This window comes from Colletotrichum navitas (assembly GCF_030913465.1).
Source record: "Colletotrichum navitas strain CBS 125086 chromosome Unknown LY79scaffold_45, whole genome shotgun sequence".
In the NCBI taxonomy this organism is placed as follows: Eukaryota; Fungi; Ascomycota; class Sordariomycetes; order Glomerellales; family Glomerellaceae; genus Colletotrichum; species Colletotrichum navitas.
In genome coordinates, this window is record NW_026850591.1 from 10,430 (window position 1) to 137,610 (window position 127,181).

General features: G+C 57.2%; 45 protein-coding genes across 45 annotated transcripts; 21 read left to right on the forward strand and 24 right to left on the reverse strand.

Moving 5' to 3' along the window:
• Positions 1-4,300: 4,300 nt before the first annotated feature.
• LY79DRAFT_518935 (uncharacterized protein) lies at positions 4,301-4,962 on the reverse strand (the record flags this gene model as incomplete). Its single annotated transcript, XM_060555081.1, has 2 exons — positions 4,301-4,827; positions 4,902-4,962. The coding sequence occupies 2 exons, from the start codon at positions 4,960-4,962 to the stop codon at positions 4,301-4,303; spliced, it is 588 nt and encodes a 195-aa protein (XP_060412323.1).
• Positions 4,963-5,672: 710 nt separating this feature from the next.
• LY79DRAFT_519003 (uncharacterized protein) lies at positions 5,673-6,068 on the reverse strand (the record flags this gene model as incomplete). The annotated part of the gene is made up of 1 exon (XM_060555090.1): positions 5,673-6,068. The coding sequence occupies one exon, from the start codon at positions 6,066-6,068 to the stop codon at positions 5,673-5,675; it is 396 nt and encodes a 131-aa protein (XP_060412324.1).
• Positions 6,069-6,224: 156 nt separating this feature from the next.
• Positions 6,225-7,173, forward strand: LY79DRAFT_269343 (uncharacterized protein). Its single transcript, XM_060552005.1, has one exon. The coding sequence runs from the start codon at positions 6,376-6,378 to the stop codon at positions 6,928-6,930; it is 555 nt and encodes a 184-aa protein (XP_060412325.1). The 5' UTR covers positions 6,225-6,375; the 3' UTR covers positions 6,931-7,173.
• Positions 7,174-8,160: 987 nt separating this feature from the next.
• Positions 8,161-9,724, forward strand: LY79DRAFT_269465 (uncharacterized protein). The gene has a single exon (XM_060552006.1). It carries the CDS (start codon positions 8,530-8,532, stop codon positions 9,319-9,321), a length of 792 nt encoding a protein of 263 aa, XP_060412326.1. The 5' UTR covers positions 8,161-8,529; the 3' UTR covers positions 9,322-9,724.
• Positions 9,725-9,964: 240 nt separating this feature from the next.
• Positions 9,965-11,257, reverse strand: LY79DRAFT_518944 (uncharacterized protein; the record flags this gene model as incomplete). Its single annotated transcript, XM_060555082.1, has 2 exons — positions 9,965-11,114; positions 11,178-11,257. 2 exons carry the CDS (start codon positions 11,255-11,257, stop codon positions 9,965-9,967), a joined length of 1,230 nt encoding a protein of 409 aa, XP_060412327.1.
• Positions 11,258-16,002: 4,745 nt separating this feature from the next.
• LY79DRAFT_558729 (uncharacterized protein) lies at positions 16,003-16,573 on the reverse strand. The gene has a single exon (XM_060558203.1). The coding sequence runs from the start codon at positions 16,544-16,546 to the stop codon at positions 16,346-16,348; it is 201 nt and encodes a 66-aa protein (XP_060412328.1). The 5' UTR covers positions 16,547-16,573; the 3' UTR covers positions 16,003-16,345.
• Positions 16,574-16,590: 17 nt separating this feature from the next.
• LY79DRAFT_269753 (uncharacterized protein) lies at positions 16,591-17,516 on the forward strand. Its single transcript, XM_060552007.1, has one exon. The coding sequence runs from the start codon at positions 16,888-16,890 to the stop codon at positions 17,404-17,406; it is 519 nt and encodes a 172-aa protein (XP_060412329.1). The 5' UTR covers positions 16,591-16,887; the 3' UTR covers positions 17,407-17,516.
• On the forward strand, positions 17,517-18,667 carry LY79DRAFT_269799 (uncharacterized protein). The gene is made up of 2 exons (XM_060552008.1): positions 17,517-17,856; positions 17,942-18,667. Exons 1-2 carry the CDS (start codon positions 17,626-17,628, stop codon positions 18,557-18,559), a joined length of 849 nt encoding a protein of 282 aa, XP_060412330.1. The 5' UTR covers positions 17,517-17,625; the 3' UTR covers positions 18,560-18,667.
• A 4,235-nt stretch (positions 18,668-22,902) lies between these two features.
• On the reverse strand, positions 22,903-26,111 carry LY79DRAFT_558738 (uncharacterized protein). The gene is made up of 2 exons (XM_060558204.1): positions 23,044-26,111; positions 22,903-22,989 (listed from the first exon to the last, which is right to left on the reverse strand). Exons 1-2 carry the CDS (start codon positions 25,918-25,920, stop codon positions 22,954-22,956), a joined length of 2,913 nt encoding a protein of 970 aa, XP_060412331.1. The 5' UTR covers positions 25,921-26,111; the 3' UTR covers positions 22,903-22,953.
• LY79DRAFT_558740 (Isy1-like splicing family protein) lies at positions 25,994-27,523 on the forward strand. The gene is made up of 2 exons (XM_060558205.1): positions 25,994-26,314; positions 26,368-27,523. Exons 1-2 carry the CDS (start codon positions 26,135-26,137, stop codon positions 27,097-27,099), a joined length of 912 nt encoding a protein of 303 aa, XP_060412332.1. The 5' UTR covers positions 25,994-26,134; the 3' UTR covers positions 27,100-27,523.
• A 40-nt stretch (positions 27,524-27,563) lies between these two features.
• Positions 27,564-28,051, forward strand: LY79DRAFT_518971 (ribosomal protein S14p/S29e; the record flags this gene model as incomplete). Its single annotated transcript, XM_060555084.1, has 3 exons — positions 27,564-27,670; positions 27,756-27,927; positions 27,989-28,051. 3 exons carry the CDS (start codon positions 27,564-27,566, stop codon positions 28,049-28,051), a joined length of 342 nt encoding a protein of 113 aa, XP_060412333.1.
• Positions 28,052-28,530: 479 nt separating this feature from the next.
• Positions 28,531-29,927, forward strand: LY79DRAFT_671092 (Arb2 domain-containing protein; the record flags this gene model as incomplete). Its single annotated transcript, XM_060563869.1, has 2 exons — positions 28,531-28,765; positions 28,822-29,927. 2 exons carry the CDS (start codon positions 28,531-28,533, stop codon positions 29,925-29,927), a joined length of 1,341 nt encoding a protein of 446 aa, XP_060412334.1.
• Positions 29,928-30,669: 742 nt separating this feature from the next.
• LY79DRAFT_581109 (uncharacterized protein) lies at positions 30,670-32,406 on the reverse strand (the record flags this gene model as incomplete). The annotated part of the gene is made up of 1 exon (XM_060560173.1): positions 30,670-32,406. One exon carries the CDS (start codon positions 32,404-32,406, stop codon positions 30,670-30,672), a length of 1,737 nt encoding a protein of 578 aa, XP_060412335.1.
• Positions 32,407-33,005: 599 nt separating this feature from the next.
• On the forward strand, positions 33,006-34,702 carry LY79DRAFT_591536 (ThiF family protein; the record flags this gene model as incomplete). Its single annotated transcript, XM_060561288.1, has 3 exons — positions 33,006-33,182; positions 33,253-34,129; positions 34,233-34,702. 3 exons carry the CDS (start codon positions 33,006-33,008, stop codon positions 34,700-34,702), a joined length of 1,524 nt encoding a protein of 507 aa, XP_060412336.1.
• A 959-nt stretch (positions 34,703-35,661) lies between these two features.
• On the forward strand, positions 35,662-38,444 carry LY79DRAFT_591537 (sugar 1,4-lactone oxidase; the record flags this gene model as incomplete). Its single annotated transcript, XM_060561289.1, has 3 exons — positions 35,662-35,682; positions 36,819-37,904; positions 38,163-38,444. The coding sequence occupies 3 exons, from the start codon at positions 35,662-35,664 to the stop codon at positions 38,442-38,444; spliced, it is 1,389 nt and encodes a 462-aa protein (XP_060412337.1).
• A 391-nt stretch (positions 38,445-38,835) lies between these two features.
• LY79DRAFT_269884 (uncharacterized protein) lies at positions 38,836-40,127 on the reverse strand. Its single transcript, XM_060552010.1, has one exon. The coding sequence runs from the start codon at positions 39,886-39,888 to the stop codon at positions 39,226-39,228; it is 663 nt and encodes a 220-aa protein (XP_060412338.1). The 5' UTR covers positions 39,889-40,127; the 3' UTR covers positions 38,836-39,225.
• A 375-nt stretch (positions 40,128-40,502) lies between these two features.
• On the reverse strand, positions 40,503-41,029 carry LY79DRAFT_558761 (uncharacterized protein). Its single transcript, XM_060558206.1, has one exon. The coding sequence runs from the start codon at positions 40,939-40,941 to the stop codon at positions 40,576-40,578; it is 366 nt and encodes a 121-aa protein (XP_060412339.1). The 5' UTR covers positions 40,942-41,029; the 3' UTR covers positions 40,503-40,575.
• A 1,252-nt stretch (positions 41,030-42,281) lies between these two features.
• Positions 42,282-43,333, reverse strand: LY79DRAFT_269888 (uncharacterized protein). Its single transcript, XM_060552011.1, has one exon. It carries the CDS (start codon positions 43,067-43,069, stop codon positions 42,377-42,379), a length of 693 nt encoding a protein of 230 aa, XP_060412340.1. The 5' UTR covers positions 43,070-43,333; the 3' UTR covers positions 42,282-42,376.
• On the reverse strand, positions 43,092-43,846 carry LY79DRAFT_270206 (uncharacterized protein). Its single transcript, XM_060552012.1, has one exon. It carries the CDS (start codon positions 43,682-43,684, stop codon positions 43,235-43,237), a length of 450 nt encoding a protein of 149 aa, XP_060412341.1. The 5' UTR covers positions 43,685-43,846; the 3' UTR covers positions 43,092-43,234.
• A 1,794-nt stretch (positions 43,847-45,640) lies between these two features.
• LY79DRAFT_671097 (GDSL-like Lipase/Acylhydrolase) lies at positions 45,641-47,260 on the forward strand (the record flags this gene model as incomplete). Its single annotated transcript, XM_060563870.1, has 3 exons — positions 45,641-45,843; positions 45,908-46,832; positions 46,928-47,260. The coding sequence occupies 3 exons, from the start codon at positions 45,641-45,643 to the stop codon at positions 47,258-47,260; spliced, it is 1,461 nt and encodes a 486-aa protein (XP_060412342.1).
• Positions 47,261-51,232: 3,972 nt separating this feature from the next.
• On the forward strand, positions 51,233-52,159 carry LY79DRAFT_269876 (uncharacterized protein). Its single transcript, XM_060552009.1, has one exon. The coding sequence runs from the start codon at positions 51,474-51,476 to the stop codon at positions 52,104-52,106; it is 633 nt and encodes a 210-aa protein (XP_060412343.1). The 5' UTR covers positions 51,233-51,473; the 3' UTR covers positions 52,107-52,159.
• LY79DRAFT_270331 (uncharacterized protein) lies at positions 52,159-52,809 on the reverse strand. Its single transcript, XM_060552013.1, has one exon. The coding sequence runs from the start codon at positions 52,659-52,661 to the stop codon at positions 52,212-52,214; it is 450 nt and encodes a 149-aa protein (XP_060412344.1). The 5' UTR covers positions 52,662-52,809; the 3' UTR covers positions 52,159-52,211.
• Positions 52,810-57,309: 4,500 nt separating this feature from the next.
• On the forward strand, positions 57,310-58,014 carry LY79DRAFT_270368 (uncharacterized protein). Its single transcript, XM_060552014.1, has one exon. It carries the CDS (start codon positions 57,360-57,362, stop codon positions 57,927-57,929), a length of 570 nt encoding a protein of 189 aa, XP_060412345.1. The 5' UTR covers positions 57,310-57,359; the 3' UTR covers positions 57,930-58,014.
• Positions 58,015-59,109: 1,095 nt separating this feature from the next.
• On the reverse strand, positions 59,110-60,075 carry LY79DRAFT_518992 (uncharacterized protein; the record flags this gene model as incomplete). The annotated part of the gene is made up of 1 exon (XM_060555088.1): positions 59,110-60,075. The coding sequence occupies one exon, from the start codon at positions 60,073-60,075 to the stop codon at positions 59,110-59,112; it is 966 nt and encodes a 321-aa protein (XP_060412346.1).
• An 8,670-nt stretch (positions 60,076-68,745) lies between these two features.
• On the forward strand, positions 68,746-70,063 carry LY79DRAFT_558791 (uncharacterized protein). The gene has a single exon (XM_060558207.1). It carries the CDS (start codon positions 69,145-69,147, stop codon positions 69,592-69,594), a length of 450 nt encoding a protein of 149 aa, XP_060412347.1. The 5' UTR covers positions 68,746-69,144; the 3' UTR covers positions 69,595-70,063.
• Positions 70,064-70,109: 46 nt separating this feature from the next.
• LY79DRAFT_270416 (uncharacterized protein) lies at positions 70,110-71,731 on the forward strand. The gene has a single exon (XM_060552015.1). It carries the CDS (start codon positions 70,536-70,538, stop codon positions 71,373-71,375), a length of 840 nt encoding a protein of 279 aa, XP_060412348.1. The 5' UTR covers positions 70,110-70,535; the 3' UTR covers positions 71,376-71,731.
• Positions 71,732-72,235: 504 nt separating this feature from the next.
• Positions 72,236-72,645, forward strand: LY79DRAFT_558794 (uncharacterized protein). The gene has a single exon (XM_060558208.1). The coding sequence runs from the start codon at positions 72,288-72,290 to the stop codon at positions 72,453-72,455; it is 168 nt and encodes a 55-aa protein (XP_060412349.1). The 5' UTR covers positions 72,236-72,287; the 3' UTR covers positions 72,456-72,645.
• A 2,553-nt stretch (positions 72,646-75,198) lies between these two features.
• Positions 75,199-76,227, forward strand: LY79DRAFT_270638 (uncharacterized protein). Its single transcript, XM_060552017.1, has one exon. It carries the CDS (start codon positions 75,566-75,568, stop codon positions 76,085-76,087), a length of 522 nt encoding a protein of 173 aa, XP_060412350.1. The 5' UTR covers positions 75,199-75,565; the 3' UTR covers positions 76,088-76,227.
• Positions 76,228-77,564: 1,337 nt separating this feature from the next.
• On the reverse strand, positions 77,565-78,605 carry LY79DRAFT_270658 (uncharacterized protein). Its single transcript, XM_060552018.1, has 2 exons — positions 77,683-78,605; positions 77,565-77,618 (listed from the first exon to the last, which is right to left on the reverse strand). The coding sequence occupies exon 1, from the start codon at positions 78,514-78,516 to the stop codon at positions 78,016-78,018; it is 501 nt and encodes a 166-aa protein (XP_060412351.1). The 5' UTR covers positions 78,517-78,605; the 3' UTR covers positions 77,565-77,618; positions 77,683-78,015.
• A 913-nt stretch (positions 78,606-79,518) lies between these two features.
• Positions 79,519-80,784, reverse strand: LY79DRAFT_558807 (uncharacterized protein; the record flags this gene model as incomplete). Its single annotated transcript, XM_060558209.1, has 3 exons — positions 79,519-79,746; positions 79,817-80,074; positions 80,440-80,784. Coding segments are annotated over 2 exons (456 nt in total), but the record flags the coding sequence as incomplete, so codon positions are not given.
• Positions 80,785-81,457: 673 nt separating this feature from the next.
• LY79DRAFT_591542 (kinase-like domain-containing protein) lies at positions 81,458-83,742 on the reverse strand (the record flags this gene model as incomplete). Its single annotated transcript, XM_060561290.1, has 4 exons — positions 81,458-83,100; positions 83,154-83,245; positions 83,281-83,614; positions 83,700-83,742. 4 exons carry the CDS (start codon positions 83,740-83,742, stop codon positions 81,458-81,460), a joined length of 2,112 nt encoding a protein of 703 aa, XP_060412353.1.
• Positions 83,743-84,166: 424 nt separating this feature from the next.
• LY79DRAFT_558810 (BTB/POZ domain-containing protein) lies at positions 84,167-86,873 on the forward strand. Its single transcript, XM_060558210.1, has 3 exons — positions 84,167-84,631; positions 84,694-84,742; positions 84,807-86,873. The coding sequence occupies exons 1-3, from the start codon at positions 84,410-84,412 to the stop codon at positions 86,474-86,476; spliced, it is 1,941 nt and encodes a 646-aa protein (XP_060412354.1). The 5' UTR covers positions 84,167-84,409; the 3' UTR covers positions 86,477-86,873.
• On the reverse strand, positions 86,874-88,619 carry LY79DRAFT_558814 (saicar synthetase). The gene is made up of 3 exons (XM_060558211.1): positions 87,980-88,619; positions 87,660-87,819; positions 86,874-87,602 (listed from the first exon to the last, which is right to left on the reverse strand). The coding sequence occupies exons 1-3, from the start codon at positions 88,166-88,168 to the stop codon at positions 87,025-87,027; spliced, it is 927 nt and encodes a 308-aa protein (XP_060412355.1). The 5' UTR covers positions 88,169-88,619; the 3' UTR covers positions 86,874-87,024.
• A 386-nt stretch (positions 88,620-89,005) lies between these two features.
• On the reverse strand, positions 89,006-90,602 carry LY79DRAFT_518953 (eukaryotic aspartyl protease; the record flags this gene model as incomplete). Its single annotated transcript, XM_060555083.1, has 2 exons — positions 89,006-89,902; positions 89,991-90,602. The coding sequence occupies 2 exons, from the start codon at positions 90,600-90,602 to the stop codon at positions 89,006-89,008; spliced, it is 1,509 nt and encodes a 502-aa protein (XP_060412356.1).
• Positions 90,603-91,011: 409 nt separating this feature from the next.
• Positions 91,012-91,658, reverse strand: LY79DRAFT_270780 (uncharacterized protein). The gene has a single exon (XM_060552019.1). It carries the CDS (start codon positions 91,541-91,543, stop codon positions 91,061-91,063), a length of 483 nt encoding a protein of 160 aa, XP_060412357.1. The 5' UTR covers positions 91,544-91,658; the 3' UTR covers positions 91,012-91,060.
• A 320-nt stretch (positions 91,659-91,978) lies between these two features.
• LY79DRAFT_270815 (Molybdopterin biosynthesis MoaE) lies at positions 91,979-92,886 on the reverse strand. The gene is made up of 2 exons (XM_060552021.1): positions 92,835-92,886; positions 91,979-92,735 (listed from the first exon to the last, which is right to left on the reverse strand). Exon 2 carries the CDS (start codon positions 92,540-92,542, stop codon positions 92,021-92,023), a length of 522 nt encoding a protein of 173 aa, XP_060412358.1. The 5' UTR covers positions 92,543-92,735; positions 92,835-92,886; the 3' UTR covers positions 91,979-92,020.
• Positions 92,887-93,668: 782 nt separating this feature from the next.
• On the forward strand, positions 93,669-96,394 carry LY79DRAFT_591547 (G-patch domain-containing protein; the record flags this gene model as incomplete). The annotated part of the gene is made up of 4 exons (XM_060561291.1): positions 93,669-94,220; positions 94,296-94,346; positions 94,427-94,676; positions 94,743-96,394. The coding sequence occupies 4 exons, from the start codon at positions 93,669-93,671 to the stop codon at positions 96,392-96,394; spliced, it is 2,505 nt and encodes an 834-aa protein (XP_060412359.1).
• Positions 96,395-96,660: 266 nt separating this feature from the next.
• LY79DRAFT_558826 (kinase-like domain-containing protein) lies at positions 96,661-99,786 on the reverse strand. The gene is made up of 4 exons (XM_060558212.1): positions 99,502-99,786; positions 98,274-99,205; positions 97,726-98,241; positions 96,661-97,643 (listed from the first exon to the last, which is right to left on the reverse strand). Exons 1-4 carry the CDS (start codon positions 99,602-99,604, stop codon positions 96,840-96,842), a joined length of 2,355 nt encoding a protein of 784 aa, XP_060412360.1. The 5' UTR covers positions 99,605-99,786; the 3' UTR covers positions 96,661-96,839.
• Positions 99,787-101,250: 1,464 nt separating this feature from the next.
• Positions 101,251-103,099, reverse strand: LY79DRAFT_558828 (HAD-superfamily subfamily IIA hydrolase). Its single transcript, XM_060558213.1, has 3 exons — positions 102,699-103,099; positions 102,236-102,529; positions 101,251-102,153 (listed from the first exon to the last, which is right to left on the reverse strand). The coding sequence occupies exons 1-3, from the start codon at positions 102,944-102,946 to the stop codon at positions 101,349-101,351; spliced, it is 1,347 nt and encodes a 448-aa protein (XP_060412361.1). The 5' UTR covers positions 102,947-103,099; the 3' UTR covers positions 101,251-101,348.
• Positions 103,100-103,678: 579 nt separating this feature from the next.
• Positions 103,679-104,707, reverse strand: LY79DRAFT_671109 (SCO1/SenC; the record flags this gene model as incomplete). Its single annotated transcript, XM_060563871.1, has 3 exons — positions 103,679-104,110; positions 104,206-104,415; positions 104,498-104,707. The coding sequence occupies 3 exons, from the start codon at positions 104,705-104,707 to the stop codon at positions 103,679-103,681; spliced, it is 852 nt and encodes a 283-aa protein (XP_060412362.1).
• A 240-nt stretch (positions 104,708-104,947) lies between these two features.
• On the forward strand, positions 104,948-106,794 carry LY79DRAFT_270886 (PHD-finger domain-containing protein). Its single transcript, XM_060552022.1, has 2 exons — positions 104,948-106,084; positions 106,153-106,794. The coding sequence occupies exons 1-2, from the start codon at positions 105,148-105,150 to the stop codon at positions 106,719-106,721; spliced, it is 1,506 nt and encodes a 501-aa protein (XP_060412363.1). The 5' UTR covers positions 104,948-105,147; the 3' UTR covers positions 106,722-106,794.
• Positions 106,795-110,522: 3,728 nt separating this feature from the next.
• On the reverse strand, positions 110,523-112,169 carry LY79DRAFT_519034 (uncharacterized protein; the record flags this gene model as incomplete). The annotated part of the gene is made up of 1 exon (XM_060555094.1): positions 110,523-112,169. One exon carries the CDS (start codon positions 112,167-112,169, stop codon positions 110,523-110,525), a length of 1,647 nt encoding a protein of 548 aa, XP_060412364.1.
• Positions 112,170-114,090: 1,921 nt separating this feature from the next.
• Positions 114,091-115,220, forward strand: LY79DRAFT_271022 (uncharacterized protein). Its single transcript, XM_060552023.1, has 2 exons — positions 114,091-114,236; positions 114,359-115,220. Exon 2 carries the CDS (start codon positions 114,552-114,554, stop codon positions 115,101-115,103), a length of 552 nt encoding a protein of 183 aa, XP_060412365.1. The 5' UTR covers positions 114,091-114,236; positions 114,359-114,551; the 3' UTR covers positions 115,104-115,220.
• A 4,831-nt stretch (positions 115,221-120,051) lies between these two features.
• LY79DRAFT_591553 (uncharacterized protein) lies at positions 120,052-121,383 on the forward strand (the record flags this gene model as incomplete). The annotated part of the gene is made up of 1 exon (XM_060561292.1): positions 120,052-121,383. One exon carries the CDS (start codon positions 120,052-120,054, stop codon positions 121,381-121,383), a length of 1,332 nt encoding a protein of 443 aa, XP_060412366.1.
• Positions 121,384-122,848: 1,465 nt separating this feature from the next.
• Positions 122,849-125,707, reverse strand: LY79DRAFT_558849 (phosphoribosylaminoimidazole-succinocarboxamide synthase; the record flags this gene model as incomplete). The annotated part of the gene is made up of 1 exon (XM_060558214.1): positions 122,849-125,707. A coding segment is annotated over exon 1 (2,332 nt), but the record flags the coding sequence as incomplete, so codon positions are not given.
• Positions 125,708-127,181: the final 1,474 nt, after the last annotated feature.

A 127,181-nucleotide genomic window follows, 5' to 3' on the forward strand; every position in this document is an offset into this window, starting at 1 on the left:
GGCGTCTCTGACTAGAACTAGCCACACAAAGCTGTCCCAGCTTCACGACACTGTCTTACTTAATTCTCGGGGCTCTAGCTATGGCGGGCGCGACCTCAGCTGGTTGAATTTCTGTGACCAACCTTGGGTTCCTTAATAAGGCAACTGTTGGTATCACAGGTGGATATCCTTTTAGATAGGCGATTAATCATTATATGTTAGATAAAGCAGTGACAGTAATAAGAGGTGAAAAGAAGGGAGCAACTATTGCTATTGCTAGCGCTGTAGGTATATAGGTTTACGGCTTGAGGAAGGTCACGTAGTGACCTTTGGGTCGGCCCATTTCTCCTGTGGATGACTGGCATCCTGACAGCAACGCTTATCCAAAACACACCGCCTACAAAAGATTGTTGGCTCAAGTTTCAAAGTATAGAATGAAGTGAGCCTTAGTTGAGTCTAAACCATTGTGTACCTTTTTGAACAGTTTCATTTAATCAAAGTAACATAAACGACATAGCTAGCAACGCCATGAGAGCTCCACTGAGGTGTAAGTGCTTCAAGACAATATTCGTCCTCGAAAGGAGTGATGTTTGGTAATGTTTTGTTCCATGACATCAAACCTAGTTTTCAAGGAATATGAGCGCATGAGCAGTTTGCCTTGCCTCGAAAGAACCCTGGAAAGTTTTGTGGGGAGAATTTATTGAGCTGGAGAGTCTAATTTGGTTACCTGCTAAGGATGCTGGTCTCCGAATTCAGACGGAGTTACGATCCTTCATTATGCAGTTGTTGTAACTTACAGACTGAGTACAACTTGAGGCACGTGGGCCATAATGAAAACATAAAAGTGCTCGCAACTCCAGGCTTGGTAATTTCACATTACACTCAAAGGGTCAATACGAATCGAAAGTATAGGTTCATACTTCGCTTGTATTTCGTAGGTTTCGAGAATATTGCATGGCTTTCTATATGACTTTATATCTGTACTCTGACTACTAGTCATTTAGTTATCATTTATCTGTCTGTTGGCTTCAGCTCCTGCTTCAGCCTGTGTTCACTGCTATCATTCAATTGCCTTATGATGTATGTAACGAAATTAGACGTGATAGTTCAAAACATCTCCGGTTTGTCATAGATTACGGTTCCATATTTTGTCTGGAGGTTCTTCCTTCCCTTTAGTCTATGTTGTTATTCTCTACGTTTTTCCTTGCTAACTATTAGCGAATCATTCGGCTTCTTTAATCAGTTCAATATGAAAGGCATGGGCAGATATTACTTCCATTAATTGCGATTAGTACTTAAAGATGAAAAGAACTCCCTATGGAAGCACTCGATCCATTATCAGCAAATCACCCAGACTCACCTTCGGGGTTGAACCACGTGACACTGTGGGTATACAACGGCTATACTAGACTATTTGTTCAATTCATAGACATATGATCGCATATCGTAATGAGCCGATTTGTTTTGCCATAATCCATGACCTATTGGGTGCCGCGGCGGTATCTCGTCATGTTTAGAACAGTTCGTCCCAATTCTTGTCATGTATCGTCCTGGTCGCATATCTGGATCTTCCTCTTCGACCCATGGGTTGATAATAACGTCACCTGCAGAAGAATATGCAGGCTCTGTTCAACGTCGTGCGAAACCCCTCTTTCCAGCTTTGGTCCAACCAATAGCGAAACTTCTTACGATATCCGGAGTTCCGCCTTGATGAGCTCGGGGGCCTTGCGAAGATTGCGTGTGGCAGGATACAGGTGTAAAGCGGGTTTGAATGTAAGGATACGTCAACCAGCCTGACCAGATGATTCTATCTATTCTAATGATAAGCTCTTATGTGCGCTACATGTCCTATCAAACCCCATTCCTTTACATCAAGATTCCCAAGTTAACCCAGTTCTCGGATAAAAGGGAGATTGAGCACGCCTTCCACATTTCTGCAATAAATTTACATGTCATTCCATATGTGGTATACTCGTAGAAACAAGGCTGTTGACTTGCATTACCTGGAGGGGAAGCCTTGAAAACGTGGCCACGCTACTAGGCACACTGGTGCCTAGAGCTACATGCATGCCTACCACCTGCGCTGCAGCACACCACTGAAAGTGGCATCATTCGGTTTGTATTCTTACCGCACAGCTGCCTCCGCGTCCTTTTTTGACTGCTCTGCATTTGCTGGTGTACTTGACATATCATTTGGGGTCTCTTCGAGAGCCAGGTGCGTCTTTCTGTAAGAAGCCTGCCGTGCTGACGGCTAGGATATGCTATCAGGGTGTGACAGCTTTCTCAGGGTGTGGTTTTTTCACAAGGGATCCCGCTGCTTCCAGTCTTGTTGGTGTTGTAGGAGGTGGCTTCTGCACCCCGTATTCGCATAGTTGTTGACATCTGACAATGGAGTAAGATAGTCGGAGTCATTGGTGAAACCCGTATGGTTGGAAGCATGTGTAAGAGGAAAACTTGATTTCCAGGTACCCACACACTCACTTGACTGTAAGTAGCGACATGGCACCTCAGTACATGTATTCTCTATGGGCCCAATGCGAAGACCTCTGGAGGCGCTACAGTTGCCGTGACCCTGTCTACGATAACAGATATCTGAGTGGCTCTGGTTTGAAAAGCTCAAAACCCGTTGGTAGCTTTGTTCAGAGCAGTGCGTGTGGCAGCGTACCATTTGAACGAGCATGGGTCACACGTGAAGCCTTTCGGTGAGAAATCTGCACGTCTCATTGGTGATTGAGGCAGAATGGTAAGGCCAGGCCAAAAAGTGTGACAAGGTAATTACACCCCCTTCTTGAAACCGGTGCTTGTGATCGGAGTACGGAATGTTCGCCGAAGATTAACGTTCTTTCGGGTGCGTTGCATCTTCCTTGAATAAGTAGGTGTCAGCATCCTTGTGATAGTGGGGTACATTTGCACACATGTGGGTCATAGTAGACACTTGTTTGTTACCACGCGTCAGTCGCCTTGAACGACGCCGTCAAAACTATGGCTCGTGAACAGGCAGTAATCAATATTGTGACAGCTAAGTGGAGGCCGTTCCTCAGGAGGAGCTTTGGACAAGGCGTCCAAGCTAATGAAGTGAATGGCGAGGGGACGACGCTTAAATGCCTCAAGTTGCCTGGTAAACTAGATTCTATTACCCCGCCATTTAGCTAATCCTAGTTTTTGGCTTCATTGGCGTCCTTATCAGCCGGAGACGTTGGATCACATATTTCATCCAATGTGATTCGTGCGTGAAATACGACGGAAAGTCGAGACACAGCCACCGTATTGCCAAGTAACTGTAGATCCTCATAACTAAAATGTCAAAGAAAACCCTAACGGGTCGTGGATATCCCCGCCTATGAAAATGGACAAGAGACCGGGCGCATCTTGAACCAACAGGCCCGAGTGTAAAAGGATTGATGGACCCCGGGTGCCGGGATTCGTGGTCTAGTCAACGAAGGCATCCGGAGGAGATTTTGTCGTGTTTATCGTCCATGTCAAAGTACCGGGACCACTGCCATGTCAACAACACGGTGCTCCGGGTTCCGTCCTTCCAGGCTATCGGTTTATCTTTTGATCGGATATCCAGCATTGATTCTATGTTATTTGATACATTGAGCGTTTAACACTTCATACACTTTACGTTAAACTGCTTCTGGAGTGCCTTTGCCGCGGCGGATATCATCAGTGATCAACGTCGAGTTGATACAAGGCGATCTACCAGTTCACGACCCGAGAAGAATGCAAAATTTAGGTCCGCAATGTATGTGCATGAGCCTCTTGGCCGGTATAACCGCAAGGATGTTAGAATTCCCAGCCTATCTTTCTGCATTCTCAAGGTCCCTGGAGTCATGTTAGGTTGTCAGGTGCAGGCCACGTTGCCATTCTATTATACTAATTCTAACTTGGCCCACATGGATTTCCCTTCTTATTTCGGTCGGTTTGTCTAGTTTTTCTTGCTTCAACTGGCGACTCCCTTTCCGGCTTACGGCAAAGCTTGATGACGACGATAAGTACTTTGAGGTGGCGTCGATGGCCGAGAAGCGTCAGAAGATGTTCCTTTGGCTTGTTTGCCGTCTCGCGTTATTAGGCAACTGGCTGATATGTAGTATGTAACCCGATGAGACAATTTGGCATGTTTCCACAATATGGTTTAGAAAATTGGTATTAGCGATAAGTCCGAGGCACAGTCGGCAGTCGCAGACAGGCAACGAGTTCTGATGATACGAAAACTTTACAGCAGAGTCTCTTCTTCACAGACAAAGCTGGGCCTAGTCAAATTTGCAGCCATCTTTGAATCATGTGATTTGCTGTAACGCCTGTGCCAGTGTAAGCCGTACTACTCCAGGACCTCAGAAGGCCCGATTAACTTACCGAACATGGTGCCAATCACAAATGCAATGCTGTATCTTGCTAGTGTTGAACGCCACTGTAGGGCCTTTTCAATCCGACCGTTGGGTGCCAAGAGTACTTCCTGGCTTTGATTATGTTCCGGATCAACTGATGAGCTGGAATCCGGAGCATTTGGTCTCGCTTGACTCATCTGGTCTTCCAGCATCTCAAGGATAAGCTCGTCCAAGCCGTCAACAAAGAAGCAGAATCCGAGTTTATTGTCGGTCTTGCAGCTTCCAACGACGTAATCGAAGGCTTTATGAACGTCTCTGTCGGAAACGCAGATCTTTTTTCCAACTTGCCAAGGCGTTTCCCGGGCTTTCGCCCAAAGGGTTGGCAGAGCTGAGCGCGTCAAGTCAGGGCAGGACTCCAAGATATCGTGAAGCAATGTACGATACATGCCCGGCAGGGACTTCTGGTGACTGGTCCCGATATTGGAAAAGAAATGCTTCGCGAATACAAGCTTACGATTGCCTTTTATCGGTTAGCAATGTGATCAAAATGCGCTAATATGATACCCAGGGTTAGGGGTCGGAATATCTACTCACGGGATTTCGCCCATGCTTTTAGCAAAGATTGCACATGCTCGTGGGAGCACATTAGCTTCATCAAGGTTGACTTTCCTGCACCAAGCTTGCCGGAAAAGTGGAAAACCCCTTCCCCCGAGAAGAGCCATTCCAAAAATAGTCTTCGGGCGGAGTGCCTCGCCCTGAAGTCGTTGCTCACGTCTGTTTCACCGACAGGTTTGTGGCGTAGTGACTCCAGCAGTATACCATGATGTTTTTTCCAGTCTCCAAACTCTGCCAAGATGTCGTCTTCATTGGCAATCAACTCGTCACCATCGAGCTCAAGCGAAGGATCTGAGTTTTGGTGAGAAAACTGAGTGTGAAAAGCCATTGCCTGAAAGTGGCCGGAGTCCGGGCGAAATACTTTCGCCGGCTTGGTATTTTCCTCTGTTTCAGACACCAGCCATTCGAAGGTTCGAAGGTTCGTGAATGGGCTTCACATATCGTATCATGCCGCTCGGTCAATATTTTCGTGCCGTGGGACTTGATACCATTGAGTTTACGCTCTTGGGCTACAGCATCAACCATGTCTTCCGGGATGCGGTACAGTTGTTGCATTTGACCTCCGGCAACATCGTCGAAACCGGCCGTATCGATGACATTGCGGAGCTGGGTGACTGAGTTTCGAATCTCCTCAAGCCGACGAGCATTGTTCTCGGATATTTTCAGTATATTTTGAAGTCTTGTTCTGTTCTCCTGACTGCTTGGAACTCAGTGGTTGCCGATCATGTACGGCGCAGCCTGAGGGACATCTCACCTTGAAAGATGGTTGAGCTGTATTCCTAACTGGCTACGGCAAGAACCCAGCCTTGCCTCGAGGCTCTTCTTTTCCTCGTCGTATTTCAGGTTCTTGATCACAGACCATATGGCCTGTCTCTTTTCGAGTAACTCCGAGAGATCGCCAGCCACGTCCCTGCACTTGGCAGCCAGTTCGGCCAGGCCCAAGTCAGCGCCGGTCAGATTGGTCTGGCCCGGCGCCAGCAGCTTCACTGTGAACGTCTGCATCTGACGAGCGACGCTGTCGAGAGTGTCGTTATCCTGCAGAGCCCCTGCATCCTGGACCCTCTTCGCCCCACGAATCACTGTGGTGCCGAAATCTATAAAGGATATCACGTTGGATGCCAAACTGATGGCTGTGATTGGATCCATCTCGTCGGCAGGCAAAGACGCAGCTAATACAGAATCGACTACGAGGATCGGGGGAAATAGGAGAGAGGTCACACACACTCACGTTGTTAGTATTTAGCGAAGTAGACTGGACCCCTCCTTAGAACGGCCCCTGATCGGTCGTGCCAAGTCAGAAATATTATGCAATATGCACGTTGGCTAAGGCGGTTAAGCAAGCTGCTGCAGCCCGCTTCACTACATCTAATTCTACGATAAATGGACCCTCACGGGTTGTTGGCTACTCCCAGTGCTACTCTTGCTGCATCCGCATGCATTATCGCGAAGAAACATGAGTGGCCAGCCTTCTGCCACTAATCTTCCCCTCATCATATGTTGGGACTTATCAGTGCGGCAGAAACCGAAAACACATGGTTGCCTCACGGATCAACGGTTCCTCGACTCTCTATTTGATCCAGTAGAACAGGCTTCCTCGTCCGATCTCCCGACCAAACCTTCATACAGTAGCAATATTAGTTCGTTGCAAGCCGTCAACTCCAGGCAACTCCAGGCGGCATCCACAACTCTCAACCCCACTCGTACGCCCGCTCGCTTGCTCGCCCCTGCTTTTTTTTTTTTCCTTTTCTTTTTTTCTTCTTTTTTTCCCTTCAGAAATTGTTTCGGTAGATCACGAAGTGCAACAACGAGGGAGTTAATTGCAGCTGATATACCGTTCCGTCCTCATGACCATCTTTGTCTCAACAGAAATCTGTCTAGCTGGTCAAGACCTTTCAATTTACCGCAGCAGCGACAAGATGATGCTCAACAACTGTCATGGTGCGGGACGATAGGTCTGTGGCAGAGAAGTCGCTCACCGAAACTCATGCATGGCGTTAAGGTGCAATAATGCGTGTGTATTACCGATGGCCGCATCATGGGGACGTGGGCGACATATCATTGCAGTTTCGGGCACAGCAAGCTCCTCTCGGAGGCACTCTGCCGCCGAGTTCCGATTGGCACATGGATACCTATAGCATATGCCTCTCGATGCAGCCTGATTGGAAAGCTCAGAATGAAAAGTAAGGGAGGGGGAAATGTTGCAATTGCCGAGGGGGGGGATTTCTTTTCTTTTTTTCTTTCTTTTCGACGTTGTTCCGCTTCCCCCCAAAACCACTTGTGGGTTAGGAAAGGGAGGTCAGGAGACACAGCGTCCACGAGGGCAACACATGGAATGCTCCAGGAGTTAGTATAAATGCATGTCGATGAGACATTGCTACGAAAGGGATACACGGCATCTGAGGGGGAGGCTGCACCATCGTCGCCTGACACAGCTATGCTGAAAACAGACAGAAGGCAACCGATAGCCTAATAATAAACGTTATCTGATCTCTGATCACATCAGCGAAGAACTCTGGCCAGTAAGAGGACGCCCCATCAATGTGGGTGTGAGCTGGGAGGAGCAGCAGCAGGTCATCTCGCGAAAAGCATGCAACCCTTGGAAACTGTCGCCTTGCGCTACAAGCCAGGAGGGTCCCCCCAAAGGTCCCTTCCGCCTCGCCCTAGAATTCTTCCAGGGCGATTCGCCCGACATCTTGCCAACCCTGGGTTCGGGATCTATGATCATGTCCGCTTCCACGCAGGATGAACCAGGCTCCAGGCTGCCAGTCGCGAGAGCAAGCTCCCCCCCTTCAACTACCTCGGCCGTCATCCTCCTTCCTGGCCCGATGGTCCCGTGGTATAGCGACCTCAGACTTGACCGCTGAGCCATTGACGCTACAAATACCGCCTCAGCCACTCAATTCCTTTGGTCGAAGGCTTTTGCGTGTCCGACAGCTTCTCTTTCCTTCCCACGGAAGAGCTGGGCCATCCAGTCGTCCTTTCGGAGTCCGATGAAGGATTGGCCACGGTCCCCTTCCAACTGAGGCGAGGCAACCAGGCACGGAACCAGGCGAGGAGGCAGCAGCGCCTCTGAGCGCGACGCTGGGCCTGTTTCGGCTTTTTGCGGAGAAGAAGAAAAGACAAGGCTACGGCTCTCCTTCTTTTCCGAACCCCTGAGCGCCCCCCTAGTGACTTGGCCTGATGTCATCTGCAAATCTTCGCGGGGGGGAGGGGGGTTTCGAGGCTTCCGAGCTACCCGGGTAGAGACTACGCGGACCTATGGCCTCCGTATAATATCAGGGGGACACCGGATCTGTAAACCCGGCCCCCCACCCTTTTCCCCCGAGAAACAGAACCCCGGATCCGGGTTGCAAGCAGCCTGGGGAATTTGCACAATGACTCTGTACGATTGGTTTTTTTATTCTTCTTCGGTGACCGGTTAAAGTGGTTCAGGGATGCCCATTCGTCATCACGGCCGTCCTGGTCATGGCGTGCTGCGGCTTTCGGGGGAGCGGGCGGTTATGGCTCTCTGTGATGACAAAAGCGGATCCGTAATTGCCACTGCGCAATTACGGCTTATATCACGACACTCTCGGAAGGGTGTGCATATGCATAGGTAGGTGTGCGTATGCCCCCAGCGTTTCTGCCTTTTGCCTTTTCACTGCGCCCGCAAAGAATGACGACGATATTTTTTCCTCGGCCGAACCGCACTACCCAAAAACGTCAGTACTTCGGGTCGCCTTGTTTCGCTGGGGAGGATGGGAAAGGAAGTGATTACGCTGGATTCTTGATTATTGAACTTTCTTTGGACAAGGCAGCTGTTTGCATTCGTAAGTTCGGGTGGCTGGGATATCCACACAGGGGGGGAAAGGCATATGGAGCTTCGCCCGATCAGCAAGTCGCAGTGGCTGGCCCACCACCTGACGACATTTGTGCGGGTGAGTTGATTGGTTACCATGATGCATGTGTATATCTATTCTTCGGAACAATATTACCAATACCGTCGAGGATTTCCTACATCACGTCAGACCGTTCTCTGCTCCCTCAGGTTTCGCAAAGGGGCGGGGGAGGCATCGAGAAGGCATTTCAAGTCGGAACCTTGGTCAACCGAAAGAGATGCTCACCTTTCCATATGTTCTGCCTGTTGTCGGCGCCTCCTACCCGGCCCGGTCGGTGCAGAACGGTGGTGCCGATCGAAAAAATCGCCAAACGTACCCGGAAAGAAGCCGGCATCTGCCGGCTGCAAGGCCGATCACCCCGGGCCGGGCCGGACCGGACTACGTCCCGGCCTGACAACGGGGACCACGAGGGACTGGAAGCGCTTTTGGGCTGCGCGTGCGTAACATCAGTGAGGTCGACTGTTCAAGGAATGCGTGGTCTACGACCAACGGTACATGGAGAAATGCATCCCAAAATATAATAGATGATCCTTCGTGGCTTGAGTCCCACCTTTGTCACGATAGCTTCATACATAACCGGCACTTGGTATCAGCTCTGTCATGTGCTTCATTACATCTCTCATTCATCACTCACATTACATGTAATGAATATAGGAGCATTCTTGTCATATCTTCCCTTTTCTATAACATGCATCTATTGGGTATGTGAAGGTTGGTTGTACTCTGTGTAACGCTGATCTTAGAGACAAACTATTGCACAGCTGGCGTAGAGCCAAACGTGACTCTATTGGTTAATATAGTCGCTCTAAACCCCCATAAGCGGTCTAGTTCAACCGGTACATATGTAGTGTTACGATACGTAGAAAAGCCCGGTATGCAGCACCTCTAGGCTCTGACAAATGAATCTTTATTTGGTTCGGTAATATTGCTACGTAGTGCAGTCATCAAGACTTCTGCTAGATGCTGAGAGCAATCTACTACAATTGAAAGACAGTCCTGCTTGAGCCTCAACAATAGAGACCACCGCAAACGCCCCGGCCATGCACTCGTTTTCCGTGCCCTCACAGTAACGCCCACCCCATGCGCAGCCCTCGACACCTGTTTATACACCAAAAACCCAGAACGCCACGTAAAACACAAAGACAGCTCGCCAATCCATAACCGTCAGGGACCTCCATCCGGGACATCTGGGATGACTACGTCACCGTCGTTGCCCGCCTGCAGATCCACCTGCGGCTTCGCATCGGACTTGCCGATGACGGGTATTTCGAAATCGTATTGTGGCGGCACGCCAAATTGTCTTGTCGACTTATCGTATGTCAGCCAGTTGCCCGATGACGCGATGCGGCAACCGAGCCAAAGGCACCTCTCCTGACGATCCTCTGTCATCGACGCCACCTCAAAGTACTTCTCGTCGTCGTCAAGTTTTGAAGTGAACCAGTCGTCGGGGTAGTACTTATCGACCCAAAGCAGCCCGCGTTGCGCAAAGTCCTCGGGCAGAGGTCTAGGCGTCTCGTCGTTGGACCGGGGGAACTCCTCAGATTCAATCCTGTCCACCGACGCACACTCTTTCAAGAGCGAGTTCAGCATCAGCGAGATGAGCTTCCACGGCATCTTTGACTCAATGTAACCCATTGCTGTTCCAAAATGTGACATGTGGTAGAGGAACGAAAGAGTGACGTGAAGGTAGGGGTTAACGTTTGGGTCCGCAAAGCGTTGAAAGACCACATTGTGGGTGCGGACCGCAAAGTCGAGGGCATCAAGGAACTTGGCCGTTACCGAGGTCTCAGGGTCTTCCATCTGGACGTCAGCATCATCTGTGCGGCTCGTCTTGATAGCCATCATGATGGGGTTCGACTCGCTGCCGTATTCGAGAATGGCGCATCCTAGAGCAACAGCAATAAAGTATCCACAGTCCATCCATCCCTTTGTATTCCGTGCAATGTGTCCGTCGAGACTACCAATGAACTCTTTTACAGAGGGAGCAAACAGCTCGCTGCTCTTACCAGAGAACAGAATCCCGTGAGCGCGGATGAAGGCAGCATCAATCTCCTGCAATCGCGTGGGCGTGCCGTTCAGGTGCGGGTCAAAGAGGGTCATGATACTTTCCCGAGCACTGAGAAAGGGGATGGGAACGCAGAGACTCTTCGCATAGTAGAACAGCTGCTGCAGAGCGTTGGGGCGCGCCAGGATAGCGAGGTGGTGGTACAGTCGTCCTGTCGTTGGGGCCTTATCGCTTGCCTTTGAGTACCAATGACGAGAGACAGAGGTCCACACCTCGCGGTCCTTGATGTTATCGTCTTCGATAGCCATTCTAGGCCTGTTAGCAAGAAGCTAGGAGGGGACTCTGAGCCATACGAAGGATGCAATATCTCACCGGTAGCGTCCCAGGTCGCCGAGGCACTCGATCCAGGTATCCTCAAATGTCGGCACCGTCTCATATAACAACGCCATCATAGAATATGCGAGGTAGATAAATGTCAACATATGCTCCAGCGATGCTGGGAGACGGTGGCGTAATAGCTCGAGGAAGGAGTGGATTCCGTGCCTCCACATGCGCGCCGGCATAGCGTATTTGCTTGCTAACCGGCGTAAAGCCGGGCTAGCAGAAGGATGCTGCGATGCCAAGAAAAAATCATGGTGTTCATGTAACAAAGTGCGATGCAGAGCAATCAGCGCCTGCCACTGCTCGTTGTTTAGTATTGGGCTTGTATCCTTACTCGACGACTGAGCGTTGTCAACCTCGATGCATTTGCTCTCTACCATAACAAGCCCAGCGTATATACCCTTCACTTCGGCCACAAGCTGTTCTTGGCTAATAGGACGAGTCTCAGGCTGTTTAATCATAAGCTCTGTATTGTCTTCCACGGAAGAGTGGTCAAAAGTACGACTTGGCGTGGTTGGCTCGCGGTCTCTGGGCCGTCCCATGTCAGCCTTGCGAGGCTGAGAAGTGCCTTCGTCAGGGGTCCATAATTTTCCTGGCTTGGTGCTGGGCCCTCTCTGAAAATCGCTATCATTGACTACCGACGTATGTTGGCGGGCGCGAGAACGCTTTTGTGTACTTGATCTGTGTTCGCTATCCTTTCTTTTGTTCTTTTCGGAGGCAGCGGAAGGACTATCGGCGCGGGCCGTGTCTGGCGCATTGCGCAAAGTACGGGGAGTTGCGTCGGCATTATTTGCATGGTTTGGTTCGTCGGCCGTGGGTGGTGGTGATTGTAGTTGTGGTGGTGGGGTTGGCTGAGGCTTGCCTCCTTGACGATCTTTTATTCTAAGGCAGTAGAGGTTAGCTACTAGAAGGCCAAGCGATTGTAGCGATTGGTGCAATGGCCTACTGCAAAAATGTTTGTGTTATCAAATCGTTGCCAGCCTCGTCGGTCGTATTATGGCCGAGGTCTTGGAAATGCCCGGAGACGGCATCTAGTGTGGAAGCTGAGGGGAAAACGTGTCCGCAGTCGGGAATAGGACATGTTCTTTTTCTCCTAGCAATTGCTCGCTGACGATCCGTGATGCGGTCGGTCAAGGGAATGACCTCTGACGGTTTTGTACACATAATTCAATAAATGTAGTGACTGGCAGTCGGTACTGACGTGTAGAGCTTGTAGAGAGAAGGGGGAAAAACTATAGAAGTCGGCCGATTCCCCTCTGCTTTAAGGTAGCTAGATTGACACAAGTCTGCCGAGTTGGCGATTGATCCAAAATGGTAGGCGTGGTTCGCCTGGAAGATGCGTGCCTAGAGGTACCTCAGGTACGTACCTTCAAGGTACGTATCTTTGGTTGCCTCGCCTGCGGCGCAGAGCCGCAGGCGAACCATGCGAACTCTTTTTCCCAAAAGCTTTCAGGGACAGCGTCGCTCCCCCTCAAGCTTTGCACCTCAAGGAAATCTCATACCCTGCTCCCTCATCCTCGAACTCCCAACTCTAAACAAAAAAAACAAAGCCTCGTTTGGCAGCAATGCGGTCCTGAGCCCAGGTCGACATGACGATTCTTTCGGTTCCATTCAAGTTTCTTTCTTGGGCGGAGAAAGGGGCCTGACTGATTGCGTCCGGACCGTCGTGCCCGCACTGCGAATGAAGTCATTCGTGTTGGCGGTGACGGTGCTTCCGCCACGTGCAGTTTTTGCCCAACGACGGACGGAAACCACCACTTGGTGATGGCAATGGCATGCACACATGACATCCGTCACCTGGTCCTCATAATCCAGCCATGTATGGATATATCACTTGATCTCCGAGATGACGGCGCATGTCATCCATCGTCTTACTGTCCGTCACACTACCAGCGTACGACAGTTGTCCCTTCGCAGTCCTATGAGGTCGAATTCGATGACCCGACAACTCCAAAGGTCCGCCGCCCGGCCGTTCCGCTCTGAGGGCTCAAGAAGTCAGCTCGTATGCCGTTCGCGCCACCGGGCAAGCTGAACGGGAAAGGCGAAGCTGACACCATGGAAGAAACAAATACGACTTCTGGAAAGGGATTATTTCCTGGTCAGAGCGATCGATCGACTCTTTTTTTCCCTTTTCTTCACTTCCCCTTCTTGCTGAATACTATGTCTGAACGGCAAGTCCGGTTCGATTGGCATTGGACCCGGATTTTATGCCGGTATTAGTGCCAGCCGCCATACATGCTCAGCCACACACACTATCGGCGACGCCGGCATTCTCCGTCAAAAAGCACAACGACCCAAACCCCCGGGCCAATGGATCGCTTTCGCCACAGTTAAGCGTATTTTTGATTTTTTTTTCTTTCTCCTAACGGCATCATCAAATGAACCAACTCACCATGCAACGACGATGAGTCAGGAGGCAAAGTTGCCAATGCACCAAGAGCAGATCGTCGTATATTATTTGATTTAGGCAAGTCCAACCGTCCAGTGGCTCCGCGACCGCGACGAGCTGAAAGCTGAAAAAGAGTTCTTAGGCGGCTAGCAGCGGCAAAAGCCAGCTAGCTTGCCTTGCAAGATCTCGAAAGACATTGGACGTTCGTAATTTTCGCCTCTCCCGTATTGAGGGAAGAAGAGACGACCACTGCACCGCCGACTCGAACTTTGGTCTTTGCCTTCATTCGTTCCCTGCCACTGCCAGAGATGATCACTCTCTGACCAACTCGGCAAATCATTCAGGCGTCTGCCATCAGCTGTCTTGGTGATTCGGCCCGTTTAGATGGCCCATCAGCTGTGCGTCATCAGCTCGTGTCATTCGGATGCCTCTCAGATAAAGTCTCCGAGAGGAGATGATACTACCGAAAACTCGGGGCCTCGTCTGGTTCAGAAGGCGGATCTCCGCGGCTCCTGACTTGTATTTCGTATTTGAGGCTCTTGAGGTTCAGGGGTTAACATCCACACATCAACATCTCAGCTGGGTCACCGCTAGGCAACTGGACAGCAAGTGGGTAACGGTCAGCCGTGTTCGGGGATTCATATCTGAGAAGGGACAGTTACGGGAAGGTCGGATGCATCTGTTGGTGGCGGAAAAGATGAGCCTCCTGAGGCAGTCTTACATCTCACCAGGTCATCAACGACGTTACAAGCGACGACACCCTATTTTGCGCCTCGGCGAGTGTAGAAATGTTCAACCCTCGTGAATTTCGCCCGGCTCCAGGCAGAATAGCACTCGTCATCGAATGGGTGGACCTGAAGGCCTCAAATCCTCTTGTGGAATTGTGGAGGCGGAAAGTTCACCACGGCTTCTGCCTGGGGACTTGCGTCGACCAGAGGCAGCGCATTGCGATTTCCTTCTTTCTGTGGTGTATGGTTCTGGTTTCAGTTGCTTGCTCGACGTTCCAGCACGATCGGGAGGGGTTTTTCGAGTACTTTTGATACTTTGAAAAAGAAAAATCACGCCAGAGATTTGCTGTTCGTCATCATTCGAAACCGTACACCTACTTTGCCCGTTTTTAGTTAGGCATATCAGCATCCTCGCACTGATATAGATTGTTAATAAAACCCTGGCCCACGTACTGAATCCATACAATCCGACTGGCACATGGAGTCGCGAAGTGATTTTGGCGGTTTCCTGAGCTGCACCGTTGGCAACGCATCACTAATGCATTGGGCCTCAGTCCTGAAATCCAAACGATTACTGATGCCTGGTTTTGCATATTCGCCAAGCATATGCTACACGTGTAATATCGTTCGGAATGAACGCCAGTCTAGTATGACTCAGGTTCAATTCTCGGGACAACCACGGGAGTGATGAGCGTGTCCGATTGCACTTGGTCGATGCTGTCGTCACTTTCCAGAACCATGTCTACTACACAATGGCTGCTCTATGGTTATGGCATTTTCGGTCATTTGATTCTAGAACATGGGCGATTTTCTACTAAGACACGTGGCCAAGGCGGTTCTTCTTTTCTTGATAGGGCCTTACAGTTACATAACAATACATAAGCTCGGCAGGGCAACACGGTGTAGGTATCATGCCAGCTAACAATGGGTTTGATGGCAGTTCTGGAGCCCACTACTCTACAGGCCTGACTTGCATGGAAGCAAAGCAAATGGCGGAACTGGTGAGAAAGTTGTTGTGAGTCTGTCGGTATGTATCGAAGAACAAACAGATCTACACCCCTAGAAAAGAGAATGGCACGAATAAGAAAGAGCAAGCAGACATTTTCCGAATTCCAAATAATACAAGCTATTTTTCTCATAGTCAATGTCTGTCAATTTGCATTCGTCGAATTCGTCGAAGGATATGGAGGTAGGTTGAATGCGTTCCCGCCGTAGAGGAGTAGGCACGTGCCGATAATGAAAAGGAAGCCAATATCCCATACAGTCAGTACCTTCCTCACTCGTCTTCGGTGAGGTCGGTGATCGGAAAAAGAAAAAGTGGATACCTTGCGTGTATGCCTTAGGTACGTATTGTGCATATCTGCGGACCCATATGTTTCCCCACGTGTCTCACCTGCCAACTTTGCTTTGAATCAACAGTCGACATTGGCTCAAGTTCCAACCATCATCAATCATACCACTCGTTCAGCATCCGGTTTGCCTCTCAAAGCATGGTCAGAATTTTCATGTTAGATGACGGAACCACTCATTCCTTATCTTTATGGGCCAACATTCATTCTCCCTTCGTGTCTGCCTATCCCGCCTCACCTAGGCTACCGATGAAGAATTCAGGACCATGTCAGTGGCACCACGGGTATCGAGAATATCTAGCCTGAACTGTTTGCCTTTTTTTTATTTTTTATTTTTTTATTTTTATCTATCGTTCTTCTTCATCTCCGGTGTCACCTTACGCACGTCTCACCACAATCACCCGGTTTCTGGATCCAGGCTACGACGCGCAACCTGTGGAAGCCTCGCGCTCGTCACGCAGCAATCTCCCGACCGTGGCCAACGACCGGCTTTTTCCCAGGAGGCAACAAGAGGCAACCCCACGGCACGTTCCCCGAGACGACGCCTCTTCGTGTTGGATCACGGCCTTGGGAGATGCGCAGCCACCCGTCACATTAGGACCGTTGGCTCGTGATCGTCGGTGAGCCTATCCCGAGACCGGAAGCCAGTTTCTCTAAAGCAACACGCGCGCGGCGGGCAGATGCTCATTTCGGCTAGAAAAAGGCAGCAATACGCCCGCCACGCGCTTTGTCAAGAGAATCCCGTACTATGTAGCCAGGCCCTGGTGTAATCACCGGGGCCGGGACGGCGGCACGTTGTAGCCGAGCGCTAGCAAACGACGAACCCCCCCGACAAGGCGCCACGCGACTAGCCAGTGTAGCCTGCGCAAGTGCGACTATTTTCACTATTTCCATCAAGTCTTGCGCGTGCGCCCCCCCCCCCCCCCCCCCCCCCCCCCCCCCCCTAACAGACATCACCAACGCCCTCGCCGGATGGCCATCGATTGACAAGTGTCTTTTCGTATTTCCGCCTGATGATGCAGCCTCCCCGGCAGCCTGCCGTCTAGGGGGCACCACCAACACCGACACGGGGATAGCTGCTTCCTGTCGTATGGGCGAGGCGTCACCGGCCTTTTCAAAATTGATTGTCTTGCCTTTGCCTTACAAGGCCACCAACAACTCGGCCTGGATCTGGAAATCCCTTCCTGCTTCGGGGCCATCTTCCTCCCTTCCATTGAAGTTTCAATTGGATATCAATGGGAGATTGCCCAGCCAAGGCTATTGTGTTTGGCTGCCTCAAACATTCAGCAGGGGAAGAGGGGGGCATCGTGCACCGTTGCTTGGTCTATCAAAAAGGGAGGGCGTCGGCCGCTCTTCTTCCCGGTCTTGGTTATGCGACCAAAAGAAAAACAAGGCTTCGGCGCCCGTACTTGCGGCAGTCTTGTTTGCGAGTTGTCCTTTTGCGGCTCGGCAGCCGTGGTAAATGCAATCGACCAGCGGCCGTTGGCCCGCCTTGTTTATTTTCAAAAACATCATCCCCCTTTATTGGCTCCCACTCGCTTGAAGTGTCCTCCTGTCGCACCAACGACGCTCCGGTTGAGGTCACTATTGAGTTGCCTTTTTTGCAATATTGGCACATTGGACTCCCTTTCCGCACGAGTAAGCACGGCGTGTACCGTAGGCCGATGCTTTATGCATGCCAGGGGGTTTCATTGCTTTCTTTTCTCGCCTCCAACGCCCCTTGCATTAATTATCACAGATATTCACCTCTATAGGCCCAAGTCGTCAAGGTAATGCTATGATTTGCAGGCATCAAGGGACGCCGCAGACTTCAGTCCAGCCGCCTCGTATTTGTCAGACCCCTGAATAAGGCAGCAGCTCGCATCCTCCCCCCGCCCCCCTTCCCCTTTATTGTGTTTGATACACACTTTTTTATACTGGGGGCTTCATAAACGCGGTGACTAACGAGGAAACGGCCGGCTGGTGGCAGGAGAATGACCAAGCCCGACAACGTCGATCGGGTGGATCACACAGGACGGCCCGAGAAGACGGGGAGGGGTGGGGGTGCCGATGATGCCGAGGGGGCTTGCGGCATGCTCGGTCCGTCATTGCCAGCAGAACCGGACGAGCCGGGACAGCCATCGGCGATCCCTGGACGTGGTTTCTCATTTTCGGGTCGTCGCGTTTGTCACGCCCGTTTCCTCCGAGCGAAACTCCCTAAGTGGGTAGGTAGTCCACACCGGCTTTCCCACTTTTGGTCTGGCTTCGGTCGCACAAAAAAGCCTGACCGATGTTTCACAACTTTCTGAGACGACATTCGAGCCTGCCCCGGAACTGAGGCGCGTACGTCCCCCGGTCTTGGGCAACATCGAGCCCAGGTTTCGCACATCAAACGCGGTTAAAGAGCAATGCCGCCCGACAAGCTTTTCGTCTCTCCCAAGCTCGGGACTTTGGTCACAAGGTGACGGTTACGGGTCACATCGTCCCGGCGCGCCACGCGAGGAAGAGTCGACTGCAGAGATCGCCTCGTCCTGCACCGCCGTCCAGCCTCAGATACAGCCCGGCGGCGTCATATCGTCACATTGCTGCGACCCGAGAGGATGCGATGGCTGCCTTGACGCATGGCGTGCTCCACTTACGCCCTGTGGACTTATATTCTTGGGCGTCAACGTCCCTTCATTGGGGGTCCAGAGCTGGGCTACATTCATTAATAGTGGGCTCTGTTTCGATGCAGTCTCTCCATTCGCAGTCGTGGCATCCCGCCATTCGGGGCCTCGCAGGCGAGGGATCGAAACGGAGCACCGTCGTGGCCCGTATCGGAGACATATCCAGGCATCTCAAATGCGGAAAAACAGGGCTGTCAAAATCTTCAATTTCATGGCTGTAGGAGCTAGCCAGCCTCCTGGTTGGGTTGCTGGGCTCTTGTGATCTCTTAGCTCGAGACGAGCGGCCGGCCTACTGACGCGTCTTTGTTAGGATGCATCTGCGGATGTGCACGTCTATTACCCGCGTCGCAAGGCCTGCTTTCCGGCGCCCCGCGCGTCTATCATTTTTGACCAAAACCATCCATGCTGATGGCCGGCCAGAGCCAATGGCATGTATGGCTCACCCGGTGTCCCATTCGACTTGGTTTCTTGGAGTGCTCATGCGAAGCCATGGCCGGCCAGGGGGAGGAAGGCACTAGGGGTCTGCCGAATGAAACGAAGGAGCATTAGCCGCATATCCCCGTTCTCATTGGCCGTACCCGTTTCCCCAGCAGGCCGATTGCTAGAGGCCAGCTCGGGCGGCCGATCTCGCATTTGAACGAGGCCGCGGGAAACTATTCTCAGGCGCGTCACAGGGAAGTGATCTTTAGCGGGTAGTCTATCCGTAGTCCGTAAGGCTCATCCAAGGCCCCAGGATAGTCCTTGTCCATCCCCGCTTCCCAGGGCAGATCTGCCGTCTGGCCCGCGAAATGAATACACGATGGCAGGCGGCCTCGACACCGACGACGACGATCGACGAACAAGGCAACGCCTAAGATTCCACGCCTCGCACCATCTACATATCCTTCCAGCGCCCCACGATGAGACAGCGAGAAGCAACACCCCCAACAAAAGGTGAGGCACCGATGGGTAAGGATGCCTACGAAGGAGTCGCAGGTCTCGGATCAGTAATATTGAGACGGTGAGCGTCACGGCGGGGAACTCTTTTTTTGCGGAACACGCTCCATCCAGGCAACAGCTTCCTCTTGCGGGTCCTTTTCTGCAGGTCCTACGGGTTCGTCTCGAATCCTCTTCTGTCTCTACGCGCTCCTGGTTCAGCAGAGAAGAAGAAGAAGACGAAGAAGAAAAGCGGCCATTATCTATTCCAGATTTCTACGTATCATTCTGTTTCAGCCTCATCGGTTCCCCCCCACTGTGAAATATAACAAGTAAAATGCCGGTCGTGATCGATATCGGATCAGATCCGTCGTACAGAGGAGGTCCGACGTTGCTCGAAGAAAGCGCGCATTCTTACTCGACGTTACGGCAAAAGCGCTGAGACATGCATCGGTGACACGGCTACGGCCACGGCATGAACTTGAGGGGTCCCTTGTCATCCCCCACATAGGCAGCAGAGGCGTACAAATCTCATGAATCTGCCGCCTTTGCGAAACTCAAAACGCCACATGGGGGGGCTTGTTTTGTTGACCAGGACAACGGAGATGAACACGCTATGGCAGGTGACCTTGTCGGTGTCGTACACGCACTCGGTCCCAGCCTCCCCGAGTGCGCCGTCAGACGTAAGGCGTTGATCGAGGTCAACGATCAGCCGTTGTCGGGGCTGGAGTTCCACGAGAAACTTTTGTTCTTTTCTTTTGTGCTAACCGTAAGGCATATGTTGCTGCTTCATGATTCCAAACAGCCAAGAGGAGATGGATCCCCAAGCGTCGTTGCCTTGTGGATGTAACCCAAGGACGGAAGCCCAAAGTCTCGGACTCCCGGGGTCCCATTACCAGGGCGGCGCAAGGTTCTCGGCACCTGCGCTCGGAAGCTGGGGGAGGGGCTATTGTGTATATGTCGAGTCTATCTTACTTTACCGAGTTATCGGTGAACGTCCTCTTCAGAGGAGGGCAGGGCGTTCGAGGAAAGAGACGCGCTGTGCAGGAAGGAAAAGAAAGGAAAATAACCTCGCGTCTTTGATGGGGGGGCGGTGAGGAACTTGACCGACTTCAAGCCCCGGGGCGCCGGTGCGGGCGTTAGGCTACGGGGAACCGTTTATTCTTGGATTCTGCATATCTGATGTTTGCTAGACCGCAGACGGCTTAAACTTCCTGCAGCAGCAGCAACAGTTTTCCAGCCCTCTTCATCGAAAAAAAAAAAAATTGGAAAGAGGAAGAGGAAGAGGGGGGGGGAAACGGAACAAACAAACGAGCGGTGTAAGCAAACATTGACCAGGGCAGACCCGACAATCTCTACCTTCCCTCTCTTACCCCTCTAGTTCCTCGAGATGAATACAATCATCTTTCCGTGTCTTATTGTTGCGCCCTCTTTTAGAATTGAAATAAATAAAAAAAATACAATCCTTTGCCGGCGTCGGGGTCTCTCCTTTGGGAAAGCCCATGCGTCCGCGGCACCGACATCACAGAATGCATGCCAGACAATGCAAGCCCCCCCCCACCGTCCGCCCTTTTCGGCTCAAAACAATGAGATAAAGCGGCTTGTCACCGCCGGTTTTCGGCCTGATGCTCCCGCCCCGCCCACGTGTAGGTATATGCTTTGCCCGGCCGTGGAGGACAGGGCTGGCCATAGTACGCGTGACAGCGGTACACACAAGGACCGTACAGTTGGTCCTGGTCTAGTGGATAGCCGCAGTAAGGCATCCGCTGAGCTGCAGTATTAAAGACATTGTCGATGGAGAAGGGGGGGGGGGGGGGGGTGCTCTACGGGTCACAAGAGTGGGAATCAGAGAAAAGTGCATCCAGGCGCCTGCTTTCCGCCTCGACTAGGTCCCAAAGAAGGCCGTCCAGCCGCGGAAGCTCGCAGTCAGCAGGGCGTTTTCGTTTTTACCGATTTCCAAACGAGGCCTTTGCCCGGGCAGAGTTTTTCTACAACGTTTGTTTGTTTGTGGGAAACCTTGACATCGGCCAGGGCCTCGTTGTTGAACGAGGGGAGGGGGGGGGGGGGGGGGGGGGGGTTGCCTTGCCACGAAAAGGCTACACCGCAAAGCCTTGCCTTTCGCTCGATATGTTGTCATCAGTTGCATCACTACGGGTACTGACAACGACAACAACAACAAAAACAGCAACAAGACCCCGAAAGTGTAGGGGGGCCGGGATGTGGAGTGTAGGACGCCTTCTTCGGCGGCCGGACACCACATCGTTAAGGCTACTGACACATGTGACATCCCTGCTGCTCGACGTGGCTGCACCAACCGTCTGATGTGGGTTACCGCCCTACGTAGTGCCGGGGTCGTCGTGGCGTGTTGGTCTGATGTCTTGTGGTGTGAAAGGGTTAACCGGATGGCAACAGAGTTCGGCCGGGCGACGGCCCGGTGTTTGGCAGTTCAGGAGGGGGATCTAATCTGATCGCGGCTCTTCTCCGTCTCCGCTGTGAACGAGTCCATTATCTGTCCCAAGAAGGCAATCGTCATCATGTAAACACGTCTGAATACCGCTATCTCTCTCTCTCTCTCTCTCTCTCTCTCTCTCTCTCTCTCCGCATGAAGGGCTGTGACGATGGGAACTTTCTCGGTGAGAGGCCTCGAGTCAACGACATATCTGTCAGGCCTGGAACTCAGACACCGGCAGCATGTTTACAGGAACGGTTGGGTCGTGGTTTGGAACAACCGCTAGTCACTTGCAAATTGCTGGGTGGTCCGTCCAGCCATGAAGACGTAAAGAGACTAGGCGTTCATTGTGCTCCTACATTCTTCAGACTTGGGACCGGAAAGCTGGGGTGTCACTCGAAAGCCTCTCAATTGTGTGCCGTTGTGGTTGAAGATAATATCAACAGAGCCCATTCGGTTAAATCGGCTCGCCATGAAGACCGACGCTCCCTCTCTTTACCCTCGTGTAGTTCCACTCCACTCGCCCTCCGTCATCCTCCTCCCAACCCGTCGCGACCGAGTCTACACGCCGCTGTCGATCCTTGGCAGCACGAATTCAAAGCTTCACCAAGTTGCTGAATCGAAGGAAAATCCGGCCACCCGTCTTAACCGTACTCCTCCTCACAACCCACATGACCCATCCCCGAATCCTGGCCTCTCGGCCCGTTTCTCCAATGTGACCACTAGAATCCTCACCGTCGCTGATGCCCAGGCCACGCGCAGGTCTCGGTATAGGTGGTCTCTCGAACGTCCGGGTCGCCATAGCGGGCAAACACCGCACTCCTGCAAACATTAGTAGCCCCCCTCCCCCGCTCCACTCGCGTGAGATGTCTGTAACTACCCCAAAGGCATTGGTCTTCGAGACCGTGGCAAAGTTAAGCTCCTTGAACTGTATCGTCAAGTTCGAACTCGACAGGACGAAAGACACTCCTCCTTATTGGCGGTGCCACGACGAGGGCGGTGCGGTGTTTGATGTGTCGAGGAACGCGGCCCTGGTCGCCAGTCCACATGATTCTACGATCAATGCCAACCTGGCGGACAAGATCAAGCTAGAGACAGTGCAGGGTCGATATCGACCATGTCACAACGCACGCAGAGGGACAGTAACGTCCCGTTCGGTGGCAGCAGCCACGGGCCTGTCTCGTCCATTATTGTCCAAAACACCAACACGAGGCGCGGAACAAGGTTCCCCGTCAGAGACGTTGCATGAACTCGAATTCAATTACTTCATTTCTATCATATGCTCTGCTTTTCTACGCCCAACGCATGTTTGTCTGCTTCTTGCGCACCTGCAGTCGTCGTTAGTAGGAGGTCGGCCCTCTTCAGGCGGAAGAGGTACTTACAATGGGACCCAGCACCGCAACACCGGCGGTGAGTGCGAGGACGGTCGAGATGAGGCTGATCTTGTTGAAGCCTTTGCCGAGGATGTCGAAGGTGAAGCTGGGGGCGACGCGGCTGCCAAACACATCGACACCGTACGCCAAGACCAAACTGGTGCTCTCCACGACGGTGGGCGAGGTGATGATCTTCTTGACACCGATGACGTCGCGCTGGTGGGTGATGACCTGTCTAGGGTCGATCTCCAGGACCGGGTGGTACCTGACCAGGCCCTCGGCTTCCATCTCGGCGGGTGTCGGGTCACGCCCCACGGGCCGGCGCGGCTCGAGCAGCTGGCGCGGAAGCCCGGCAATGGCGTGGGACTGGGGCAGATAGCCGAGGACGTGACGGCTGGTGATGCCCTGGCGCGTCTGGGTGACGGCCAGGGCAGCAATGGGAGCAGAGAGGATCCAAGCTTGGCTGATCACCGACGGGAGTGGGGGGCCGGTCGGAGTATCAACGGGCTCGGTTGACGAGAAGTTTGCAGCATCCCCCAGCGGGCCTCGGTCGTCGGGGTATTCGCTCTCGTACAGGTCGGAAACGACGATTTGGTAACCCTTGAGGGTTTGGCCGGAAAGAGGCTGACCCGCATCGTCCTTGAGGGCGTACTCGCCAAAGAATGTGCACGCGAACCAGTTCTCAGCCAGTGTGCACTCAACGTCCTTGGTGCCATCAACCCCCTCGTGAGTGGCGGTGTGAAGAAGCAGACCCGAGACCGAGTCAACGAGGTAGACGTTGAGGGTCGTCTTGGCGGCATTGTACGCAGAGACGACGATGGTGTTGGGGTTCAGGTACTTGTACTTGACCCTCCTGTCACCGAGAACGCGGCCGATGGACGCAATCGGGTCGTGGGCGGGCCGTGTTGCGACGTTGACGATTTCGTATCCAGTAGGGGGAGAAAACTCCCAAGCGACCTGTTCCTTCCCGGTGCCATCCTCGATGATGTAGGTCAGGCCCTTGAGTTCGCCCTTCAGGCCGCGAACGACAACGGTCTGCGTCGGCGCCCATTCAGCAGGAACATCGCCGATGGCGCCGCCGTACCCGACAGGGGCAAGCCACTGGCCGGATGCGCTGTCGACGACGACGGCAGATTGTGTTTGGACCCAGGAGCCTTGGGGCATGGAATCGACCAGCTTTCCGGTGTCGGTTTTGGCAACGACATACTCTCCGAAGTAGCCTCGCACTGTGACTTGGGTCTTTGCATCCTCGACAAAGATGCCCTGAACATCCCATGCATCCCATGAGGGGATCTGAGCGGCGTGAAGCTTCCAGATGACCTTTCCATGCTTGCCAATGTCAAGGCCAAAGAGCTTGCCACGCCGGGTGACCAGAACGGCAATCTTGTTGAAGCCAAAGGCATCGCGGGCGAGACCTTCCGTCTTGGAAGAGAGTTCGGCTCCCGTGATGCTGCTGACCAGACGTTGGGGGATCGAGGCGAGGTAGTCGGGCAGGTAAGCGAGGTCGTCAAAGTGACGCTTGAGACGGTGAATGTAGGCGGACACGACGTTGTCGTGGGCCTCGGCCTCGAGGGTCTTGGCCAGATCCTCGCTCTCGGGGATCTCGGCGAAGGCAGCGGCAACACCGCCGGTGAGGCCCTCGGGACGGATCCAGGCCTGCTCTCCGTTGCGGACAAGGACCCAGTCGTCCAAGGTGGTGACTGCGGCACAGCGAACGGCGAAATTGTCGGCGGCCTTCTTGATGACCTCGGAAACGGCGTGGATGGCGGTGACGCTCTCTGAGCCTTCCTTGAAGGCCCACTTTCCGAGGACAGCGTGGGAGCTCGAAGCTGTCAGAACGACTTCCTCCTGGGTGATGCGAGTGAACCAAACGTTGGCGCCATCCGAGCTAGTCGAGAACGCGCCCGGACCCGGAAGCACGGGCAGCTCATGGTGCTTGGTGACTGCGTTGTTCTTGATGTTGACGTGGTACACTTCGCCCTTGTGGCTGTCGGCGGATCTGCTATGGACAAGAAAGTGCGGCTCGGCGTTGAGGTGGTGCGGGGCATGGATGGCGACGTCCAGCGTCTGGGGAAACGGCAGAGCGAATTCCTGCTTCGACTTTGTGCCCAAAACGTTGACCTTGAGCTTCGTGTGGTCGCTGTCGAGCCAGGCGACAATGGGGGATGCTGAGTTGGCGCCCACAAACATGACGTCCTTCTTGTCTGCTACGTCGCCCTTGCTGCCGAGGTTGATGTCGTCGACACGCTTGCCAGTGAGAGTGTCGTGGACAGACACGCGCACACCCCACATGCCTTGGGCACCGTAGAGGCTGACCACGAAGATCTTCTCGATGTTGTTCGAAACCTGGAGCGGGGTGGTGTTGCTCGGGTCCTTGAACTCCCAAACCACGCTGCCGTCGCCCCCGTTAATCCTTCTCAGGACAGTAGTGCCGTCGGCGTCCTCAAAGAGCGCCAGGACATCCTTGCGTCCGTTCTCCGTCAGCTCCATCACCTCGAGATCCCGGATCTCACCCTCAAAGTCTATCCACCAAGCGTTCCTTCCCGACAAGGCGTTCCAGGCATGCACCGAGTTGCCGTACGCTGATACAACCCAGTCCTCGCCCTCGGCCGCCCGCAAGTGTCCGCCGCCATACGTGATATCTCCCGTCAGGAATTGGCGCCAAACGACAGCGCCATTGCTAGGGTTGACAGCACCGAGCACGCCGACATCGCTGAGGGTATAGAGCAGAGAGGCCTTGTCGTCGCGCCGGGGCTTGTGGAACAGAGTGGTTTCGACCTGGGGGACGCCGAGGAGTTCGTGGTGGTAATCGATATCGCCAACCTCATCGACGAAGACGGCGCCGACGAGCGATGAAGCTGCAATGAGCAGCGTCGTAAGGCGCATTGTGACTTGGGGGGTTGGGGTTCTGAGCTTGTCGTGGAGATGGACAGCTCCGAAAGTGTGTGAAGGAAGCTCGCACGTCACTCTGAAGGTGGCAGCGCAAAGGGTGCGTTGCGTTGCGTTGCGTTGCGTTGTGTTAGCTGTACAGAGCAGACAGAGCACGCAGGGTACGTACCTCGGTGGGTAGGTTCCCCGTTGGAGGCGTGTGGCTGATTGGATGTGTGGGGGGGAAAGGGAAAGGGAGGTCTGTGCCGGCGCGCGCGCGACATTAACAGCCGAAAGCTTTCTGAAGATTGCAAAGGCCCTCCCGCCGTGCGACTTTCCACCTCCGCGGCCGACGTCGACTCTACTCCCTGGAAGCCCGACCGCCCTCTCGGTCTCTAGAGCTCTCAAAATGGTAAGTACATGGTGGACTCGTTTCCAGGGTGCCAAATCAGCTAACATGTGCAGGCGCGAAATTCGGAAAAGGCGCAGAGCATGCTCTTTCGCTTCCGCGAAGCACAAGCAGCAGACCTGGGCATCATCGACATCGGCCGGACAAGGCGACCGAGAGTCATCACCGAAGTCGACTCGATACCCTCTTGCGAAAAATGGCGTGGCCAGGTGCTGAAGGAGATCTCGCGCAAGGTCTCCAAAATCCAAGACACGGCACTGAGCGACTATCAGATCCGCGACCTCAACGACGAGATCAACAAGCTCATGCGGGAGAAGTACATGTGGGAGGTGCAAATACGAAACCTCGGCGGTCCGAACTACATGCGCGGGGGCGGCAAGATTTACGACGAGCAAGGCCGAGAGATACCGGGAGGCGGCAAGGGGTACCGCTACTTTGGACGAGCGAGAGACCTCCCCGGCGTCAAAGAGCTATTCGAAGCGGCCAAGGCCAAGGCGACGGACGAGAAGCCCCTGGAAACGAGAGACGACTTGCGGAAACAGGTCGACGCCGCCTACTACGGCTACGCACCAGACGAGGAGGATCAGGAACTGCTCGCGTACGAGCTAGCCAAGGAAGAGGAAGCGTTCGAGCACATGGCCAAGACAGGCAAGCAGCAGCCGCCGCCCGACTGGGAGCCATTGCCGGGCGACACGGGGGATGGAAAGGGCTGGGAGTTGCCGACGCTGGAAGAGGTGCAGGAGGAGCTGATCAACAGGCGGCGGCAGAAGCTGCTGGACCAATTATAGCAGCCAAGTCGTACGCTGGCTTTCCGCGTACGATAATCACTGCCTCAATATTTTCCGGAGGGAAAATGCTCGCTTTTGGAACGCTGCACGGCTGCTGTATCATATTTCAACGTTGGGAGTTCAGTCATGGCCCTGTGATGACGGCCGGCGTTCTAGGATGGCTTACGGTTAATCGAATACCAAAAATGATATTTGTCGCCAACTTGGAGCGGAATCATACCATACGCATCAAATTGGTCTAATTACTGCTTGTCCCGAACATGGACGGTAGCGGAGCTGCTTCACACTGTTTGATGATATTCGGGCCTCAGATGGATGAGTTGGGCCTGGTGGGCTCGGTGAGCGGGCCGATAAGATAAGGCGCCACGTGACCGTCGCGAACTTGAATTCGAGCTTCGAAGCTCGACTTTTTGATGACACGACCAGTGACATCCCAGCCCAATTCCGCCACCACCACCGCCAAAATGTCAATGTTCCGCGCCAAGAAGCTCGATCTGGGCTGTTTCATCAACATCCGGACGATTCGTGACCACACGAAGCGTCAGGTCTTCATGGAGCACGAACCCGAAAGGTGAGCCAGCGCAGACAGAAACCACCCACGCCGTGAGACGCTGCGCAGACCAAAAGACTGACAAAGGCAACCCACCCCACGACAGACAGGCTCTCCGCTACATCATTCGGAACACGACGCTCCCTCCGCGTGTGCGCGCCGAGGCGCAGCTCCAGCTGGGCCAGATGCACTGCTACACCCGGCCGACGCAGATCCGCAACCGCTGCATCTTGGGCGGCAAGTCCAGGGGTGTTCTCCGCGAATTCAAGATGTCGAGGGTATGTCAACGAGGCATTCCCGTCGGGGGCTCCAATTCCGTGTTCTAACATTCGGTCCTAGTTCAACTTCCGTATGCAAGCGTACGAGGGCAACCTGCCCGGTGTCAAGAAGGCCAGTTGGTAAAGAGGTGCGTGGGAGGGAGGACGATACAGAGCAGTACGGCGTGGGAGTGTCACTGTACAATACAAAGTGTTTGGCACGCTCTTCCGGAGGGCGGGAGACGTCTGCGTGCTCAGGCGCTCATAGACGGATTGGGTTTAGGAGTTTGGTCGCATGCGAGCCACCATCAAGATTTGTACAAATATATAACACCAAGAAGAGAATGTACAACATCTCCAATCAGCTGTAAGTTGGGTTGGAAGAGGCCCCAGTGTTCGATACAAGGCAGAAAGAGACGGGACGACCATGCGTTCTTGCCCTCTTTGTCTTGTGATTCATATCATGTCTTCTTCCGTCTCGTTGTGCGCCTCACTTTCATTCGCTCATACCCGTTTGCCTATGCCTTGATCGAGTTCTTTCTGAAGAAAGCAGGGGCACATTTCTTCTCATCTACCTTCAACCTCCTACCTCCGTCAACACCACCATCTCATTCGCAAGCCACTATGTTCCGCCGTCGCTGGTCTGGTCTCCCCGAGGACCCTATGTTCCCATCCAACCTCAAGGACCTCGGGCAAGTCTTCCCTCTCGTCTCGTCCAGAGTTGGGAAAACTAACACTCGCAGCTACTTCGTCAACGACCAAGACGAGATTCGCAACATCGAGAACCCCAATTACTACTTCAAGTACTACCTCACCAAGAATGGCCGGGTCAACGATCGCCAGCGCTTCCACTTCAACGGTAGGAACCAATCAGTTGTCTCCGTTTGTTCGTCCTTGGTCGCTGACTCCCAATAGAAGCTATTCGCGATATCGTCCACGACCGACTCGAAAAGGAAGGCATGAAAAAGGTTCTTCTTCCCATTGGCGCCCAGCCGACATCGCCCCATGTGCCAATTTTCACCAGTGCGGACTTGTCCACGGCGTCGCGGGTCATCATCGTCTTCGGCGAGCCTAGCCAAGACCTCGGTATCTTGGCCCTCCGGGTCGCCAACGGCCCTGGCGGCATCAACAAGGGCTCCATGGTCTCGGTCGTCCAGGAGATCGCCCGCCAGACGTCGTCCGCCTCTGCTCCGTCCCCGCCCGGCATCATTCTAGCCAACACGGGCGAGCTCTGGTGGTGGCCGGAGGGAAAGAAGGCCCTGAGCCCTACTTCCGCCCATGCCGTGCCGCAAAAGAGCATGGTTCATCACGGCCGCGCGTTCAACCCGAAGCTTCACTCGATCAGCAAGAACGAGACCCCCGAGGCGCATGTTCGATACGTCCTTGACGAGGCTCTCCCCGCGCTCGTTCCCTCGAGCGCCCGCCTCGACATCGTCGGTATCGGCCTGGGCGCCGACCACGTAACCAGGGCCCTCGACAGCCCGGACACTTGGTCCGTTCTCGGACACCGGATCAACACGTTATCGCTCCTCGGCAGCACGACCGCCATCGACGAGCTCTCCCACGAGCCGCTCAAGGAGTTCCTTCCCCGCCGCGCCCGGGCGTACATCACGGACGAGACACCCGCCCTCACGCCCCTCGCCCAGCCCGGCGGCAACCCCAACACTGCCTCCTTCACCCAGCACGGCTGCACCGTCTTCAGCTCCGGCGAGGAGCACTACGTCGAGCGCATGTTTATCACCAGCCGAGCCCCGATCCTCGACTGGATTCAGGAAGTTGCCCTCGCGGGTCAGGGTTACCGACACCCGGCGGTTGTGGCCGTCGATCCGCGCGTGCCGACCGAGGAGGAGTGGGCCGCCGGTGGCTTCGACGAGACCTGGGAGAGATTGCCCGAGTTCGCGAGGCCGAGCCTCGGATATGCCACGACATACGAGGACCATGAACATTGCACCGTTTTGGAGGGTATTCGGGAGATTGCGAAGAGTCGGGCTACGGATCACAGCGAAGGGGATAACGAGTAGACCCTGGGAAGAGTCGGACACGGGATATTCGCGTGAGTAGCCATCTCGTACGTAGGGGAATGGTCCTGACTGGACATGGTCCGGACAGCCTGGAGAGGGATGCGAGTGTAGTGGCCATTCAAAGAAAGCATTCTCTTCGCCATCGTCCATGTTGTATCTCCGTGCAAGTGGGGAAATTGGCCTCGGGGGTCTGACGAGAGAGTCGGATGCCTCTGTACGACCTTGGCCATACCACGAGTTTGGGCTTCCATATACAAGAACTCGTTGGAACCAGAATACACGCTGACAAACGCATTCGTCTATCCGATGCCATGTCCATAATCAGCAATGCGCAGGGGGTTGGCGGTAGCAACAAAAACAAAATAAACACACACACACACACACACACACACACACACACACAAAAACAGAGAAAGAAAGAAAGAAAGAAAGAAAGTAAAAAAATCCGTACTAGTCGCTGCTTCCTGTCGTCCCCCTGCTGTCTTCAGAACGCCTAGTATCCAAGTCGCCGGGGAATACGGCGTTCCCCTTTTTGCACATGATGCAGGCAGACACTCTTCAATCCGCAGTACTGAGTGGGCTTGTCGCATGTGGACGTGAAGGTATTCATCTGGTATCATTACCCCCACCCCCTGAAATATGAACAGTATTATACAAGTCTTGCCGCTCCTACCGCAACATTGACGCCCGGGAGATACAGCAACTCCATACACATTTTCCCTCTTTTCTTTTCTTTTCCTTTTTACACCTTGAGCAGAGAGGCCAGTCCAGCGGCGGGCGGCTCGACCTGCACCAATAGCTCCCTCGTCCGCCGCACCCTCTCGTTGACGACCTTCTCCTCCGCCGCCCACCTGCCCTCGTCGCCGTCGTCGTCGTCGTCGGCGGCGGCGGTGGTCTTGGCCTCGCTCCAGAAGCCAAAGGCGGATCTGACGGGACCCGCCTTTGCCTTGGCCTTCTTCGCCTCCTTCTCCGCCTCCTCCTCCCGGGCCAGCCTCGCGACCATGGTCGACCAGTTCTGAAGCCCCGTGCTGAGGCACTCGCGGCACGTGCGCCGGGCCTCGCCGTCGCCGCCCGACGGGCCGATGGCGCGGAGCTGCTCCTCGGCGAGGTCGACGGCGTCGCGCGTCCACACGAGGCCCTCCTCGCGGTTCGGCCTGCGTCCGCCGTCATCGGCGGCGTAGAGGATCTCGCCGATGTACAGGTTGAGCCCGGCTTCCTCGCAGAGCTCGCGGGGGTGCCGCCAGGGGGGGCGGGAGCCGTCGTCGGGCGGCGGCGGGTACGTGGGCGGGCGGGCGAGGTCCCAGACGCGCTGCCAGAGGGTGGCGGGGCGGGCGTCGGAGGGGCGCTCCTGGCCGGCGGCGGGCGTCTGCGGGAGGGCGCGGCGGGCGCGGAGGACGGAGACGAAGATGGGCAGGGCGGCGCCGACGTCTCCGGCGCGGGCCTTGTGCAGGGCGATGGAGGTGAGGACGGTCAGCAGGTTCTCGGACGGCGGCGGCGACGACAGCTTGTCGTTGACGAGGGTGTAGGTGCGGGGGTCGACCCGGGGCGGCGGGCCGGACGGCGCCGTGCCCTCCTCGGTCGCCAGGGACAGCGCCCACTGGTACATCTTCTCGGCGGCGTCGGGCAGGTTCTTGTAGTCGAGGAAGGAGGCGTAGCGCAGGGCGGCGTCCATCTTCTGGCGGTTCGTGAAGCCCCTGGTGGTGAGGATGCGCAGGTAGTGGTTGTCGGCGGGCTCGCAGGCGGGCTCGCAGTCCTCCTCCTTGGGGGCGCTCTGGGCGCCGGCCGGGATGGGTTTCGGGCGCGGGTTCGAAGGGCCGATGACGACCTCGGCCGGGAAGACGAACTTGCTCTTCCTGTCCCTGACCCAGCCGTCGAGCTGCTCCGAGGCCTGGGCCAGGAGCATCAGCACCTCGTAGTAGCCCCGCCTCCAGTTCTCGCTCTTGGCGGACAGGTCCTTGCCGGCGGCGCCGACGCCTTCGATGGACAGCGGCTCGTCCAGGAGCTCGCGGATGCCGGCGCCGTCGCCGGCGGGGTCCTCGAGCCTCTTGAGCATCTCCCGGCACGACACGAGGACCTCGACCCAGTCCACGTCGCGGCTCTGGCTGCCCTTTGCGGCGTGCTTGGCGCCGCGCACGCCGATGCGCGTCAGGAGGGACCACTCGTGGGGCGTCGGGTGCTCCTTCTCCAGGGCCTCCTGGTTCAGCAGGAAGACGATGCCGAGGACGCACAGGGCGCCGCCCCAGATGGAGACGTTGTAGCGGAGGAACAGGCGGCCCTCGTAGCGGAGCCAGCGCTTCTTCTCGGTCGTGAAGTAGCGGACGCGGGGGTGCCGCGGGGAGGCGACGGGGATCGACAGGAAGGGGAGCTGCGGCCGGCCGCGCGAGGCGAGGGGTGTGGTGTTGCTCGTGAAGGGCCGTGTGGTCTGGAGCCGGAAGAGCCTCTGGAGGAGGATCCGGCGGAGGGCTAGGCGCTGGCGCATCGTGGCTGCGAGGGGCGGCCCGGGTGGGGGGGGATTCTCGATTACGTGTTTGGTGTATTCATGTATCTGCGCGGTTTTTTCTCGTAGTTTGTGCACCTTTGGATCTCGAGGTCGCGGGACGCCTTTTGTTGTGCGGATGATGATGCAGTTTGGGTGTGTTCGGTGAGCTCGAAGCTTGAGGACCGGGGGGGTTGGGGGGTGGGAGCTGCTAATTGGGCCACCAAAAGATTTCGGTGCCGCTGTGGGGGGACAGAATTGGCGGCGGTCGGAGCAGTCGGTGGGTGGTTGTTCCGCTTCAAGTCGGGTTCACGGCTGCTGATTGGCCACTCACCTTGTCAACCTTTTATTTTTATTTTATTTTAACTATCTTTTTCTTCTTTACCTTTCCCCCGTTGACCTTTGACCGCCGGCGATGGCGCAACCCCGATTTTGCGACTGAGGCCCGTTTTTTTTATATTGTTTGTGAGAGAGAGTCCCGTGAGTGTTGTATGTATGTGTAAGACTGGCCAAGTTGACGGTTACTCACCATATATATCTCCTGCTCTGATTTGTAGCCTCTTGATTTATCCCCTCTCCACGATGAACAGGCGAGGTTGAATATGTCTTCGTTCTTCTCCAAAGCGGCATCGAGTCCGCATGCACAACTAGCTGCCACGGCGGTATTGTCAGGCGCGACGGTGGCATGTCTCATTTTCGGATACCAAGCATTCGAAAGAAAGGAACGCATCGAGCACTTGAAAAGGTCCATCCCGTCGTCTTCTGTGGAAGCTGCAAATGTGCGTCAAGTCCCCCCCTCCCCCCCTTCGTCCGCGCGCCCAATTCCGACCATGGACTAAACTATTGCAGCTCACCCACTTCGGCGCTGCGTCGCCCCCTATCGACAAGGAGGATGCTCGCAACCAGGCTCTCGCGAGGAGGGCGCAGGCCGGCGACTTTGACGAGGAGCTCATCCTGGAGCAGCTGGCCCGCAACAGGGTGTTCCTGAAGGACGAGGGTCTGCAAAAGCTGCGCAACTCGTTCGTCATCGTCGTCGGCTGCGGCGGCGTCGGCTCACACTGTACCGCCGCTCTTGCCCGCTCCGGCGTCTCCAAGCTGCGCCTCATCGATTTTGACCAGGTCACCCTCAGCTCGCTCAACCGGCACGCCGTGGCCACGCTCGCCGACGTCGGCATCGCCAAGGTCCAGTGTCTCTACCGCCGCCTCATCGCCATCGCCCCCTGGGTCAAGTACGAGCTCAAGAACCAAAAGTTCGAAGGCGCCGTCGCCGAGCAGCTCCTCGCCCCCTGGGGCGGGGACGGGCAGAAGCCCGACTACGTCGTCGATGCCATCGACAACATTGACACCAAGGTTGCCCTGCTCAAGTACTGCCACGACCATAACATGCCCGTCATTTCCAGCATGGGTGCCGGCGCCAAGGGCGACCCGACCCGTGTGAACGTGGGTGATATCGGGGCCAGCACAGACGACGGGCTATCGAGAGCCACCCGCAGGAAGCTGAAGCTGCAGGGCGTCACTGGCGGAATCCCCGTCGTCTACTCTACCGAGGTGGCCGGCGAGGGCAAGGCCGCCCTGCTGCCGCTGTCCGAGGAGGAGTTCAAGAAGGGCACCGTCGGCGATCTCAGCGTCCTGCCCACGTTCCGAGTGCGAATCCTTCCCGTCCTGGGCACCATGCCCGCCGTCTTTGGCTACGTCGCCGCGAACCACGTCATTCTCAGCATCTCCGGTAAGAAAAAAAAGAAAAAACCCCGTAATGGGCGTTGTGACTTTTTTTTCCTTTTCTTTTCACTCTTTTTTCCTGATCAGACTGACCAACAACGCGCCCCCAGGTTACCCCCTCGACTACGTCCCGGCGAAGAACCGCGACAAGCTGTACACGGACATCGTGGCGTTTGTGCAGGGCTCCGAGACGAGGATCGTCCACCACCGGTACGGCATCGAGGAGTCCAAGGGCCTCCGCATCCCCGTCTCGCTCGGCGACGCGGCGTTCCTGACGGAGGAGCTGTGGAAGGGGCGCAGCGCCGTGACGGGCCTCATCAACAGGCTCGTGCTCGTGCGGTGGAGGCGGCCCGAGGGCCCGACGAAGCTGCGGATCGGCGAGGGCGCCGAGGAGCAGAAGTGGTCCAACGTCCGGTTTCGCGACCTGGTCTGCATGACGCGCGACGAGGCCCTCCGCCACGAGAAGGAGTACCTCAAGAAGGACGATGCCAAGCTGGAGGACCTGTACGATGCCGAGGTGATTGCGCGGATCGAGGAGAGGCTGAAGGAGGCGGTCGAGGTGGAGAAGTATAGACTATAGACGATTGCAGATGAGTACATGGAAACAAAAGCTATCCGAGCTGATGGTTATCGTCCATTTGGACATACAAGACGGTCTTTGCAGGGAGTGTGGCTGGTGTGGCGGATGGTGGATGGTGGGTGTGGCGGTGCAGGTCGCTCGCTCGCTCTTCAGAGTGGGGAATGAATGGTACCTGAGTACCTGCTTTACCTACTACGTAGTAGGTACCTAGGTAGCTAGCGACCGTGGGTGCCCAAAGCTCCAGCGTCTGTCTGCGTCGCGTCTGGTCGCGCTTTCTTCCTCCATCACCTCACTGGGATTTTCTGCCAACCGACAAACGTCGAGTTTCCGCGACAACAAAGGTCGTTTCTGATCTGGCAATGTCCGCCTCGTCTGGTTCAGCTCACGGCATCCATGCGGAAGGGAGACTGTGGCTTTGTATTCCCAAACGCACTACCACGAGTCGTGGCTAGAGGTGAGCCGGCCGGAGTCGCTGGATGAGGACCATATTGCTGACGATATTGCAAGGCATATTGACAGGAATAGTCTTCGTACTCGGTCCTTTTATTCAGGGATCGTGCCGAGGGTGCCGAAGGTGCCAGCAATGCGCTATCCAGGAGTTTGCCATGCAGCAGCAATCCAACGCACCAGCTCCGCGGCCCTGTATCTCAAGTGAGATATATAGCGAAGGCATGGAAGGTCGTTTCGGATATCAAAGTCCCTCATCCCCCCCCGACCTCTGGAGACGCTTGCTCAATTTTCGCCTCTCTCCCTTCGTTTCCGTTCAGATTGGCTCCACCTTGGACGGACCATCTCTTTGATATCTTAACCCACCTCCAGCCTGCGGTGATGACAGCTTTTACATCAAGGTTACGGGATCATCAGTGCTGCGGTTCTGCAAAGAACCCTCCACGCGATGGCAGGACCAGCACCAAAGAACAGAGATCTGAGCAGGAGCCATGCTGGGGGGGTTCCCCGGCATGGGTGCAATCGTTGCGCCGGTGTGCGGCCGGCGCTCGTTTCTCGAGATCCCGTGCCGCAGTGACGACAGTTTTTTCATAGCCTAGAAGCTGAGCCCCGTCGAGTCCACGGCCCTCCTCGCGGAGGGTGTACGGTTCGGCCCTGGAGCATCGCTCATGACAGGACGTATATAGTTTTCAATCGGAGCTGGCCGGTAAGTCGAGACCCTCCATGTGCTCTCGGTAGGGAAGTGGCTGACGTGGGCGTCGCAGATCTCAGGAACTGCCGGCCAAGCGGCAGTGCAGCGATACGATACAGAATTGCCCGGTGATGACACGAAGTCCAAATAAGCCAAAGTTGCAGACAGCACGAGGGTCGATCCAGTCACTTTGGCGGAGTCCCATCGGTCGTTGTCCGTGAGAACATAAGAGAGCTAATCTGAGGGCAATTCTGCGAGTCGAGGTGAGAAGAGGAGGGGATGTCTGGCAGTGACAAGCCAAGTGGCTTGGTTCTGGGGGAAAGGGGCGTCGAGCCGTGACGAGGTAGGTAGCTGTATGCAGAAAATACTGGTTCAACATATTGACGTGGTTGTTGCAAGGCGCTGAAAATAAGTCAAACAACCTGGTCTATAAACGTAGAGCGTGGTTGGTGAAGGCGTCACGGGATGAGGCGAAGCCCTCGGAGGCTCCTTAGTGCAGGGAACGGGTTAGCATCCCCCAGCTGTCTGCAGCATGCAGCCTGCGGGATTACCCGCCGCAAACGGTGACTCGATGACTTTTGCACAGCGAATCACGGCGCGTCTCCCGGGACATGGATGAGCTCATCTTTGAGCTAAGCTCTGTCCCCCTCGCATCTGATTCCATCCACATCCCGCCTAGTTTTCCAGCCCTGTTCTCCCAGACAGCGCGCGGGTCGAGCTGACATGATGAAAACATTTAGGGTTCCGATCACCAAGAATGGTTTCTTCTTCCATTCTTTCCTCCGACATGGTGCATTGCATGACATCTGAACCGTTCCAGGTGCTGACCCGAACTGAGCCGACCATCACCGCCAACACCGATTCTATCACGATTCGTCACCTTGGTACACCCATTCACTCGCCCACGAGAGACAGGACAAGCCGACTATCGAAGCTTTGCCCGCCATGGACCCGACCATCGCCGCCTTGCTCGAGAAGAGCGGCGCCGATGGAGTCCCCTTCCGCGCTCGCTCCGGCCACGCCCATCACACGTGGGCTGGCACCTTCCACTCGCGTCCGGAGCTCTACATCCAACCCGAGTCGCTCGAAGAGGTCGAGAAGGCCGTCAACCTCGCCCGCCAGCACCGCCGCCGCCTCGTCACCGTCGGCTGCGGCCACTCGCCCTCCCACATCACGTGCACCTCGAGCTGGCAGCTCAACCTCGACCGCTACAACCGGCTCCTCTCCGTCGACCCCGCCACCGGGCTGGCCGTCATGCAGAGCGGCATCCGGCTCTACGACCTGTGCGACGAGCTCGACCGCCTCGGCCTGGCCATGCCCAACCTCGGCAGCATCAACCAGCAGTCCATCGCCGGCGCCATCTCCACCGGCACCCACGGCAGCAGCCTCCGCCACGGCCTCATGTCCGAGGACGTGGTCGCCCTCAAGATCACCCTGGCCAGCGGCAGGACCGAGTCGTGCTCGCGCGACGAGAAGCTCCCGCTCTTCCGCGCCGCGCTGCTCTCCCTCGGCGCCCTCGGCGTCATCACCGAGGCCACCTTCCGCGCCGTGCCGGCTTTCGCCCTGCGCTGGACCCAGACCATCGACGCCGACCGGCGGATGCTCGACGCCTGGGCCGCCGGCGACCTGTGGACCCAGAGCGAGTTCGTCCGCGTCTGGTGGTTCCCCTACACCCGCCGGGCCGTCGTCTGGAAGGCCGACAAGACGGACGAGCCGCACGCGGCGCCTCCCCGGCGCAACTACGACGGCGCGCTGGGCTACCACCTCTACCAAAACCTGCTGTTCCTCGCGCAGCACGTGCCGCGCGTGCTCCCCTGGGTCGAGTGGCTCGTCTTCGGCATGCAGTACGGCTTCCGCGACGGCGCGGCCGTCTCCGCCGTCCAGCCGAGCCGCGAGGCCCTGCTGATGAACTGCCTGTACAGCCAGTACGTCAACGAGTGGGCCGTCCCGCTGCACAGGGGCCCGGAGGCCCTCGCGCGGCTGTCGTCGTGGCTGAACCGCCTCGCGCCCGGCGACCCGGGCTACGCGCCGCACGGCATCCCGTTCTCGGCCGACGGGCTCTACGTGCACGCGCCGGTCGAGGTGCGCGTGAGCGACACCTCGCGGGCGTCGTCGTCATCGTCGTCGTCGTCGTCGTCGTCGTCGTTGCCGTCCGCCGGCGCGCGGCCGTACCTCGACCCCACGCGCCCGTACCTCGACCCCACGCGCCCGTACCTCGACCCCACGCGCCCCGACGGCCCGACGCTGTACCTCAACGCGACGCTGTACCGGCCGTACGGCGCGGACCCGCCGTGCCGGGCGCGCTACTACGAGGGCTTTGAGTGGCTGATGCGCGACCTCGGCGGGCGGCCGCACTGGGCCAAGAACTTCGGGTCGGGGGCCGAGGAGGTCGCGGCGTCGTACGACGGCGCGGACGTGCGGGCGTGGCGGGCGGTGCGGGACGGCGCGGACCCGGAGGGCATGTTCGTGGGGCCGTGGCATCGCGAGAAGGTGCTCGGCGCGGGGCCGAGGCTCGCGCTCGAGGAGGTCGAGGTCGCGAGGGCCCCGGCGAGGTTTTGGGGCGGGCTGACGGTCGACGGCGTCGTGGGAGAGGCTCGGCGATGACGATGTCGAGTAACAAGCGGTCCCCCTTGCCCCCCTCCTCCCTTTCTGGAAGTCTAGGATGGAGCGCGACTGTCTACAGCGCAACCCGTTCGACGGTCCATGTCTGCTGGGTTGAAGAAAAAGAAAACATGGCCCCCGATCTCGATGCGTCGGCCAACTGCGACAGGGCCGTGAACGTTTTTATTATCCGACATACAGAGATGCGATACTCGATCCCCAGCCAGGCGTTTGGAGGACAGCAGCTGACTTGAGACCTGCCTGGTTCGCAGGGAGCGAAACCAAAGTCAGACAGGATGTCTGTAAGGGTTTAGCATTGTGCTATTACTTAGGGTTGGCATATCTAGGTAGCAGATAGAGCTCGTTGAAGCCGGACCGAGACTGGCCGGTGTCAAAAGCACCCGGACCAAGACTCGGAAAGAACTGTCTGCAAACGTGAAGTTCATCATCACAAAAGCTTAGGAGAAGAGACTCCGAGATGAGGTGGATGGATAGACACAGGATACGTGGATCACTCGCGCCACATTAGATGAGCGTTCGCATAGTAAGCTCTGGAGAAACGAAATGTATGCCCCCCCCGAGGGTGTATAAGCCAGAGGAACCCACACTTCGGCCACCTCGTAGACAGCGTCCGGGGCCCGGCTCGCATCTCGCCAGCCGGGTGTGCTCGCGTTCGGCAGCCCGAAAGATGTCCACGGAACGTAGGGAGGGGCATCGGGTGACTTCTGTTTGGCCACCCCTCCTCCAGTTTTGTAGCCCGTCGTCCGCACAAGCTCATGTCGGATCAGAGGGCGAGGAGGCGCGACGATCGATCGAGCCTTTTCTGCAGGTCGTCGGTTCCAACACCGCCGTCGCCCAACGGCTGCCCGAGTGGTTCGCGGTTGCGATCGGGGTGCCTCGTTCCCCTCATCCCCCGCCCTCCCCCTCTCTCACGACACGGTCTCGAGAAGGAAAGCGGAGAGAACACGACGGCTCGGTTTTGGTATACGCGTTTCTTTTTCTCATACAGACTAGCATGATGGTAAAAATGGTAATAAAACTTGACTTTTTTGTTCAGTCGACGTAGGCTTCCCCCGCTACTCCCAGTTGACCCGAGGCCGCTCGAGAGGGTAATAAAAAAAATGAAAAATAAAAACAAGAAACAGTAAAGGAGAAACGTGAGCTCGTAATGGCAGGGAGACATGAAAAAAACCTCCCCCCGTTTTACCGATAGGATCATATCAAAGACCATGTACAGTGTTGCCGCGAGGCTTGGAGGTGTGTTTTTTTTTTGTTTCCACGTTAAGATACGATAGAATAAAAATAAAAAATTAAAAAATAAAAGAAGAGAGAGAGGGGTATCTTTCGGCTGCAAGAGAAGTGCGTGTGGTGTCGGTCCTCCTCCTGATAGGGACCGGCGTTTTTGTTGTCTTTTTTCTTCTTTTTTTTCTCTTTCTTTCCGTGTCATGAAGGGTGGAAGACGAGAAATAAGAAATAAAACCAAGATAAAAACGCAGATGGGGTGTGCAAGAAACCAACGCCTTGAAGAAAAGAGAGAGAGAGAGAGAGAGAAAACAACAACAGACCAACGAGCCGTGAGGCGTTTCCATCTTGTGTCCCAAGCCGCGAGGCCCCCCAATCCGTCTTATGACCGCCGTGATGCCCACATACACGCCCACGCCCGTTCCGCGCCGACTTGATACGATACACGGACAGCCTCCGTCATCGCCGTGGCTCTCTCCGCCGCCTGCGCCGCGCCTTCTGCGGTTCTGTGTGTTCCCGCTTGAGGGGGGGGGGGCCGTCTTCGTATCTCGCTCCGAGCTTTTTGGTGTACCTTTTTTTCTTTTTTCCTCCTTGAGGGGGAGGGACGGTCGTGTGACTGAACACCGTTTCCCCTCCCCCCCCCCATCCAGGCATCCTGGTGCGGTGTAGGATAGAAGTCTCGTCTACCCGCTTCGTCGACGTTGCCCTTTGGCGTGTGCACCTGCACGAAAATAGCAAACGTATATATATATATATGGTCCTGGTGGATTCCCCTCTATCGAAAAAGCGGCCAGGGAGCTGTTTTTTTTCGATTCCGAAACACCGAGAGAGAGAGAGAGACAAAAAGTAAAGAAAGAAAAGAAAGGGAAAAAAAGAAAAGAAAAAAGACACATCAGTGTCGGTGCCGGCGGGAGCTCTCGTGGCCGTGGCGGTGACCGTGGGAGTGGCCGTGGCGGTGAGACGAGTGGTGGCCCTCCCTGTGTCGCGAGGAGGAGGAGGAGGACGAGGCGGCGGCGCTGCGGGCGAGCTCGCGCTCCATGTCCTCGACGCGCGAGCGGTAGCCGCGGACGATGTCCTTGATGTGGCGGATGCGGTCGAAGTCGAGCTCGAGCTCGTCGAGCTGGCGGAGGAGGTCGTGGTAGCGGGCGATCTCGGCGTCGGCGCCGTCGACGAGGTTGCCGGCGCGGTCGAACTGGGCCAGGGTGAACATCTGGCTCTGCTCGCTGAGGTAGACGATCTGCTGCTCGATCTGGCCCATGACGCGGTCAAAGTAGCGGCCCAGGGCGGCCAGCGACGTGCTGTCGAGGAGCAGCAGGCCTTGCTGGCTCGAGGCGCGGCTGGCGGCGCGCGACGAGCTGGACCCGCCGCCGGCCCCCTGGCCCAGGGCCGCCTGCCCCTGGCGCAGCAGCTGTATCTCCTCGTAGCTCAGGCCAAGCTGCGTGTCCGGCACTGCATTGACCTGGGTGGTCGACATGGCTCGGTGCAGCGCACCGTGCGCGGTTGGGAGGCGGCAGGACTAGCAGTATTGTGGGTTGATGTGTGTGTGTGTGTGTGTGTGTGTGTGTGTGTATGTATGTGTGGTGTGTGGTGTGTGGTGTGTGGTGTGTATTATCTGCTTGTTCGTAGGTGTCTGCGTGTTCCGTTATCTGAACAATGCGCGGTCGGTATCGTCTCGACTCGGGCCGCGATAACGGGGTGCGGCGACGGAGGTTTCGGAGGGGTCTCGTCCCCTGTCGGAGGTGTGGGGGGTGGGGAGAGAGCTCGATGGAGAGAGAGGGAGGGAGAGAAGATGAGGGGTTTCGACGGCGGTGATCCGGAGGGGGGGGAGGGGAGAGAGAGAGGGACAGATAGAGAGAGACGGAGGGAGAGGTGTGCAGCGGCGGACGGACGAGGGGGCGGCGGGATGCGACGAATGGCATGCGCCGTTGTTCGTTGTTGGAGTTCGGGAGCTGGGGAACACTGGAGCGGCCTTTGTTTGGGCGATGGCGGCGCGCGCAAAGTCATGATATCGTAGAGGCGGCGGGGATCATTACTGGTAGGTTTTCCGGGGGGTTTTGGGCGTGCGGGCTCGGCGCGAGCGAATTGGGTTCTCGGGACAGCTTTGCCGACGGCCGACGGGGGGGGAGACACAGACAGAGAGAGAGAGAGAGAGAGAGAGAGAGAGAGAGAGAGCGAGAGGGGGCCGCGAGTCTCGACGTTGCAACGGGCCGCCCGGAGTGACGGGCAACGGGGTTACAGGTTGCGTGTAGGTCCACGTCGGGGCAGAGGCCGTGACATGAGGCCGTGATGTTGGACGGGGGTTGGTCCGGAAGGAATGTCGTCCAAGGAGGGTGGGCGAGAGAGGTCGCGCGAAGACGAGAACGAGGAAGAGAGAGAGGGGGAGACGGAGAGAGGGAGAGAGGGAGAAAGGGAGAGGGAGACAAAAGGGGGGAAGAAAGAAAGAAAGCCGGTCTCGATGTTGGAGAAGAGGAAAAGAGGGAGAGAAGGACGAGCGGTGTTTGAAGTTTGGGGGGGGGATATTTTTTCTTCCTCTTTTCTTTTCTGGTGATACACACACATACACACACATACACACATACACAACACAAGCCGGATGAGCTCGCACCCTCCCACCACCCACCGCCGCGATGAAAAGGGCCCCCGGTTGACTACGAGTTGGTTTGCTTGCCCGGCGCACAGGTCTCGGTTCCTGGTCACCCAGACTCAGACCCCAAGGGCGCCCCCCCAGGCCTCGGCCGCTTTGACTTGTTGGGAGGGGGGACAGGGAGCGGAGTAGAGCAAAAAGCTCTCTGATGACGGCACACGGCTGTGTCTCTCTTTTCTTCGTGCGGATAAACGAGGGGGTCGAGATTGATATGTCCGTCCGGGCCGTGGGAGGGAGAGGGAAGAAGTAAAAAAAGACGGGAAAAGGGGAAAAGGGAGGAGAGAGGAGGGACGGGAGTTTGCTTTTCTTTTCTTTTCTTTTTTTCTTCTGTTTTTTTATTTATTTCTTTTCTTCCCCCCTCCCCTGCACGCAGCTGACGGTCAATCTCTCCCCACGCTTCTGGGACGCAACCGCTAGTGACAGCGACGGAGCAGATGATAGGTAGCATCGACGGGGGAAGAAGGGAAAAAGGCAATCTCGGCGCGCAATGCCTGCGAGGCTGGGGAGGAGGAATGGGGGAGAAAGAGGGAAGAGATTGACCGGTGACGGATGGCCCTGGTAGCGAGCGGCCGTGTTGGTTCTTGTGCCAGAAACACACACACACACACACACACACACACACACACCCAAGAGGCACGCACAGCCGCGTATCGCAGCCGAGACGAGAGCCAAAGTTGAGGAGGTGGTGAAGGGGTGGGTGGACGAATGGATGGACGGACGGATGGATGGACAGGGACGGCATGTGGTGTGTGTGTGTGTGTGTGTGTGTAGTGTGCGTGTGTATGTACCGTATGTATGTGTGTGATGTGTGTGATGTGTGTGTGGCATCCTTCGGTCAGTGTCGTTCGTTCAAGACAAGCGCCGGGTTCCCGCCGTGGTGGTATTGCGAGATTATTGGCCTTCCTATTTAGACCGAGGCCTGATGTGCTCGTGATGATGGGATCCGGCAGGGTGTGATTGGGGAGGGGGGATCGGTATCTCGAGATGCTCGCCTGCTCGCTGCTCGGTGAACGCCATCGCCGTGAATGGTTCCCAAGAATTGAGGGGTCGACAGACAGACCGACAGACAGACAGATAGACAGACTGACTGACAGGTGATTGACTGTTGGCTGCCGTCCAGAGAGACGAGGAGACGAGACGGGTGGCCGATGCCGAGCCACGGCTCCAAGTGAGACAAGGCCGAGGAAGACGGACAGACAGAGCCGACGATGCGCTCACATCCTCTTTTGCACCTGGAGATGGATGGACGGATGCAGATAGCAACGCTACTATGTACTTTTATTTCTCCCCAGCGACTCCTCAGATCCAGAGCACCTCCATCTACCCACCAACCAATGTACACCGGAGTGCTTTTCATCTATTCTCTCGGCACCCGAGGTATATAGAACCCTCCCATCTATATCTATCTACATACATATCCGCCAGCTCGGTGTGTGCGTGTGTGTGTGTGTGACGACACCCTCTCGGCTCAGTCCCCATGGCCGTCGACTCCTGCCATGCGACATTTCACCCTCCCTATCGTTTCTTCCCGTCTTTTCTTCCTTGCCCCGTCACGTCACGTTGCCTCCTCTTTCCCCCCCCACCGCATATGAAGAACATGGACATCGACGGGCCTCCGGACTGCCTGCGACTCGGCCGTCAGTCGTCTCCCGTGGGGGTGCCCAGGCCGTCAGTGCCCTTCCCTAGAGGTCCGTCGTGGCCGCAGGAATCATGTCCCAGCCGGGGGGAGGGGGGGGACGCGACGCGGCTTTGCCAAGGTTAGACGACGCCGCGACCGACCTTATTCGCGCGCACGGCACTACCTGTACGTGTTGACGGTCTCTGGGCGACGCCCTTGTTTCCGTCCTTCCCCGTGTTCGTACATCTCTGTGTGTTTTAAGGTGCTGCCGTCGTACTTGTCCTCCTCCTACTCCTCCTCCTCTCCCTCCCTCCGGCGAGACGGGATAGGCCGGGGATCGATGGGCGCGAATTGAAACACGCAACATCATACGACCAGAAGGGAGGGCTCACAACAAGACGGTCCTCACCCCCCACCCTCTCCTTTCGACCGCGAGCATCTACCAGCCTGCTGGGCGCTGCACACATCATGCAGACGCAGAGGGGCCAAGCCGCCCGCTTAGGTACTGTAACGAGATGCACGGCGCTTGCTCGCCCCCCCCTTGTCCCTTGTCCAGCGCTTGGAGAACTTCAGCCTCAACTGCCACCCGTTGCAGAGCAAAGCTTCGATGGGGGGGCATGCCCATGCAGATTGTCATTCTCACCGCCCGTCTTGTCTTCCATTCTTTCCTTTCTTCGGTTAGACGGCCGCCGCACGTCAGCCATCCTGTGTTTCAAGACGCCGTCCTCGTAGGGCGCGCGTGCATCCGGTTGCCGCCCATGCCCTTGTGGACTTGGTGTGGCGCTATGTGCTTTAGGGTCTGGCGGTAGCGCTCAGCGATCATCTGCGCCTCCCGGGCCGGCGGAACCAGCCAGATCGTCATGAGGAACTCGATACCGCCGCTCTGCCCAGTCCTCCGACATCCCTTTCTCCAAGTCTCGTCCGGCCGGCCCGGAGTGAACGGCGGGCAAGCCTGCCGGTGACCCCACATCTCCCGCCCTGCCGACCACCCGACCCACTCCCGATACGGCTCACGGAGCCTCTTCTTCCGTCGGCCACAACAGACAACGGCTCTTCAAGATGACGAGACGAGAAGCCATGTCACCCTGGTCTCGAACCGGCCACACAGCCTATCTAGTGGGCATCTGAAAATCGTTTCTTCTTGTTCATGTCCTGGACACCCCGGCGGAAGTCAACGGCCAGAGTAAAACGGCGCCCCCTACGTCAAAACGTACGAGATGGCGGCTGACATATCATCGGAATGGCCTCCTTTTCTACAGGAAAATTGGCGGATTTCACAGAAGCACAACCCCCGCATCTGAAGACAATCGGCTCGCGTGAGGCCAAGAGGGGCACCTCAAGACCCGGGTAGCCGGGACGCTCTTCCCGCCCCGCCTCCTCCTCTTCGATCTATCCGATCGGGGGTTTGGGTTTCCCTCGTCGTTTCGGTCCATCTCCGACCGTGAAGAACCTAAGCGCTCTTGTTATCATGAGGAGTCGACGCCATTGCGATCCGGGGCACAGCAAGCGCATCTTGCGTTCCCATAAGAAGCCCCCCTCGACCCCTACCGCCCATGTCACCACTAAAACCCCCCCCCCCGAGCTGGTCCGTCAGGCCATTGACGTTGATATTGTGCGTCTGTGCCGCGCAGACGAACGCCCGCCGCCGCCATCATCATCATCATCATCATCATCATCACCACCATCATCATCACCATGATGCTCCCTTCCCTAGCGACTGTGCTCGCTTGCGTCGCCGCCGCGACGGCCACGATCCTCGAGAACGGCCGCCCGAGAGCGACCGACTTCGCCGACACAAAGGTGGACCTGGCGGCAGGCGACTACGAGACGTACGACGCCGACGCCCCGGAGATCTCCTACAAGGGACGTTGGGACTCCAAGAAGATATCCTGGTGGGCGTGAGTTCTCTCCTTCGAGCCTTTGGGACACCCCAAAAAAAAGAAGAAAAAAAAACCCCCCCAGAAAAACGAAATACGTCTCTCACACACAAACGTCGTCGGCCAGGGCCCCGGGCATCAAGTTCGGCTTCACCGGGCAGACGGTCGCCGTGACGTTCGGCCCGCACACCGTCAGCGGCACGCTGGTGGCCTACCGGATCGCCGGCCTGGACTGGGCGCACACCAACGTCACGGCCGGCGCGACCCACCTGTTCGTGAGCCCGGCGACGCCCGGCGCCGGCCTCGCCGGGCCCGTCAGCCCCGCGACCTTTGAGATGCGCGTGACGAGCTGGGCGCGCGGCGTGCAGGTCGACGCCGTCCACGTCGCCGCCGGCCGGCGCCTCGTCGCCGTCCCCGACCACCCGCGCCGCGTCGAGTTCGTCGGCGACAGCCTGTCGGCCGGCATGTACGCGACGTACGAGGCGCTGGCCGGGTTCGCCTACGGCGTCGGCGCCGGCCTGGGCGACACCGAGTACTCCATCACGGCGTACCCGGGCATCTGCGTCGCCGACCAGGAGTGCTGGGGCAACCCGCGCGGCCAGTCGCACCAGTGGTTCTACACGTCCGACACGGGCGGCCGCGCCGCCGAGGTGTGGGGAGGTACGTGTCGTCGTCGCGCGTACGCGCCGCCGGAGCTGCAGCAGCAGCAGCCGGCGGGCTTGGCGTATTCGAACCGGAGCCTGGCCCCCGACGAACGGGGGCCGGCGATGGTATCATCATCAACATCATCGTCATCGTCGGGAACCGGCCGGCTGACGGCGGCTTGCGCAGATGACCCCGAGCCCTGGGACTTTTCCAGGAACCCTCCCGCCGACCTCGTCGTCATCAACCTCGGCACCAACGACGCCAACGCGGCCAACGGCGTCAGCAAGGCCGCCTACGTCCAACACTACAAGAAGCTCGTCCAGGGCATCCACGGCAAGTGGCCCGAGGCCCAGGTCATAATCATGGTACGAGCATGTCTCCTCCTCCTGCTCCTCCTCCTCCTCCTCCTCCGCCTCCACGGCCATTGACTGACCGACTGACTGACCTCCTCCGGCCGCAGCAAATGTGGCAGGGCTTCTTCCGGGACGGCAACACGTACGGCCAGAACACCGACCTCAGGGACGAAGTCTACAGCGTCTACGAGTACTTCAACTCGGACGAGTACCTCGGCAGCCCGACGACGTGGGACGCCGTCACCGACACGACCGGCAGGGCGAGCGGGCCAGCCAAGCCGTTCGTCCACTTCTTCAACACCACCGGCATCCTGCAGCACAACGACATCGGGGGCCAGTGGCACCCCACCGACGTCGGCCACATCAAGGTTGCGAGCCACCTGATACAGTACATCACGCTGAAGCTCGGCTGGCCCTTGTTCGCCACCGGACCCGAGTGAGTTTTGCCCGCCTCGCCTGACCTGCCTTTTTTTTATTTTATTTTATTCTTTTCTTTCTTTCATTCCGTGTCCAATGGGCTCTTCTTCTCTTCGTCGGCCCGCGATTCCTGCAAAGACATGCCTGCCTCGAGTCGAGGAAAGGCATAATCCCCAGACGACCACGGGCTTTTTTCTCTTTTTCTTTTTTGCCTGTGTTATGTGTGCCATGTAGGCTGACACCCCCTCTCCCCCACCTCCAATCACAGGGTTTACCATGAGACTCTCTACTGGAACGACCAGTCTGCCTATTGAGACGCCGTTCAGGGAAAGCGGCTGTACAAGTGAGGAACCTGGGGGGGACATGCATGACTTTTGGGTAAACCCTCCTCCCTCTGTCTCTCTCGCTGCCCACCCTCTTCGCCCCCCGCCCTCCTGCGGCATTGGTTCCCGACGGCACGCCGCGTCAAGAGGGAGAAACGCCGTCTTGTCATTATAGCCGTCATAGCCTATATACCGCACCCCGTGATATATAAGCATGCTGCCGTCCGAGTTGAAACGCCCGCCACCGCAGCCTGGCAGCGCCTTTGAAACAGGCCGGTGCGCCTGCCAGGCAATGACAACCGTGATTTGACACGTAGGGAATGCCAAGCTTTTGAGCCTCGACCGATCTTGTCCGTGCCAGCAGGGAGGGGGGCCTTTTCCCCCGGCTATTTCCTCACACACACACACACACACACTCTCTCTCTCTCTCTGTGTGTGTGTGTGTCTCTCTCTCTCTCTCTCTCTCTCTCTCTCTCTCTCTCTCTCCCTCTCGCTGCTTGGTCATCCGGGGAGAGTGGTGCATTCTTCACCTTCGAACGGGCAACCCAGTCTCCGGTACCTAATTCTCCAACCCCCCCGTCAATCTCTCTCTCAACTGGAGTTCCACAAGAGAGGCTTAAACTAAAGTACTGATCCAAGGCGGTCCCCCGTAGGGTCGCACAGGTACGCCACATTGACCATGCCAAGGGAGGTTAATAATCGCCCTGGTGCGTTTGCCGTTTGAGATGCCCCATGGGTCAAGGAGCCAGACAAGACAAGACATCCTCACATCGATCAAGAAGAAAGGGAAAGGGAAAAAAACCCCCGAGGGATGGAAAGGGTTCAGTCCGAAAGAGACATCATGCCCACCTTTGCGATTACTAACCCTCTCTCTCTCTCTCTCTCTCTCTCTCTCTCGTGTGCCCATGATAAGAGGGCGCAAGGAGAAGAAACACACGGCCGCGTCCCATACGTCCGTGGCTTGGCCACCGTCTGTCTATTCCGCCTAAACTCGCTCGTGACAGATCGGCGCGCTGCGCATGAAGGGCTCGGCCGTCAGATCGTGACAGGGCCCGGGCCAGAATCCGAGACTCGAGACTTGAGACTTGAAGGAATAGGCGACTTTTTCTTTCTTTTTCTTTTTTTCTTCGCCTGCTCAAAAGAAAAAAAGAAAAAAAAAAGAAGAAAAAAAGAAAAATCAGCCGGCCGAGGAAAGATGGGATGCCACGCCCACCCGCTCCCCCTTTCCCTTCTGACGGTAGAGTTTGGATCTGTCTGGAATGACACGGAGAAAGGGGCCGGCCTTACGGACGAAGCTTGCAAGGCTCCGATGGCAGGTCGTGACGGACGACAGGACGGGCTGGTTGGAACTCGGCGTTTGAGGGGATACCAACTACATAGTAGCACATAGCAAAGGGATAGATGCCAAGGGAGTTGAGAACTGAGGACCGCGTCACGAGTCGAACCGCATGGTGTTGTTCTTCCTGTTCCACGTCCGTCTTATTCGCCTTCATCTTTTTTCTTCATCTTTTTTCCCCCTCCCCTCCCTCTCTCTCAGATCTCGTGCTGCGATTAGACATCATCTTTCTCGCTGTTTGTTTCCCTTTGTCGCCTTATTCTTTTGCCTGCTCTCTCTGCTTTTCCCCTGCCTTTGCCTGGCCTGACCCGGCCAACACCCCCCCCCCCCCCCCCCCCCCTTGCGACCTTTGCCGACTCGCATAACATGCCGGGCTCCTGCGTGTGTGAGAGGCATATGGCTATCCGGTTTAGGGTTCGGGGATTTGCAGACTCTATCGACGATCTTTTTTATTTTGTTTTTAAATTTGAATTTTTATTTTATTTTTTCATCCTTCTTCTTTTCCCAAGTAGCAGGGAGGGGTGGAGGGGAGGGGAGGGGAGGGAGGCAATTCTCGAAACGCGTTGCTAAACTGCAAATTCCCGGTCCTCAGGGTCTCTGCCTCTCCATGTCTCTCCGTCTTCTCGCCTCCCGTTAATCTCCCATCCCACGGAAGACTCGTTTCCGTGGTCCCCCCTACGTCTCCGGAACTCAGGCACGTCAGGCGGCTGAGCGGAGCCTGTCCATCAGGGCTGTCAAACGACACTCCCCCCTTTCCTCTTTCTCTCCCTCTCTCTCTCTCTCTCTCTCTCTCTCTCTCTCTCTCTCTCTCTCTCTCTCTCACAGCATCTCTCTCTCCATATCATCCTTGTGCAGAGGGGGCAACGCATTGGGATTCCCTAGCTTTGCGTCGGGGAAAAAACACCAAGGGGAGCCAAGTTGGGACGATGAAGGGCCAAGCCGCACCATGAGACGGACAGGCGCACCCGTTGCGTTACACTCGAGTCGTGGGGACCCAGACGGTGGCGCAAAAAAACCCATGACGCCTTTCTCTATGGGCCCTTGGGACTGTCAGGAAAGGGAAGTCAAAACCGCGTCCCAAGCCGGCGTCCCAAGTCCCCCCACCAGCGAAGACGGCGGCTTCTTCCGCCCACCGTTCACGTCGTCTGGTGATCGGCCATGTCATACCTTTCATCCGTCGACGGCAGGGGAGGGGGAGGAGGGGGATGATTAAGTAACCTCCGTCGTAGACTGTCCGTCGGTCGACCGTTCCTCCGTATCTCTCCTCCCCCCCCTTCCCCCTCCCCCCACAGACACGCCCTTCCCCCCGGCTGCTGCGTTAGCGTGTGACGATCCGCGAGCTGGAAGAAGGGCTCACGCTCAAAGTTTCGTCGATCGTCTTTGTTCCATGGGAAGGGGAGGGGGGCGAGTGGAGCAGAGGGGATTCTCGAGTCAATCACCCATGACTCTCTCTCTCTCTCTCTCTCTCTCTCTCTGCTAGTTTATTTTTATTTTTATTTTGGGTCCATCGTCTTGTTCAATCTCCCTTTTTGCCGGCGGATGAAGTGAGGCAAAAGCTGAGGCGGACGTAAAAAGCATAGAAGGAAAAGAAGAAGAAGAAGAAGAAGATAAGAGACGGGTGTTGTATGCAGAAACAAACCAAAGAAAAAAAAGGCTAAAGTCGGAGTCGGGGCGGTTGACAAAGCTGTTAGTCAACACAGATTTGCGGCGGCGTCTACCCGGGAGCTCCCAGTCTTGACGGATGGCAAAACAAAGGTTACTCGCGATCCCGCTTGTCAGGATTCGAGATTCGAAAGGGAAAATACAATGTAAAAAAGACAACGGCGGCGACGGCGACGGTGCCGCAACCCAATCCCAATCACCTGAAACGGGAGGGTTGTCACAGACGTGGACAAGAAGGAGGGGAGTAGGAGTTGGAGTTGGACGCCCCCCCCCCTCCCTCCCCCATTACCTACACACGCATACGGAGGCGATGTCGACGGGTATCACGGTATCATCGCCCCTCGTGGAGTTCTTCTCTGGCCTCTTCGGGACGGTCGCAAATAGAAGAACCATGTGTGTGTGTGTGTGTGTGCTCCCGAAGCTGGAGAACTAGGTCACCGGCGAGGCGAGGGAGAGGTGGCCCATCGTTGACGGAGTGTAACCGCAACCCAGCCCATCCACCGGTCGAAAACGCTGGCCATCCTCCTCTCTCCATCCCACGGCCTTGTCCATCCGTGTGGAGCAGGTCCCTCCATTCCCCCGTAGGAAACGGTTAAATAGGCCATGGCAGAAAGGTGGGAAGAATAAGAAGGCCATGGGCAGGCCAAGACGGCCCCCCGGACGGGGCGATGTAGAATACATCGGGCAACGAGGTCGCCGGCGACGGATGACGATCACCGGGGTGTCCCCTCCCCCCGGGGCTGGAAGGGACGGGTTGCAGGCGGTTGCAGCAGACACGGTCTTATTGACCTCATTATTACTATTTTCTTCTTCTTCTATTGAATGTTTACTGTCTCATTTCCCCGCGTGCTTGAGACTAAGCGATCTTGGTAGCTTCGTCGTCGCAGGTGTTGTGGGGGGGGGAGCGAGAACCCGATGGCGAGCAAAATGAAGAGGATCGTTCGGCAGTTGGTTAGCCTCGACAGCAAGCAAGTAGCGAGATGCGTGATAACAGGGGGGGAGGTCTCGACTCGACGTCCCTTTTCCGGAATCGACGGGCGCCAGTGCCGCCGCGCAGACAAGTTGGTTGATGACGGTGATCAGAGGTGTGGTGGCGGCCTGGGACGGGATCGCCCAGGGCGGAAAGAGAAGAAAGAAACGGGAAATGGGAGAGTTGAGGAAGATGGGACGTTCTGGTTTGAGTGGCAGGCAGGGGTTTGGGAGAATCGCCTCGGTTGGGATGTTGTTGTTGTCGTCGTCGTCGTCGTCGTCGTGCATGGCGTAGTATCGCCCCAAAACGTCGTTGAGTGCCGACACTGCAAGAGACGATCGTCCGAGCGGCGGCGAGAGTCTGATGCTCTGCTCCTCCTCCTCCTCCTCCTCCCCAGCATGCATCGCCAACATCGTGGGCGGAGTCACGACTGCGGCCAGACTTCCCCCAGGCCATGTCTCTCTCCCGCTTGGCGAGGCTCAAACACAGCCGTCTCCGATGGCATCACAGACCGCCAAGAGCAGAGCCTCGGGTTTCCTCTCAGCCTACCCATCTGGCCGTTTCAGCTAGCCGACTAGGGGATGGGGAGAGGCGTGGGAGTGCCGGCCAGTTTAGCCTGGAGAGGGCCCATACGCGAGCTCAGAGTGGCTGTTCCGTCTGAACCGCTTTGATGTAGGCGCGATTCAACAGACGGGAGGAGGCCCAACGGCCCAGCCTTCTTTTTTTTTCTCCTCTCTCTCTCTCTCTCCCTCCCCTTCCATGCTTCGTTCCGCAACATGAAAGGATGGCAGGGCGGGCCACACCTCGATACGAGGGCGTGAAGAGTTCCTCGATCGGATGAGAATCTTGAAACATAGCGTGTGCTGGCTTTCCCTTCCCTTCTCCTCCCCGCACGCCGAGGGAGTGAGGGGGAGTGAGGGAGAGAGAGAGAGGTGCGAATAGGTGTGCGTGGCGTGGTGGTATGGTGATGGTAAGTGGCGGTGGTGTTGGTGGTGTTGTTGAATAGACAGACGGTGTTCAACGAGCCAATGGGTCGTCGGGAACCACGAACCATGATGCTGCAGAACGGTAAAACATCTCCAAGGAGGGATTTCCCATACCCCCCTCCCCCCCATACCCTCGCCGATTCCCATCAGTGAGGAACGCGCCAACGTGGTGTGGTGGTCGACGGACTCCCCGCCGTCGTGACGGGTTCAAACTCAATATCGTTCCCACCACCGCTCCGCTGGGACTCCCCAGGGAACCGCGGTGTGTGATGTACAGAGTCGTGGGTAAATAGCGTTTACTGGGCAGCAAATCCGGAGACGGGGGCGAGGGTGGTTGGTTGACACACGCGCGAGTCTCAATCGAGGGCGAGACAGGGCAGATCCCATCCCGTCCCCGCCAACAGGGGCGCACACTCGAATCGTCTGAGGTTCTGCAGGCCGTGGATGCCGGTCCTAGTCGGCGCCATCCATTGCCGACAGGCCTTGGCCCTCTTCAGTCGGCGAATGCAGGCAGGGTCCAGGGCCCGGTTGCCAGAGAGAGGGCTCGCGATCAACGTGACCGCCCGCCGGCCCTCCCCCTGCCCTCTCTCCGATGTCTCCAAGGGGTCCCTGTCCTGCTCGATATTGGGACGGGAACTGGCACCACCTGCAAAGCTCGAGGGATGGCCCATATACTTTTTCCCGTCTCCCAGGGCCATCTCGAGTCGTATTCTCGCGTCTTTCGGGTGGTCCTGTCAGCGAGAATGCATCGATGTTCACTGGACAGCGCCGGCAGAGAACCACGACGACTCGTTGCATAGTACGGCGACAGCGGCGGTGTCTCCTGTGGCCACCCCCGTTCGACTGCGACCCTACTATGTATACAGTACACAGTAACGTCCTTGGGGGGGTGGGGTGGAGGGTAACTCTTCGACACCGACGCGACGGCCTGATACCGACGTATCCTACCTTGCAGGTGACGTGGCGTGCCATCGAGAGACATGCGCTAAAGAAGGGCGCTATATCTGTACCAAATCGCCGGTTCTCCGGTGTCTTGCTCGGCCCAGGAGTTGGAAATCAGACTTGCCAATAGCCTTTTGCTTTCTCCGTCTCCCTCCGTCTCCCTCCGTCTCCCTCCGTCTCTCTCTCTCTGTCACTCTCTGTTACTCTCTAAAACGCCCCCCCCTCCATGACGCCATGGGTGCAGATCCAGCAGGCCATCCGACTTCTTGGCCTGTCGTCCTAAACTTTCTAGTGTGTTTAGACTATACCACCCAGTTTGGGCAGGCTGGTTTCGCTAGCCTCGTTCGGAGTTGCGGCGCGGCAAGCTGAATTCGACGATGCAGGAGGACGAGGGGGGCAGCCTTGGAAGACATCCGGCAGACAGGGAAGAGGCTTTCACCAAGCCACCAACCCGCTTCCCGATGAACCTCGACAGGGACAAGCCGCAGCTGCTCTCTTCCCGGCGGGCCGAACAGGCCACGACCCCCCTCCCCCTGGTTTGGCACACACACACAACCTCCCTCTACTCCGGCATCTACGTAGTATCTCTCTCGTTAGCCAGCATGACCTCCAAGATGGGATCCTGTTCCAACCGCGCGCGTCTCTTCTCCACCTGCCGTCTCGGTTTTGAGTTTCTGGCGTGACGCGCTAGAAGGTTTTGGTCTGCGTCTAGCATCGGGCAAGGCGCGCAGAGAAGAAGAAAAAAAAAAGGGACAGAGAGAGAGAGAGAGAGTCATGAACTGGCGACGGGCCATGGCCGCCCGCGGGCCCATGTGTGACGCCTCTGCTTCACCTTTTGTTTACCCAATATTGCAGTGAAGGAGAAATTCCAAGCACTGCTCGGTGGCGACGATTGTTGAAACGGGGGCGAAGGACCCGTTGATACCTCGTATCTCAGAAACCGCGATATGACATGTAACCTGCGCCTGCAGTTGGCCCCAAAGTTATGCCCCCCTCATGGCGATTTACGATATGTGTGTGTGTGTGTATCATGGTAGCCTCTTCCCTGCCCTGGTTCGAGAGTTCCATGCAGCGCGGCGGACTCCCAGAAACACTGTTCCCTGGCGAGCTGTGCCTGACCGCCGCAGGCATCGTCCTTTCTCGGGTTTTAATTTATTTTATTTCTTCGTCTATATGTTCTCCTTCTGGCGAGATGGCGATCACCATCTGCGGGTCAAACAAGCATTTTGTTCAGGGTTGGGGGAGAAAAGAATAAACTTTGGGCGGGTTTGATGAAGGGGGAAATGGGTTTTTGCTTCCACAAGCAACATAGTAGACGACGACTCGAGAGAGAGCGAGAGAGAGAGAGAGAGAGAGAGACAGAGAGAGGGAGAGAGACAGAGAGATAGACAACGAGCCAACTGTGCCAGCGCGGCGCTTGAAGGTCTCATCTCGGCGTCTATACCGCGCCCCCCACCCCATCCTCCCGAGATTAGGACCGGTGCTCCGGGAGAGGAGGAGGGCCCATCGTTCATTAAGGAAATGTCTTACCTTGGTCGGCGGCCACGCCGTCCACGGTCCCCGTCGTCTCTAGTAGACAGCCGAAGAGGCCAGCAAGGCGGAAGGCTCTCATATCACGACAGATCACTGGCAAAAATCGAGAGAAGTGGGGAGGAGTGGGATGATTCAAGGGTCACCGACGAGAGACGCATGGCCCAAACCAGAAACAAAAGCAGCAGAAACGCTGGGCGGCCGCGGATGGGGCGGGGAGGGCGTCTCAATTTGCGAGAGATACCGTCCCGTATGGGCATCTAATAGACACATTCGCTTAGGGAACCTTCTTTGTGCGGAGGTTGCGAATCATACGGCGGCATAATAAACTTCCCCCAAACCCCCGGGCCTGGTAGATCAGAAAGGGGGGCAGACGGAGGACGAGACGGAGGACGACAAAGGCGCCCAAGTGCTGTCGAGCCGTTGTCAACGTTTCGGGCACCAACGTTCTTCAGAGAGAAACTTTGGCGTTGCAGGCCGAGTCAGGACGACACATGATGATCTGGACGTGGCCTGATGACCGTCCCTCCCTCCCTCCCTCTCCTGGGTCTGGTCCGGCGAAACGCGCGGATGCCGCACCGGCGACATTCAACGTCGGCTGCGGGTGCTACACCCCTCGGCATCGTCTCTTCGGGGCCAGGCAGGATCTTTGAGGAGACGGGCACGATGACGAGGTGATTACCGCGCGCATCGTCGAGTCAAACAGCAAGAAACCATCCCAGTCCTTCTCCTCCCCTCCCCTCCCCTCCCTGTGATGTTTCCAAAACGTCCAGGTTCTAAATCGCGATGCTACCGTCGCCTCGCCCTCTCCCCTTTTCTCACTTTCCTCCCGGCGTGCCTCCCATTCGTCCAGCGGGCCAGTCTCACCGAATTAGAGTTGACGGCCACAGTCCTGTGTCCCATCTTCCCCCCCCCCTGCTTGCCAACCCGTAGGTCCCGCGCTGATCGCCGAACATCAGTCAACTCTCTCTCTCCCTCCCTCTCTCTCTCTTCCCCTTCTCCCGCACTCTTGTTTCCGACGCTGTCAAACCAGGCTCTGGCACTTATTGGTTCGGACAAAGTGCGTGCGTGCGTGCGTACGATCCCCATTGGCACATTGTCACTTTGTCACTTGGCCTTGGGGGTTAGAGGAGGGGAAGAGTGCCCACACCACCAGCCGTGCCCGTCCTGGGTACGCATGATGCGCGTCTAGAGTAATTGTGTGGCACTATCACAGCGGGTAAACTATGATAGTCGGCCGCTGGATGAAGGGCGGCCCTGGAGGCTCTTGGATCGGCTCCGCGTGAGCGTGAGCGGCTGCAGCGGCCACCCTGACGTTCTCGTGTTAGCCGCAGGAGAAGGCAGCCTTTCTCTCTCTCTCTCTCTCTCTCTCCTGCGACCGCTCATATAGTTTAATTGATTGGTAATTGGAAGAGGCGCATAAGCCGAGGTGCTCGCAGCCGAGGTGCTCGCCCAGGCCGCACGACGCACTCGGCCGCAACCTAACCTACATCGCCCGCCGTGGTGCCGCGTCGAGCGAGCACACGGACGCACGGCAGCACCGACGAAGAAACAACGAGGTCTAAGGAGGGAGGAGAGAAGCCAACTCCGTGACGCGCACGAGACACGGCGAGTCAATTGTACATGGCTGACAGGGCAGGGCGAGTTCCAAACACTCATCGGTCAGGTCTCTCTCTCTCTCTCTCTCTCTCTCTCTCTTACAGCAACCTCGCCCATCCCCCCCGAACTCGGCCGCGAATGACGCGAGGGGACGGAGATTGGCCAAGGGGAGGTGGGGGAGGAAAGGGAAACAAATGATGGGATGTCATGCCCCGCCCCGGGACTTGCGGGAAAGAAACTCCGTTTCCGTTTCATCGCATGAGGCAGAAGAGGCAAAACACAGAAGAAGCCGGCGTAGAGGGAAACGACGGGAAGCATAGAGAGAGGGTGACAAACCAACCAAACCAACCAACCAACCAACCAACCAAGCCAAACCAATCGATAACCCATCTTCAACCGTCTCAAACCAGAGGCAGAGAGAGGTTCGGCTGTGTTGGTCGCATGACTTCCCCTCCCAGCACGGGCTCTCTGTTTTTGACGTACGGTCTGAAGTCCGGACCCTTACGTGAGGATTAGCAATGGCATAATAAGACCAGCTGAAACGGATGGCAAGACATACATGGACTAGACGCCCTCTCTCCCTCTCCCTCTGTCTCTCTCTCGCACGTACGGAGGAGGGCCGCAAACCACGCTAGGCAAGGCAATCAACCTTTTAAGCGTAAATGGTTACCTGTCCCATCCCAAGCCCTTTTTTTTTTTTTTTTTTTTTTCTCTGACATTATCTGCAGCGTCGATCATCTGCCCCCCTTCCCCTTCCCTCGCGTTGTACGTACGATGTACGTGTCCCCGGGACGACTGTTCCTGATTACACACCGGTCTGGAGACGGGACGTTTCTTGTTCCGCTTCCCCCCCATCGTTTGCCTTTCGTTTCGTTTCCTTTGCTTTCCTGTGCTATGCTATGTTATGCTTTGCCCTGCTTTGATTTCCTTTCCGATCCTATCCCCTCGTCTCTCCCCCCGAGTTCCAACCTAAGCAAGTCAAGCTTCTCGGAGAGGGCGAGAAGTCTTCAAAGGGGGAGGGTTGACCAACAGTCCGCACCTGTGTATCAAGTAAGAAAAGTCAAGTCCAGGCCGGCCATCTTCGCTGCAGCCGTAAACCGTATTGTCCTTGCAAACGGCAGGGGGGGTTTCAAGGGACATAAGCATAAAAAAAAAAAAAAAAAAAACGCCCGCCGCACATGCCCGCTGTATCGTGTGTTTGAAGAGTGTAGTAATAATGTAACGGTCTCACATATATACGCGCGCGCGGTGGGGAGGGAGGGCGTTTTGTTTAGATGGAGAACGGCCGAGTACAGCCAAGTTTCCCCCCCCCTCGTCTGTTTTATGACTTGGGTTGGGATGTAGACGTTGCCAAGAAACATAGGTTACAACGAAAAGCCAGAGAGAGAGGACCCTCACGACTCGACGTTCGCCTTGGGACTGTCACAACTTGCAAAGAGATGGGGGAAACACGGATGGTTTGTTATGGAACTTTTTGTTTGATTCTGCGTAGCCTTTCCTCTCGCCCCCCCCCCCCCCCCCTCCTCCTCCTTTCTATTTACATTACCACATAATCATACATTTGATATAATTCTTCGGTCGAGGGGCCAGGGTAAAACAGATGAGCAACTCAAAAATAGAAAAAACAAGTGCCGGTGTCGGGGGATCCGCATGGGATGGAAAAAAACCCAATCTCATCCCGGCGATGCCCTCCCCCCGTCGGAACCAAAAATAACATCAAATAGAAGAAAGAACCGGCCCGCAAAACAACGCACAGTACCACACACACCGGATGTACAACTCGAAACGCCTGTAAATGCCATGTCATTGCCTGGGGGGACTTTTGTCCGCGACCAGCTTTGCCCCAGCCATGATCCGCGCCTCGTTGCGCCATCAAAAAATCGACAGAAAATAGATAAGAGAAGACGAGGAAAAAGAAAAAGATGATAAAAAAAAAAGATGAAAATAAATAGGGTTAAGCGTAACACACGTTGGAGAAAGGTAAAACCCCTTTCCCAACCCTAGTAGAGCCCGTCCGTCCGTCCTCTTTGTCATCCTTTCGACCACCCCCGTCCCCTTCCGAGAGGGATCGGGTCTGTGGAGGATGGTGTTTGTTTGTTTCCAATCCGTGGGGAACCCTTGTTATTGAACGCCGTTGAAAGAAAGCCGTTTGGGTGGAGGGGGTTTGTTTGGTCGTTGCTGATTATACCTGTTTAAACCGGATGTCGTTCTGGTCCGAGAACCAACCTGTCGAGTTGTCGTGGCGGCGGTGGCAGTCATGGTCTACCACATTGGGTATCTTTTTTTTTCTTTCCTGTTGAAACCGGTCCGCGTTGCGTTTACCCTTTCCCATCCCAACCCTCCCCCTCCTTTTCGTGCCCAACTCTCTCTGTGATTGTAGCCGCCATTCCCGATTTGAGAAGCCCGTTTTTTTTTGTCCCCGGTCGTGCTCGTCATGATGCAATGATATCAAGTAAAGAGTATAATATAGAAAAAAAAAACCCCCCCAGTAGGAAGAACCGTCCGTGAGCTAGGCATCTCGGGCTTAGTTGCTGCCGCTCTCGAAGTTGTGGCAGCCGCGCTCGTGACGCTTCATGTTGCTGCGGACGCTAAAGGCCTTGCCACAACCGGCGTGCGGGCACTTGAAGGGCTTCTCGCCCGTGTGCGAGTGGCTGTGGATGCGGAGGGAGGAGGGGCGCGAGAAGGCCTTGTTGCAGGTCTGGCAGATGTACCGGTCCTGGCTCTGGGGGAACGAGGCGGCGGAGGAGGGGGAGATGTAGTGGTGGTGTTGCCACGGGTTGGATCCGGCAGGGCCGAGACCGACGGGGACGGGAGCCATGGGAGGGAACTGCTGGGGGAGGGGGCGCTGGTAGTAGATGCCAGACATCTGGGCCTGGGGAGGAGGCGTGGGCTGCATGGACGGGTAGTAGGACGCGGCCATGGGGTTGTGGGCGGGCAGGAAGGCCTGCTGGAACGGCTGCTGGGCGTACGAGGCCTGGACGGGGACTCTCGAGACCATGGGAGCCATGTGGCGGTGGGCGTCGGCCTCGAGAGGAGGCGTCGACTCGTAGTAGTAGTTGCTCTGGGGCTGGGAGACGACGGAGAGCTGGCTGACGGATCTTGTCGAGGGCGAGTTGTAGCCGTCGAACGAGGCGTCGGAGCTCATGGGCGGCGAAGGGGGGAGGCCGCCGCGGCCGTAGTGAGACGAGTTCGGCCTCGTCTCGGACTTTTGGGAGCATGCCGAATCCAGAGTCTGTCTTCTGCTGCTGGTGTAGCTGTTGCCGTGTTGCTGGTAGTCGGCCCGGTCCGTACCTTGCTGAGGGATTTGAGGGTGAGTCTCTGATGTGGGCGAGCCCTGGTCGGCGAGGCCGAGGAGATTTGAGATGGAGGGGAGAGAGCACTTTGATGTCTCGTCCATGGGTGGCGACGGGGGAGGCTGAGGCGGCTGGACGTATCCGTAGTGTGCGCTCTGCTGGGCAGCGTACGGGTTCGATATTAAAGCGCTCGCCATTGTTGCTGATGATGCGGTCCGAAGAACTTTGGGTTGTGTGTGTGGGTGTGGGTGTGAGAGAGTGAGAGGGAGAGAGAGAGATAGAGAGATAGAGAGGGAGAGAGATGCTTGTTTGCTACTGGGTTTGGATGCTGCTCCTTCAGGTAGAGGTGTGTCTCTTTGCCTTGATCTTTGTTATTCGTCAATGGTGCGAAGATGAGGAAGAGATGATGATGACGGTGATGATGATGGTGGTGGTGGTATGGTGGGTGGGCGTTGGATATTAGGAACGCAACAAATATTAGATGTAGAGTGGTGATTAGCCCCAAGTGCCAGCTGGATACTAGAGATTGGATTTGCTTCGGGAGTTTTCAGGATTCCAAAGGATATCTCGACGAGGGAGGAGGGGATGGCGGGTAGTTTAAGTATGAATCGGCCTGGCGAAAGAAGCTTGTTGGTGGGTGGATGGAGTATAGGTGGCAGATGGGGGAGGCAGGTATATCAGATCTCCCGAAGTAGAGTGGAATGGGTGATCAAGCGTAAATCCACACGATGATCCCTGAACGATGGGATGCCACAAAATCGCCTGTCACAAATTGTGTGTGGGTCGAGAGGAAGAGAGTGGCATACTACTAGGTCGTTACGCCAGGCCTGGGGACCAGACGAAAAAGACGGCCATGGGGGTGTGGTGCTGGGATGGCACTCAAGCAAGGGTCAGTCCAAGGTTGTCGGAAGGCTTATACACTACGTACTGCAAGGTTCGACGTCGACAAGGGGGGGGGGGGAGGGGAGCAGGAGGAGAGGAGGAGGAGAGGAGGAGGAGGAGGAGGAGGAGGAGGAAGAAGAAGAAGCCGGGGCTGTCCTCGGTACTCACAGGTAGATGAGACCGGGTGGGAGGCTGTGAAAGGCACAGCCGGATGTGTAGCAGGGACACCCACAAACACACACAAAGAGAGAGAGAGAGAGAGAGAGGAAAGGAACAATACAGAGTACGAGCATGGTATGGTACCGTTACCTGCCTCTCGGACAGAGCCTGCCTATAGCACCTCCTGGATAATGGGACGACAGGGCCAGGGGAGGGCACAGGGCCCGTTCTCTGACTTGGGGTGCATCGGGGGGATCCTGAACAATGCTTGTTGTGTGCCTGGACAGCAAATCACAACAACAACGATCTTGAGTCTTGAGTGGGAAGAAGGGGAACAGAGAAGACTTGAAGGGGAGGGGGGGGGGGGGGGGGGGGCTGGTTGGCAGCAGCAGTACGGAGTACATGGTTTACGTAGCCGGGATTGCGGGTGAGATCGAGAGCAACGAGCAACTGATCCCCCCCCGGTCGAGGATGGATCAACGTCTATGGGATCGCTCGAGGTCAAACGGTCACTGGTTTATGCAGCGGGCAGGGCTTCTGCTTGCCAGAGCTATCCGTTCAACGCCACTCCTCTCCCACACGAGAACGTACTGAGAGAGAGTCCCCTACATGTCCATGGACGCACGCCTCCCCTCCTCTTCCTCTCTCTCTCTCTCTCTCTCTCTCTTTCACTCTTTCACTTACACACCCTCCTCCGTCTTGCCGACACGCCCCTGCTCACCCCCAGCTTCCCCCCCCTCCCAAGGCCTTGGTGCGTGGGTTGCTGACATGCCCAGAGCTAATCCGGATCTAGTGCTGTCATGCATGGCACCACTCGGGCCACCATTTCCTGTTCTGGCTTCTGGTCCCGTTCCGAAGACGAGGGCAGGCAGTCTGAGGGGCCTGTCCCTTGTCCTGTCATGAAGGCTTGTGTGTTTGGGACGGAGGCCCAAGGGGTCGGTCTAGGGACGAGGCGAACCCACCCTCAAAGCACGAATCTACTACCTACCGGTACTGTTATTGCTGTGCAGCTGCTCGTGGGCTTTGGGGGGGGGGTGGCCAGTCGCTCGCGCAGGGCACCACATACATACACCCACCCACACACACACACACACACACACACATATACACACACTCACATACACTTGAGACGAGTAACGACTCTGTGCCTGACTGACGTCGGGGGGGAGGCGTGTGGCGTGTGAGGCCCCAAGAGCTTCATCGATACCCTGCCAGCCCTGTGCTGCGACCGGATTGTTGAGCTGATCTTATGCCGTTCATCGCTTCTGCCTCGTGTGTGCGTGCAGGTGCCAGAAACGTCATCCCAAGGCTGCCCACGAAGAAGGGCCGCCGCCGCCGCCGCCGCCGGGGTGAGGAAAACGGACGGTGCTTCGACGTGCCGTGCTGGGCCCCATGTTCGGATGACTGGTGTCTTGGTTCCAGAGAGTCCCTGATCTGGCCATGATGTGCACAATTGTCAGATCCGAGCTGGAACTCGCCCCTCCCAGCCCGCCGCCGATGCGAGATGATCCCAATTTTGGGTTCGCGTCTTGCTTGCTGCCCACATTTTGGGTTCGTTTCTCTGCCGTATGCGGCCGTTCGTCCAGGGGCCGCATGGCAGAGGGGGTCCACGCCAGACGGCACTGAGAACGGATGAAGCCCATCCCATAACACGGACGGGAAGGGCATTAAACTGCCACGTTATCCCGGATTTTCTGCAGGGTCTCGCGGGCAAGCGTGAGGGACGGGTGCTGTTTCGATTGACGCTCATGATCCGGCTCTTCAGACAAGCTTAACCGGAACAAGGCAGACAGCGAGCGAGAGAGAGAGGGTGGTCTGTAACGAAGGCGGTCCTGTTTTAGAGCCGCTCATGCACACAAGCAGTCGTCGTCGGATGGAGAGAGCCGGCGTGCTCGATGTTGCAAGAGCCTCTTCTTTTGCAACGGCCACGACCTCAACTGCCGTATGTTGGCCGCGGCGTCCTGGCGGATACCGCTACGCTTGGCCAAAGCCGGCACTTGCTCGGTCCAACGTTGACGCGGCGATCTCGAGAAAACGTGCCATGACTGCCGTGTGGACGGTCGAGGGTCGACGGTTGACTAGGGCATTTCAGGTAAGGCATTAGTCGAGTCCTGGCAACTCGTGAACTCTCTCTCTCTCTCTCTCTCTCTCTCTGTTCTCTTCCAGGCGATTTCAACCCCCCCCCAATGATCGAATCAAGTCCAGCAGACGACGAGCAACGACGACGAGCAATGACGACGCGTATCCCTAGATTAAGTTTTGGATTGCAGCCCCGACTGGCTGCCAGTTGGTGGCTTGAGGCATCCAGAAGCGCCCAGGGACGCTCTCCCGTCGTCTCCGCAAGCTCCAAGACAAGCGTTGCCGCTAAGTCGGCGCCGTCGACATCGTTTGCATCGGGCGGCCGTGCGGATGGGCCTGCGCACGTCAAGTTTGAGAGCGTCCAGCGTAGTTGTCAGCAGCTCCTTAGCCTCCTCCTCGGGCCAGGTCGGCGTGAGCTCCGACGCGCCCATCGCGTGCCCCCCCCCCTCCTCCCATCTTGCTGGCCGCCGGGTACATGACATGGAACCAGACGACAGTCGCCGTCGTCTCCGGCGTCAAAGAGACGGCACGGTATCGTGCATCAGGGGCACCGGGAGCCTGTTTCTCGAAGGGGCAAGACTCCATGTCGGCATGGTACGTGTACAGACAGACAGGTATGAGGGCGTATGAGATGTGAGATGTGTGTGTGAGGGGGGGGGGGGGGGTGAAGAAGGCGTGCGTGGGAAAGGTGTGGGAAAAGGCGTGGGAAAAAGGGGGGGTTGAGAAACAGACGGTCGGAAACAAACGCTAATTCCAATATGATCTTCAGTTTAGCTCCGGCGCCAGGAAAACCCCTCGCCTGCGCAGGGTGGCTTAAACCTTGCAAGGACAAGGGCGTCATGGTAGAAGGAGACCTTGGCCTGCCTCCTCTCTCTCTCTCTCTCTCACTCTCACTCTCTCTCTCACTCTCTCTCTCACTCTCTCTCTCACTCTCTCTCTCACTCTCTCTCTCACTCTCTCTCTCACTCTCTCTCTCACTCTCTCTCTCACTCTCTCTCTCACTCTCTCTCTCACTCTCTCTCGGTCGGATTCTCGCACTCTCTGCTCGCAAGGTAGCCTCCGCCTATCTCTGACCCTAGCAGCCCTTGCTGAAGGGGTCCGTGATCGACCCTTGGAGTGGACAAGGGCCGGGGAAGATGGCAGAGAAGGTTTGGGAACTGTAATGGGACGCATACGGAACGGCAACAGGTTTGCTGGGAAAGGCCAAGGTTCAAGGGGGGCCTGGGGAATCCCTCTCCCCCCCCCCCCCCGGGAGGAGGACGATGGCATGAAGAAGGCCTCGAGTTCCGAGAGACCCCAGGCACGACTTGTGCAACAGAAATGCCATCAGATGAAGCAGTGACTCGTCCGTTGTTGGGCGCATCTGACTTTGCCGCCCGTCACGCCGTGTTCCGGCCGAAATCGTCCCAAGTCTCGCCGCCGTGACAGCTTCCGGCCGCTCTGGTGTTTTGCGAGTGCTTTATTTTTTGCCCTGCGCGGCATGGGCGTCGGACGACAATGCCATCGCGGGTGACATGTGCCGTCGTGTGTTCTTTTGGTTGGCGTTTCGGAATGCGTAGCCGGGCGACATCTGGGAACTTCAGATGGCCTTGTCATTCATTACGTTCCCTTTGCATTTCTGCCCTATGCATTTTGCCATGTGCGTCGCCTTGTGACCGAAGAGCCTCCCTGAGACCCTAAACAACATCTCGGCATGGCACACACCTGGGGAACCGACGAAGACGAACAACACACACACACACCACCCCCCCCCTCCATTCTCTTCCCCAAGAGTCTTCCCCAAGAGAGACTTGTTGCACTTGCAAGGCTCGGGGGAACGGGGAAACGGGGGGGAGAGGGGACGTTGAGACAGAGTGCAGACTTCAAGACGTCGCTTAGAAGAATGGCTGACGACGGCGTCGTCTAGCGCACCCGTGTCAATCTTCGCGAAAGACCTTAGCGCCCTCGCGCGTGAAGACAACGACACACCGAGACATTCCCTCGCTGAGTTTCTGTCGGCAGTGAAGACTCTCTCTCTCTGTCTCTCTCTCTCTTTCTCTCTCTCTCTCTCTCTCTCTCTCTCTCTCTCTCTCTCTCTCGATCTCCCTCTCCCTCTCCCTCTCCCTCTCCCTCTTGTGTGACGAGGTTCCAGTGAGACTTGCGTGGCGCCAAGGGCTAAGGGCTAAGGGCCAAGGGGGGGGCACGCGGTCCGGCGGTTGCTTGCTTTTTCCAAGACCGGCCCCCCTTTCGCGGACGAAGCCATCACGATTCACGAGATGGCGTGGCTACCGCCTCGCCGCGTGCCAACGCCGAAGAGAGTTTTCCGTGTTTCGTTGCGAGGCACGCTAGACTCACACCAGAACCCGCCTTGGAATCCTTCACGGGGACTGCCAGACGCGCCTTTTGCTTATTCACCCGCGACTAATCGCACCGGCACCGTCTCTCTCGTATCGGTTTGCCGGCATGGCATACTATGTATTATACGTTAAGCAGCACCCTGGAGTAATGCAATAGTTCATGTTCGCTCAGTGCATATACGTATGTATGTATGTATGTATGTATGTATGTACTCGCTCGACGCGTCATCCATCTAACCCTGTTCAGCGCCTATAATACGGATCTCACCTTTTGTTATCCTCGCAAATGGTGTCTGCATACCACGCCGGCCGTCCCACGGTACCATCGCTCGCATCCTCGCTCACCGTTATGGGATGATGACCCCCCCCCCCCCCCTCCTCCACCCCCTAATCTCTCCATCTTCCCAATCGATGTAACGCCTCGTTCGTTCACTCGCCAATCGGTAGCAGCTGGGTGCCCCCCCCTCTCCCCGCCATGGGAGGATCGTGTGATGGGTGAGCGCCGCCGGCATCATCATCGTAGTCTCTTGGCCCGTTTTGTGCTCGTTGGTTGAACCCTGAAGCTACGTAATGGTCTGCGAGTTTGCCCGCTGCGGAGCACGTCACGTCTTTCTACTTTATTGTACTTTGTTGCACGTCACGCCGCCCACCCCGAGAGGGAAACATGGGAAATGAAGGGCCCTGGCAACGCCATCGCTCCAAAAATGACCTCGCAGATGAGCCCGTTCAGTTCAGTTCCTGGGAGTATGCCGTTGCGGCTGCAGATCGCTGGGAAGCCCGCCCGCCCACGTAGTCCTGTATAATTCATCCCCCCCTCCCCGAGTATAGTTTACTACCATATATGCGTATCCTCTATTTTGACCTTGGCTAGGGCGAAATGAGCATCCGGTAACGACTCAGTCGCCAGTTCGTTTGTTTCGACGGAATTACTTTGGCCCCCCCCTCCCCATCTTCCCAATTGGCAGCCCAGTCCCGAACCCTCGGTCTCGGTCAACGTCCTAAAGGAGCATTGGCGATCTCTGCTTTTCTTTGAACATGGCCGCGCACCAAGAGCGAAGATCAGTTTCGGACAGACATACGAAAACCGAAGCTTCCACGCGTGCCCGGGCTTTGAAGCTCTGCTAGCGCGATCCTCAGCAGCACCCTCCCCGAGTCCCCAAGCATGTCTGCCTTCTCCTTCTCATCCGCCGCCGCCGCTGTCGATGCGCGCGCGGACGGACAGACGGCCTAGACAGATCTCTCCTTGTGTGTGTCTCTCTCTCTCTCTCTCTCTCTCTGGTGGACAAGGGGGTGGGCAAGGCTCCGCGGACGAGCAAGGGTAGCCAGAGCATCTAGACCAACCTCGGCCTAGTTGTACCGAACGAAACGGCGTCCATCCAGATCGGGCCCAGCGCATGGCGCCCGCCAAACCTTTAGTACCGGCCAGTCTCCCTTTCCTCGTTGTTCTGTTCTGTGTGTGTTCTGTCCCGCCCACGCGCGCGCGCGCGCGCGCATGCAAGCAGCTGCGTGTTGGCCCTGCAGTATTTTGGGGGGGGGGAGGATCTCACAGCGAAGCGGCCGTACCTCGGAGCCTCTCTTGTGCGTGATCGATCGGATTGTACATACTTTGCACACGGCTGCGCATATCGACGTTTCCATATACCCCCGAAACCCTACCCGATTCTCGGTTCCCCAGGGCCGTACGCCGTCCTAGACGGATACAGAGTACACGGTAGACAATGTGGCAGTTGGACCGCTGGTCAAGCGCCGGTGGCGGGTAGCGGGTGCGACGCCTGGCCAAACACCGGGGCTTTTTTCTTCTTTTCTTTTTCTAATGACGGCACCGGCCTCTGGCTGCGAAGGAGGTGGCTGTGGCCCAGATCATCTATCTCTATGCAGCATACATACATCGGTTTCGAACCACAAGTCCAGCCCTCCTCCCTCTCTCTCGATGTTCCTAGTGCCGGGAGACGATGGCATATCCCGATGATAGAACTCTCCATCTCTTTTCTTGCCTTGTGTGTGTGTGTGTGTGTGTGTGTGTGTGTGCCTCTCTCTCTCTCTCTCTCTCTCTCTCTCTCGCCATGAGCATCTCTTTCGTCCAGTGTCTCTCTGGTTGTCCTAACCATCAGCCAATTTCCGGGTAGGCAATGGAGGCTGGGCTAGCCTTCTCCGTGTCACCCCCGTCGTGCAGGGCCTACCTCGAAGCGAAAGGCACTAAGGCGGTGATCGTCTTTGACTGCCTCGGGTATTCATTCTCCTTGGAAACACCCACAAACACCCACTTAGCAAGTCTTTGGTCAGCAGGAAACCAGGCGGGCACATTGCCGCAGCATATACGGATAGCAGTTAGCGTGCACTCTCTGGCTGGCTGGGGCTGCCACCCCCGCCCCCCCCCCCCCCGTCGTGTCGATCTCGAAGAATGTCCCACGCATCCGGGCGGGAAAAGCTGATCCAACCGTGATGGGCAACGATGTCGTGGGAGCCGGCACTGACCACTATACTGGTGCCGTGCTAAGCCCCGGCCTTGACTTCCTCTTACAAGATAACCTACTCGGAGAGTGTCCGCAGGGCAAAAGGCTATATTCATTCTCTCGCGGATAAAGGAGGCAGAATCCACTCCCTCAGGTCGAAGTCGATGAAGTGGGCGGGGGTGGGGAGCCACCGCCTACATCACCACCCGTGTGTGTATGCGTATGCGTATGCGTGTATGTGTATCGATGTGTGTGTGTGTGCCGTTCTCACGGCATAGAACGACAGATGCCGCGAACACTTGGCTCCTGCGGAGGAAATGCCATCCGGAAACCCCTCGCCGTCAAAAGCCTCCCATGACTCTAGTTCAGACGATGTCGTCCCGTCGTCTCTGCAACTCGCAACGTGCCATGTGCACCTCTTGGCATCTGCATGATCGTCCTGAAGCACGAGTGGTGTCACGGAAGACTAACCGACCGACGCGTGTGTTTGGTACGCTGTGTGCTTCAGGCATATCAATGCTGGACGCATATCCGAATTCTCCGGCCCCCCCCCCCCCATCTTGTTTTTTCTATGGTCCGTCGCAGATCATCCACAATCGACCGGCTCGTCCACCGGGGTGTTGGAGTGTATATACGATTAACGTGTAATAGGACAGGGCGTGGCAGTGGTGCAGAACAAATCGACAGACGGCGGAGGGTACGTGACTGTAAGACAGGCTGAATCCCATTTGCGTCATGGTTCTTCACACGCACACGGCAGCATCATCTCGAACCATGCCTCAAAACACACCACCTTTGCGGGTAAACCGCTCCCAGGACCCTGACGTAGTGGGAAATGTGACTGATGCCGGATGGTGCCATGCCGTAGCTCCGGAGTGCTCTAGACCGCTGCACACCAGCCGGGAAACATACACTACAGCTGGCATTCTGGTGGCTCATGGCACGCACGAGCACGAGCTTCTGTTCGCACCTAGTTTATTTGAGAGACAACGCTATAGAATTGCCGACCGACCGGCGCTGTATCTACTAAGGTTTCGTCGCAGCGCCACGCAACATCGTTTCCCCTCCCGGGCCCAGGGAGAAAACCCACTCGACACTTCGTTAGGGCGGCCGGGAGACAGAACGGCGTCCAGCGTTTGCCGGCGCAGGGGAGGGGGGGAGGGAGACAGGTAAGGCAACTCGTACAGAATAGACCACCATGGTGGCGTCTGTCCAGGCGGTGTACACAAGAAACGATGAGAGGGCCGCCTCTGTTAGTGATGTATGATCGGGAGCCAGCCGAAGAAAGTTGAGGTCATCTCGACCATCGTCAACACGATCGACCCTCCCCCCCATATGCCGTAGGCGCAATGGTTCGATGAGGCCAGCCCATCTGAATGCCGCCACCCATCGCCCCCCTCTTCTGGGCCAATGGCATACGCCCAGTACCAGCGCGATGGGCGTCACCAAACACCTCATTCAGGCCTTGCCCGCAGCGGTCGCTGACTGGGATGCTGAGTCCAGGCGAGCTAAAAGTGTAGAAAGGATCTGTCGATCAGCACAGGGGTGGGGAGGAGAGGGGATGCACCGGGCCAACCCAGCCCAGCCCTGGGCTCTCTCTCTCTTCCCGTCTCAACTTGCTTTTGGAAGCCGTCCGAAATCGCGTGCGTGCGAGCGAGGGTGGTGGTGCCAGAAGTCTGTCTTCTCTGACGAACCCCCAATGAATTCCATACGAGAAATGACGTACCGGCAGAAGAGGACAAAAGGGTCCGTGAAAATGAGAGGAAATGAGGCTCAAACGTCCAGTAAGACATGTCTGGGGATATGAGAAATGTGTCTTCAATATCGGCGGGCTTGGCGGCTTAGGCATATCCTTCCGTCGCCTCGAGTCGTGTCGTACTAGGTAGGTATAGTCAGTCCCAATGCTTTCGTTCTCCAAGGCTTAGTTGGCTCTTATGCAATGCCGCTCACTCCTCCTCCTCCTCCTCCTCCCCCCTTACATCGTGTTGAGTGCCATTCACGGTGTATAACGCTACTACTGGGTACCTGCGCGACCTCAAGAGGGCGAACGAACGCCCTGTAACTGTACGCTGTGCCTCAGCTCGCTCCTCCCCTTGGCTGTGCTGTGCAGTTCCTAGTGTAGAACGTCTGTGGAACGATGATGCTTGGGACCCCGGTCTGTCACTCGGGCTGGCCTTGAGATTTCCGAGAGTGGGGGAGAGAGTATCCGTACTGAAGAGAGAGAGAGAGAGAGAGAGAGAGAGAGAGAGAGAGAGAGAGAGAGAGAGAGAGAGAGAGAGAGAGAGAGGAAGAGCACAGGCCAGAGGTGTACCCGTGGGATCTAACGATTCGGGCCAGTTGCTGAGATCCCCGTTTGGCTTACTTTGCTGTGCTCCGTTGTGGCCCCCTGGTCCGCCGCATTGAAGAGGCTTCGTTTCGCGAGATTGGGTAATTCAACTCTCGCCTTCGTGACACGGACAAGCCCGGATTAGATCTCTCTCTCTCTCTCTCCCGTCTTGGCTCCACAGAGGTCGTTGACTAGCTAGGCTGTCCTGGACCGAGACAGCTAACCGAAGGTTTCGGCTGGAGTTGCGGTGGCGGGCATCTACGTTCCCAACTCGGAAAAGATCTGGAAAAAGGGCTACACAGAGTTTTGAACAAAAAGAAAAGAAAAAAACGCACAGCGGCTCTCATAGCTTTCGACGGGCTGGTCCGGTCTCGCTCGAACGATCCCATGGTTGACTCGAAAACGAAAGCTGACACGACACGATGATTTACATACAGATGCTCTTCTTCATTGACATTCCTCCTCCCCCCCCTTCACTGCAATTCAGCTCCTCTCTCCTTTTTTGGGGCTCCTCGGCCGGCAATCCTATTGGACGCCTCTCTCTCTCGCATGCCCATGAACACACGTCTGGACCTCTCAGCAGAGGAGGGTGTGCGAAACCCAAGCGAGCCCACGCAAGGCCCACGGGACAATCCTGTGATCTCCAACCTCCGCGACGATCAGCTGGGGTTCGCCTGCACCGCCAGCACCAAGCCGCTCTTGACTGGACGCGGCCCAAAGAGGATGGGGGGGAGGGGGAACCGCCACGCGGAGAGGCGCACCCTCGAGGAACCGTAACGCCAGTTGGGAGTGGCGTCTGTGAACCTGGAATCTGTTGTCCCTATCGCGCTAGCTTGAATTGGCCCCTGTTGATGTTGACGTTGATGGGCAACATTCGTCAACCGGCCACTTTACTATATGTGAGTTGGTGGTATTCACGTAGTATTATTCATCAAGCTCTTCGCAATCATCGGGCTGAGGGTTGCATTGCTATGTTCGTGGCCTCCCCCCCCCCGGTTGTCCTTGTCGTTGTCGCTGCCTTGGCTACCTATCCTTTTCCCCGTCTTTCCGTGCCGGTCGAGTCGAGAGAGCTGGCAAGGCCGATCCCCCCCTTGACTATTACCCCCCCCCCGTCGAGAAGGCCAGGGGGGGAGGGAAGAAGATGGTCACTAAGGCGCTGTCACTCGCTAGCGGTTTTCTTATTATCCCGCCATCCGGCTCCAAATCTCTTTTGGCGCCTCCGGGCGTCATCATGGCCTGACCGACCTAGGCCGTTGCGTTGACATCTCTGCCGCGGACCATCGTCGTTTGCCATGCTTCCTTCGGCTCGATGGATACATACATACATAGTTCACAGACACGCGCGCAAGAATATGGCAAGCCACGCTCGCGAGCCCCCAGCTGACACTCGCAGGGCCCCCCTCGATCCCTGGTCCAACGTCGCCTTGGTGGATAACCCGTTCCGGTTGACGACCGACCTAGTCGTCTCTTCCGACACAAGGAAGAGCCTTGCCCTCACTTACAGCTTTCCATCGGCAGTGCCCCGATCTGGTATGCTTCCCAGTTCGATATTGCTACATGTTTTTTGTTTTGTTTTGTTTCTCTTAAAGGTCACAACCGGGCTCTGCCGGGGGGGGGAGTGGGCGCGCGGATGCATTTCATAAAGCCAGTGTTGAATACCCTTTTTATCGATTTTGTCTATTAATAACGCCCGCACAATATGTCAATGCGACGAGATTACCCAATCTGGACTTTGCCCGGGATGTGACGTCCAATTGCCTTTTCCGCTGTTTGTTGTTCTTTGCTTTTTCCCGTTCCCCCCCCGCCTCGTCCTGGATTGTCCATTTTTGCTGTGCTGCAACGCCAACGACAATATGGTTCATATCCACGATCCAGACTCCCTTTGATTCTCATCTCACCAATGCCGTACGCCCCCCCTCTCGTTCTCGTTCTCTTCCGGGAGGGGTGTTAAAGTTCTGATTACCTAGTCGGTGATCAACCGCGAAGGATCAGCTCGGTCTGAAGGGGGCTGATTCTGCTCACTACGCGAGGTTTCAAGCAGTCACCAGCACCGTGCTGCAAAAGAGAGAGAGAGAGAGAGAGAGAGAGAGAGAGAGAGAGAGAGAGAGAGAGAGAGAGAGAGAGAGAGAGAGAGAGAGAGAGAGAGAGAGAGAAAGAGAGATGCCGTTGCTGGGATGTTTGGCCAGCAAATAGCACGTGCATGCGCTTGCGCCGGTCAACTGCAACCGGAACGTCGACCGGTGTGCCCGTCGTCGACCTCGCGGCTTCTCTGCCGGTGTGCCTATACCGCATGCCGTGGTCTACAGTGCTGCAATAGAACTCAAAGTGAGAGGCGGCTGTAGACAGGCAGATGCACAATGACTGCTGGGAAGCCTGCAGTGCGACCCAACACCACCACCGAAAGCGCCCTCTTCCCCGGCGAGGTGGCGGTCATCCATCACGTCTTTCCAGTCCATCCCGCTGAACGCACAAGCTCGGAGGGGAGACAGAGCAGAGGGGACGCGAGAGAGAGAGAGAGAGAGAGAGAGAGAGGCAGGGAACTCGCTGCGAGCTTAGTTTATCGCCGCTTTCTCTCTTTCTTTCTCTCTCTTTCTCGCTCTTTCAAGGATCCCTCTTCAAACAACGATTCCCCACCCGTATCCGCATAGCTGGTTTTTTTTAATTGATTTTTTTTTTTCCTTTCCCGCTGTTTACTGATCTTGTCCCGCCGCATTGGCCGGCACTAGAGAAGCAGCACCAAGGGGGAAGATGACCAGGGGGGGGGAGGGCTCCTCCCGAGCTTATAAGAGAATTTGTCCCATTACTTGCTGGATTATAGGTGCTCCAGGACCATCCAAAGATGGACAAAGAGGCGCCTCTACTGCCAGCCGCCATATCACGACGGCAAAAAACGTGTGAGCTGCTGCTGCTCCTCAGACCTGGGGGGAGGAGGAGGAGGAGGAGAGGAGAGGGCCGGCCATGGCTGATGGATTGTCCATGCCTGGCGTGCCGGCTTCCGTGCGCCGGACCAAACCCGCCTCAAATTGCATTTGCCAGCCCGCGCAGGTCCGACAAACATGCAACACCGGCATTGCAAAGAGCCTTGCATATCCGCCTCTATAGTGCGACTCGACTACTGCGGGCCTGCGGAGGAACTCCGTACGATAAACCCAGAGAGAGAGAGAGAGAGTTGAAAAGCCGATGACTCGCAAAAAAAGCCACATGGCCACGAAAAGGATACCCCCCCCCCCCGGCTGAGATCACCGAGACCGCGGGCTTAATACATGATAGTAAGAGAATGCCTGTCTGCGGAATTCTACTCAAAGGGGAATATATACCCATCTCGTACCCAGCCCTGTTGGTATGCAAGTAGGGCTCAGAAAGACCGACGGAGACGGGCTCTCGCGAAATGAGTTATTCCTGCTTTCGTACGACGCCTTCCACCCCCCCCCCCCGGCCCCTGGTGCCCTATATCAGGTTCCTATTAAGGGCTCGAGATAGCGCCAACGCTCCCGCTTGCTTTTCGATAGCTCCAAAGGGAACACTGCAAAATAGCCCGTGACAGTGTCTGGGATGAGAAGAGGGGGGGGGGGGGGGGGGGGGGGAGTTATCCCGGCTGGGGCGGACGGACATCTTTCATCGATACATATCGATATTACAACTTTGTTGCCATCGACGGCCCACTGCTCTCGACGGTCTTGCCGCCGCCGCGCATGTGACTACTGCGACTCGAGAATCAATATCCGAGGAATAAGAAGGGAACCTGCAGCTTACCACCGCACGCACGGGGGGGGGGGCTCCTATCTATTCAACATTGCAAGAGGGACGGGGGCAAGGGATGGATGGATGGATGTACCGGGAAGGCAAGGCAAGGCAAGGCACAGTTAAGCAGCGGGCCAGTACCAAGCCGTTGGGTGAGTTCCGGCTGTTGCCAGAGAGCTTCTTCTTTCACCTTGGAAAAGGCTGACACTGGTCGAGAAAGCACATCTTCGAGGCTGCTTCGAGGCGCGCGATTCGGCACCACTTCTCCAACTATGCCCAAACCGACAACTGCATCGTGGTCAAGGATCCTATCCCTGCTGCTCCTCTTCTTCCTCCTTCTCGGTCCTCCTCCTTCTCCTCCTTCTCCTCCCCCCCCCCCCCCCCCCCCCCGTTCGCGCGCCCCCCCCTTGGACCTTTTCCCCCCTCAAAAGCAGACTCTCCCACCCATTTGCCGTCTTTCCCATCCGTGTGCGTGACGTTACGTTATGTGGTACATGCTGGAGAGTCCGCCCCACCGATCACCGTCCTTGATAATTGCCTTTGACGTCGTTCATCGCGGCGAGGCTCCGTTGGTACCGAGCCTCTGGGGCCCTACATCCTGACAAGCTGGGAACAAGGCACCTTTGGGTTTGTTGGATCAAAACTGGAGCCGGTATACACACACACACATAGTACCCGGTATGTCAGAGTCCGACACCCGACGGCGGGCTGAAAAGGAGAAGAAAACCTCCCCCCGGACTGAAAGGAGACTTTCAGGGCGAACTCTCAGCGTGCCGCCCTTGGTGGAACTACCCTGCCTATATCAGAAGGACCGACCTCGGTGGGCGCGTAAAACTAAACAACATCAGCCCACAGTTCCCTCGCCGCCGGGACTCGGACAAAGAAAAGAGGGGGGGAGGGCAAATCCCAGCAGAGATACACACGTCCCCTTTCGCGCGCGTTGGCGTCTCTCAGACGATACGTACATGGTGGTGTAGAATCCACTGGCTGTCAGTACCGTCACAGGCAGTTCGTCGAGAGAGAGACCAAGGATGCTGTACATACGCTAAACGGCACGCCAAGTTGATGACACAAAACGGCACGAAGCCGAGTCGAGCTTAACCTCCCTCGATTTGGTGTGTCCACTCCTCTGCCTCCCCCCCACACCTCCCTATCCGTCGCACGGTGAGGCTGTGCTTGGGATACGTATCGAGAACCGTGGGACTGGGGGGCGTGTGAGGGGCCCGACTAGGGAGTCCGCGATTCAGAGGATCATTTCCAGGGATCTTGCAAATCGTAGCGTCCACCACGATCCCATCCCCCCCCAAACCCCGAAAGCAGCTCGTGCTTCTCGGACAAGAGAGAAAGAGAGATGGTGTAGTCCCGGGAGGGAGTGTGATGTGAGTGTTCTATGGATGAGAACTCACGAGGTAGTCATGAGAAAGAAGACCGGCTGCCTGCCTGCCTCCAGCATACCAACAGGCGGATCCAATAGTTTGGAGTCTGCTCGTCCGCGTCCACCGCACCTTGTTGTTGTTATACCCAATCCACCCAGGGGCCCAGAAGGGAAGGGGGGGTAGGGGGTGGTAGGTGGTAGGTGGTATGTGGTAGGGGGGATACAGGATGGATGGCCGGAAGTTTCCAGGAAACTCACCCGCTTGCCCGTGGGCGGGAACAAGTGACGATCAGCATCCTTCGAGCCCGTTCATACCACCTTCATTCCAGCAAGTAGATGAGCGTCGTCCGTCGAGCCTGGGGTGGGACGATGCGTTCTGACATCAGCTCTCCGTCGTCTCCCAAGTCTTTCAGAGAAATCTCCGTCCGTCTAGCTCGCCCATGTCCCTCTTCCCCCCCCGTGTATGATGAGGGCAATGGGTTCTCGGTTCGCGTGAGCGGGAAGGACACATACCTCGAGATCACCCGTACATTGTACATCGTACACTCCATTCACCGGCATCCACTCGACGTGCAGCCGTCCCGACGGGCGACGCTGTCTGTCTTCCACCTCTCAGTGGCCAGTTCTCCCCCCTTTCCCCCCCATTTCCTTCCCCTTGGCTACCGGTGTGATATGACAAGATTCCCACCAGCCGGAGGAGGCTCTAGAGCATCCAACTCCGCAGGATTGCCCTCTTCGACCTCCAGGTTCGCGCCACCTGACACGACGAAGATCCCTGGCATCATCATGCTCGCAGATGGGGGAAAGGGAAAGGGAAAGGGAAATGGGGGGGGAGGAGGGTTGCTGAAGCATACGTAAGGGAAGGTAACCGCATATGCCGTACCAAAGATCACTGGATGATCACCGACGCATATCCATCTATGGGTGGGTGTGTCGGAAAAGTCCAGCACGTCAGCGACCACCACCTCCATGTTCGTTACCCCCTCTCCTCTTTCCTGCAGGCCGTATCCATAATTGCGTACTGTAACGCATCCACGGGGACGGCGGAGGCCACCCGTATCGTGACTCCTTTCTTCCTGGCAGTAGCTTAAGCCTTGATAGACTCCGCTGGTTTGCTGCAGGACGAGACTTTAGGAGATGGTTCGGAGGGGGGCAAAACCACTCAGAGCGAGACACGCCTTGATGCTGAGTAGGGCAAGGAGAGGAGAGGTGGGGGGGGATGGGGATGGGGAAGGGGGCGTAGGTGGATGGATACTCGCAAAGAGGCTCGCGATATGCAGCAGCAACGGAGAGGGTGGAAATCCACCACGATCGTCGCAGGCGCGGGAGTCGGACGGAGCTTTCCTTCCCACGTGCCCCGTCTTATCGCTGGGTGCCGGCATGCCTGGAGGGCCTTCTGAGCCATCGGAGGAAAGGGACTGGCCAGACTGCCATCTCGCAAATCTGCGCCGCTTGGAGAGGGGTGTGCCTCTCTCGCCTCTTCCTTCGGCCGATCAACGAGTCCCAACCAAAAGTCTCACTGCCGGCTCCGGCTTTCGCTGGATAAGCTGGCCGGTGGGTGTATAAACAGGTTTCCGAGCAAAAGGCAAAACAGTGTCTCGTAACCGCTGGCTTTGGGGGAGGGGGGGGACTAGTTGGGATTCGGGAAGCCACTTGGAAAGAGTTGCCAAGAAAGAGAGAGAGAGATAGAGAGAGAGAGAGAGAGAAAGAGAGAGAGAGAGAGATAGACCTGAGAAAGAAAGCCCGTCTATCCGTCAAGATACAACACTAGCGGCCCTTACATACCTCAGTTACCGCACCCGCAGGCGCCACAAGTCGAGCCGTCTCGACTTCGACCCCCTTCTAGTCCAGAACCTCTAGTGTCACGGCAACGTTTACAGGGCTGGCAACGCAGGGAGCATCTAGAAGGAGGAGGATAATGGAAGCAAGGCGGCTCCTGGGTGTGATGGCATCTGCGTACGTCCCAATAGTCAGCAGCCACGCGGCAACAAGCCGAAGCAGGACGCATCGCCTGCTCAGAGAAGACCGAACAGATATCTGCATACCAGCCATCGAGACGGGTGAGCAGATGGTCCCTCCACCCCCCACCCCCCGTTCTCCTCTCCAATCTCCTTGCGCCTGTGGAGGGAAGGGGGGAGGAAGCGTGATCGAGGCCCGGAAGCCGTAAGGCGTCCCCCTCCCCCCCCCCCGAAATTAACTTGCCTTTCCCGGTGCCGAGGCCAAAGCAGCAAGCAAGAAAAGATGACTACATTTCATCATTCATCATGCACGTCGGCGGGATGGCGGTGATCCTCCTCGGCCCTCCGTCCCAATTCTATAACTGGTCGACGTCCGAACGTGTCCCCCCCCCCTCCGGCGCCCCCTACCTCTTCCGCGCGACTGTGCTGCGCTGTGCCGCAAACGCGCCTTGCATTAGCAAACATTTGAAAGATCGACCCGGAAAGGGACCATACCATACGGTGCTCCGAGCTCTCGACAAGCGACCTCGTGGCTTGCGGATGCTGCTAGTAGTAGACTGACCTGCTGGCCCCCCTTGACGGCGTTCCCCTACGCCCTGCATCACGGTTGCTTTCAGTTCATCCCCTCTCTCTCTCTCTCTCTCACCCTCCCTCCCTTTTGGGCTGTTCGTTCGTTCAAACCCTCCCCGGCCGCTTGGATGTAGGAGCATATGCATACATGCCATACATGGGTCTCCGGGGGGGGAGTGGACAGGGTGGTACAATACCCGATTCGAACGTCGTCAGTCATGCTAATGTCGGCGGTCGATCTGGACCTCCAACCTTGTTTTAGAACGTGTGACGGTTACCCTTGTCAGACAGGCGAGACGAAAGAAAGAAGTTAAACAAGAGGAAAAAGCAAGAAAAGCCCGAGTGGTGTAGTACGTGGTCCTTACATATATCACCGTGGTGCTCGCATTTGGGAAAAGGTTGGCAAAAAAAAAAAGAAGGTCTCGAGGGTAGAAGAAGAAAAGCAATGTTTGTTTCCCGCTGTCGCTCCACGCCCTGCCACCACCCGGCTGCATGTTGAAGCTTGACAAACCCCGAGAGACCAACGTATTGGCGATCCCGCGACGCGGACGTCACTTCTGTTCTCGGTAGGATCTCCCGAGGGAGAAGAAACTTCTTTCCCCTCGCCGGAGACACAAGAATTGTCACGACTGGCGGCAGGGGCACACCCCCGGGGTTGTTGATAGGTGGTCGGCTTAATTGGTGAAGTGTGAGAGACAGAGACAGAGAGAGAGAGAGAGAGAGAGAAAGGGTCTTTGGCCTCTCTAGGGCTTGCTTCATGGACAGTTTGGTGGAACGGCCAACCTCGACGACTTCGCATGTGGTGTTTTGTTTTTTCCTCCCCTCCCCCCCCCTCGCGCATGTCTGTCTCACCCGCGGGGGGAGGGGCGCCACGAAAACGAGAGACAGAAACGCTCGCTCGCTCCCTTGAGTGCTCTAGGCCGCGCGTCGGTATTCTTCTAGCTGCCGTTATGGCTGGCGTTCGAAGCTCGCAAGTCTCCGGCTAGAAGCCGGTTCTGTCGTCGCCTTTGCGTGGCTTGAGACACCGCGTTTTGGGAGGGGGGGGGAGAGGGAGGGAGAGAGCTTGCCCTTTCTTCGCATGGCCCTCCTCCGTCCTTCTCGATGGCGGTGGTTTGGTACGGGAACACGCCAGTGTCACGGCGGCGACGGAAGAAATGTCGTTGGGCCGTCTCCTCTTTGAGGCTCATCGCTTGTTTTTTTTCTTCTTCTTCTTTCCTCCCCCTGAGACAAACCGTCGTTAGTCTATACGAACTAGTGCGTAAGACACAGCAAGATAAGGGCCGTCTTCCTACCCCGTGCACAGTCTAACTTTCTAGGGTCTAAAGAGACTTCAAGGTTACCGGTATGGCAACCCTCATTTGGTCTAGATCTCGTCCATCTCCCCCTTCATCACGATCGTGATGTGATAAATCTGACTTTCCCCTTCGAACCGTCCTGCCATATTGGGAAAGCAAGGCAGTATGTAGCCGCATGTCTAACCTCCAATTGCCCCAGGCCATGTCTCCTTTCTGCAGGGGCACTAGTCCGACTTGGACAACCACTTCGCTAGCCTCTCCTCGCGTGTCTCGAGACGCTAGCGACACATGTCAGCGTAGACAAAGAGCGAACCATCCGCACGCCGAGTCTCTCTCTGCCTCAGGCGGCCTGGCCTCCGTTGACCCGGGGGGGGCCGGGGGGGGGGCGGAGTCGAGGGGATACCGGACCCCTTTTCTTCTTTAGAGGCTGAATTTTAAACCGCAAAGAAAGAAAAAAAAAGCTGCATCTCTCTCTCTCTCTCTCTCTCTCTCTCTCTCTCTCTCTCTCTCTCTCTCATGGGAAGCATCTCCGTGCCCAATGCCTCCCATGCTTCCCGGGTTTATCACATGCGAGACGATCCCGAGGGATCCCTCGGCAAGGTCGCTGCACTGGTAAGGGGAGAGAGAGAGTGAGCAAGGGAGAGAGCAAGTAAGCGAGGCACGAAAAAGCAAACATGTCGAAAGAGCGCCAATCCTAAATCGAATTAGGCCCAGCACACACGAGCGAGCCGACGGAATCAACCGTGTGCTCTACGGATACTCACCACCGTGTTGACAAGCGCACAGCCAGCGTTGAGCTGTCAACGCGGGAAGCAGATGATGGTGTATGTCGATCCAAAGCAAGCTAGACAGGCGTCTCCCCTCCGCGGCCCACCGTCCCGTCTGTCAAAAAACAAGACGGAACTAATGAATCAGACGCCCGCAATCAGGTACGTCGTCGTTTGATCGTATGGTGCTCCCCTTAGCGATTGACGATCACCAAACACCATACCATTGTTCGAGCTCTCCTTGCGCTGCGCCCTCTCTCATATTATCATGTACCGGCAGTTCCCCCCCCAAACTGATCTGCCTCACCGCGCGCTAGGTAGGTGATGCGCGCGAGGGGGGGTCGTGTTAAGAAGCTCTCGTGTACCCGTGGTGTTTTTCTTTTGGATATAGGATGTGCGTGCATGTCATACCGGTAGCCCACTCGGCACTTCGAACAGCCGGGGCCCCTTCCCCTTTGATGCGCGTCGATCCTCAAAGGTCCTCTTGCGAAGTCACGAGGTATGAGATCATGGTTAGACGAAGATACGATGGCGTGGGATGCATGTTTAACGTGGCGCCATGCAGAAAAGGGGGGGGAGGTCGGTCCAGGGGGGTCGTATTGGGGGACGATCTTGCTTACCAGAAGCTTACAACGACAACCAGAAAAGCAAATGTGCGTTTTTCCCCCCCCCATCAATGATTCGCTGCGCTTTAGGGCCCGTTGTAGTGTCTTGGCCGCGACAGAGCAGCGCTGCCAGAACCGAGGAGACAACATGGCGTCGGGTCCTCTCGAGGCCATCTGGAATGGGATGGCGCCGGTGAGTGTGTGTCTCGTGTCGCATGGCCCTTTCCCAGGCCCTTTGGCCAATAAGCCAAACCCCCTTAGCACCCCCGGAATGTCTTGGACTTCTTGACATATATATGCTTTTGAGGGCGACATCGTGCTTCGTGCGCGGTGGAAAACGACTGCATGTCTCGGAGATGACCTGTGTATGTACCTCCGCATAGAGTAAGTAACTCGTGAGGAGGCTGAGGCGTACAGAGATATCGTATTGCATACCGTTGTACGGGCAGGTCTGCAAGATCGAGCAGGCGGGGAAGGGGGGGGGGGTGGCATCACACACAAGAGGTGAGGCAAACAGCAACGCAAGAGGAAGATGCTCGAAGAGAGGTGGATATTGTCTCTCGTCCGTAATAAAACTACACCTGGGAACCATGATGCAACTTGTACAAAGTATAGTCCGTCCGCAAAACAAATCAATCTACCCAACGCCGGTTAGACAGCGTCTGCAATGTTGAAAATGACACCCAGCCGAGTCCTGCAACACCATTCCGTCCCAACCCAACACCTTCTGAAAATCATCTTCATAAAGTGTGTGCAACTCGAGAGTCCCGTCGGATCATCACCGGGACCCAGGATTGTTGTGAATAAACCACACACAATTACCTCCATCCGAGTGGCCTCCAACTTTTGTTTTTTTAAGGCGGTGCCGCCAGAACAAAGGAGAGAGGGGATGATAGCGAGAGTTGGTGACAACAGCAAAGAAAAAGCAAGGAAAGAAAATAACAGAACGACACCCCTATGAATGACTCTTGTGCATGCTTTGGTATCTTCGCCACCCAACGCTCGTGTTTATGCCGATAGAAAAGAAATCATCTTAGACTCTGGCCATGGGCTTGCGTCGCACCAGGAACGGACTGGGCATCTCGTCCCGCTCGGGATCCCACACCGCGACGGGCTCGCCGCCACTGGCCCGACGCTCCGCGATGCGGTCCTTGAACGCCCTCTTGGGGCTGACGTTCTCGCCGCCAGACACGACCGCCGAAAGCGGACGGCCGCCCGCCCGCGCCTGCTGGAGCTCGACCAGCGTTCTGCCCTTGATGTTGTTCTTGGCCGCGAGCTTGCCAAGGGGCTCTTGATCCTTCTTGGCCGAGTTCTTGCGGGAAAGACTGCCGGGCGATTCGCTGCCGCTCGTGCTAGTCAAGTTGGCCGCCGAAGGAATCTTAGTCAATCGGCGGTGGGGAGACTGGTTCCGCTCGCGGAGACCACGGCCCAAGTCGGGGTTGGAAGCCACGCTGGGCAGAGTAGGCAACGTCTTGTTCTGGTTCAGGCCGGTCGCCGAGAACTGAGGCTTGACTCGGGCCACGGGAACCGACTTCTGAGAGGACAGGACCGGGCGATCCTTGGAGGTGAAGGGGTTCTGCCTCGACTTGATGTTGCGCGTCGGCGAGGGGACAACGTCCTCGTCGTCCGAGTCGAGGCTGATGTTATCGCGGAGGTCCCACATGGGATCGCTCGACGCGCCGCCCGTGTTTTCAGAGAAGATGTTTCCGCTGTTAAGGTTCGGTACTCTGGTGGCGGCGGTGCGTCGAGGAGACAGCGATAGAGAAGCAATGTTGATGGGCGAAGGAGACGCCATCTCAATGTCCATGGGAGTGCCCATGCCGCCGACGAACATGGTCTGGGCTCGACCAAAGGGCGTGCGGGTGGCCTTCTTGTTCGTGAGGGGACTGTCGGTAGAGACGTCGGTGAGGTCAGTCGAGGTCGAGAGCTCCTCATCGCCGCTGCCGTTGCCAACTGACGACCGCGGGTACTCGGACTTTGTCAGGGAGCTGCCGAGGTCTTGTGCCTGGGCGGATTCGACGGCCCTCTTTTGCAGCTCCGCCTCGACGCGAGCCTGCACCTCGCTCTCAAACCTCTTACGAAGGGCCTCGATTTCCGTGTTGATTTGTCGGTCGATCTCGAGACGGGCCTTGACCTCCCATTCCCTCCGTAGTGAGCTGTCGACTTCTTGTCGGACAGAGGCCTTATCGGCCTCGAAGGCGGCCATCTTGTCCTCAAGCTCCTTGGTGCGACGCGCCAGAGACTCCTCCTTGGTCTTGACGACCTTGTTGAGCTCGACAACCTCCCTCTCCTTTCGCATCAGCCGGACGACGGGAAGGTTGAGAAGCTGGGCGGTGTCTGGGCGGTGGTCGGGGTTGACCCTCAGACAGTCCTTGATGGTGCCCATCAGCTCGCTCGAATAGCAACTGGGCAGAGGCGACACCTTGCCCTCCTTGATCTTCTGGACGAGCTGGAAGTGCGACTTGGCGTTGAAGGGCGGCTCGCGAGCGCAGAGCTCATAGATGATGCATCCCAGAGACCAGATGTCGGACTTGAGGGTGTATTTCTCGGCGGCGCAGATCTCGGGCGACATGTAAAAGGGCGTGCCGACGTAGGTGGAGGCGAAGTCGTGAGACTGGATCATCTTGGACAGGCCAAAGTCGCCAAGCTTGACCGAGTTGTCCTCGCCCAGGAAGACTATCTTGTTATTAGCAAAACACGACGTCGGCTGGCGGGGCGACGAAACGTACCGTTCTCGGGCTTGAGGTCGCGATGCAGGATGGTCATGGTGCCGGGCGGCGGCTTGGGCTTGGAAGCGGTGCTGAAGAGGCCGAGCACGTTGCTGCCGACCTCGGGGGGTCGATGCCGTAGTGGCACCGGTAGAGGGCAGTAACCAGCTGCGAGAAGATGCTCCACACGAATGACTCTTGGGCGCGCTGGCCCTTGACTGCGAGGTCTCTGATGACGCGACCCAGGTCGCCGTTGCCGCAGTACTCCATGTAGAGGTGGAGGTCTTGCGATGATTTGAGGTGCTCGCGATGGTAGTAGCCGACGATGTTCTGATGGCGGAGGGTAGACAGGATCTGGAACTCGGCGTGGAGCTGCTCGCGCTCCTTTTGCGACATCTTGAGATAGCTGATTTCCTTGCGGCACATGACGAGGCCGTCGACCCTTCTCCGAACCTTGCGGATCACTCCAAAGGATCCATGGCCTGTTTGATTGCATGCGTCAGTCGGGAAGCTGCTGAAATGGATCGCATCACGGGGGTGAAAAGCTTGTGAACGGGGTGTGCATACCGATCTTCTCCAGCACCTCGTACTTATCCGCCTCTGAGGTCATGTTGGACACAACGCGCGATGAACTTGATTAGAGGGGATCTTTGTTTGTATCCATAGAAGTTGAGGAGCAGTTGAAGGCGTCGTCGCGAACCTGCTGTTGTTAGTATCGTAGCTTGTTGGTGGTGGTTGACCGGGAAAGTGCACAGCAAGTCAAAGCTGGTGAACGAAGGCTGGTTGCTGGTTGCATGGGCACTAACAGGATGGAGCTTCGGGTAAACAAGGGGGTGGATGCCATGGCAACGGCACTAGTGCCGGATGTGAGATATTCCTTTCCTGCGTCACTGGGACCCACTATTCTGGCCAGATCAGGACAGCTCTTATCGATAAGGACACCGAGGGGTCAATAAGTGGGGCGCCCGATGATGATGCACAATGGGAAGGAAAGTACGGAGTACGGATACTATGTACATACACACCTACCTAGGCAGGTTCCTAGTAGGCAGGTCTCACGTGGTCCGTGCGGAGGCGACTCGTTAGAACATGGAGATATCGGACTTGACGTGACCAGTGAATCAACACCTCGTTCTCCTCCTTGATTGTGTGCGAATCTTGAGGCGATTTTCTGGGATATATCCTCTTCTTTGGTGCATTTTGCCTCTTTGGTCTCGTTCTGCTGGGGTATTGGCTAGACACATTGCTGGACTGTTCTTCCAAGCAACGCCTTCACGATGGTGCTTCGGAAAGACGAACTCGAAATACAGCTCAAAAACGAGAAAGAATTGATCAAAAATGGCGTGCTGAGAGAGGACAACCCCTTGGACCAATCAGTCGAGTTCGAGGCCTTCTTGCTGGCCTGCAGAAGGGGTGACTTGAAAACGTGTCAAGAACTCATCTCGGCCGGTGTGAACATCAACGGCAAGGACCGCTTTGACTACACCCCTCTGATTATTGTGAGTGCCACCCGGTGAGGAGGACATGGCTGGCATGTCACTAATTGGGCGCCGCTGTCAAGGCAAGCCTTTGTGGTCACTTGGAGCTCGTAAAGCTGCTCCTGGATTCGGGCGAGTACCACCCCATGCTTCAATACGAGCGTCGCTGACGGGGGGGGGGGGGGTCCCCGAATAGGTGCTCTGGCTGAGAGAAACACATTCCAAGGAGAGCGATGCATATACAACGCCCTCAATGACAAGATACGGAATCTTCTCCTAGAGTACGACTACTCCAAATCCACGGACCCCTTGCAACCCTGGGCGGGACACATCACCAGCCTCCTCACAAAGCACGTCCCCAAGACGACCGACATTAGCTTGATCGCGGCAGCGCAGTCCTTCGACCTGCACAAGTTCCTCCTGGCCGCACGGACGCCCTACTTCAGGAAGAAGTTGGCCGACGCCCCGGACACCACGACCTGGAGGCTGCCGCCCACCCTCCCGCTCGAGTCCTTCCAGGTCGCCCTGCGCTACCTCTACCTCGGCGAGGTCCCGAGGGACGTGCTCAACGCCCAGAGCACCGTGACGGAGGAGGAGGTCCTCACCGGCATCGACAAGCTGAGCAAGCACCTCGAGATCGACCAGCTCTGGGAGGCCATCCTCGCCGGCAACGACCGTCGGCTCGCGCGTCAGCGGTACGAGGACGAGGTGAAGCGCGCGCAGGGCCAGGTCGAGCGGTTCTACCGCGAAAAGGTCCTGGGCCACAAGATGGTCGTCGAGACGAAGCGGGTGGCCGACGTCAAGTGGCGGCACGACAACTCTATCTTCGCCGACTGCCTCCTCTGCGCGCACGAGCCCGAGGGCGACGGGACGGACGACGACGCGGACGACGCGGACGACGTCGTCCACCTCAACGGCATCCCCCTCGGCCCGACCGCCAACGGCGACAAGCCGAAGCGGAGGCCCAGGAAGTCAGTGGTCTACCCCGTGCACAAGGCGATGCTCATCCGCAGCCCGTACTTCGAGACCATGTTCTCCAGCGAATTCAAGGAGGCGCAGGACTCGGAGCACCTCCACGTCGTCAGCGTGGACTGCGCGCCCGACGTCCTCGAGATCGTCCTCACCTTCCTCTACACCGAAAAGGTCGACTGCCCGCTGGACCTCGCCCTGGACCTGCTGTACACGGCCGACATCCTCTTTCTCGACAAGCTCAAGACCAAGGCGGCGCAAGCCATCAGCACCCTGGGCAGCGGTAACGCTAACGTGTGGGCCGACCGCACCCACGCCCCGGCGGACAGGGAGGGGGCGGGCCAGCCCGAGATGGAGCCCGTCAATATCTACGACGTGATCCACGCCGCCTGGGACCTGAGGGTGCAGCGCCTCGAGGAGTTCGCCGCGCGGTACCTCGCCGACCGGCTGGAGGACTACATCGACGAGCCCGAGTTCGGCGAGCTCATCAAGGAGAGCGCCGAGAGGATCAGAGACCGCCAGGAGACGGACACGATCGAGCTGCTAGACGACATCCGGTACTACCTGGGCGAGCGCTTCCGCCTGCGCTTCGAGGACGCCAACCTGGACGAGATGATGGACGAGGAGGGCGAGATCGACGCCGCCGTAGCCGAGACCCTCGCCGCGGAGAGCGAGCGGCAGGTCGACGAGAAGGGCGAGCGCGTTGCTGCTGCTGCCAGCCCTCGGGAAGTGGCACCCGCCGTACCTTCTGCGGAGGACGGTGGCCAGGGTGACGGGGGCGTCAAGACCCTGGGCGGGGAGGTGGCCGAGGACGAGTTCGCGTCGGACGCGATCAACTACCAGATCCTGCTCGGAAAGATCGACGCGGTGCTGGACCGCTTGAAACTGGACGCGTAGACGGTGTGTGCTAGATGCCCCTAGAGTTAGACAAGACCATCGCCCATTGTTGGCGGGACTTATATTACAGTTCGCTCATGACACAGGGCCGCGTCCAGGCCTTGGGCCAGGGTTCAACTCCGTGTTCATCTGATGATACGTAAGCGGGCGCCCAAGAGCTATATGAGAGGTGTCCGGGTTTCGAACCCGGAAACAAGCGCTATAGTAAGGGCGAATTTGGGTTGTCTACAAGGGGATCGCCTGGAACAACGGGGTCAGATATAAAACAGTGCATTGGCTATGCTTAGATGGTTCCTTGGCCTCCGGCCATGAAATCAGCAGCGCGAGTCTCTCGTGCAGGCGGCCGCCAACACCAACAAACAATTGATCGCAATCTCTCGTTCATTTTTTATTTTTATTTTGTTTCTCATTCTTCCGTACTAAACACATCGCAAGGCGAGCAGCCAGCATCAAGCCTCTGACATGGAAAAAAAATAAAACCCCCCCGGAAAAAAAAAAAAAAAAAAACCACCGTTCCTAAACCGCATGCTTCTACCCTCCCCAATCTCTCACGACTGCGCGATGACCTCGTCGAAGCTCTTGCCCACGAGCTTGACGAACACGTCCTTGTACTTGTCCGCCGTGGCGCGGCACACGTCCTCGGGCAGCTCGACGCCCTCCTTGCCCTTGAGGGCGTGCTCGACGAGCCAGTTGCGGATGAACTGCTTGTCGAAGCTCTCCTGGTCGCGGCCGACGGCGTAGCCGTCGGCGGGCCAGTACCGGCTGCTGTCGGGGGTCAGCACCTCGTCGACGAGGACGACGTCGCCCGTGTCCGGGTCGACGCCGAACTCGAACTTGGTGTCGGCGAGGATGATGCCGCGCTCGCGCGCGTAGTCGCGCGCCGCCGAGTACAGCGCCAGGGCCAGCTCCTCGACGCGCCGCGCGAGCGCCGCGTCGCCGACGATCCGCGCCGCCTCGTCCGGGTGGATGTTCTCGTCGTGCTCGCCCTGCTCGGCCTTGGTGCTGGGCGTGTACAGCGGCGTCTCGAAGGCCTGCGACTGCTGCATGCCCTCGGGCACCCGGATGCCGTGTACCGTGCCCTTGGCCTTGTACTCGCTCCAGGCGGAGCCGGTGATGTAGCCGCGGACTGGCCGGGGGAGGGTTGTCAGCCGAGGGGAGGCGAGTGAGAGGTGGCGATACGTACCGATGGCTTCCAGGGGGATGACCTTGAGCCGACGGACCTGCATCGAGCGGTTCTTGATGAGGGCGGCGTCGGCGGCGGGCAGGCCGGCCGGGGGGTCCAGAGTGAGGAAGTGGGTCTTGAGGCCGGGGACGCGGTCCGAGAGGACCTTGAACCAGTGGGCCTACGGTTCCCGGTACGGGCTTTGCTTTAGCACGAAAGTAAAGTAGAACAAAAAGGTTCGGGGGGAGAGAGAGAGAGAGAGAGAGAGAGAGAGAGAGATGGAACGGCGTTGCGTCTGAAGTACGGTACGACGGGGGGGAGGGTTCGGGTTTTCCACTTACGGAAGCGTGGGTGAGGATGGCGCCCTTGTCGGGGATGCCGTTCTTCATGACGACGTCAAAGGCCGAGACGCGGTCGGAGGCGACGAAGAGGAGGGTCTTGTCGTCGACCTCGAAGACGTCGCGGACCTTGCCCTGGCCGATCTTCTTGAGGCCGGTGAGGCCGACGGAGGTGACGCTGGCGGTGGCCATTGTGGTCGAGTGCGTCGAGTGTGTGTTGCACAGCGTGTATGTGAGTGAGAGTGTGAGTGTGAATGTGAGTGTGAGTGAGAGAGTGAGTGGGGTGGAGGGGTAAAATCAACTGGTCTGTGTTCTTTTTCTTCTTCTTTTTTTTCTCTCCTTGGAGGGGTTCCGATGGAGGGGCAGACGGGTTTTCCAAAGTGAGAGTTTGGGAGAGCTCGAAGGATGAACTGGTCCAAGACGGCGCTTGGAGAAATAAATGCTCAATTGCAAAAAGGGGACCTCCCGATGGGTATCTCTGGTGAATGATTCGAGAGCAGGATGAATCAATGGGAAGCCGAGTTCGGGAGGGAAAAATGAGTGGAGGGGTGAATGTGAAAAGCCGCAAACCGGGTTAGCACACGAGTGGTTGAAAAGCGCATGAAGAAAAAAAGAAAAAAAAAGGAAAAAAAACTTTCGGAAGGTCTCGGATGCGGCCACTCCACCGGTGCGCGTCAACCAACGGGCTTATATTAAACTCTACCACAACGACAACGCACCGTTGGCTTGGGACGACGACCTGGGTCACGCCACGACCGGGGGAGATGTCACGGTCACAGCGGGACGAAGTCTACAGTCGCATCAATCATACTCATGCCGAAAAAAAAAAGAAAAAAAAAAGAGAGAAACAATGGCTATTAGGATTATGTATTGAGTCTTTTCCTTTTTGGCAGTGCCTGGACAAGATGCTTCACCCCCCCCAAAACTCCGTCAGCAATGCGAATAAAACCCACTGGCAGAAACCAGCATCTCTGACGGCGTGCCAAGTGCCTATACCAACGTAAGCCAAGGTAACAAAAGCCATGGCCCTCAAACCGCCAGAAGCACTGCACCCGCCGCGGCGAACACAGATACGAAGGACGTGACGAAAGACCCGCCTGGCCCCCAGGACGTCGCGCCTCCTCGCGGCGCCGCCGCGTTCGCGGACTCGCTCGCCGTCGGCGCCGCAGACTCGCCCGCGGCCGTCGTCGTCGTCGTCGTCATGACCGGCGGCGACGTGGTATCAGCGTCCCCGCCCGCCGGGCCCGTGGCGGTCGGCAGCGCCGTCTCGTTGGCGCGGAGCTCGATGACGTGGGACCGGCTCGCGTTGAGGTTCGCCTGGGCGATGCCGATCTGCCGGTTGGCCTCGTCGTACACGACGTACGCGCTCCGCAGGAACGTGTCCCCCAGGAGGGCGAACCCGTCGCCCTCGACGCCAAAGGTCGCGCTGCTCTGGATCCCGAACAGGCACGGCCGGTCGAACGGCACGCTGCCGCCCTGGGCGACGCCGCCGAGGCTGTCGAGCACCATCTCTTCGAGCGGCACGCGGATCCGGACGCCCCCGCCCCCGGCGAACTCGAACTCGACGACGTGGCCTTCGCCCTGCGGTCCTCTCCACGCGCAGTCGAGGACGCCGTACCCCCTGTCGAGGACGCCGTACTTGGCCCAGATGTCCTTGGCCAGCCGGTCCGGGAGCAGGCACACGGTCGCCCCGGAGTCGAGCACCGTCGAGGCGTTGAACGAGCCCCCCCCCGCCGCCGCCGCCGCCATCTCCACCGCCTTTTGGCCGGGCGCCTCGATCGCGACGCCCGTCAGGGCCACGCTGTAGCTGGTGGCCTTGCCCGTTTGGTAGTCATTGACGAGCGGGAGCGTCGTGAGCTTGCCAATGTACTTTTCCGTGTCGACGCCCCCGAAAAGTATGATCCCCTCGGCCGAAGACAGGTCGTTCTGCAAAGTTTTTTTCACGGGTTAGCAAAGGGAGGGGGGTTGAGGCCCGACGAGGAGGATAGGAGAGGAGACGGGCTGTTATCCGTACCAGCCAGATGCTGTAGGCTTTCCGGCCTATTTGGCCCTGCTTGACCATGTTGTCGAGGATCGTGGGGTATTCGCGCTTCGACGTCGTGCCCCCGGTGAGTCCGAGGCCCAAGAGACCCGCGGCCCTGACCGTCTGGACGGCCAGCCCCAGCTGCTGGTCCTTGATGGTCTTGCCGCCGAAGCTCACGACGTCCTGGATGTAGTCCCCCCGGATACGCTTGCCGTCGAGGTAGGCGACGTCGAAGTCGTTGGCGCTGACGAGCTTGAAGGTGGAGCTCATGCTCGAGTTGAAGCTCTCGGTGCAGCCCGTCCCGTACTGGCGCTGCAGGGAGCGGCTCGAGCACAGATCGGCCTGGTTGTCGAGGATCCACGTGTCGCTGCTGCCCGTGTCGATCTGCACCATGGCCTTCTGGCCCGGCGTGCCGACCTGAACCGTCGAGTAGTACCCGCCGCCGGTGATGTTGTTGATGGCCGCGAGGCTGGGGGTGTCGCGGCGCGTCATCTGCTCCAGGTCAGGCGGGAACTGGACCCGGTGGAAGCTGGCCGAGACGACCTTTTGCGAGGCGCCCTCGTGCGTCACGGCCAAGAGGGCGAAAGCCCTGCATAGTCTCATCCTAGGTTAGGCAACTAGCTAGGTATACAGCAGCCGATCGGTGCCTCTCTGTCGTGGTTGTTCCGGGAGGCTAGTCTCGGTACCCTGTTGCTGCTCCGCCCTCCCAGAGGAAGCTCACGATGCGGAGACTCGGAAACCCGCGTGTGCAAGATCTCCCTGGCTCCGGCAACAATTACTATGTAATTCGCAGCAGTACATGAACAGCGGAAACTCGACGACAATGACGGAGAAGAAGGACGAAGAAAGCAAGGGCGCTATTCCCGCCCAGAAACGAGTGGCGGGACCACCCTTTCTTTTCTGTCCTCACAGGACCGGGGGGGGAGCTCGCATCTCATCCGGAATTATGGGTTGGCGTATGTAGTCCCGTCTCGAGATTGAATTTGGACCATTGGAGCTAGCCTGTAGGAAATGGCTGCTCCACATGGGAGAGTGTGCCGCCCCTCCGCTGAGACTGAGGACTAAACTTCCATCACATCCAGCGCGCGCCAGGCGACCGACGATGATCTCCCAAGGGCTTCGCTCATCCGGGGATGCTGAGCCGGAGGGAGGCGGCGCACTCGGTGCCGTTCCAAACAAGGGGAGAGATGGCGGGCGGTGGAGAGTCCAGCACAAGGCATTTCGAATCTCGGTCCACAACTCTGGCTTGGCGCTGCTTGTGTTTGTTTACCGGGAGCGATGAGTGAGTTGATAGGGGAAGTAGAGGAGAGAGAAGAAGAAGAATGGAGGTTTTGGGGGAACGAAGGGGCAAACAGTTTGTCCACAATGGAGGTGGCTTTTCTCGGCGCTGCCAAGAGTTGCCCAGCATACATGTAAACATGCAAGAGTTTCAATGTCTCGCGCCAGATCGACCACAGGTAGGCGTTGTTTGCATTCTCAACGCTGCGTACCGGTGACACGGCGGGAATGTCTGTAAAGGTGCCGGGGCCAATGGGGGGGTGCATGCACGGCCTGGCAACAAAGCAATCTTCGCGCCGTATGCGATGACATGCCACGGAGTGCCGGGCTTGGTTTCCGGCTACCCAGATCCGGCCTGTTCCATCCCGACCGACGCTTTCCAGTGTCGCACGGCTTACACGCGCGATCGAGACTTGGCCAGGCCAAACAGCATTCGCAGCATGTCTCTCCTTCTTCTCTTCTCGAGTCAAGGAGCTTCCTAAATACCGGAACGCGGCATGCGCTCAATTTCTCAACATTCCGCCGATGGCACCGTTAGTAAACAAGTCGCCACTGGTAGCCTGCCAAAGGGTGTATTTGGATACTGGCTGAAGTCGGCAATGCTTGGGGGGTTGTCTCTCTTGGACATGACGATGAAGATGATGAAGATGCATGGTTGAAAGTTGATTGTTGACAAGCAAGGGGGCGGAGAACGGAACCATTTGGATTTTCCGTTTCTAAACGAGAGCCGCGGAATCATGGGATCATGGCTGCGTCTGGTCCCCGGCCTCTTTCTCCGCGTCGGGCACCTTCTGCCCCGCGATGCCGTCTCGGTTCGCCCTCCACACGCCCTCTTCGCCGTGGAACTCCTCCCGCTTCCACACCTCGACCTTGGCCTTGCACTCCTCCAGGGCCTCCTCGCCCGCCCTCCAGGCCGCCTGCCTGTGCGGCGACGACACGGCGATCAGGATGCTCTCCTCGCCGATGGGCACGGTGCCGAGGCGGTGGACCATGGCGGCGCCCTTGAGGCCGTGCCTCTCGAGGACGCCCTTGGCGATGGACAGCATGGTGCGCAGGGCTAGCGGGATGTAGGCGCTGTACTGCAGCTCCTTGACGGGCTTGTCGCCGAAGCTGTCGCGCGTGGTGCCGGAGAAGAGTACGATGGCTCCGGCCTGCGGCGAGCGGACTCGGTTCATGACGGACGCGGCGTCGAGGACGTCGTAGGTGAGGGCGACGTAACAGGGGCCCTCCGAAGCCTCCCACGGCCCGCGATCTTGCGGTTCCATTGCGTGAGTTGCCCTGGATCTTGGCTTCGGCTATGGCTTCGGGCTATATGGGATGGAATAATAGACGATGCTGAGGGTAGGTAGGTGTGTCTTCCTTTCCCCGTGAACAGTGATTTGACGATTCCGTCACCTGCTTCGATTCGACAATGGAGGGTCCGCTGCCCGCTAAGAGCAGAACTGCGGGGTTTGACGTCTTTCTTAGTGAGAGGGCGACGGAACGCGTTCCTGAAAGGTATCTGAAAACGGAAGAAGACGATGACAAAACTCTTATTTACCGTTGAAATATGCTTACCGAGTAAACCAGTTAACTCACCATCAAACCATCCCGGCTCCCTTGACTTCGCCCAGCTGGTCGTTACTAAGTCCATCCCCTCCACTGGCCGGCCTCTGCTAGATTTGTGTTACAGAGAGGCGCTCAGTGCGATATGTACTCTGCTCCCAGATATGGCGTAGAGGTACTTACAAACCTTAGGTAATGCAGAGGGTAAGCGCCACCGGCCATCTGTTATCGAGAACCCTGCTCCGAGACCCCGCATGACTAAGCGACACAGACAGATAAGGTAAGGCTGTATGCACACTGCGTACAGTCCAGGGCGGGCGGCATGAGGTTGAGCTTCGGCCAGCCCAGCAAACATTGATCAGATCGATTTATCGTATCGTATCGTCCCTTCTTCAACCTCGCCCCTCCGACACACCGAGGCGGCTCGGCATTCTTGTTCCACCGATAAATTCACTGCCGAGTTGAAGCAACAAAAGAAGATCGAAAAAAAAAAAAAAGGCACACGGTCTGGCCGCTTGCCTCGGATCCAGGGGCTCAGCGCCGCGTGCCTTGACTCGACTCGACTCCCCTCGCCTCGTTTCTTCTTCTGTTTCCCGCCGAAACCGCCAAAGAAAAGTCTATAGAGACGGTCGCATTTCCTTCGAAATCCGCGTACCTACCCACAGTGCAACATCACCCCGTCTTCTTGCGACCTGCAATCATGTACGAGGGCACCCATCGTTCGACCGAGAGGGGACCTTACGATCGGCAAAGATCCCCTCTGCGAGATCATAATCACCACCATCCACACAACGACGGCCATCGGACGCGGCAGGGTAAAGAGACTAAGCTGAGCCTGCGGGGGACATGACCATCCGCAGAACGTCTGGCTGGTTTGAGCTTCCGCTAACTTCCCCACGGGACGACGAGACGCCTCTAGGTCTCCCCCCAGAAACAACCTCGAGCTGTCCTACGACGACGACGACGACAGCTACGCCGCAGAGGACGCCCGTCAACGCGACCCCGATCGCTCTCGGGATCGCTACTGGGACCGTGACACCACAGAGCACCGCGCCAGAGACTACGATCGCTACTATCATGGACCGCCGTCCGAGGCCTACCAGTCACGTCCTGGATCGAGAGATCAAGGCGGTCCTGGGCATGACGATATGGATCGCCGTCATGAAGACCCTCCGCTACTTCACCCACATGACGGCCACGACCGCGGACCACGTCGTCACGATCGAGGTGGCCGGGGCTACCCTCGCTCTTACTACGACAATGGTCCTCGCCGCCATGATGCCCGATATGGTTCTGACGAGGATTTTCGTCATCTTTCCACCTCTCCAGGTGGCAGCCCAGGTCGTTATCCTCGTCGCGATCGTTCTGCATCGCCTCTTCGACAAGCTGGTGCTCCCAGTGATACTGTGATCCTCGAAGGCCTACCCACTGGCCTATCTTTGGACGACGTCAGAGACTGCCTTCTCGGACAAGCCCGTCTTTCCCGATATCCAGCCGTCGACATTCGCCTTCCTTCTGGACGAGGTAAGGACGTCCCTCCCGAAATCCCCTCCGCAGCCGCTCATGACCCCCCCATCCTAGGCCAACGCCGTGCTTTCGTCCAGTTCGGCAGCGTCGAAAACGCCATCGACTTCGTCAAAGAGAACTACCCCAAGCTGGTGCTTGACTTTGCCGGTTTGGTGGATGGTGACGCCGATGGAATGACCTCCATCTACATTCATTACGCCAGGAACCGCGACGACGCCGAGCGGGATAGTCGCGCCGGCCTAACGCCCAACTGGAACTGTCCCACGTGCGACTTTTCAAATTACGCAACGAGAAACCGCTGCAAAAACTGCGGTGGTCCGCCTACAGGTATGCTGTCTGCGCCTTGGTCGTTGCATGCGTGCTTGCTCGGTAACCTCGTGCTAACCTTGGTAGATCCATCGCAATACCGGCATCTGCTGACGGGCGAAAGCGATGCCGCTGACACCCCTTCACAGATTTTGGTCTTCTTTCCGTTGGCACCCTCGGTCAACGAGGATGTGTTCTCAGCGGGCGCCGCAAAGCTCCAACTAGTGCAGAGGCCGGCGGCCTCGAAGGGCTCCGGCGACCAGCCGAAGCTCAAGTCTACTGCGCCTACCGGTGACGCATCTGGATACGGTGCCAGGCCAGGCTCGCTGCATCGCACCTTCCTGATGCGAGACCAGGACACGAACGAGTCCTTCAACTTTGGGTTCGCCGAATTCTGGACCGTGGAGGATGCTTTGGCAGCGATGAAAAAGTTCAAGATGATGCGCGAATTCACCATTGCCTCGGAACCCGTGACGGTCTCCACCATCCATCTCGGCGTCTTTGTGCCAGAACTCCGCGAGGTCACTCGTGCCATTGAGCGCGTCTCTTTCAACCCGTTGTTCAACCCGGCCCTCCGCGTCAAGTACTGGGAGCCGCACGTCTACCCCAGCGAAAGAGTCATCACCGAGGCCCCTCCCGGCGGCACCGCTACGGACGGAAGCAAGACTGATGCGAATGAAGAGTCCAAGAAGAACAAGAAGCGCAAGGCAGATGGAAACCTGGCCTCCTCATCAACCAAGAAGTCTGTACCGATGGCTGGCCAAATGGCGTTCTGGCAGAGGCGGCATGACGAAATCCACGAGGGCAAGCGGGCTGCGGACGCTTCCACCGGGAACGACAACGGCGCCGACCCGCGACGGTCCGAGGAGCGCGCGCCCGTCAAGATCTCGCTGTCCGGCTCAAACGCGATTTCAGCCGGCCCGATCAAAATTTCGCTGTCGGGAGCGAGCCTGCCAAAGTCCCCGGCACCGACGGCCACGCCACCCAGCGAGGCTGCGCTGGAATCTGGAGGCCCGACATCTGTGCCCGCAGCGACGACCGACAGCGGAACCCCAGACCCAACATCGACGGCGGAGGCAGCGGTGTCGTACGTCGACCGCGAGAAGATCTGCTGCCTGATCTGCATGATGAAATACAAGACCTTGGACGACCTCAACACGCATGAAAAATCGAGGAACCACAAGAACGCCATGGCGGACGACGACAAGGTCAAGGCCGCCAAGCCCCGCCTGGCTGCCCGAGACAAGAGGATGGCGGCGAAGCAGGCGGACGAGCAGCCCAAGGGGGGCGAGGAATCGGGACCCCAGTACCGAGACCGGGCCAAGGAACGTAGAGAGGTCTTTAATCAGCCGGCGAAGCCCAAGGTCCCGCCGCATGGCGGCAAGCCCTCATCAGCAGCAGCAGCAGCAGCAGCAACAACAACAGCAACAGCCACCAAGAAGAAGACGACAACGGCAGCAGTAGCGGCCGCCCGGCCGCCACCGCCACCGCAGTCCAAGGGTGCCGGGATGCTGGCCAAGATGGGCTGGAGTGCGGGCCAGGGCCTCGGCGCCAATGGCGACGGGCGCACCGAGGTGATTGCTACGCACGCGTACCAGGAGGGCGTCGGACTCGGCGCCGAGGGCGGCAACCTGGGCGACGCGGCGGAGTTGGCGCAGCGCAAGACGACCAACAGCTACGCCGAGTACGTCAACACGGTGCAGGACAGGGCCAGGGAGCGGTACAACAAGCTGGGCTGAGTGTGGGTGGTGGCAAAAGAACGTTGTCGGTAGATGGGTAGACTTTTTACTTTTTATTTTTATTTCTTCTTTTTTCCCTCCTACAACTTCTTTTCTTTCAGGCACGTGGCAGGCAGAGAGCGAATGCCCAATGGCCATGTGATGCAAGGCAAAAACGATTATTGCACCTCCCGACGCCGTGTGGCGGCAATAATACAAACAAGATGCCACAATTCTTCTTTTTTTCAAACACCAACAAGGAAAAAAATAAAAATAAAATCAAATATTCGGCTTTGCTGTGCTTTGCTGTGCTATGCTGTGTAATGTGCCTCCAAACAATCTAAATGTGTTGGAACTACGTGAACAAACAGTTCCCCCCTCCCCCCACCTCACCGGATATTGGAGGTCACACAAGGTTTGGGTACGTTAACCCAACTTTGCTTGCTTGCTTGCCATCCCCCCCCCTTCAGAAATCCACAATCTTGAGCCGGCTCTGCACGTCCTCGGGGAGCTCCTCCTTGCGTACAAGACCCATGATGACGCAGTCGCCGAGGAAGAAGAAGGCGCGGTCCTGGGCGTAGCTCAGGTAGTCGTACTCGTCGCCCTCGTCCTTGGCGTCTGCGGCGGCCTGGACCTCGGCCTTGGCCTCGGCGTCGCCGGCGGCTGCGGCGGCCTCGCTCTGGGCCTGCCTCTCCTGCTGCTCAATCTCCTCCGGGGACTCGAACCCGGGCACCTTGGCCTGGACGATGCCCCAGGCGACCCACTGGGCGCTGTTGATGCCGCGCCACAGACGCGTCTCCTCGTACAGTTCCTTGACCTCGGCCTCGGTCGCCTCTTCGGCGCGGCGCTCCTCCTCCTTCCAGTGGTTCGGCGGCACGCGGGCGTCGAGCATGAACTCGACGATGGAGCTCGAGGAGCTGGTCGGCAGGAGGGCCGGGGTGGTGCTGCCGGCGGGAACGTCGGTGGCGGCGAGACGCGGAGTGGAGGCGCCACCGTGAGAGAACAGCGGGCGGTGCTCGACGTAGGCCTTGAGGAAGCGGCGCTGTTCCTGGATGGTCGGGTAGCGGACCGTGTTGCAGCGGAAGGGCAGCGTCTCGTGATGGTAGTCGTAGGCCCACTCGGTGAAGTGGTTGGCGAACTCCAGGCCGGGGACGTTGGCGGCCGCGTACTCGAAGTCGATGACGACAAGCTGCTTGTGCTCGTTGGCGGGCTGCAGCAGGGGCGACTTCTCGTCGTCGGGCCGCATGCGCAGGATGTTGCCGTATTGGGTCTGAAGGGCAGTCAGTCACCTCTGTTCTGCATTTCAGGGGGGAGGGGGTGGGGAAGGACATGGGGGTGGTTGCTGGACTTACGTCGTTGTGGGCAAAGACAAGACGCTCGCGGATCTCCTGGGGGCCTTTGTAGGCATTGATGACTAGCTCGCGGTACTTGTCGTACAGCTCCTTGAACTGCTGCCACTCGACGCCGCAGACGTAGCCGGAGCCTCGGAACACGCTGTTGCCCCTCCGGACACTCTCGTCGAGGGCCAGGATCTTCTTCTCGACGTTGCGCAGCCAGGTGTCCCAGTTCTTCAACACGGCGGGGCCCTCGTCCTTCTCCCGGTCCAAGACGTCGATTCCCACGTGCAGCTCGCGCATGCGCTTGGCGATCTGCTTGGAGGTCTCGGGCTCGCGCAAGTCGCTGGGGGTGAGGGTGATGGAGTTGAAGTATTCCTCGAAGCGGCCGTTGGTGAAGCACCCGAGGAGCCTGGGGCCGATCTTCTTGCGCGCTAGTCTCCGGAGCACGGTGAGCTCGTTCTCGCGGTCGATGAGGTGCTCGAGGCCGTAGATGCGCAGGAGGAGCTTCGGCGGGGGTTTCTTGCCCGTCACCTTCTCGCCGAGGTCTTCGGGGGGGACACGACGTAAACGGCGTTGGTCAGGGCTCCGCTGAGGCGCTGCACAATGACGCTGTTGCCGCTGTCCAAAGGGACCCTTCTCCACCCCTTGATCTTGAGTGTGTGGGTCAGGCGCACGATCTCGTTCTTGAACGTGGCCCAGGCCTTTTCCTTGTCGTCTGCCTTGTGGCCGAGGGTCAAGTCGTCGGTGCTTTTGCCGCCGCCGTTGTAGCTGAGAGTCTTTGAGTTGTCAAGGACAGCATCGCACGTGGGCACGACGACGTCGTCGCCAAAGTAGTCGGTGTCGGAGCTCGCCGTTCTTTGAAGCAAGCTGCGCGACTGCGATTTCCTGAGACGGGCGGAAGGGCGCCTGCCAACCTTGGGGGCCATCTGAGGAACCGAGTTGATGCCCATGGATGCCATGCTGTCCTCGATGATTTTCTGCAGCCTGTCGAACGAAACGTCGCTCGAGTCGGAATCGATCGAGTCGGAGCGAGAACGAGGCATCGCCGGGTCTGCTGCCTCTGCAGCGGCTGCAGGTTCGGGGGCCGGTGACAGCTCCTTCTTAGGCTTGGAATGGGGCGAGCGGCGACGAGATGAGGTCTTAGTCTTGCGAGAGGCCTTCTTTTTGCGCTCGTGCTCCAGCCAGTCATGGAGCTGAGCGAGCAGCTTCTGGCTCTCGTAGTAGTGCTTCTGGCCATGGCGATGATGGTGGTGCTGCTGGGCGATGGCGGGGGCAGGGCCTCCTGCAGGTGAAGAATCGTCGGCGGAGGATGGAGGTTGCGATGATGGCTCCAGGACCGGGGAGGATCGAGATGACGAGGTGAGACCCATACGGCCGGTCAGTCTCTTGGCCATGTTGGCGGCGTACTGCCTCTTGTGATGAGCCTGATGATCAGCAGATGGTGGGTTGGGCGGCAGCGGGGCGGTGTCAGCCTCTGGCTCGGCGATTTGGACGACTGCGACAGGGTTAGCAAAGGCATGAACTTTCTCAAGTTTTGTAAGCCCAGCGACGATACCGGTCCATCAAGGGGCGCCCATGACATTTTGGGTTGCAAGATTGCGCGAGGCGTCACCGCGCGACCCAGGGCAAGAAGCATACGTGGGCGAGTGGCCACGGCGGCTCGACTGCTGGTATGCGCAGGCTTCTTCCAGTTTCCGAAAAAATAAGGGGGGTTCACACCACACCGCTTGATGGGTGTGAGGAGCCTGCAGACTTCAGGTTACGATGGGCGAGCTCGAGGCGAGGACTGACCTTTCCCAGGGGCGGTGGCCGAGGATGGCTTGTCGTTATCGTCGTCAACCTTCATGGCCGATCGCAGAGGTTGGCCGTTGAGCTGGGGCGACGAGGACGACATGACAGCGAGGGGTGGAGGAGACTCAAGCGACGTGCGCGGTTTACGAGTGGGGCAAGATGCGCAATGGTGATATTTTGGTGAAAACCGCAGACAAAACGGCGATGTCTCGAGGAGACCGAGAGTGGTCTTGGGTGAAGAATCAGGCGTGTTCCTCGTTGCGATGAGGTAAGAGAGGTAGCAGGTTGTGGTAGCGTAGCGACACGGAGGGGGCCACAGAAAACGGCCCGCGATAGAAAGAAAGCCTTATCGGGCGCAAAGCCAAGACACGCGAGCGCACACACGGACACTGACTGAGGGGTTATCGTGCGGTACTTTGTACCAGGTACATCGTAGATCCAGACTTCTTGTGAGGGGTGGTGGGGTGGGGTAGGTGTCCTTGGAGCCTGATAGCTAGGAAGGGAGGACACTTGTTTTGGAGACGGGAGTTTACAGATGCATCTTGTAAGATGAGAATGTATTTTCGGATGAGAAAGGCGACGAATGGCAATTGGTGATGACGACGTGTGGTGAAGACTACCTACATGTACTGTGTTCGGACGAGGAAACTTGTCCAGATTAACTGTACAGCGCAGATCGAACCGAGACTGACTGGTGCTTGTGGGTCGTTGACTGAGAGCCTTGGGGAACCCCGCCTGGTCATGTGCCTTGCCCCTCGTCACTACTACATCGTACCTTGGTCTCGGTACGTACATTGTACTCCGTACCATTAAGGCACGCAAACACGTGTAGGGCAAGCAAAACCAACCTGGGGTCCCCCAGGCCCCTTCCTTCTGAGTGAGTAGCCCGCTTAAGCGTTGTTGGCTCCTTCTCTTACGAAGAACAACCGCAGAATATTCCCACCGCCTTCCAGAGAAGCTGCACATGCACATGCTTATATACATGCTAACCAGCTCGACATATGTACAGATGTACAAGTACTTATCATACGTGCCTAAACTACATGTACGAGGAGGTAGTAGGTTCATGCGCTAACCGCAAACTTGCATGCACATGCAGACTTGACTTGCCTTTTTTTTCCCATCTTCCAGCGCCGCTGAAGGCGACGGTAAAAAAGTCGTCCAAGCTCGCAGCCGGCCCCAGCACGCATCACACCTCACACCAACCACACCTACACTTAGGTAGGTTAGCAAGCGGGTGCCAAATTAAGCCGCACTCAGTGAAGTCGACTTAAGGTGGCCTGTGCTTTGGGGATCCACAATATGTTAGGGAGGTAGATGCTGAAATAATACCTATATACCCTATATTTTAGCGCATAGGCACTCGAATCAACCACTGTAATTTGTGAGTGCGGCTTTTTTTGTCACCCGCCTGGTTAGGTACCGTAGTATATTTGTACCGAGAAAAGACCCCCAAATGTGACGTCAAGGGGTCCCTGCTCGTCCAGTCGGGAGCTGCCGACCCTGGTTTGCGCTTTCTGACATGTCTTGGGCCGCGCGACTTGCATGTGACGTACATGCTTGTTTATTTAGTCTCGCAATGTCGAATCATACATCAATATCACTTCCTAGCTATCTATCTATCTATCCAAACTACCTACCTACCAAGGCACCATGTCAGGTCGGCGTCTACTACCGGCTTCGTCACCTGTGGCACGGTAGCGGCTCATGCACAACTCAACCACTCCTTTCTTCGCGATGCCCCCCCCCCCCCCCCCCCCCAAAGTCGCAGCACGCCAGTTGAAACTTCACGCTCGATGCATTTCTTTTGAAAATTGTACATGTACACAGAATGCAACGCGGCCGCCCTAAATCTTCGTCGGCCGTCCCTCCCTCTCCAGCGCCCACTCGACCGCCGTCTTGACATCGTCCACAATCATCTTGGGCGCGTGCGTCGGCGGCCCCCTCTCCTTCCTCCAGACCCCCGTCTTGACCAGTACCGACGCCCACTCCGTCTTCTCGTTGCTGTAGTCGTTGGCCCCGCGGATGTCGCTCTCCGGGTTGTCCCCCACCATGTACACCGTCTTCAGCGGCGCCACCCCTTTGCCGCCACCTCCCGCCCTGCCCAGCACCGCCCGCCGGTGTGCCTCGAGCACCCTCTCGGCGTACCGGTACGTCGTCGCGAACGGTTTGCCAAACACCGTCGTCTGCAGCGCCGCCCCGCCCGTCACCGACTTCCACACCCCCGCCACCGCCGCCTGAAACGCTCCTTGCCCGAACCGCGGCTGGTGCCACGTCGTCGGCCATAAGAGATCCGCGTTGGAGTACACGAGCGCCGGCTGCCCGTCCTGCTGCCACCCGCCGTTGGCCAGCGACCTGTCGCCGTTCTTGTCCGAGTACGTCCCCAGCACGCCCCCGCGCGAGAGCAGAAGGTCCATGATGATCTGAATGTCCAGTGCCCAGTCGCGCGGGTCGTTGAACACGAACATGGCGTCGATCTTGAGCGCCTCCGCCTCCGTCGCCGCCCCGCCTCCGACCCCGCCCGTGTAGATGGGCTTGGGGAGGGGCTCGTGCGTCCCGGCGTAGACCGACTTCATCAACAGCTCAAAGGGGAACACGTCCGGCTGCGCGTGGATGATGTCCGCCGGCGTCACCACGCTCTTGAAGCCGTACCTAACGTCCTAGTAAGCACACGTGCCTTTGTAGGATAAGAAGGAGAGAGAGAAAGAGGGAGGGAGAAAAGAAAGGGACTCACTGCTTCGCAATCTCGCGACACTTTTGCGCGTTGGCGCCCGTCACGAAAATGGTCTTAGCCCCCAGGCCCTCCGGCCCGTGGACCAGCTCCTGGAAGGGCGTGTGCGACTGGACAAAGTTGTCCACCGAGAGCTCCACGCCGAGCTTCTCGCTGAGGTCTCTCACGCGGACCGCCTCGGGCCTGCCCCCGCCGTTGGTCAACAGGATGAAGGGGATGTTGTTGTCGTTGAGGTAGCGGAGGGCCTCGGCGGCGCCGGGGATGGGCTTCGCCACGTGCAACAGGACGCCATCGATGCTGCGATCCTTTCTCGTCAGTCACCGTCTCTTTTTCCGCCTCGCAGCCGCGAAATGTAAAGTGCTGGACGCGTCGCGTTGGACACCAACTTCACAGCATGCGTGTATGCATATATGTCACTTTTTTTCTTCTTTTTATTTATTTTTTATCAGGGGGTTGCTTGACTCACTCAAAGGCAAACGCAAATGACGGCGCCTCGCCCGCCTCGAAAACACGCTTCTTGGTGCTAAAACAACGTTGAGGTCCGGAGACCCCCAACCACGCCCGCCCCGGGACGTTGGGTGTGCTCGGAGCCGCGAATCTCCTTCCATGGAGTCCGGCGCCGGCGGTTGCGAGCCGCGACGTCGCATGCGTTCTCGGCGTGGTGAACGGCCTCGAAAGCCGGCCGAGGCCCGTAGCTCTTCCTGCCTGCCTCATCCTGACTCTAAAGCTTGAAGTTCGATAGCATGCAATGCACCGCCCGCATGATAATGCTGAACGAGGTGGAATGAGTGTGGTGTGTCTCTCGCCAAAGACAGTGTGTGTGTGTGTGTGTGTGTGTGTGTGTGTGTGTGTGTGTGTGTGTGTGTGGTATGTGAGAGGTGAGGCGGTGATGAATCGCACGGATACACTGGCTGGGACAGCTTGTTCGACTTGACGGCCGATTTGAGGCACTGAGAGCTCCCCCCCCCCATCCCTCTCCCACCCCTGCACGCATGACCAAACCCCCCTGTCACCAACTCCACTCGCTAATTTTAGCGGCGAAGCTCGTCCCCGGCCGGTGCAGACGCCGGCCGCCGGCGGTCGTTTCCTTGCAGCTTCAATGCGACGGCTTGAAACCTGACAGCTGCCAAAGAGGGGAGTCGTTGCAGTGCGGCCGGACGGACTGGTTCTGGTTCCTATTCAGAGTTTCGCTTGTTTCTGACTTGTAGATTCCTCCGCGGCGGCGTGTCGCTCGCGTTGCTCAAGATAACCAGAGCTTCTTCTTCACTTCAATCGTGAACGCGGGATCCAAGAGTGTACAAAGTGATGATATTACAGTGTGATTGAGTGGTCACCGAGCCCGATTGCTCAAAAGGTCTATCCCATGAAACAGCCGTGGTGGTACATATTACACAGGTCGATACAACCGCCCCCTTCAACCTTGCTCATTCTTCGTCAAACCCGCGCTTAGTCCTTCTTCCACCCGCCCTGCCAGTCGTTCATGTGGTCCAGGATGATCTTGGCCGCCGCCGTCGGCGAGTGCTGGCGGCCCAGCGCCTCGACGAAGTCGCCATCGGGGTCCATCAGGTAAAAATATATGCTGTGGTCGACGAGGTAGTCCTGGCCGGGCTTGACGTGCTGCGGCGTGCTGAAGTAGACGCGGTACAGCTTGCACATGGCCTTGATCTGGTCGTAGGTGCCCGTCAGGCCGATGAAGTTGGGGTGGAACTCGGAGAGGTACTCCTTGACCACGGCGGGGTTGTCGCGCTCCGGGTCGCAGGTGACGAAGATGGGGAGGATCGAGCCGGGCCGCTTCTCCTCGACGAGGTCGTACATCCGCGCCATCTTGTCGAGCTCGTCGGGGCAGATGTCGGGGCAGTGGGTGAAGCCAAAGTAGACCTGCGTTAGAGGGGGTTAGGTTTTGTTGTTTTCGGTTGCCACGGCCGGGTCGTATACGTCCCGAGGAAAGGGAGGGGGCCAAAACCAAAACGTACCAGTGCGTAGCGACCCTTCATGTCCTCGCTCGTGAACTTGTTGCCGTTCTGGTCAATCAGCTCGAACGACCCTCCGACCTTGGGCCGCCCGATGCCCTTGGTCGCCTCCGCGATGCGCTTGCGCTCCATGCGCTGCTTCTCGTGCTCAAAGTACCACGTCAGGCCGACACCGGTGGCGACGAACAGAACACCGGCTTTCCATGAAAAGGGCTGATTTTTACAAATCCAGTCAGCGCATACGGCTCCTCGATCCGAGACCTTGCTTTCTACAAGCGACGACGGCTTCCCTTACCCCTGCTCTGTACCTGCTCTTTGCCTCCTCCACTGTCTTGTATGTCTTCGTCCTCCTCTGCGCCGGGGCGGGTTTCGTCTGGAACATGGTCGGCGCGGCAGTCGGCCGGGTCTGCTTAGAAATTGCTGCTTGGGAGATGCATCGTCGGCATTGTGTCGATGACGCGGAGGAGACGGACTTCCACAGAAGCCTCGAGGCTGCGAGGGACATGGCTGCTGCAATTAAGGTGTTGAGTTGCTTGCAGTATACCAGAGGAAAAAAAACCTGAGGGCCGATACGACTGCAGGTCTTAGTCGTCACTCGACATCCCATCGTAAGACCCCAAGAAAAGCTCTCGGTGAGCTTGGGCCACTTTCCACAAAAATGGGTGTGTCGGAAGAACAGTTGATGCGGCGCAACCAAGTAGACACCTTCTTCACCTCGGCACACCGAGAGCTTCCTCACCGAAGGGAATTGTAGGTCTCATCGATGCCAGGACTTCGCTCAGTGTTCAACTTCACAAACCTCACACACCCCTGCACAACTAATAGGAAAGTCGCTCTCAACATTTCTTTATCCAAGAAGCTCATTGCATCTCACTTTTCTTTGGTTTATAAGGCTTCAAACTCACTCGCAGGGTCACAGTTCAAAGCCCGCCGTTTGCTGGCGCTATGGATTCTGACGTGGAGCCCAAGGTGAAAGGGGACGAGGGTCAGCCGGGTGAGGGCGAGGCGGAGGATCATGAAATGACAGACGCACCTGTCCAAGAAGCGCCTGGTTTTCAATCCCCGCCCCAAGCTGCATCCCAAAGTCAAACCGGCTCAAAAACTGTCCCTCCTTCCTCAGATTCAGATCTTCTCCCACCATCAACCCTGACATCAACAAATCCCACCTCATCAACAACCAACCCAAGCAACACCATTCTAGAAACGACAGAAAAGCCTCCTGAACCGCAAAAGATGGGAACCAAGAAGAAGGGCACAGCTGCCGTCAAGAAGACTCCCAAGCGGCCCAAGGGCGGCGGCCGCGGCGGCCACAGCGCTTCCAAAGGCGGCAGGCCGAAGAAGCAGGCCGGCGGCGGCGGCGGCGGCGGCGGCGGCGCCTCCACCAACCACCAGGAAGAGTTGGGCGGTGGCTCCGACGAGGAATCCGACAACGGACCGTATTGCATCTGTCGCGGCCCCGACGACCACCGCTTCATGATCTCGTGCGACGTCTGCGAGGACTGGTTCCACGGCGAGTGCATCGACATCTCCAAGGACGTCGGCGAGAACCTCATCGAGCGCTTCGTCTGCCCCAACTGCACCGACGTCGAGAGGAACGTCGTCAGCCTGTTCAAGAAGATCTGCTCCTACGCCAAGTGCATCAAGGCGGCCCGCCTCTACGGCGACGGCGAGAAGAGCGCCTTCTGCTCCGACGAGCACAAGCAGCTGTGGTGGGAGAAGGCCATCGCCTCGCTGCCCAAGAAGTCCTCGGCCAACAAAACCCATGACGGGCTCGTGCAGGAGGAGCTCATGGGCCTCTTGACCAGCAATCTTGCTGGCGTCGATCCGGAAGATGGCCTGTGGAGGGTCCAAACCCGCCCGTTTGCTCCACCGGCCACTGGACGTATGTGAAGCTCGCCCCCTCCCCCCCAAAACATGCTGTGAAGATGGAGAGCTAACCTGCCATTGAAGCCGAGAGCCCCGAGTCCAAGAACAAGGCTCTGGCGCCCGGGATCCTCACCGAGGAGGAGGTGGACATCCTCAAGACGTCGGCCGCCGAGCGCTACAAGATGGGCGAGGAGGTCGTCCTCTGCCAAAAGATGCTGCAGCTCCTCGACTGGGCCAACGACCGGCGCAAGTCCCTCATCGCGTCCAAGCACTTCGACGACGCCGCGTGCGGCTACGACCACCGCCTCGACCAGGTCGGCGTCGTCGGCCCCTTCGCCAACTGGCTCAACTCGGACGAGGCCAAGGAGATCTTCAAGGCCGGAAGCCTCGACGTCGGCAGCCGCCTGGCCGGCGACGACAAGAACATCTGCGACAAGAAGCGCTGCAAGGCCCACCAGGGCTGGTTCTCCATCCACACTAGGGATGTGCGGTACCAGATGAAGCTGCTCGCCATGGACGCCAACAAGAAGCTCGACAAGGAGCGCCTCATCAAGCAGTCGGCCGCCGAGCGGAAGCTGAGGAAGGAGGCCGAGAACAACTGCGTCCAGGCCGTCCTCCGCGACGGCACTCTCGGCCCGCTCAAGTCTGGATGAGGGTCTCCATTATCGGGTAGGGAGGGGCGGCCCCAGGTTCATGAAGCTTTTTTCTTTCTCCTTTTTTTTGGTGTCTTTTCATGGCGACAGTGGTATCGGCGTTGTGAGGGAGGTTTGGGAATGGTGAACCGGCCTGACTCCGGCTTCAAGTCGCCGGCTGCGAAGCATGAGGCTCTTGCATTACGGAGCTCTCTATTAGATAGACACCAGTGCTGGATGGCGAAAGAGTCGTTCCGCACCTCGGCTTTGAGACCGCATGATGCGGTATTACTTCCACAAAGATCATCATAAGCATCTTCACTGTCTCTAATTTACCCGTGATCAAGCCTGGAGCGTAACGCCCTTTCTCTATCGGGCCAAGCAAAGCGACGATGGCGGATGGACTATGCACGGCACATGGATTCTTGTCAGCCTTTTCTTGCTGAACATAGTCGTTCCAGGCACCCCTAAGCGGTCTAGCCCAGTTCACTCGGTACATGAAGAATATCGCGATACGTATAACCCGATACGCAACACCTCTTGCTTACGACATTTCAGTCTCTCAATACGGTGCAGAATACCCGACAACGCTCTCTTTTCAGCCTTGAAACTTCCCGGATAGCAGTGAGCAGCTATGTTGAACCCGGCTGACGGCGCCGTATCTCCCTTTGCTCTCTGCGAAACCTCCGAAACCTCCAAAAACCCATGGCAAGTGGGCCCAAGCTGGTAGAGCAGGTTCAACGAACGCATCGCGATGACCGACGGTTCCCGTTGAAATTCGCACACAGAGAGTAGAAGAACACGACGGTTGCCTCAAACGCCGCGAAGAACGCCAGCTTGACGACCCATCTCGGCGTGTCCTCGTACACGATGGCCGCCACGCCGAACCTGGTATCAACGTTCCCATCGCTTTCCGCCTCTCTGGGATGCTGTTCAAAAGAAAAGACCTGTCAGCTCACAGTCCCTTCACATGGACGGCACGTAAGAATTGGGAAGCAAAGTCACTCCCGCCGCCACCGTAACTTACCAATGGCCTCCATGATGTTCAACAGCAACACAATCAAAATGACAAGAGGCAAGACCTGGCCAAACTTGGGCTCTAAATGAGGCGAGCAATCGATCTGCGCGTCGACCAGGACCTGCAATACAAAATACATCCCCGTGCAGAATGAGACGCTACTGTCGGACCCATGAGCTAGGGGTAGGCAGAATAATAGACGACAACATCGAAGCACTAGGCCCAAGGCTGCAGCAGAAAGCCGGGTGTGATGGCGCCTTCAATGTGCAAGCATGCCCGTAGCAGCAGGCTGTGGCCGTAAGCGGCATGATCAACAGCTGCTTATCATGAACCTATCATCCCCCTGCAGACTGCGGACCGGGGCGGGCAACCCGAGCCTAGTCTTCTCCGACAGGAAACATAAACGATGTCGTTCCGCAGCGGCTGGGTATTACACAGCAGGCTGACTTAACATAGGCGACCTGAAGGAGGCGCAACGCCGAGATGGCCACCTCTCATGTTGCGCCGCGAGCCCCGGTGCGCGGCCGAGTCCTTCGGACGAGGAATGAAACATACAGGTTGCTGGGTTTCGACTAATATGGTTGGCGGGCACAGAACGAAGGCTCCTGTAGGAGCAGAAGAATTGGGACCAAAAGGTAGGCCAGGGATTGAAGTGCTGATAATGTAGAAGATCCCCTTTGGCACTACGCAATTAGTTCTAATTCTACGCACCCATTGGTGCCGCTCCTTCCCACAGGCACATCGAGATTACACACAATGGCCTCTCGCACCGGGGTTATGAGATGTTGATGTCGGGAAACCGGTACCCGTGTGCCTCTCTGCCACCTCGTTTGCATCGTCGCTTCTTTTCCAACAAGGAAGAAAGATGGGTGCCGAAGGGAGGAAAGAAGGAAGCAGAGGCGCAGCCACACCGGGTGAGAGGCCGCCCCCCGGTCGTCTTGGACGACGTCTGCCCGTGGATCAGGGAGGGAGCGAGCAGCACGTGGCGGGTATCCTGCGATTGAGATGCCGGGACGAAAGGACGGGGAGCGGTTTTCGACCACGTCTGCTCGGCGAACCAGGAGGGCACCAGGGCTCTTCATTGAGCGAATCATTGTCGGGTGCAAATCTGAGTTTGAAATGAGCACTGACACGACGATAGGTAGTATTGATTACGGGCTAAGGCGGGCATCGCTGACATTGGCAAACGCACCATCTGTGCGAGAAACGAAAAGGGGCTTTTGGGTGCTGGTGTTCCACCCATGTGCACAGCCTGCTTCCGCGGTGATAACCCTCAAGCATGCAGACCGACAACCAACTCGCCAACTCCGCACCCCCGAGCACCCCAGCGGAAGCCTCTTCGAGGGGGGGGCAAAGAAGCCGTGGCCACGTCATGCTTGGAGACATTGTCCCCCCTACGAGATCATTCTCTTGCTCGCTCTCGCTGTCTGTTGTCCTACGGAGCTTCTGAGATCAGGGGGGGGGGGAGGAGGACTGCACAGGAAAGGAGAGGCTCTTGTCTCACCCGCAGATGAAGAACTGGCGATACATCCCCCCTCCAACCCCCAAGGGCCTCAGGAATGTCACTCATATCCGGCCGGGTACCGTTCACGGAACCCTCCCCCTCTCACCTCTTCAGCCCGTCTCGAAATAGCAAGAACCTCATCGCCCAGTCAGACGCATTCCAAGTGATGGAGCAGTTTTTTTGTGCATGTGTACGTGCCGCGTTCATGCAATGGAATGATCTCCTCCAAAATAAAAAGACTTTTCATAGTGTATCTCCCTCTACAAATACAAGGCTCCCTCCCCGCCAGTCCTTCTCCCAACAAGCCCCATCAATAACATTATTCCCGATGCCAAAAGGGGGGGGGAAAAAGAAGAAAAAAAAAGAGAACGCTTCAACATCTTTGCCCCCTTGGCTTCCCAACTCTCCCATTGCCTTTTTCCTCCTCCCCCCCCCCCCCCCCCCCCCCCCCCCAAACACAAACACAAGAGTTCTGCCAAACTTGCCGAAAGCCTAGCCAGGTGGGAGTCGTTGTTGTACCGGGTCGACTGGCTTGCAAGTGCGGATACCGGAGTGCCGCGAATTACACGAGACGTCACTCGAGAGAAGACGGACGGGGTCGAAGTTGGAGAGTGAAAGAGAAGAAAAAAATCAGGATCGAATGTCACCAAAGAAAAACGAAACACAGTATGCTTTGCGATGCTCGACCCTTCATGCCATGCCCGACCGCCAACCGCCGTGCCCGATTGCCGAACCATCTCTCAAAAGCCCATTTCTTTTTTCATCGTGCAAAGGTCGCCAAAAGTGTGATTGATGCCAAACAAGAACGAAAATTAGCCGTCAAGTGGCGCTTGAGAAAGTCCAACAATGCCAGTCTAGAGAGGGGACAGTTCCGAAACCTGCCCTTTAACCTGCAGACTTCTCTCCGTGCCGAAAGGTGGGGGAGGAGGATGAAGGAAGCTGCAAAATAAGTGCCTCGTTATGTATGTACGTCTGCCCATGATGCTCGCTCCCATAAACGTGTGAACCGTCATGGGCGCCCGTTGTGTCGTATGTTCGTGCAGGAAGAAGTCGTAAATACTCGTTCAGGACACTCCATGGAGGAGGAGTGAAGTGGTTGTAATATGCGTTGCCAGCCCGGGGGGTAAGTTAGTCTCCGTAGGCATAAGCCAGAACAAGGTTCAGGACAACAGAAGTATGGGTTCTTCGTGGCCGAGCCCCCTGTTTTTCCATACCGTCATTTCCAGCAGCAAGAGGTGTGCGTGCAGACATCACAAGAATCGATGGCCGCACAAGCTTAGTGATGCAGGCCCGGAGAGTACTAGTGGCGAGCGCCGACTTGACTGTTGCTGGCGCGGCTACGCTCATCCTCTTCCATGACGTCGCTCAGGCGTGTGGGATGGTGGTGCCGGGGGACAGTCTCCCAGCCTGGTGCAGCATATCCCGAACCGGAATAATCCTGAGTGCCGTACGCCTGCTGCTGCTGCTGCTGCTGTTGCTCTCCAGCCGTGGTGGGATTCTGCGCGTAGCCGGCGCTGGGAGGATTGGTCGCGGGAGTCTCATAATCTTCTGTGCCTTCGTCAGAAACTGGGGAAGGCGGAGCAATGAAGGGCACCTTGTTTCCTTGGGAATCGCGAATGAACTGGCCCTGCGCATCAATAGCGTACTCACCTTCAGAGTATCCGCCCTCGGAACCAGTACCGGTATAAGTGACACCCTCCGATTCTGCGGGGGCGGACTGCCCGCCGGGGGTTTGTGAGTACTCCCCGGTGTAGCCGCTCTGCTGGCCGCTGTACTCGGGCTGGTATCCGCGCTGCTCACGAGAGCTGCCGTGACGGCTAGGGACGCCTTGGGTCATGGGAACAACCTGGACGCCGCCGACGATGGTGGGCTGGCCGCTCTGCAGAGACAGGGTCCGCTCGCGCTCCTCATGCTCACGTCGACCGAGCTCCTCCCAGGCACGACGGGCCTCTTCCTTGGAGATCTGAAGCTCCTTCTTCATCTCTTTCACGCGCTCATCGTTGGCCGAGTGTTGACGCTCCTTCTGGATGGCGGCCTGGACAGCGTTCTCTCTAGCACGTCTCTCCTCTTCAAGGGCCGCCTCCAACATGGCGTTGACCTCCTGGGCGCGCTCCAGCTCGGCTCTGGTCTCGAAGAACCATCGCTGGAACTTTCGCTCCGAGCTGGCACGGAGCCGCTGCAGCTCAACGACTGCATGAAAAAGGTTGGCGCCGGCCGCAGTAAGGTCGGTGACTTGGCGAGAAAGAGCCTGGTTGATGGGGTCGCGTTCGATGTCCTGATTGTTCTGCTCGAGCCGTCGAATCCAAAAGCTGGTAAGGCCCTCCCAGTGAGCCGACAAGGTCTCCCAACGCTCGAACGCATGGGGAAAGGAGTTCCTAGGTCTCGATGCAGCATCCTGCCCAACCTGAATTGACGTGTTGGGGGGCTGCTGAGCGGTGCCGGCCTGAGGGGCGGTGCTGTAGGGCTGCTGGCCGGATTGTGGGACGGATGCCGTTCGACCATGTCGGGGGTGGGCTTGGGATGTGTTAGGCTGGCGGAAGCTTCCTCCCGGGTTGGTTCGGGCCTGTGGGGTATCGGTGGCCACGGGTCGGCGTTGGGAGGCGGGGTCCTGTTGGGGCACGTTGGCAGTGCCACCAGTTGACCCTCCCCCGGCAGCGCCAGTAGCGGCGGCGGCGGCGGCGGCGGCTCGGCGCTCCGCATTCCGTCTCTGAGTCTCCTCCAACAGCCGAGCTTCTTGCTCGGCTCGCTGTCTCTCCAACTGCATCTGCTCTTGCTCAGCTCTCTGTCGGGCTGCCTCCCTAGCAGCGCGCTCCTGCATGATCATTCTAGGACCACGAATACCGGAAGGTGAGCTGGTAGGGTTGGGCGCGCCGGTCGGACGGTGGCGGGTCGAGGTGGACGCATTGCCGTTGGAAGCGGCGGCGCCGGTTCCGATGAGGTCGGCCATGGACGCGCTTTCTTCGACTTCGTCGGGCGTGAACGGGTGAGGTTGTCGGAGCGCTTCCTCGAGGGCAAAGAGGATAGCGGCGCGGGTATTTCTAGAGACGCGGTGAGGGCGGTGAGACTCGCGTCGGGAATGAGCAGACGGTGATGTCGGGTCTCGTTCTTGCGGAGCTTCGTCGGAGGACTCTTGGTCAAAGTCGTCCTCGCTGAGATCCTGCGAGAGAACTCTTCTTGTACGTGAGCGTCGTCGGTCTTGGGGCGCAGCAACCCGGGGGTAATCGAAAGTAAACGTCGGTGCAGGCGCAAGTGCGGGTGCGGGCGCAGGTGCAGTCGCGTGCTGCGGTCTGGGACTGAAACCAACCGAGGCGGCTTCGACGTGGACCTGCCGTGCGGGCTGCGGCGTAGGACTCGGGGTGGCTTCAAAGCGCGACGTACGTCGAAGGGTGCGCTGGGAGAGTTGGGACGAGGCGGGAGTGGACGGTCTCTCAGCTGGATCTGGGGTAATGTTTCGCGGGTGCCTCCGCTGCCGCTGCTGGCGCTGCGCAGAAGGGATCGTGGGTTCGTGAATTTCGTGACGGTCGTTAGAAGGCGTGGGGGGGGTTTGGTCTGTCAACTTGGCAATATTGCCCAGGTCACCGGCCTGACCTGCTTGAGTAGACAAGGCGGAACTCGCACCACCGCAGTGGTGAGGTCAGAAAGTAGGTGAGAATTAGAGCAGGCTTCGATGGGGGGGAGGAGGACCTGTGAGAATGCTGGTTTGGAACGTCAGCAGGTCCCGAAGGATAGGCATAGCGCAGGTGAAGTGGGTGGGTTGTTCGGAGGTGGCATGGGAAAATAATGGGTGAGGTTGGAGGAGGGAACAGGGTGCGACTTACTTGGCAGGGTGGTAGTATCTTGATGACGGGGTCCCGATACCACACCCAAAAAGGAAAACGAGAACTAAAAGCGGTCTGCGGGAACAGGCAAGATGCAGCTCGGCAGAGATGGAGTGGAATCCAAGTCGGAAAAATTGGGGATCCTTAGGAATGGAGAAGACGTGGGAAAGGTGAGGCTGCTAGCCGGGTCGAAGTGAAGAAATTCGAGAGGTTGGAGCGTGGGTTGGAAAAAGAGGGTGGCTAGGCGAATATGCGCTTTGGGAGCGAGTGCGTGGGCGGAATTGAACGGTAAGATTGGACAAGGTGCGATTGGAGAAGATGAGCGCAATTTCTGGCTTCTTTTTCTTCTTTTCTTTTTTTGTAACAAAACCGTCAGTTGGTTTGATTTGAGAAACCGAGCGACTGAACTGGGTATATGTCGATTGCAACCCACCACTGCATGTGCAGTGCAGTGCACTTTGAAGTATTGCGACAATGGTGTTGGCAGTTGACAATGTGGGTTTATCTTTTGTGTCAAAGTGAGAGGAAGAAGGATGAGTGGGGGGATTAGTGAGTGTGAGTGTGAGATGAGAGTGAGAGTGAGAACGCGCACCAGTTGGCTGAGGGAGCCTTTGCTGATTGCGTGTGGGAGGGGGGGGGGGGGGGGGGGGGGGAGAAAAACAAGGCAGGGTGTGAATTCTTTCTTCCTGTACAGCAAGAGCAAAGTACATACGGCTTTTGGGTGAGGGAGATGGTAAGTGAAAGGAAGGAGCGGTCAATTGGGTGGGCAATGGCCAGTTTGCAGGGCTCTTTCCTGGATGCACCTTTGGGAAACCCAGTCTCAACTCCAAATTGAAGCGAGAGTGGAGGGCATCACGTAGGACGCGGCAAAGAAAAGAGCAGGTAGGCCCAAGAGACTAGTCGACTTACTTGACTTGAGTGTAGCAGAAGCGGCCGGTTGGGTTGCAACGGCCGGGAGGTGTGCAACACCCACTCGGTCGCCTCAGTCAGAGTCAGTGGACAGACAGGCTTGCTTGAATGACCCGGCCAGAGAGACAGACGGACAGAGCCAGCCTTGGACAAAAGGTGTCCTTCCAGTCAGTGTCTCAATCCAGGTGCCGGACACCGACAACACCCAATTGTCTCGGGTTGCGCCGGTGGTGTGGTTGTGGTTGGTGCTCGTCCAATTCCACCACCTCCAAGCTCAGCTCAGCTCGGTCAATACCAATGTCAATGCCAATGCTGTGCCGTGGTCAACCGCGCTGGTTTCGTTGACTGCTGTGCTGCTTGCTGTCTGTCGCTACTACCCGTACCTGAAGCCAACTCGGACCTGTGGCAGCTCACCCGGCAACTCCTCCTCCATCCGACCTCGGTCAGGATGCGGACGTCGAGGACATTGATGGACGGGCGGGCTTGTATGGGGTCGGTCGGTCGGTCGGTCGCCGGTCGAGCTGATGGGTGTCGAATGCTATGCCGGGTTCGAAAAGGGCGGGATGATGGTTATGATGATGCAAGACTGAACGTGCGAAAGCATGACACTATCAGGACGGGGACGGGACACACGCACACACAGGCAAGGCACACGAAGCGGGCATGGGACGGACGGGCAACGGGTTTTAATTGTTTCGGCAGGGCACCGGCACCGTACCCAGCCCATCATCTCGCGTCGATTCAATCACCCGCGGCGGAGTTTTCACTTCTCGCCTGGCGGGCAGGGCAGGGCAGGGGGGGGACGGAAACATCCAACACAACAAGGCTTCCCGTTCAATACTAGAGCAACAGACGGACAGAGTGCGACCAAATCACCTGCCGTCGCGGGTGGGCGACATGGGTCAATTCCTGCCCGTGTCCAATTCGGTATGGCAGCACGGATGGGTTACCTTGGCTCTCGACCCAACAAAGGCCGCCCCGTTTATCCACGACGTGCAGGGAATCGCAAGCCTGTTGCAGGTGGGCTCCCCCGAAGCTATCGAGAACAGAGTTGGCCGGGGCACACTGAGATGCGCACATTGTGGATCGACGAGCTGTCGCCTGCTGCAGTCAGCTTGGAACATAGCTGCAGTAATCAGGATCGGGTGCCTTAGCAGCGCGTTTTTAAGTGCGTTCCCAAGTGTGACCCCCCTCGACTACCATGTATGGTCGCCGCCATTACGCGCATGGAATATGTGTGGTTAAGGGTCGAGCCACCAATGGAGGTCGCGTGTGGACCTGTATCAGGGTCCACCCCGTGTGCCCTCAATCGAGGAAACTTGAGAGAAACCGTCTACGAAATGGAAAGAGAATCTACCGCGATGAGCTGACATATGGGGTCTTGGGCGTCAATTGAGACGGTTGATGCGAGCCACCCCCCAAGAAGAGACTTCAGAGCATGGCCGATAGGTGAGAGCAGGAGATTGGAAGCTGCTCGCCTCACCTGGCCGACTGACCAGTGGCTTGCTGCGGCGCTGCATCGCCGCTGACGACTTCAGGCGGTGGGAGAAGATGGGCGGGGACATGGGAGGTGGGTGTGATAGGTTCGGCCGGCGAGGAAACATATGAAGCCGGCCCAATCAGCCCCAGTGGAGGACGACAGGGTGTTGGGCGCGAAGCAAACTACTACGGCTTGACTACCTACGGCAATCAAAGAAAGTATGTGAGCGGGCGGTGAGAGCAGAGAGTCGCGCGTGTGTGCGTTGTGTGTGTAAGCAAGAAAAGTTTAATCTGCGTTGGAAGTGAGATTCGGAGTGAAAAATGAGGTGTGGATGAGTGTGAGTTGTCACTGCGCAGTGACGACACGATACCTACCATTTGCACCCTCCTTTCTTCAGCAGTCCCGATAGACCGGGAGGCCCCCGTCTGGATTGGAGGCAAACTCGGCATCCAGCCGTACGGACGCTCCGTTGAGACAGGCCATTACAATCCGACATCTGTCGAGTGCGGGATGAGATGATTACGCAGTATCCATAGCAGGCGTGAGCCTGCAACATCGAGATGAAGAGAATATTTCAGTCCCGAGACACCTCATCAAAATCCGGGCAAGGTTGGTAAGTAGGTACTGCGGTGACGCGCTCGCCCAAATCACCGAGTCAAAGCGGCAGCTTTCCCTGTAATGTATTATGATGACGAGACCTGCACGCACAGGAGCCGTTCGTCCGTTTCTCAATCGTGCTGCCTCCCACCCAGGATCTGACACGCAGTGCGTTATTGAATGGTGGATGCATTCATTAGCAGCAACCGACGCAGAAGGAAGAAGGGACGAAGAACAACTCTTTTGGAAGGACAGGATGTCCGAGATTCGGTCATGGGCTTAGTTCCATGGGGGCATTGGCCTCAGCTATGATTATCAAGGCGGAAGAGAAGGAAGTGAAGTGCATGCATGGAAGGAGCCCTCGGCCTCATTTTGCCCAGCATCTTGCACAGACCATGCACAGCTCTGGCCGCCCCATCCCAATCTCTGCCAGGGAAGGGGAAGGGGAAGGGGAAAGGAAGCAGCAACCAACGACAAGGTCCGTGCACAGACATGTGTACCGATACCTTCCTAAAGTGAGAGAGCTCGGGGTCCCCAACTGGGAAACAACGTGGCCCCTGCCGCTCGGTCTTTCCCTGGACCAATCACATGATCCAATGGACCACACATGCCATTAAGCTCGCAACTGCCTCGTGTGCCTGGAACCGAACCGAACTGCTCTTTCAATCAGACAAAACGATACCGCCGCCCTGGACCTGTTCTTTGACTGATCGCTCGCAATCATGGATGGAAATAGGACACAAAATTCGGGCCCCCAACACGCACAGCATGGTTTCGAAGATTGACCGCATGCCACCCCGTCGTGTCCAACTGCCTTAACTTAACATCTATCTAATCTTTTATCCACCGTCGGGGGTCAATCCCATCTCGGCGTCTGTCTCTCGTTCTGCCGCCCAACACAAGCAGGCCAACTCCTCGCTCCGCACGTCGTGTCGAAAACCTCCAAAGTCAAGGATGCCTTTCGGGCTCCTTCGAAACCCTAGGGCAGCTCACATCGTCTTCGGCCGTTGCAACACGGAGAGAAATTCTCGCGTTTTCTTCACATCGCAATTCTTGACTCCCGACGTCTCCCCGACGAACTGGTCCCTGGAGGGCGATGGTCTGTTGTCAACGTACTAGCTTGGGCTTACATTGTATGCCGACACCGACCGACTCTGTCTTTGTGAAGGGAGCCGAAAGGATGAGAAGACACTGTACGCAGCCTGGTCTAATCACAATGCCCACTGACGGCCGTTACATCTCATGCACTCACAATGCGATGCGATCGGATCAAGTTGAACGGAGGCTCTTGCCAATATCCCTTCGAAATTGCCTGCGGAGACGCGTTTGATTCGACCAACGGCGGGTTCGGCTCGTCTGAAACAAGCAACACCCCAGCAACACATCGTACGGAGAAACTACGAGCTTCGTATACACGCACAACTGCTGTGTTATACTTGTGGAAAGGGGAAACACCACACTCGCATTACTAGCTGAACCATCTTCCACGGCCCCTGCCACCTGAGTCATCCAGTCGGATGATGCATAAGAAGACGAGAAGACGAGAAGAAGAAGAAAAAGCAAAAGTCGCTCACTTCTTCACAACCTCCCTTGCATGCTGCGTGTCTTTTCACTCGTAACTTTTATACGTCCGGCAGCGCACAAAAACGCCTAGAGCGCTGGGTCATCCCTAGCCTGCAGTAGCTGGTAAGAAAGGCTCGGTATGCCAGGGGCGATCGTCCCCTGTCGATCGTCCAGTCACTGCTTCTCGTAATCCGATTGTTAGAGGTCGAAGAAGTCCAGGCCTAGCCCATCTTGTCATGGGAAAGCTCTTTTCCAAGGGACAGCTTTTGCTCGAGGCCCTGGAACACCCGTCACACCCTTAGCTAAGGACGATCTCCCGCATCTTAGCATCAGGGGACCAAGACCCTCAAAGTGCTATGTCTCCGTCCTGGTGATGGTTCGAAGTTGTGCGTTCACTTGGTCAAGTGTTATGCAACTCGCTCGCTCCAATACTCGTCTTCGAAGAATGACATATGTCATCTTCTGGAGCCCCGGACGCCGCATGCGGCTTTGACAGCATGGGGGCGCATGGCAAACGGCATGGCGTCCTCCGTCGCCTTGGTCAGAGTTGTTACCCCGTTTACCAACATACCGACTGACCATCTAGACGCTAGGCAGTATCAGCCCCAGCACCCCAAGCAGCCAATCGATCACTCAAGCCATACATCAGCCCGTTTGTCTCACGGTGGCAGCCGTTGCTTCGGAGCGCCGCATGCCTGCGGGCCGTATGTTTTGATGTTGCTATTTGCAACGGTCCGCAGAATAAGATTGTCGCCAAACAAACAGAGTCAGGGGGAACGTGCCTTCCGTCATCCACCTGCTGTGATTGTCAATTCTTTCCCTCCCTGCACTGAAAATAACCCAACCCCCCCCCAGCCGAAACATTGGTGAGTAAGCAGATCGAGATCGTGGTCGAAGCCCGGAAGGAGCAACATCGCCCTGTCTTGCTGATGATCCCTGGGACGAACCACAACGAGATATTCGGTCTATGGATCGTGATCGTGACCGTAGAGTCGAAGGCCAAACGAACAAACCGGCTCGCCGAGGATGCCCTGTCTCACTTTTCGTCCCGATTTTACCGTCGCAACAACATGCGTACAAGGGCAGATTGCTCGAAACTGGTTCACGCCGAATGTTTTGTAAGGATGGGCTGCTTACCTGCCTCTTTTTTCTTTTTCATGGCACCGCCTGTCAACGCAAAGAGTCCTGGCAGTCTAGACCGGCCCTTACGACTTGATCATAGCGGGCGCAGGTCGAGAAGGATCTCTGGGGCCACTGTGGCGCCATCGGCTCGGAGGGCAGAGTGTCGTCGCCGTGGAAGTGAGACAAGCAAGAGGTTGACACATTCCAGGCCCGTGGTTCCCACATGAAAGTTTATCCCGCCTTGCTTTTTTCTGGACCCCTTCCGGCTATTATCCGAAAAGTCTGACAGCTGCAGAGAATCAGATCCAGCAGACTCTGACCCCTGAAAAGACCCTCGTTCTCTAGTCAAGGGACAAGTGCTGGGAGAGTAGGGGTCGTGGTTGAGGCTCTCCGAGTTGGCTTCTCTACAGAGACGTGCCCTTTTCCTTGCTTCTTCCCAGAGCAGGTTGATTGACGCCATGCAAGTCATGCATCCTCTTTTGCAAGAGGGCCGGTGATGAAGAGGAGATATCGTCATGGCTTGGGTGTCATGATGAAGCTAACCCAAGAGAGTTTTCCATCCTCGTAACCGCCGGACCAACGAGAGTTTATCAAAGCGCGTTTGCTGCCCCGAGCAATGTAGAGGCCCATGGTCATACCGTTTTGGGAAATCGTGCATTCCGCATGATGCGGAGGTTACCGGCGGGCAGCTTCCCATTCCCTCGAGAGCCGTCGAGGCGATCCATCTTCCGATGCTGACCAGTCCGACTCCCCACAGCACGCTAGCCACACCTCGCTCGCCTGCTCGCAAGCACCCGTGATTGGCCCCCAATGTGCCTGCCACCGAGCATGCATATCCCACGAGGGATGGAGAGCCCCAGCCGAGGAATGTCTGAGGATCTGGAGGGGATAGCCTTCTGTCCGTAATCAGCCACCGCAGTGGGTTGCGAGTCCCGAATAGACCCAGAGTCGGATGGGTGCCCAAGACACGATGCTGCATATTTGTGCGCTCCTGTTGTTGCCCGCCGTCGGGTGCGAGGCATACGATTCGTGCCGCTGGTAAACCATGACAGAGGAAGCATACATAAAATTTGTTTTGTGGCAGGGAGACGGCTGTTGTTCACAGCCACGTACCATGCCGTGCATATATCGTTGCCTCCCCCTCGTCCACCCCGTGGTCTTTTGCCCAATGTCTTTGTATCGTGACGTTGGCACCCTCAGAGTTCCACAATCAGTACTGTTCGGAGCCGTCGTTGCAGACGCTGACTGCAGCGATGTCTGTTCCCCACGAGGACGTGGTCGGTCACGCGCAAGAGCCTGATATCCCGAGGGCACCTCAACCATCATCTCGGCCGCCGAGCATGGAGCGTCAGACCAAGCTCGCGCACCTCAAGCTGGTCTCCAAGTACTACGGCTACGCCAACTTCTCGTACCCTAGAGGCGACGGCACTCCGACGAGGAACCCGTACAGGAGGGCCGGGCATACGTTTTCGACAGAGGATCTCTCCCAAGACTGCCATGGCAAGCTATCACGCCCAAGCACGCCGACAAGAAGAGACCGCACCTCCATCGGCTCACAAAGCTCAAACGGCTCAGCACCCAGCCTCATCGACGACCGGACCGACTCGGAGGTGTCACTGGACGACGACTACCAGTACCACGCCTCTGCCTCTCAGCTCTGGGACACCTTCTGGCCTACTACTGAAGAGGGGCAGGCTCAGAAGACGCCCGAGAAGTCCAGGACTCGGTATCCGGCATTGATACCGTCGCCGCATATCCGGAGAGCCAAGAAGACGGGCTGCATCACCTATGACGACTGCCCTTTGCCACCGCGCCCTGTCGAGTATAATATCCAAGTCAAGCACACCCCATCACCAACCCCTCCTAGCAAAGAAAAGCCCGCGACTCTACCCCGGCCACACGCAGCTATGAGGAGCTGCCAGGCTACTCAAGCCTTGCAGGACCCCGAGGGCCCCGAGGGCCCCGACGGACCTCGCAGCCATCCAATAACTCGCCGCACCGTTCGTGCCGTCCGTTCGTCCTACAGCATATTCCCACGCACCCATCACCAGGCGCCGAGCTACCCTCCTCCGCCTCCCCCTCCTGCTTCACCACGCATGTCTCCTTTTCCAAAATCCCCAAGCATGGCGAACCTCCGACGAGGTCATCGCCCACCACCCATTAACCTTCATCCCATACCCGCAGCTCCCCTCCACTCCCCAGCAACCGCATCCCTCTTCTGTCCCCTCTCGTCGCCTCTCTACTCCCCCAACCCTTCCGACTACACCAGGCCTCACACTTCACACGGGAGTTACTACCCATCCACCTCGGACCTCACCCACCCCCGTTCCGCCCCGCTACCGCCGCCACATACACCCACCCTAACCACTCCGTGCGACACGGGCACGCCCAAGTCCTTCTTCGACTTCGACTCGGATTCGGACTCGGACGACTCGGAGCCCGAGCACGCCATCTCCCGCCTCGTCAAGACGCTGCACAAGCGCACCGCCAGCGAGACGCGGCGGAGCGGTAAGGCGGCGGCGGTTGCGGACGCGCAGCTGCGCCGGGCCCGCGCCGAGACGGAGGCCGAGAGCGTCCGCGAGAACCAGATGCAGTTTGAGCGGCACAAGAGGTCCGGTGCCGTCTTCGGGCGCATGTTTGGGCGCGCGCACGGCAAGACGCCCAACATGTAAAGGCGGCGGCACGTTACGACTCGTACGGCCTAATGAACGAGAGGAAAGCGTGGGACTAGCCGGAGTATCTTGTTTTGCGACAGCGTAGCGTCCCTTTTTTTTTTTTTTTTTTTTTTACTTCGTCCTTGTTGCTCTGGTGTCTATTCCTTTTGTTTTGTTGTTTCTTCTGTCTTACCGCGGTCCCGCGTCCCAGTATGATTTACGTGTCTCTTCTCTCTTCCCATGTACTTGATGGCCTTTTTTTTCCTTCTCTTTTTTTTTATTTTTATCTACGCTTTCACGGGTTTCACCATTATCAATACTGCAATGCTATCAACGACGAGAAGAATCGCGGGAATTGGACCGGTGGGGAGGAGGATTTAGTCAGCAAGAGGAGGAAAGGGGGTTGAAGTGCAGCCAGCGGTGTTGGGTCGCAGTGGCGAAGGAGAGGGGGGATGAAAGATGGGGCGTCAAGGGAGGGAAGGGAATTGATGGTTCTGGAAAGGGAGGGAGGGTGGTGATTGACGAGTCAGACGGATCACAAATGTCAACAGCAATGATCAACAGCAACACCGACGGTACCTGGTGATGGAACCTTTCTTGGGACGAGGAAACAAAAAGGAGATGAGGGAACGGGCATCAGGAGGGGGGGGGGCTGGAAGGGGCCACGATGTCGCGGCGCGAAGGCGGGAAAAGTCAAAGTGTTGTTGCTTTTCTCATGATGTTTGTTTTCTTATTTTTTTTCTTTCTTTTCTCTCTCTCTGTCCAGTCTACCAGGGCTTACACGACGAGACGACTCATCATGAATACCAAGAAGGAGTGTCGGAAGACAACGATCAAGACGAGGGGCAAAAAGAAAGGAATCTAGATAGAGCAACTCTAATGGCGCGGCCGAATGAAGAATGAGGGAATCCACACACACACACACACACACTCATACTCATACCGGTACTCACAAGATTTGTCCGTTTTTATTGAACAAAACCACGCCGTCGGGAACCTCTCACGGGCAAACATGCCGCCGCCGCCCTTGTCGCATTCCCTTTGCGAGCAGATGAGACTTTTTGGAGGGGGGGGGGGGGGCGGATGTCGTCCCGAGGCCAGCCGGTTTCTCTCTCCTTTGCCTTCCGTCCCGGAATTCCAGTCAAACTCCATCGCTCACTTCCTCTTCCCGCCCCTCCTCTCACACGTCATCCCATGTGAAAAGTGGAGGTGGAGGAAGGGGGGGGGTGGCGGCCGGGCTCTAGGACCCGGCCGGGTTACCGGAGTGACGGCCGTCGGCGATATGCAGAGGGAGAAAGGAAGGCACGGCTCGGCGAGGTCGGATTTGTACATCGTTTTTGTCTCCCCCCCCCCCCTCCTCCTTTTTTTTTTCCTTTTCCGGGAAAAGAGGCCCAGACCAGGAACCTTTTCGGATCCCGAGAATTCCAGAGTGGCCGTCGCGAGGCGAGGGGAACCGAGAGGTCCAGAATGCGACGGGGACGCCAGTGCTAACTTGAATCGTCACCTCCCTCGATGAAGAGGGAGAGGTACAATGTATCTATTGGTAATGTGTCTATTCATCCCGCAGTACGGGGAGGGAGAAGGGCGGCCAATAAACAACACCAGTTACAATAAAAAAAACAGAAGCGGGAACAAACTTCAATGCAATGATCCATAATCAATTTTACATCTGGCCCCCGTGGCCTCATTATCGTACCATATCGTGTGAATACGTCTCATCTTCTTTCTTTCGTTCATTCAGTCTTCACATGTCGCCGCGTAAATGCCCACCCGCCGTGTTAAACGCCATGCTGATGCTAGATAAAACCAATTCCCCCAAAACTACCAGAAATCAACAGAGAGGAAGAGAGCTCTCAAGCAGCGAGGAAGCCGCGCAAAACAAAATATGAACAGTAAAACTTTTTTCGAATCGGTGATTGAGCATTAAATCATAAAAGGGCGCGACGGCGCCCTCTCGTGGAACGGCAGGCGCTCCGTGAAGTGTTTCTGCCTCCGGACGCCGAGCCGCCTCTCGTCGTGGCCGGGCCAATACCCAAACATCCACGTGCTCTGCGCTGCCGTCTCCGTCGACCTGGACCCTACGCCGAGGTAGACGCGCAGCTTCTCGGCAGAACGAGGCGCGGCCTGGAACGCCGGGTCCAGGGCGTTGTCCTCGTTGGCGAGGAAGGAGAAGACCTCGGCGGGGCAGGTGACAGCGTGCGGGAGGCGGTACTGGTTGCGCCCGACGAGCAGGGAAGCGAGACCGGCGAGGTAGAGGACGAGAAGGGCCAGGATGACGCCGAAAACAGGAACATTGGGGAACATGCGGACGCCCGGGGCGGTGGTGAGGGCCATGAAGAGGCCGCCGGCGAGGGCGGGGAGGAAGGCGAAGAGGGCGGCGAGCAGCGAGAGGGCGGCGACGCGCCAGTGGCCGTTGCAGATGGCGTGAAGAGTGGACTGAAGCGGCAGGCAGGCGGCGTAGTCGGCGAGGATGGAGCGGCCGGCCGGGGCACCGTCCTTGGCATTGAGGTCGGCCCAGGGCTGGAGGATACGGACATGCTGCTCGATGGACTGGAAGGCGAGGTAGAGGAGCAGGCCGATGAAGCTCGGGACGAAGCTGTAGAGGAAGTTGGCGGCGGAGAAGGCGGCGATGGTGGGGGCCACAGGGACGCCCGGCCGGAAGCCGGCGATAAGGCTGGTCCGGTTAAGGAAGGACACCACGAGGAGGGCGGCGAAGAGGACGGCGGCAGCGATAACGAAGAAAAGGACCTGGCCGGTGCGCAGGCACCATGGGAGGTAGAGGGTCTGGATATAGCCGTCGCGGCCCTCGTCGATGAGGTGCGAGGTGACGGACAGCCGGTCCGACTCGTTCTTGACGTCGTAGTGGTCCGAGGGCGTGTGGCCCTGGGAGTGCTCTGTGCCCAGGCCGTACCAGGGGGCCTGCTGGTTGTTGTTGTCCGTCATCCAGTAGCCGAGCCTATCGACAATGCGGTTCCGTAGGATCCTGCGTAGGGCGCTGCGGTTCTCAGAGACCTCGGACCCGCGGTAGGAATCACGCGTGTTGCTCCTGCTAATCATGACGGATAGGTCGGCAATGGACCTTGGGTCCCAGACGAGCCCCGTCACGCGGTTGCGCCAGAAGAGCGCCAACAGGACGGCGGCGCCGATGACGAGGATATACAGGGCCACCAGCGTCCAGACGACACCCTGGACGGCGGACCAGTACCAGACCTTCTCGTTGAGGATGACGGTGAATGATGCGCTCGCGAGGGGGATGGCGAACGCGCCTAGCCACAGGATCGCCAAGGCCATCTTGACGTGAACGGGCCCGGCGAGGTGGGGGAGGAGGAAGGTGGTGGGGTACATGTTCTGGAAGAGGGCGTTTCGCCTCCGCAGGGGCTCGTCTTCGGATAGCGCTGCGAAAGGCAGGATGCGCAGCGTGGTGGCGGCGACGCACTGCGTGTACACGAAGATGAAGGCGGCGACGATCTGCGGCAGGAGGCGGAACAAGAAGTACTTGCCGCTGTAGATGGTCTCGCCGTAAGTCAGCAGACCGGGTTGGATAGGCGAGTAGACGGCGGCGACCACGAGGCAAGCAGCCATGGCGACGCACATGACGACGAGCGCGGCCATGGAGGGGAGTCTGAGGATGGCGGGCAGGTAGGTAAGGCGGGGGAACATTGTGCGGTCCTCGTCGATGGTGTCGAGTTTGTTCATACCCGGGAACACCGTCTCCTTCTCGCTGATAGGCAGCCACTTAGGCGAGGACTCGCCGGTGGCCGGGCCCTGTTCCTGGTGGTGGTGGGGGTTGGCGGACTGGGGGGGTGACATGGAGAAGATGCGGGTGCCGAGGGACACGGAAGGACGGTCGGCGGCGTGGGACTGGGGGCGGGACTGACGGCGGAGCGAGTCCCGGGCGTGGCTTGGAACGGGGACCACAGGCGTGAAGCCGCTTTCGGGGTCGCCGCTGATGCGCTGGCTCTCGAGGTCGTCCGGGAGGTAGCCGGCGACGCGGTAGTAGCCGTCGTTTCCAGCAGCGGGGGAAGGCACGCTGGAAGGAGGGGAGAAGTTGTGGCCATGCTCCCGAGTCAGGGCCTCCAGAGCATAACGCAAGTAGGGGGTGTCGTCGACGCCGGGAGTGACGGAGCCGTTGGCGGCGATGGTGAGTTCATCGCGGAAGCCCTTGCTGCGGACGCGGTTCGTAACCTCGTCCACGGCGAGCTGGGCTTCGTTGAAGCGGACGGCGGGCGGTGAGACGTAGGGGTCCTCGGCGTCGAACATGGTACCGACGACGACTGGGGCAGGGAAGCTTTGGTTGGGGTAGTAGGGCCTCGCTTGTTGTTGTTGTTGTTGTTGCTGTTGTTGTTGCTGTGAAGGTGGAGAGGGTGCACAGGGAACGAAGTCAGGAGGCGGGGAGATGGTTTGCTGGGGGGTGGAGTCTTGTTCCTCTAGGCCATTCGCATAGTGTTGTCTGGTAGCGTGGTGAGGACGGAGAGTGTTTGGGGTGGACGACTGTTGTGATGGTGTCCTGGCAGACCAGAACTGAGGGGGATATTGACCGCCTGCGGGAGCGAGCGTCAGCAAGCACGAATCAAAAACGACGAGTGGTGGTGATGATGACGATGACGAGGTGTGGAAGAGTAGAAGAATGTGTGTGTGTGTGTGTGTGTGTGTGTGTGTGTGTGTGTGTGTGTGTGTATGGATGGGCGAGGAGGTGGACGTACGTTGTTCTTGGGCAAAAGGGTCGGGGCGGGCGTCGCGAGAATACATGACTCTGACTGACTCCTTGGCCCTCGGTCTTTCAAAGGTTGTTTCAAGGGTTATTCGTTGTTGGTGTGCGAGAATCTACCAGAGGCGGGCGGGCGTGTAAGCCTCCACTCGGGATGAGGCAACAGAATCAAATTGCGAGGGGCAGAGGAAGAAGAGAAGAGGTCGGAGATGTCTGCAATGGAACGGTTGATGCATCACACCAAAAAAAAAAAAAACGAGGAGGGAGGGAAGGCCATGCATCGTGGGTGGTAGTGCAGTTTTGCATGGTGCGAATTGCAAGTGGTTGGGGTTCGCGACTGGCGATGGTGAATGGAGTCGGCGTTTGGCGGTGCGATGTTTGGGTTTGGAAGCCGGAGGTTGGGGAAGGCGGCACACGGCGCTTCTCCTTCCCAGCCACCGAGAAAACGCCCCACCAGGGGTTAGGACCCTTGAAACCCGACCGGGCGCTAGGCCCCGTAGCGCCCCGGAGGCAGGAACCAACGCCAGAAGGGGACGACGATGGAACGAAAGGCAGGGGAAGACTCACCAAGTGTCTTTTTCTTTTTTCAATGCATCAGGTAAGGTACCGAGTTTGCATGAGAAGAGGAAAGAAACGTGTTGTAGGCAGTTTATCCCGTCTTTGTATCCTCGTCCGAGTTGCTACCTAGTGTACTGTACTCCGTACTAATGGAGAAAAAAGGTACGTATCCTGCAGTACAGCTGTCCTGCAGCCGCCTCCCGACCTGAAAGTGCCTGACACCACTCGCACCTGCTTCCCGGGTATGACTATCCGCATCCGTACTGTGCCTGCCAAGTTCAAGTTGGCAATCGGCAGGAAGGACACACCACCAAGAGAAAAACACGGAAGGAGGGCCCCACCAGCTGGCAGCAGATAGCCCCACATTTGCTGCCACATCGCGACAGGGGTTTGTGTGTGTGTGTGCTTTCTCGGTGGCTGGGCCCGGCATGGGTTCCGGCCCCGTCCCGGCAGCTTTGGATGTGCTCCTCCTTCTCCCCCGACCTTTACTACTTCCTATCTACCTCTGCCCTGAATGTGAAACCTGGTTCCTGGCTTGAAAAAGGGGGGG

Bases quoted from the DNA above. Each gene is read 5' to 3' on its own strand.
- LY79DRAFT_269343 (XM_060552005.1), top strand. From the start codon at position 6,376: ATGAGTGGCCAGCCTTCTGCCACTAATCTTCCCCTCATCATATGTTGG.
- LY79DRAFT_269465 (XM_060552006.1), top strand. From the start codon at position 8,530: ATGCCCCCAGCGTTTCTGCCTTTTGCCTTTTCACTGCGCCCGCAAAGA.
- LY79DRAFT_558729 (XM_060558203.1), bottom strand. From the start codon at position 16,546: ATGGAAATAGTGAAAATAGTCGCACTTGCGCAGGCTACACTGGCTAGT.
- LY79DRAFT_269753 (XM_060552007.1), top strand. From the start codon at position 16,888: ATGGGAGATTGCCCAGCCAAGGCTATTGTGTTTGGCTGCCTCAAACAT.
- LY79DRAFT_269799 (XM_060552008.1), top strand. From the start codon at position 17,626: ATGACCAAGCCCGACAACGTCGATCGGGTGGATCACACAGGACGGCCC. The intron at 17,857-17,941 runs GTAGGTAGTCCA...CAACTTTCTGAG, and splicing joins GAGCGAAACTCCCTAAGTGG to ACGACATTCGAGCCTGCCCC.
- LY79DRAFT_558738 (XM_060558204.1), bottom strand. From the start codon at position 25,920: ATGCGCCTTACGACGCTGCTCATTGCAGCTTCATCGCTCGTCGGCGCC. The intron at 22,990-23,043 runs GTAAGTACCTCT...CGACGACTGCAG, and splicing joins TTGCGGTGCTGGGTCCCATT to GTGCGCAAGAAGCAGACAAA.
- LY79DRAFT_558740 (XM_060558205.1), top strand. From the start codon at position 26,135: ATGTGTGGGGGGGAAAGGGAAAGGGAGGTCTGTGCCGGCGCGCGCGCG. The intron at 26,315-26,367 runs GTAAGTACATGG...TAACATGTGCAG, and splicing joins TCTCTAGAGCTCTCAAAATG to GCGCGAAATTCGGAAAAGGC.
- LY79DRAFT_269884 (XM_060552010.1), bottom strand. From the start codon at position 39,888: ATGACACGGAAAGAAAGAGAAAAAAAAGAAGAAAAAAGACAACAAAAA.
- LY79DRAFT_558761 (XM_060558206.1), bottom strand. From the start codon at position 40,941: ATGGGCCAGATCGAGCAGCAGATCGTCTACCTCAGCGAGCAGAGCCAG.
- LY79DRAFT_269888 (XM_060552011.1), bottom strand. From the start codon at position 43,069: ATGCCGTCCCTGTCCATCCATCCGTCCGTCCATCCATTCGTCCACCCA.
- LY79DRAFT_270206 (XM_060552012.1), bottom strand. From the start codon at position 43,684: ATGAAAAGCACTCCGGTGTACATTGGTTGGTGGGTAGATGGAGGTGCT.
- LY79DRAFT_269876 (XM_060552009.1), top strand. From the start codon at position 51,474: ATGGCGAGCAAAATGAAGAGGATCGTTCGGCAGTTGGTTAGCCTCGAC.
- LY79DRAFT_270331 (XM_060552013.1), bottom strand. From the start codon at position 52,661: ATGGGAATCGGCGAGGGTATGGGGGGGAGGGGGGTATGGGAAATCCCT.
- LY79DRAFT_270368 (XM_060552014.1), top strand. From the start codon at position 57,360: ATGTACGTGTCCCCGGGACGACTGTTCCTGATTACACACCGGTCTGGA.
- LY79DRAFT_558791 (XM_060558207.1), top strand. From the start codon at position 69,145: ATGAGGCCAGCCCATCTGAATGCCGCCACCCATCGCCCCCCTCTTCTG.
- LY79DRAFT_270416 (XM_060552015.1), top strand. From the start codon at position 70,536: ATGATTTACATACAGATGCTCTTCTTCATTGACATTCCTCCTCCCCCC.
- LY79DRAFT_558794 (XM_060558208.1), top strand. From the start codon at position 72,288: ATGTTTGGCCAGCAAATAGCACGTGCATGCGCTTGCGCCGGTCAACTG.
- LY79DRAFT_270638 (XM_060552017.1), top strand. From the start codon at position 75,566: ATGAGCGTCGTCCGTCGAGCCTGGGGTGGGACGATGCGTTCTGACATC.
- LY79DRAFT_270658 (XM_060552018.1), bottom strand. From the start codon at position 78,516: ATGAAGCAAGCCCTAGAGAGGCCAAAGACCCTTTCTCTCTCTCTCTCT.
- LY79DRAFT_558810 (XM_060558210.1), top strand. From the start codon at position 84,410: ATGGTGCTTCGGAAAGACGAACTCGAAATACAGCTCAAAAACGAGAAA. The intron at 84,632-84,693 runs GTGAGTGCCACC...GCCGCTGTCAAG, and splicing joins ACTACACCCCTCTGATTATT to GCAAGCCTTTGTGGTCACTT. The intron at 84,743-84,806 runs GCGAGTACCACC...GTCCCCGAATAG, and splicing joins AAAGCTGCTCCTGGATTCGG to GTGCTCTGGCTGAGAGAAAC.
- LY79DRAFT_558814 (XM_060558211.1), bottom strand. From the start codon at position 88,168: ATGGCCACCGCCAGCGTCACCTCCGTCGGCCTCACCGGCCTCAAGAAG. The intron at 87,820-87,979 runs GTAAGTGGAAAA...CGGGAACCGTAG, and splicing joins CCATCCTCACCCACGCTTCC to GCCCACTGGTTCAAGGTCCT. The intron at 87,603-87,659 runs GTACGTATCGCC...TCCCCCGGCCAG, and splicing joins CATCCCCCTGGAAGCCATCG to TCCGCGGCTACATCACCGGC.
- LY79DRAFT_270780 (XM_060552019.1), bottom strand. From the start codon at position 91,543: ATGCACCCCCCCATTGGCCCCGGCACCTTTACAGACATTCCCGCCGTG.
- LY79DRAFT_270815 (XM_060552021.1), bottom strand. From the start codon at position 92,542: ATGGAACCGCAAGATCGCGGGCCGTGGGAGGCTTCGGAGGGCCCCTGT.
- LY79DRAFT_558826 (XM_060558212.1), bottom strand. From the start codon at position 99,604: ATGTCGTCCTCGTCGCCCCAGCTCAACGGCCAACCTCTGCGATCGGCC. The intron at 99,206-99,501 runs GTCAGTCCTCGC...ACCCTGTCGCAG, and splicing joins GGCCACCGCCCCTGGGAAAG to TCGTCCAAATCGCCGAGCCA. The intron at 97,644-97,725 runs GTAAGTCCAGCA...ACTGCCCTTCAG, and splicing joins TTGTCTTTGCCCACAACGAC to ACCCAATACGGCAACATCCT.
- LY79DRAFT_558828 (XM_060558213.1), bottom strand. From the start codon at position 102,946: ATGAGGCAGGCAGGAAGAGCTACGGGCCTCGGCCGGCTTTCGAGGCCG. The intron at 102,530-102,698 runs GTGAGTCAAGCA...AAAGGATCGCAG, and splicing joins TCATTTGCGTTTGCCTTTGA to CATCGATGGCGTCCTGTTGC. The intron at 102,154-102,235 runs GTGAGTCCCTTT...CTAGGACGTTAG, and splicing joins TGTCGCGAGATTGCGAAGCA to GTACGGCTTCAAGAGCGTGG.
- LY79DRAFT_270886 (XM_060552022.1), top strand. From the start codon at position 105,148: ATGGATTCTGACGTGGAGCCCAAGGTGAAAGGGGACGAGGGTCAGCCG. The intron at 106,085-106,152 runs GTATGTGAAGCT...CTGCCATTGAAG, and splicing joins TGCTCCACCGGCCACTGGAC to CCGAGAGCCCCGAGTCCAAG.
- LY79DRAFT_271022 (XM_060552023.1), top strand. From the start codon at position 114,552: ATGACACTATCAGGACGGGGACGGGACACACGCACACACAGGCAAGGC.